This window comes from Dicentrarchus labrax, unplaced genomic scaffold (assembly GCF_905237075.1).
Source record: "Dicentrarchus labrax unplaced genomic scaffold, dlabrax2021, whole genome shotgun sequence".
NCBI lineage: Eukaryota > Metazoa > Chordata > Actinopteri > Moronidae > Dicentrarchus > Dicentrarchus labrax.
The window spans coordinates 28618443-28735600 of record NW_026136715.1 but is presented as its reverse complement, the minus strand read 5'-3'; the positions used below and the strand labels follow the sequence as shown (position 1 = coordinate 28735600).

At 39.8% G+C, this 117158-nt stretch overlaps 2 protein-coding genes across 4 annotated transcripts; both read right to left on the bottom strand.

Moving 5' to 3' along the window:
* Nucleotides 1–2816: 2816 nt before the first annotated feature.
* On the bottom strand, nucleotides 2817–22355 carry LOC127377811 (voltage-gated potassium channel subunit beta-2-like). Of its 2 annotated transcripts, none has more exons than XM_051426068.1 (15): nucleotides 22241–22355; nucleotides 19348–19679; nucleotides 17768–17811; nucleotides 16459–16496; nucleotides 13088–13167; nucleotides 12669–12713; nucleotides 11093–11137; nucleotides 9559–9602; nucleotides 9334–9420; nucleotides 6360–6445; nucleotides 5898–6018; nucleotides 5160–5254; nucleotides 4878–4998; nucleotides 4459–4547; nucleotides 2817–3896 (listed from the first exon to the last, which is right to left on the bottom strand). In XM_051426068.1, the coding sequence occupies exons 1-15, from the start codon at nucleotides 22289–22291 to the stop codon at nucleotides 3807–3809; spliced, it is 1368 nt and encodes a 455-aa protein (XP_051282028.1). In that variant the 5' UTR covers nucleotides 22292–22355; the 3' UTR covers nucleotides 2817–3806. The 2 variants fall into 2 exon arrangements, 1 of the variants encoding a protein (XP_051282028.1); XR_007887755.1 differs by having other exon boundaries at nucleotides 3803–3896; nucleotides 4945–4998.
* An 8071-nt stretch (nucleotides 22356–30426) lies between these two features.
* slco4a1 (solute carrier organic anion transporter family, member 4A1) lies at nucleotides 30427–90139 on the bottom strand. Of its 2 annotated transcripts, none has more exons than XM_051426018.1 (12): nucleotides 89989–90139; nucleotides 49936–51010; nucleotides 43219–43309; nucleotides 42320–42441; nucleotides 42044–42155; nucleotides 40335–40489; nucleotides 38923–39193; nucleotides 36889–37051; nucleotides 36350–36525; nucleotides 34476–34540; nucleotides 34228–34376; nucleotides 30427–33309 (listed from the first exon to the last, which is right to left on the bottom strand). In XM_051426018.1, exons 2-12 carry the CDS (start codon nucleotides 50780–50782, stop codon nucleotides 33139–33141), a joined length of 2322 nt encoding a protein of 773 aa, XP_051281978.1. In that variant the 5' UTR covers nucleotides 50783–51010; nucleotides 89989–90139; the 3' UTR covers nucleotides 30427–33138. The 2 variants fall into 2 exon arrangements, with proteins under 2 accessions (XP_051281978.1, XP_051281979.1); XM_051426019.1 differs by lacking the exon at nucleotides 89989–90139 and adding an exon at nucleotides 62084–62371.
* Between the last annotated feature and the right edge of the window lie 27019 nt (nucleotides 90140–117158).

Here is a 117158-nt window from a genome sequence, read left to right as displayed (position 1 = left end):
GTTGTCCCCCAATTGGAAGGTTGGTGGTTCAATGCCCAGCTCCTCGTGTCACAAGTTGAAGTATCCTTGAGCAAGATACTGAACTCCAAATTGCTCCTGATGCCGTGCATCGGTGTGTGAATCTGTATGAATGTTAGTTTCTTTTCGGTGGACTTTGCCATGAATGTGTGTGAAAGGGTGAATGTGGCACGTAGTGTAAAAGCACTTTGAGTGGTCGGAACACTAGAAAGGCGCTATACAAGTACAGGTCCATTTACCATTTACCATTAATTTCCTCCACTGAGATCGGTTTTATTAAATTCTCATTTTGAAAGTCTGAGAGTGAAAGTAAGTCTAGAGAGCTAAGAAAGGCATCAATGCAAACCTCCTCAGGTTGTGAGTATAGATCCCTGAAGAAGACCTCAAAACATTCCTGAATCCTTTCCAATTTTGTTTCCAGTATATTAGTGCTAGGGTTCTTAATTTTGTATATTGTACTTTCCTCCTGTTGTTTACGTAGTTTGTACGCCAGGTATTTTGCTGATTTCCCTCCTATCTCATAGTATTTCTGCCTCAATAATCTCTGATAGATGGGTATAGCTCTCTCCACACATCTATTATCCCCATTTCTACCATATAAGAGTTGGAAGAGAACTTTTCGTATGGGTGGGTTAGCCTGATTAGTCGGATTGGAGGAGTCTAGTTTGGGACCTAAAATTAAAGTCCCCCCCACAGATAACTGTGCCCTGAGAGTCCACCATTAAATCAAAAATATTCCTATAGAATACCCAATCACTCCCGGGTGGGGCATACACATTTAATATTGTGATTTCAGACCCCTCTATCCTTCCCGTTACCCTGACAAATCTGCCTTCATCATCACTGATTCTGAAATATGTTCATAGTTAAGTGCAATAGAGATGAGTGTAGCCACACCCCTATTATGTTTAGATTTGACAGATGAGGAAAATACATATTTAAAACCCTTTCTTTTCAACCTCAAGTTATCCGCTTGCTTCATGTGTGCTTCCTGAAAGTAAGGCAATCTGGGCTTTTTCTTTCTTTAGTTTAGACAATATCTTACTCATCTTAATCACATTCAAGACCCCATTTACATTAAAAGAAATAATTTTCATTTTGCATGTAATTGTATTAACTGACCGCACAGCATACCCCCGACACCAGCAGTCAAGCCCCTCTTAGAAAAACAACATATGAGATAAGTAAAGAATAAACAAAAATGTTTGGTGTATAACTGAAGCGTGAATGCTCCTGACCACACTTCCAGCAGTGAATCACTTCCACTGCTTCCCTTCGTCCTTGAAGGAATACCCCTATTTACTCCCTGAGTTAGGGGGCCTTCCACTATGATGGCGCCCTCAGTAAAGAGAATCTTCACCCGTTTTAACTCGACAATAATTATATTTCACCATTTCGTCCATATCATACAGATAACATTATATTAGTTCTCTTCCCGTCTGTATACTTGCAGCCTCTCCTTGTATCCTGCAGCTCCTCGGTTCTGTCGTGGGCGCCGATCCCCAGCCACCCGCCACGATGACCATCTCTGTAATTTCTCTCTGAGAGTTGCCGGTGGTTTAATCACCTTCACCGGGAGCCCCTGGCTCGCCAGATCCGCTGTTGCTTCTTCCACCGTGTTGTAGATTTTCACTCCTTCATAAAACACCTTCAGGCGAGCTGGATAGAGGTTCCGGAACCGCATATTCTTGTCTTTCAGGATCCTCCGCACCTCTACATACTCCTTCCTCATGGCCATGATCTCCAGATGATAGTCGTGGTCGAGGTTTATCTTGTTCCACATAAAACCTTTCTTCTGCCATCCCAGCCTGAGCACTTCTTTAACGGTGAAGCACAGGAATTTTACCAGGATCGATCTGGGCTGGGAGCCGTCTGGTGGGGGAGATGATAACACTCTATGCGCCCTCTGGATCTGTAGTGCTGTTGATGAGGGGATGTTGAGATTCTCCCAAAGTAGCTTCTCCACAAAATGGGTCATAGATTGTGGTCCTGATTCCGCTCCCTCCGGGACCCCGTATAGTCTGAGCGTCTCCCTCCTCGAGTAGACCTCCAACGATGTCAGTTTTAATTGAAGCTTTTCCTGTGTTGATATCATCTCGGATAATATCTCATCTGTACTTTGGAGCTTATCTTCATGCCCAGCGACCTTGGTTTCCACTTCGTTGAGCCTTGCGTTGGTTTTGTCCAGCTCTCCTCTGATGTCCTGTAGTTGTGTTTTCGTGTCTTTTCGAAATTCTTTCACCTCTTTCCCAACGCCTCTTAGTTCTTCTTCCAGTATCAACATCAAGCTTACCGGTTCGTCCTCGTTCTCTGTCCCAGCCCCATCGTAACTAGGAGCGGGGGAGGCGCCTCGGCTAGCCCCAGGAGGGCTAACGTTAGCTTCTTCTGTTAGTTGCATCTCGTTGTCTTCGACTTGTTCGATAATTTACTTTTTACCTCTCCTGTTCTTTTTGGACATCATTTGTGCCCCATCTCCCTTGTTTTCGTGTACTTTGCTGGTTTGTTAATTCATGTTGGGGCAGTTTTAATTAATTCTTGTCGAGAGCTCTCTTTCTAAGTTTCCATCCCCTCTAGACCGGAACCGGAACCGAAAAATTGTGTCCATGTCTGTAAAGGGAAGACTTGTGGGTATCCATAGAACCCATGCTTTAGATAATCTAGATTCATTTGATACCAGTGTCTTCACTTTAGCATTAAAGCGGAGCCTGGTACAGCCACTTAAAGACAGTGTGGAGTCGAAGAAGTAAGCATAAGGTGATGGCACTTGGGGTAGCCAATCAGATTTCCCCCCAGCTGGAAACACCCTGGGGCCAAGGAATAATGGAGGATGGAGGATTTTGTCGAACAGGTGAACTATGAATTGCCAACTGCAGACTGAAAGGGCTGCAGGTTGGAATAGAACCGGGGGAGAGTTTCCACAAACTCTAGATTTTCAAATACACTGCGAAATGCAGAGATTGACCTGGCGGTGATAGGTTTAAGAGGCATTGTGTTTGGCTTGAATGTAATGGACATTCATTTCTGCATATTCAACAAAATCAATTTGTTAAGTTATCTGCAACCATGGAAGTGGGGTGCTGAGGGTGCTGCAGCAACCCCTGCTGGATTGTGGACACTATGAGTATCAGAGTAAAACCAACAACCTTGAAGTGAAACCTGCGTTCAGCCAGCCATAACCATGTCTCCTGAGATTAGAACTGTCTATAATGTCTGTGAATGTCTGTGAAATCTGGGATAGTTGCTATATTGTTACCAGACACTGAAATTCAAAGAGAAGCACCCCTGCACAATCCATAATCCTACAAGAGCATGTTCTTGTATATTAAAATGACAGCTTCAGTTGTTGGGCGCTGGAGAATGGCAGTCATCGTCAATAAAGTAGCACCCCCAGCTCAAAAAATCTTCCAATGCATATGTCTACGACATGCTGAAGCCACAATCTGTAGTCAGTGAAAAATCCTGGTCCAGCACACTAAGCTGCTCAACTCAACAGTTAGCTTGTTTCTTTAGTGCCTCAGTGGCTCAGCTGATTAGCACAAAGTGTTTCATTTTGTTTTTGTTTGTCTCTTTATTGAAGGTTAGTTATGTTCAAACTACTAGGATAAGTATTGCATGCTGTAGAACTTGATATCATTAAGTTGCATTAAGTGAAAATGTGATCAAGACAGTAGAAAGATAGGTGAAATGAGAAATGGCACATTTTCGGGCTTATGTCTTTTGGAAAGAGATTCCATTTTATAGGCATCTTTTTCAAAAACAGGATAAGGGGCAGTTCATCGCTGGTGCTTCTACGATCTGTAGTCTTTTTTACTATAGGGCTTGTTTCCCAAGAGGTTATCCAGCTCTGATACAATGGACATCGATAACTTCGGAAGAACCTGTGGAATGAGAAGAGAAGAAGAATGAGTGTAATTTCTCAAACTATTCATTTATTTCAACTACAGAGAGCACCAGGCTTTTACTTGCCAGCCTAATATTAGAGGCAGAGCTTTACTTCTGAGTGCCACAAAGAACTAAGGTGTGTTTGCCTGTTTCGTTGTGGTAATTTTTGCTTTTGTGAAAGCTATCATTTGAACTGTTGTAGCACAAACAACTGGCCCAAGAAGACTTTATCCATCTGCTGATCCTGGGCTTCAGTGAGAATTCCATGGGTGCTAAGGAGCTCTGGCACCTATTGGCAATAGTGGGTATAGCGAGCATTTGACCTGCCTCAGCTCCCATCAGGCACTGTCAAGATGATGACAGCCAAAGCCACCACACTGAGCTTCACAATGGCTTTTCAAAAAACCTACGGGTGACGTCACAGAGACAACATCAATATTTATTTTGTAACCTAAAGCAATCCAAATACTGACCCAAGACAGTTTGGTACTGTTGAGTCTTGGCTGTGGTTCATAAACAATTAAAGTGGTTACACATGCTGCCTGTATGTTTTCTTACCTGTATTGCTCTGATATTCTCCATCAGCTGCTCAGTTCTGGAAGCTCCCAGCAAGACAGAGTTCACCCCTTCATTCCTCAGGCACCACGCTGTGGGAATTAAAAACACAGGAAGAATAGGTGATGCAGCCATTGTTGTGTGAAGGCAAAGAGTGAGGTCGTGGCTTGCATGTTTCATGAATGGCTGATAAGGATTTCTCACTCTTTACACAATACATAGGGAATAAAATACGGCATTATAGAAATGGAACACGAAATCAACCATGGATAAAATTTGCTGTAATATATATGTATCTGTATGCAATTTTAATACAGCTATCATGACAGAGACATCAGATATTCCAACAAAAAACATGGACTACTATGTAGTAGGACATGATAGACGTGAAGGCAGAGCAACAAATTACAGTTCAGTTTTACCAATAGCCAGTTGGGGCAGAGTGCAGCCTAGTCGCTCAGCAACTGCCTGCAACTCTTTTAGCTTCACCTGCTGACGGTGCCCCTCCTCACTCAGGATCTTGTCCTTCATCCACTGATACCCCTGTTGCAGAAAACAGAATACAGAGCTCCAGGCTAAAGGCAAGACAGGCATTCTAGTACTGTACCCAACCCTGAATGCCAATATCTAGTGTTAAAATATATTTACTTGCTTGCTAATATTGTATTTTTCGTCTGGCAGAATAATTGGAAAAGTAGTGTTACCTTAAGTGAAGCACGCGAGTAAAGGGGGATCCCACTGGTATACTTCCCTGAGATGATCCCACAGGCCAGTGGAGACCATGTCATAGCTCCAATGCCTGCATGCCCAGAACAGTTCTTGTAATGGACCAAATCTCACACATTAAAGTTCTATTGCTCAATTACATGTTTTGCAGTGTTACAATGTGGTGGACCATCAGGATTTAAACTAAATATTACGTTTAAATATAATTTAAAGAATCCAGTGGCCCTTAATAAAGTAGGAGGAATAAAATGATTGACAAAGTCATAAAGAAATATTATTAGAATAAAGCACCCATGAAATATGACAAAAAGTTTACCCCTGATGTACGAGGGTACCTAGGATTAAGGTTAAAGAAAATTAACACTAAATGGCAACCTACTTTTTTTCCCGCCAAAAATGGCCATTAGCACCACTCATTCAATATCTTACTAGCAAATTACATAATAATAATAATAATAATAATAATAATAATAATAATAATAATAATACATTTAATTTATAGAGTGCTTTTCAAGAAACTTAGAGACACTTTACATAAGTTAATAAGGAAAAGAAAAGGTAATAAAAACAACACACTAAGGAATTATAGCTATATCTACCACACTCAACAATTAATTAATCATTAAAAGCAGTTCTGAAAAATACGACTTACATACTAATATATAATACTAATTAAGAAAATGAGTTCCTCATTATTGTAATTAATAGCTGCTGACCTATCTTGTGGAAGAGGTCAGGGAGTTGCACTTCAACCTTCTCCCTCTGGAACATGTGGTACTCTGCCTGTTCACAGATGGGTGGGATCTGGTTGAACTGTCGTGCCACAGAGTATGCCTCCTGCAGTTAACACAATGAACAATAGCTGAACAGTTCTGCACCCTACAAGTCTTCACATGTCCAAAATTTTTGACCTGATAAAAATCCAGACCCTACCAGAACCCAGTGTTCACCAGTTCATTTTCAAAAAAAGAAACCCGATCTTTGATAGACCCAAGGATCTTTAGAAAAATCTAAATGTGGAAATGTGGTGGACCCAAACAGATGGAGAACACAAACATTGGCATCCCTTGACCTGTTAATATAATTTCGACCTGCCACCATCTCAAGTAGTGGGTTGAATCTTGGTTTCAAGGAACTAAATACATTTACTGGCTATTTTAAGACGTGTGTAAACTCACCATGATCTCCATGGAAGACCATCGTGAAGTCCCCCAGTACATGGCCATCCCCTGGTTGATCACATAGGTCATTGCCCTCACCGTCTCTACCAACACAGCCCAAATAAGCTAAGTTACAAAGTTTCAACAATCATCAGACAGACTACAAAAACTATGAGAAGGACAAGGAATAGCATAAATACAAAACTTTACATAACATAAATAATATGCATTGCAAGGTGCTGTGTGTATGTGCGATTGTGCACATATATGTAGTTGTTTGCGTATGCACAGTGACGTCTGCACATGCCTAATACCAATCGGGCAGTATGTAGCAACATGTGGAATCAAATAGCACTCTGTCAGTCGTTGAACATGGTTGGGCCAGATAAACACAGCCTTGGGGACCGATGGTGGCCAGTTTGACAGGGAATACAAAGCTGGTTTTCATGCCGGGTTGGTTTCTGGCACTCCAGGGCTGAGTCAGCTAATATGACAGCTTATGAACACTTAGCAGCTGTTAGCTAGCGGTTAGCCTGCAGCAACAAGTAAAGTTAGCCATCTGTCCGTGAGAAAACTCATCATCATAGTACTGTAAAAGTCCAAATGTTAGCACTTTACCTGAGATGAAATTAATTATTCATGACACTTTTTATAAAAGCTTTGGACAGTGAAATAAAACTATCACTGTAGTTGAGGTCAACGGAATATTCATGACACATTTATAATGGTCAGTATAATGGACAACTACTGTCAAAATTAACCACATGTGACAGAAATAATGTAAATAATTAAATAATGTAACAACTAAAACTAAAGAGTTTGATAATTAGATCTGCCATGGCATGTTATGTTTCCTTGATTATTGTCAAATTATCAGATCAAGGCAATTGTCTTGGTTATTGTCAAGTTTTTGTAACAAAGACATTGTTGTCTTCAGTATTGTCAAGTTGTCTTAATAAAGACATTGCTGTCTTCATTAATGTCAAGTTGTCATAACCAAGACAATGCTATCTAGGTTAATGTCAAGTTGTCATAAAAAAGACCACCACCTCAACGTCCCCCAACTACTCATCCACTGGGTATACAGCTTTCTCAGCGACAGACCACAAACCGTCAGAGTGGGCACTGTAACATCCTCTACGATCATCACCAACACCGGAGCCCCACAAGGTTGTATCCCCAGTCCCTTCCTGTTTACCCTCTACACCAATGATTGTTCCAGACCCTCACCTATCACCCCATACATCAAATTCTAGACTTCTAGACTCCATCTCCCACATCACCCAGTGGTGCACAGACAACTATCTGCAGCTGAACGTCACAAAAATGAACTGTTATTTAACACTTCCAGCACAACTCCACCAACAGCATCAATAATGAAGCTGTTGAGATGGTGGAGTGCTTCAAATACCTTGAACTCACTCTGGACAATACACTGAGCTTTGAACAACACATTCAATGTTCTCTCTGTTGCCCCCCACCTTCTGCTGTTGCTTTATAAAAGTATAATACGACCCATTCCCTTTACCATTTCCCCTGTTTCTTTGACATGCTAGCTGCCTCCAATAGGACCAAACTCATACACATCACAAACGCGCCTCCAAAATTATTGGTCTCCCTAGTCCCAACCTCTCAGACCTCAAAAGCAAAGCCATCACACACAGAGCACACAACCCCAGGCACCCCTCAATCAATTTTTCACACTGCTCCCATTCGGGCACAGATACAGAACACTAGCCTGTAAACGAGCTTGCTATGGCAGAAGGGACAAACCTTCTGCCATAGCATTACGCAACAAAAAATTTCCTGGAAAGGAAAAATATATATATAATATCTACCTATCTATGTTCATGACAGGTGTCATGTCAGTCTTATGTACACCCCTTCAAGTAAACCTTATTGGCTTGAGGGGTGGAACCCAAACTACCTGTAAACTTCTTACAAAGCAGGAGAGAAGAAACTCCGCTGGCTTGCAGTTCATCAGCAAAGACTGAAAGAGTAAATGCCAAGACTAAGGAATATGCAGAGAAAAAAAAGCATCATGGTTTACTGTCTGTCAGTGGAGTTAGACTTGTATGTCTATCTGCGACATAGGCCTGCTGGTCACAACAAAATATATGATGCATGGCTGCAGCCATGTACGTGGTTGTACACATACTAGAGATTAGTTAAACAGTACAGTACAGTACAGTACAGTACTGTACAGGCGACTGTGGCTCAGAGGAAGAGTACACTAATCGGAAGGTTGTTGGTTTGATCCCCGGCTCCTCTCGCCACATCTGTCTGTCAGAGGTTTCTGCCTCTTGAGAGGAAGTTTTTCCTTGCCACTGTTGCCAAGTGCTTGCTCATGGTGGGAACTGTTGGGTCTCTGTAAATAATGTTATAAGGAGTTCGGTCTAGACCTGCTCTATCTGAAAGTGTCCTGAGATAACTTCTGTTATGAATTGGCGCTATACAAATAAAATTGAATTGAATTGAATTGAATTGAATATTGGTCACATATATTTGTTTTGCTTTAAACCTTAATTAGTGTGGTCTCCCTTGGTTTGTCTAGAGCTGGTTCATGACAATCACTATGTTCTGGTTTCCAAGTTACTGACTTTTGGAGATGCAGAGTCTGCGTATCTGATGAGCGAGCTGATGTTTAAGGCTCCTGTGCCAACTGTTCTTCAAGATTCTGAGTCAGGAGTTCATCACCCTATACCTGCTCCTCCTTGCAGGAGTAAAAGAGTAAATGCATGGACTGGAGATGGCACACACAAACATGTGTCATGTTCCACACCATTTTTCATGAAAATAGAGCCTCTGCATATCAGCTATGATGGCTGTTAGCATTTCCTAACAGAGCAAAGAGAAACAAGATGAGGCCAGTTTACTGGCTGTGGTAATATTTGTACTTTATATGTAATAGTGCATTTGTAAATCGAAACAGCTGTTCATGTCTTATGTTTCAAACTTGATTTAATTAGCCCAGGGAAAGTAATCTTCCCACCTTCGATAGGTGTGTTGGGATCTGGTCGATTTGCGAAAACCACGTCTATGTACTCGAGCTGAAGTCTCTGTAGTGATGCCCTTAGACCTGTTTTACAAAGATAATTTCATATTTATTGTATTATCACATAAAAGCATGCTGATGTTAGGCGGCTATGGTGACACATGCAGCTAAATGTATTTTTATTGCCATGACAAAATTCACAGTGGTAGCTAAAGAGCTTACCTTCGATTATATGTTTTCTTGACAATCCTCTTTCCATTTCTGCTCTGAAAAACAAACATCTTTTTCAGAACTCAAGGTTTGAAATATAGAAGATTTCAAAGGGTGTATAGAATTCAGATTTTATATTGGTCACTGCTATATTAAATACATGTAAGCACAAAGCACAGAACTACATTCTATGATGTATCTAAATTTAAATCGCTGTCTTTCTAAAAAAGAATTCTGGTTTGCAATGTGAATCTTTTGGTGTATCACAATTCAACTTTAATTCTTGGAGTCACCAATAGGTTACCTGTCAGTCTGTATAACTTCATGTTTACTCCTCTTGGTCTGTTTTTAAAAAGTCAGCGTTAACACAAACTGGACCAGAATTAAATTTCAACAGCGGAATATTTAATTCACAAAAGCCACACCTGAATTAACTCCTGCAGATTGGTCCTCCTGATTGTTAGGCTATATAGGGAGCTGTAAATGTTGGTTTTCTCTCTCTCTCTCTCTCTCTCTCTCTCTCTCTCTCTCTCTCTCCCAGCCAGCAGGTTTTTGGTTTGGTTGTGTTTTGGGTTTACTTTGATTTGTTTTTATATTATCTTTTTTCCTATACCACACAAGCTCCAAAAAATTGAGGTTCCTGTGTGTAATTTCGGAGAAAAAAAGAATCTGCTGAGCCTGAGTGTCTGATGAGCAATCTGATGTTTCAGACTCCCGTCCCAACTGATATTCAAAGACAGAAACTAAATTCTGAGTCAGGAGCCCATTATACTAAACCTGCCCCTCCTTGCAGGAGTAAAAGAGTAAGTGCATAAATTCACAAAAATCTACAAAATGTAATGATCCATATGTCCCTTGACTGACAGGAGTTTCCAAGTCATGGAGATATTCAGTTATGATGACTGTTTTGAATTTTATTGGAGAATAATAAAATGGCCTAGAATATATTACATGTAATGGTATTAGAATGACCAGATGGAGATGGGTGAAATTCAGTACATGGCAGTTGAGGGTGGGTGTGGTCACTTAGCCACCTATAAGGGTTAATAAAACGTGTCACATATGAACCATTACGCACAGGTGAAATAATTAATTTGAACTGATCTAAAAATGTCCTGGTATACTACAGTAAGTTACTAGCAGCATGGTTGCCAGCCAGTTGCTATATTTCTGTAATTTATACTGTATTTTTACTGTATTTTGTAATATGGTCTATTTCTGCTTTACTTTATTATACTGTACTGTTCACAGCACAGAGACAGCTTTTTTACATTATGTATTACTATAACATTGCACATTGCATCGGTGACACGTAACAATCGGGTTGACAAGACAGGATTTGGGTTTCAGGACAACTGGTGGTTATTCGGGACTGTCCCAAATTCTTTGACGTCTGGTCACCCTAAATGTTACCTCAATGTTACCTTAGTGCATCCTTCCAATACCTTAGCTTATGGCTAGTAGGGAGCTACAACTCATTATTCATTCATCATAGAAAGAGAGAAAGGAGGGACAGAGAGAAAGGAGAAAAAAAAAGTATACATACTTTCCGCCCCAGAAGATTTTGGTGGTGATAACTAAACTGGAACGACTGCATGTCAAAACATACAAAGTAGAAATCAGACTGAATGACACCTGTAAACCATATATTTCAAACATACAAAAAGATTAAAATAGTATCAAGCACATTGCCTATTTCAACACAACTAGCTAATTTCCATCATTAATGACGGATGAAATGTGTTTGGCTTTTCAATATAGAGAGCCTAGCACATAGCTTATCTAAGTACAGGAAAGGAGAAAGTTGACTGAGGTTCTGACAGGCTCAATTGTTATTGGAGACCTGAGCAAAAAGTGAAGACTTATGGAGTGTTCAGCAGCACAGTGGTTCCAATCCTGGGGGTCGGGACCCCCACTAGGGGTCGCCAGAGCAGGAGTAAAGCACAGACAGCGGAAAAGATGGCCCCCTACATGATGGAAGAACTAACGGCGTTAATCCGGCTGCAGAGGGAGTACCGGGAATGCAGCCTCATGTGCTACACAGACACGTGGCTGAGTGAACTTTCTCCTGACTCACACGTCACCCTGGACGGATTTCAAGTTGTACAGGCGGACAGGAAAGCAACGGAGAGCGTGGTAAGAAGAAGGGAGGAGGCATCGCTGTGTTTGTGAATGAAAGATGGTGCCACCTGGGATACATCAGTGTTAAAAAGGAGCAACTCTGCACAAGAGACTTGGAACTGTTAATTAGCCTGCCCCCCCCCCCCCACCCTTTTTTTTTTGGGGGACCCCCCCCCCGGCATGGTGAGGCATGTTTTCTCCCATCTTCAACACATCCAGCCACACCCATTAGGTTCACAAAACTATCCCCAACAGACCACAGTATAGGCCCAACACTGCACAGGTCTCTGCGCACAGGTCCCCCAGGTACAGTCTCCCCCCTCACCCTCCCCAGCTACCCACAACCCACACCCCACACCAGTCTCGACACAGCCTTGTTGGATGCGTTTCTGAGAGAGCATTGTGCAGAGACTTTGTCAGCTGGTGTGAGTTCACCTTCATGTAATATTGCTGTAACTGTGTACATCCCTCCCTCGGCCGTTGCTGCCACAGCTACAGATCAGGATGTTGTAGTTTCTGTTTTTCCACCTTTTTCCATTACCACCATACCATAGCTTTACCACTTTCCCATAGTTTTTTTTTATATCTGTATTTATTTATTTCACGTAAAATGCTGCTGTGACAAGGGAATTTCCCCGTTGTGGGATTAATAAAGTAATACAATAATACAATAAAAAGCTTCTTTCATGAGGCCCTCTTGATTTTAAGTCATGTAAGAAAACCTAAAAAATACCACAGTCGGCCTATATCTCTGCATTTGGTTCACTTCTGTGAAGAAAAGTAAATAAAGTAAATTCTTAAGTAAATTGTCTTACAGAGCAATGACACTGAATACCAGTTTAATCACAATAAATGTGCTAGTCAGGCAATGTTTACCGTAATGGTATACATTAATACGAAATAATACGTAATGGTATATAAAGTTTTCAACTGAGCCTTATATATCATACTGCTCGTTTTAAGATTCGTAGTCTGCACATAAGAAAATATGAAAGCTCTACCTCCATCCTTTTTTCTTTATGATACTTCCCAAGACAACTTCAGCCCTGGGAAAGGAGCAGACAGAGAGAGGGAGAAAGAGGGTTTTGATGTTATCTTTCTTTCTGTTGTGTCTTTTGTAGTTTGAAAAAAGACAAACTTATTTTATTTTCCGCTTTAAATAATGACGCTGAAGGTACCTCTTAATTACCTGACATGAAGTCAGGTGAGGTAGTATAAAGAGTGAGAAAGTCACATAGAGAGGTGGTGGGGGTGGATGGATGCCTCAAACAAACACAGGACTTTAACCCACCCTCTTTAACTTACATAATGTACTCATGTTATTTGTATGTTACTTAACTTACAATCTTTTCTGAAATGAATTAACCACACAGGTTTTGTGGTTATGAGACATGAATTGACAATTTCAAGCCACACTTACTTCCCAGCACTATATACTTCAGCTGTGTCGAACAGGTTGATTCCATTCTCGTATGCCAAAGTCATCAGCTCCTCTGCCACCTTTAACGGCAAAATTTTAGATGATAAAGATGAGTGAAACGGCTGGAAATATGGGTAATCAACATAATTATTAACAATAATTATAAAATCATGCATTAAAGATTCGTTCTCAGTTTGTACATGTTAACGATGAATCCTCCATAAACACTAAAGTTAGTCATGTAGTTCCACAAGGTTCTGTGCTTGGACCAATCCTATTCACTTCATGCTTCCCTTAGGCAACATTATTAGAAATCACTCCATTAACTTTCATTGTTATGCAGATGATACCCAGTTATATCTATCAATCAAGCCTGATGAAATTAATCAGTTATCTAAATTACAAGCATGTCTTAAGGACATAAAAACCTGCATCTCCTGCAATTTTCTGATGTAAAACTTAGAAAAAAACTGAAAATCTTGTACTTGGCCCCAAACACCTCAGAGACTCACTGTCTAAAGATATAGTTATTACTATATTATTAGATATGGTATTACCTTGGCCTCCAGCACCACTGTCAGGAAGCTTGGAGTTATCTTTGATCAGGACATGTCCTTTAATTCCCACATAAAGCAAACCTCTAGGACTGCCTTTTTTAATATATGTAACATTACAAAAATTAAATACATCCTGTCACAGGCAGATGCAGAAAAACTAATTTAATTCAATTCAATTCAATTCAGTTTTATTTGTATAGCACCGATTCATAACAGAAGTTATCTCAGGACACTTTTCAAATGTAGCAGGTCTAGACCGAACTCCTTATAACATTTACAGAGAGCCAACAGTACCACCATGAGCAAGCACTTGGCGACGGGGTCAAGGAAAAACTGCCTATTAAGAGGAAGAAACCTAGGACAGACCCTTTGACTCTAGGTGGGTGGTTGTCTGCCTCGACCAGTTGGGGTGAGAGAGAGAGAGAGAGAGAGAGAGAGAGAGACAGAGACAGACAGACAGACAGACAGACAGACAGACAGTTGCACAGCAACAACAGTAGCAACAACTACTACACTAATAGTAGTGACTGATGATGATGAACATGAAGAAGATGACGACGATGACAACAGCAACGATGGGGGACAATGAGCAGTGACAATAGTAATAATAGTAACTGTAGTAATAATAATATTAATAATAATAATAACAATAATATCAGTGATATTAGCAATGGCAGTCAAGCAGGACCATGGAAGGAGGCACCACCAGGAACTATTAGAACCTGTGAGACGAGAAAGCACAAGAACTCCCGGGAAGAAGTAAAGTTAGTAACATGCATTAGTGGGACATGAATGAGTGCAGAAAGAGAGAGAGAGAGGAAGAGAGGAGCTCAGTGCACCATGGGAAATCCCCCGATAGGCTAGGCCTATAGCAGCATAACTAAGGGTTGGTCAGCCCTAACGATACGCTTTATCAAAGAGGAACGTCTTAAGCCTACTCTTGAATGTGGAGAGGGTGTCTGCCTCCCTAACCACAACTGGAAGCTGGTTCCACAGGAGAGGAGCTTGGTAACTGAAGGCTCTGGCTCCTGTTCTACTTTTTGAGACTATAGGAACCACAAGTAGCCCTGCATTCAGAGAATGCACTGTTCTAGTGGGGTAATAGGGTACTATGAGCTCTTTAAGATATGAAGGGGCCTGACCATGAAGAGCTTTGTAGATGAGGAGGAGAATTTTAAATTCTAATCCATGCATTTGTTACTTCTAGGCTGGATTACTACAAGTCCTTATTATCAGTCTGCCCCAATACGTCCATTAAGACGCTACAATTGATTCAGAGTGCTGCAGCATGAGTACTGACAGGAACTAGGAAAAGGGATCATATTTCTCCTGTATGAGCTTCTCTGCACTGGCTCCCTATAAAATTCAGAATAGGATTTCCTCACCTACAAAGCTCTTCATGGTCAGGCCCCTTCATATTTTAAAGAGGTCATAGTTCCCTATTACCCCACTAGAACACTGCGTTCTCTGAGGGCTACTTGTGGTTCCAATTGTCTTTAAAGTAGAACAGGAGCCAGAGCCTTCAGCTACCAAGCTCCTCTCTTGTGGAACCAGCTTCCAGTTTGGGTTCGGGAGGCAGACACCCTCTCCACATTCACACAGCGATGGCAAAGTCCCACATTCACACAGCGATGGCAAAGTCCATCGGACAGAAACTAACTCATTCATTCACACACCGATGCTGTGCATCGGGAGCAATTTAGGGTTCAGTATCTTGCTCAAGGATACTTCGACACATGGCAGGGGGATCGAACCAACAACCTTCCAATTAGGGGACAACCCACTCTGCCTCTGAGCCACAGCCGCCCTTTTGAAAAGTGTCCTGAGATAACTTCTGTTATGAATTGGTGCTATACAAATGAAATTGAATTGTATTGAAAATTGAAAGATGTAGCATGATAGGGACCATGATGCAAAAGAAGGGCATGTTCTGATAACCATGTATTAGAGCGGATATATCAGCTATCACTGGTTGTTTGTTTCTTGGCTGATTTTTGTCATTTTATTTTGTTAATTTAATGGTTTGCCTCAGGAGAATGAGAGTTGCTCCAGGTTAAGAACCACTGCCCTAGAGGGTACTTTACCACATTTTGTCCACTGGAAGGGCACCTTACAGGGCACTTTATTGTGTTTTATCTACCATGGGGCATCAATCTAAGAGGGCAGATCTGAATGTACTGATTTTTCCGCTGGGCACTTGAAGTAACAGCTCTAAAATCAATTGCATAATGTTTATGCAATGTCATCTTCACAGGTGTGAACAGCATATGTAAAAACACAATATCACAGCATTATTTATGTAATAAATGTATGACATTTTCACTCTATCATGTAACAACACCCACATTTTGTAATAATCTGTTATAATAAACAGCATGAATGCAACATGTAATACATTTTCCTGCATTTTGAAAGGATTTTTTTCATATTGTGAACATATCATATCTTCACACAGCGGAGTGAAGATTAGGATTAGTTATCTTGTTTGAGTGATTTTTTGACCTGGTGTCACATTTTTTACACCAGCTGACAGTTTTACTCAAAACGATCTTTGGTCTGAACTGGGCTTTAGTCTTCACAAAGAACACTACATTGAAACATTAATATCTGGCTCATATTGAGCTAAACTGCTATTTTTCCAGTTTATTGCTTTGTCTTGAAAGGCCTGTTGCTGACAATACAAACACCCAGTCAGTACAGAAACATGAATCCATGTATTTCACTGGGTGAACTACTCTCTCTTCTCTTCTCATTGTTACACCCTGTTAAACTTTACTCTGTATTACATGAGAATGCACAGGTGTTCTCTCCTACCTCATCCGTTATCTGGCCTCCAAAAGTAACCCACGTGCCTGCACAAAAACAAAATGATTACAGTTTGTGAGGGTGTTACAGCAGAAGATCAGGGATTCTTTAGTTGTGCTTTTAAAAATGAACAAAGAACAACAAATTAAACAAATCTGAGTATTGTCCAGTTTGCAAGCCAGCATTTGAGAGTGTGCAGGCATAGATCTGTCAGAGCAGAATGACATTTGTGCATGAGTGAAGACATTTTGAGTCGGCAAGAGGAAATGGGTAACAAAATTTCAGTGAGTTATAGGGCTTCTCGCTCAGAATTGTCAAAGCTGCTCAATCTCATTTTCAGAAATGTGAATCCCCTAAACGGAGCATAATCTGGCATGTCTTAAAATGATTTGTTATTTTTGGCACAACTGGTTTCAACTGTACCAAATCCCTTTCCTCTTCCAAGATTCAATACTTTATTGCCATACAATTCAGTGCAAGTTGCTAGGGATTTGCTTCAGTGTGCTCAGGACATCAACAAAGACAAAAAAAGGACACAGAACATGTAAATACATATACAACACAAGGGCCCCAGAACATATAAGTACATATACGGTATCCCACACAGGATCACACTTGACACAGACAGATAAAAAGGCATACTGTTCACAGCATACCTCCAGAAGGCTAGGCTTCCAGGTACAGACTCTAAAACTGCGTCTGAAATGAATCCATCTTCCTCTCACTCACTTCCCTATATATTAGATACTGAGTAGTATACTTAATTATCGTCATTTTGCATCGTCAATTCAATGAAATTGGAATTCTACACACTTCTTATAGAGTTAGGAGGACAACCTTCTGGCTTCTCTAACTTTATCTGTGATCACTCATTTTAAATGTCAGTGGCCAATTACACAGCTGTCATTAATCTGTGTTGTAAATGCTGATTTAGCAGTTATGAGATGATGAAGCAGTGCAGCAGCAAGCTGTAAATAACTGTAAAAAAAATGTATATTGTTGTTTTTTTGCTAACTTTATTTCAATGTTAATCATGAAGACTTTATTTTGAAAGTCTAACTGGACATTGCATATTTATTGTTGCTCACTTGACTGCAGAGCCTTGTGAGTCCACAAATAATGCCAGACCTTTTACCTACAGTGTAACATTTTGAAGCACTGACCAGGCAGCTGTTTTTGATGAGTTGGAAGTAATAACATGTTGCTTAAAAATGTTAACCTGCAAACTGAAAAGCACTTGAACTTATTTGCTGCTTTTCAGTTCCTTTGTCTAGAGATATTATGCTCTTGCAGTCATTGTAGATGGGCTTGTACTCACCTAATCCAAGAGAGGACACCCTCAGCCCTGATTTTCCCAGATTTCTGTTGACAAAAAATCATATTCCAGTAAGAAAATTAAATTATAATGTATATATCATACTATCAATATATTCTAATATATCATTAAAGTGCAAGTGAGAGGGTTATATAGCCCTCACCAGTGTCTGCAGCTACTAACTAAATTCATTTGCCACCATATACAGTCTATATTGTATACAATAAGACTTTTTCACAGCAGCCATTTTTACTTTTTTATAGTAAGCACATGTCACTACAAACATTATTGATTGTTCTATTCAAGTGCCTCATTAAGTGGAGCCAGGCTTGATTAACCCTATCCTGGAGCTATCTGTTCAGTCAGCTGTCACTGCCATCAGAAACCAATGTGTTTGTTACACTAATTTCATGTTTTTTCATGTAAATGTATATTTAGTCTACTTATGCATTCAGGCAGTCAGCCAGCAGCTGTGTTTCCTTTTTTACATAATATGCTTATCATAAGCTTCCATTATATATAGTTTGTTTAATACATCTTCTTTACTTCAGCATCAGTAAATCTGTGACTGACTTTCATGGTCTTCATCAGTAAATCTGTGACTGACTTTCATGGTCTTCATCAGTAAAACTGTGATTGAAATTGTGGTCTGTTGAAGAAAGCCGAGAACATGCATTTATCCAAATTACTTAGACCTGACTTTACCTAGTCCCACCACCTCAGTCTGTCTTAGCCTATGTGAAACATATGAAGCCAGGATGCTCTGACTAGACTAGGTCAAGCCTAGCTTTTTCAGTTATCCTGGCTTTCCCAACAGCTGCACGTATGCATGTTCTTCTGCTTAATACCATAGAATCTACTGGAGCTACTACACCTGAAAGTATGTAACTGTATATTCCAACCACAGAAATTCCACCTTCTCTGCTTTTGTGAGAACCATATAGTTTATTTTGTGGTTTAGGGTTAGTCAACTAAAACACTGAGTTTATGCATCCATGAACCTCTGGCATATTGGGATTAAAGTGATGCAGTTTAAATGGTGTAATATATGTTCTTAGAATCCAAATATATTGTAACAATTTGAGCCGTTTGTTGATGAAAAAAGACAATTCAATGACAAATGGACTCATACATTTTGCTTTTATCTTGACATCTCTTATCAATCCTAAATCTCAGTGTTTAATTTTATAAAAAATAATATCTGTCAAAGATCCAGTCTGTGATTGTCTGCATGGCAATTATAAATATATCACCAGCTTGGATAGTACCATATTTATGTGCATTTATTCCAGTGCGTTGCTAATATCAGGTGCCATCACAAAACATGCTAGCTTTCTCTGCAGCATTCCCACCTGCTAGTACCACAAGAAAAGAGAAGCTTATGAACCTCGAAGTTCTGAAGTTTGAAAATTCTGTCACATGAAAAATCCTAATGTTTAAATAAAATGTTTGTTAGCCTCCTGTCATTTTGCAAAAGCAACTCAACTCAAGTTGAGTTATCCCTACCTTAATTGCTTGTAATTGGTAGTTTTGTTGGTTGGTTGGATATTTATATTAGCCACTTTGAGAATTTAACATCTTACCTGTAGACCATGCCAGTGGCATATGATATGCTGTCCCTGAGTGAAACATGGTTCATCCTAAGGAAATCCTCCAGGTTTTTGAGCTGGGCAGCAGCACGAACCTCTCTAAGACGTTGGAACTCTGCTAACTGGCTGCTGCGCTGCTGCTTTTCTTCCTGCTCCAGTGCTTGCTCCGACAAGAAACAGCTCAGGCCACTGTGCACACTCTCGTTCATGGATGACAGGGACAGCATCTTGCCTCCAGACCCACTGCTGATGCTACTGCTTCGACATATCCCACTGCTGTCTCGACTCCCAGGAGGCACCCCTCCACCGCCCCCAGGCTTGGGCATCTAGAAGTTGATGGTAAACCAAAATCAGCTGGCTGAAAACCATGGCTGATTAGGGGACGACCCGCTCTGCCTCTATGCCACAGCCGCCCTTCCAACTGCCATGTGCATCTTGGCTAGTAACATAATCACATCTGTGTGTCATGGTCTCTGCTCTGTCTCTGCTGTCTGCATTATTCAAGTACAAACACTGAATCATGCATGGGTGAGTGAAGTATGTGATGGACTGATGCGTTAATTCTTTGTGTGGAATGGAAAGATGAACATGCACATGAAAATGCTGTTTAAAACAGTGCAAGATCTATACTCACATACTAGGTGCCTGGGTAGACGTCTGTAGAATTGTGGCATGCATGAGGATAATTTGCTTTGTGGAGACATAGCACTGTCTGCTGAAGGAAGAATTGAAAGACAAGATGATCTTTTAAGAACTCACATTTACAATTAACTTAAGATTCTCTGCTAAATTGACAAAATATGGAGGATGATTCTGCCTGTGCAATCTTCCCCTATCACCCCTGGTCATTGTGTACCCCTACACGACAGATTTTTCCAGTGCTGCCCAGCAAAAGCTCTGCACCCATTTGATTACAATTTAAGCCATATACAGTATTACCAGGATGGATTCAGAATTGATTTGGAGATCATTGCGGAACTGAGCCTCGTGCAGTGCAGGTATACAGTGAAGATGTGGAACATACGTTATTTTTGACGCAGATCAGGTGCAGTTCCAGCCATGCAAACACAAGGCTTAAAGTCCAGATTGAATAAAAAAATGCCTTTAACCCTTAAGGTTATATCCCCTGTCATATTGTACCCCTATTTAACAAAGAAAGAAAAATAAATCATTTCTTCTACCTGTAAAACAAAATGTGATGCATGCAAGCTTGAACCAACCAATTTCAACCAATAATATCATAACATCTACCCATCAATCAATCTTGAGACTTTAGCAACAGAATGGCTTTCTGCTGGAGCAGTGTGTGTCTCGGGGACAGACCTCACTGATTACTGTACAAAAACACAACTTTATTATTTCTTCATGCTCTGCCTCAACTCTGCCAACTGCTGCTATAGCTGCCATCAGCAAGCAACAGAACTGGGCTCAGCAGCCTCCCAGTGAACATTACCGGACCAAGACCGAACAAAGTCTGAGACAGACGGAGGACAGTTTGAAGACAGCAGTACCGAGGTTTCCTGATGGACTCCTTGCTAAAAGTAGCTAACTGCCGCAAATGGTATCTAGTTAGCTTGTGCAGGCAACATTAGCTAACTCAGTCGAGTGGTGCCAGGAGTGCCAAGAAAACCACCTCGGTACCATATTCCCTGTTGTCAAACCGACCTGTCAGCATTGGATGCTGTATTTGGTCCAAACTGACCATACTGTTCACTGGAAACTCCCAGTCCGGCAGAGTCAGCTAATAGATCTGCTATAGCTGTTTGATGGCGGGGACGTAACACACATTCAGTGCTATTGGTCCCTCCCTAGCTGTTTGTTTACAGGAAATGTAAATATGTGGAAGTAAACAGCACTCTGCTTTTTGTTTCATGCGAACTTTAAGATTCTTGATGTGCTCCACCCTTGGCGTACCACCAGATGAGCAAATGATGTCAGTCTAAACAGAGACATGACCATTTTCACCATGACCATACCAGCTAATAGAGTTGCTATCATGTGAATAAAATGCATTCATAGTGACTCTCGAGACGGAGGTGAAAACATTCTAAAACTGGTGTAAAATGTTGTGAATAAGTATTTGATATAAATTATCTTGGCCAAATTAAATGAATGCAAAAACCATGAGTTGCGCAGCATTACGTAATTGAATTTCTCTGAGGACCCCCAACTCTGAATTCCAGTATCTCTGCATGTGAGACTGCAAAAAACAACAACCTTGAAGATGTCACTGGCTGCTGGATGAGCTAAGAAAAATATGGCATTTACTTTTATTGTAAGGTAAGTAAGGTAACACTATGTCACTGAATCACAGAGTAACATAGAGTTATGTGGCCAGAGATGCAGCCAGAACTACCTATATATTAGTTTAAGCACAGTACAAGTAAAACAATTGCAGTTTTTAATAATCCTTTCTGCCTGTTTTTACAAATAATATTGCAAGCCTAAAAAGTGCTATTTATTTAAAATAAACACTGTAATAGATTTCCATAAGCTCATAAACCCAAACAATACAGCTGTATAATAACTTTACATTTCCTCACATTCAAATACATCAAGAGTACGATCTCTGCTCTCTACATTTTCTCAACCTGATTGAGCGCATATGCCAGAAAATCCCCAAGCACTCAATAATTAAAGACCCTCTTTCCACATCCTGATGACAAAGATAGAACATATCATCTAGCAACTAACAGAAGAGCAACTGTGTCTCAAAAAGAAAAAGGACAAGAGAAAAAGACATTACAGAATCAGATGTGGAACTATCTTGGGCCACCATGATCTTCCCCTTTTCACAATTCCCTTTAGTACTCCAGACATAAGCAGCATATTCATGCAATGTCAAACCTTTTCTCCCTTTATCAATCAATCCATCCACACTACTCACCCGAGTGGTAGGCGTTCGGCCGATGTATGGGTTCTGGACTACACTGCTCATGATAGAGCTTGGGGTGGGCCAGATAAAGCAGTATGTGTTTTACTCAGCCTAAATGTCAAGCAGAGTGGCTACTGGATTCCTTTAAAAGTAGCTGGTGGAGGAGTTAATATGGCTCTCCACTCCCTCCTACTTGGTCACACGGCACACAAAGAGCCCAATCAGCAACACTGTCTGCACTGCAGAGGCCAGGAAATAATCTCACAAGTAAATTATTTATCTTGGTACTAAAACTAGCATCTGCACTAAAAGCTTGTGATTGTCTGTAACATCAGAAAGCAAGCTAAAAGGCGGTCACTGTGCTTGTTTCAACAGTGATGTACATTTTTTCAAACTAAAGGTATTTATTAAGAGGACAACCACTACTACTAACACTGGGCTACACAGTGCCATAGGTGTACATTTGGGAATGTCCCTACTCACCACTAATGTCAAGGTCAGACTGAATTGTTCCAACTACTATTTCTAACAATCTCAAACGATCTTGTTTTTTTAAAGGTCCAGTGTGTAGTACTTTGTGGCATCTGGTGGTGTAGTTGCCAGGGTTTCCACACGTCCTGGATAACCTGGAAAACCTGTAAATTTAGAGACAGTCATGGAAACACCTTGAAATGGATTCCAATGAAATGCTCTATGTTGTCCTGGAAAATTCTTAACCTAGCAGCGTGTTTTGTTTGAAACTCGACTGTTGATAGGATAAGCTCCCATGTCAGTCAAGAGCAAGCATTTTTCTTTCCACACACAGTGAATTTTGCGTCAAGTCCATTTCGGAAAATGTATACAGCCTGTTATTAATCATCAAATTTAGATTGTTAGACTGTTGGTGGTTGATAAATACAAGTGCAGTGATGTTAACTGTACATGCAATTGATTCTTTCACTCTTTACTTCTTCTTTTAATAGGCTTATTCAATTCAATTCAATTAAATTTTATTTGTATAGCGTCAATTCATAACAGAAGTTATCTCAGGACACTTTTCAAATAGAGCAGGTCTAGACCGAACTCTTTAAAACATTAATTACAGAGACCCAACAGTACCACCATGAGCAAGCACTTGGCGACAAGGGCAAGGAAAAACTGCCTGTTATAAGGCAGAAACCTAGGACAGATCCTTCGGCTCTAGGTGGGTGGTCGTCTGTCTCGACCAGTTGGGGTGAGAGAGAGAGAGAGAGAGAGACAGAGAGAGAGAGAGAGCAAGAGACAGACAGACAGACAGGTGCACAGCAACAACAGTATTGGCAATGGCAATCTAGCAGGACCATGGCAGGAGGCTCCACCAGGATCGACAAGAACCTGCGAGACGAGAAAGCACAAGAACTCCGGGGAAGAAGTGAAGTTAGTAACATGCATTAATGGAACATGAATGAGTGCAGAAAGAGAGAGGAAGAGAGGAGCTCAGTGCACCATGGGAAATCCCCCGATAGTCTAGGCCTATAGCAGCATAACTAAGGGATGGTTCAGGACTCACCTGATCCAGCCCTAACTATAAGCTTTATCAAAGAGGAATGTCTTAAGCCTACTCTTGAATGTGGAGAGGGTGTCTGCCTCCCGAACCACAACTGGAAGCTGGTTCCACAGGAGAGGAGCTTGGTAACTGAAGGCTCTGGCTCCTGTTCTACTTTTAGAGACTATAGGAACCACAAGTAGCCCAGCATTCAGAGAACGTAGTGTTCTAGTGGGGTAATAGGTAAGCTCTTTAAGATAGAAGAGCCACCAAGAGCTTTATAGGTGAGGAGGAGGATTTTAAATTCTATTCTACATTTTACAGGGAGCCAATGCAGAGAAGCTAGTACAGGAGAGATGTGATCTCTTTTTCTAGTTCCTGTCAGTACTGGTGCTGCAGCGTTCTGAATTAATTGGAGCGTTTTAATGGACTTATTGGGGCAACCTGATAATAAAGAGTTGCAGTAATTCAGCCTAACAAATGCATGGATTAGTTTTTCTGCATCTGTCTGTGATAGGATGTGTCTAATTTTTGTAATATTACGTAAATGAAAGAAGGCAGTCCTAGAGGTCTGCTTCATGTGGGAGTTAAATGACAAATCCTGATCAAAGATAACTCCAAGATTCCTGACAGTGGTGCTAGAGGCCAAGTTAATGCCATCTAGAGTAACTATATCTTTAGACAGTGAGTCTCTAAGGTTTTTGGGGCCAAGAACAAGAATTTCGTTTTTTTCTGAGTTTAACATCAGAAAATCGCAGGTCATCCAGGATTTTATGTCCTTAAGACATGTTTGTAATTTAGATAATTGATTAATTTCATCGGGCTTGATTGATAGATATAACTGCGTATCATCTGCATAACAGTGAAAGTTAATGGAGTGATTCCTAATAATTGTAGGACCTTGTCCTCGTCTTCCTCTACAAGAGACGCTTTATCTGTCTCTTAATTCAACAATCATCATATTATTTTGATTATGTTCCACCAGGAGAGTTTTCAAGGCCTCCTCTTTCCCTTTGACCTTTTTGACCCAGGAGGAGGTGAGACTGTGGCGCCGACAGTCTCCTGCACAGAGAGCCTGGTTCTTTTCAGATTCTCAGATGGGATCTCTAAGGTGTCAATATGTTTTATCCTCTTTAACAGAACACTGACTTCTCCACAGATCAGAACGACACCCTACACCTAAAGTGGATCGTGTGTGATAACAGAAATGCCTTTTTGATTGTAAATCAGGGTTAGATATCCCTGAAATGTGTTTACATCTCTTTTAGTCTGACAGGTCCATCTCCAGAGAGAAACTCCTCTGGAATCCACATCTGGCATTCTGACACCCCTTCCTCTAAAGTGTAAATTACGATGTTTTCTTTTGATAGTGGACATTCCAATCTAGGAAGCAGTAACAGCAGTTGCACAGATATAGATTTAGTTCTGTTGGAGTATTATGGTAAAATTTCATCTCCTCCTAATTAACAGATTGCCATCCAGCATGAGAAGGACGCAAATGTAATGTTTGTCTGATGTTTCTGTCATCAGATTGGACTAAGTTACAAAATCATGTGTAAAATGTGTGAATGTTTGATGGAGCCACAGTGCCACCTTTTGGTAAGGTTCTGGTATAGCGTAAGGTACTTTCAAAACGAACTTTGTTTGATAACTGTATAGAAATACAATAAGTAAATGCCTGACACATATTTGTTATAACAAGGATTAAGCTAGCACTATACGAAATATGTACAGTCCCTCAGTGCTGTTTTATGTGCGTGTTTAATGATTAATGATTTAATGATTTTAATCAGTTCCACTTTTCTTTTACATTAAGTAATTTCGGTTATGTGATGTTAAAACATGTGAACTATGTATTAAGTCATGGTGGGTTCTGTGAACGGTGAATTATGATCTCGAAACTTTAAAACACGATAGGAGTAAGTTGATAAAGTTACGTATATCAAATTATCACCAGAGGAAGTGACGCGCGCGGTCAGCTCCTCTCGTCCAGTTCCGCCTCCAGAATAAAAGCTATAAGAGATAGACTCCGGTCACTCTTCATTCTTCTCTTCGCTCTCGCTTTTCTTCTCTCTCTTGTATCCACTCGTTATTTATTCGCACTTTTTCTTTAATTTCCGTACTTTATTTTACTTCGTTTGCGACACGTGTTAATTTTTCATCAAGTAATAACTTGCCGTGCTGAAGTACTTTTCAAGTACTTTTATTTTGAAAGCTAAAGACACAAACGAATTTCTTCTTTTATATTTTTGTAGTCTTATCGTCAAGTATTGTCGCCTTTTCACAGAAAGTGAATTTAATCAAATTCTTGGACTTTCTTGGAGAATTCGCCAGGCTAGCGTTTCATCCTCCAGTTATTTTTAAACAAGAAGCTGAATTAGTTTACAGTCAAAGCTGAAGACCAACCACTCTAAGACATTCATCATCAGCCAGAAGGACGTCGCAGTAGTTGACTGCTCAAGAAGACGTATAAACGTTTCCAGCCGGACAAAGACATTATTCTCCAGCCACCGTGCCCCCAACGCTCACTAGCGCACACACCGCGCTGGGCCTTTTGGAGAGATTGCCACTGGAACCAGGGACGAGACGCAACTTCCTTCGGCCTGTTGGATCAGTGATGCAAAGCCGCAGTTGAGCTGAAAGCCAAGGACCTGGAATCCTTCCAAGTTCCATCTACAAACAAAGTATGCTGACTCTCCGGTACACGGCCGGATTCACACACATGAAAAAGAGCTGGTGTCTGTCTATAAGCTTTGATTCCCATCTTTTAAGTTTAAGAGAATTTTGGATTAGGGCCTCTCAGTTCTAAAATTTACTCTCGGAATATTTTAAACTTACTGCCGCATCGCAAAATCCACCATCGCTCCTGAATCACCTAATAGTAATAATTCATATATTGTCCACATACTCTGTTACTTGTTGTCATTTGTTTGTTTATCATTTCATGCTATTTACTCTGCATTAGTTTAGTTAATAAACATATATAACCGTATGTCCTTGTCGGTGCAGGTTTGATTTGATGCGGGGAAATCGATGAATCGTGTAAAAGAAATCACTACTTCAGAAATATGAGATTAAATATAGATTTTGAAACTTAATAAATTGATTTAAAATTGATTTGATTAGATCGGCGGAATAATTTCCTCCGGATTATTCCAGTAGCTAAACAAGGAGGTGGTGCCCCATTTACGAGTGTATTATTAATCACTAGTGATTAAATACTACTAATAATGAAAAAGTAGTGTATCCCCTACATAATGCTGCCTAAAGGGAGCATATATAAAGTAAATAGTATTGGTCCAAGTACAGAACCTTGTGGAACTCCATGACTAACTGTAGTATTTATGGAAGATTCATCGTTAACATGTACAAACTGAGAATGATCTGATAAGTATGACTTAAACCAGATTAGTGCGGTTCCTTTAATGCCAATTTGATGCTCAAGTCTCTGTAAAAGAATATCATGGTCAATGGTGTCAAATGCAGCACTAAGATCTAATAATACAAGTACAGAGACAAGTCCATTGTCAGAAGCAGTCAGAAGGTCATTATTAACTTTAACCAGAGCTGTCTCTGTGCTATGATGAACTCTAAATCCTGACTGAAAATCCTCAAATAAACTATTGTTATGTAGAAAGTCACACAACTCTTTGGCGACTACTTTCTCCAGAATCTTAGAGAGGAAGGGGAGGTTAGAAATTGGTCTATGGTTGCTTAAAACCCCTGGGTCAAGAGTGGACTTTTTAAGAAGGGGTTTAATTACAGCTACTTTAAAGGACTGTGGTACATATCCTGATAATAAAGAAAGATTAATCATATCCAGTAAAGAAGTGCCAATTAAGGGTACGACTTCTTTAAGCAGCCTAGTTGGGATCGGGTCTAACAGACAGGTTGATGGCTTCGATGAAGAAATTATTGAAGTTAACTGATGAAGATCGATAGCAGAAAAACAGTCTAAATATATATCTGATTTTAAATTAGTTAAAGTTCCTGAACTTGGAGAGCCACTGATAACTGTTGATGGCAGTTGGTGATTAATTTTCTCTCTAATAGTAATAAATGTATTATAAAAGAAGCTCATGAAATCGTTACTACTCAAGGGTATGGGGATATGTGGTTCAATAGAGCTGTGCCTCTCTGTCAGCCTGACTACAGTGCTGAAGAGGAACCTGGGGTTGCTCTTATTTTCTTCTATTAGTGTTGACTAATAGGCTCCTCTGGCATTACGGAGGGCCTTTCTATAGGTTTTTAGATTATCTTGCCAAATTGAGCAATATTCTAATAGGTAACAAATGCATGTTTTTCTGCATCCGTTAGTGAAAGGGTGTGTCTAATTTTTGTAATATTACGTAGATGAAAAAAGGCAGTCATGGAGGTCTGCTTTATGTAGGAATTAAATTACATGTCCTGATCAAAGATAACTCCAAGATTCCTGAAAGTGGTGCTAGAGGCCAAGTTAATGCCATCTAGAGTGACTATATCTTTAGACAGTGAGTCTCTGAAGTTTTTCGGGCCAAGTACAAGAATTTTAGTTTAATATGAGAAAATTGCAGCTCATCCAGGTTTTTATGTCCTTAGAAGAAGAAGAAGAAGATATATACTTTATTAAGACATTTGTAATTTAGATAATTGATTCATTTCATCAGGCTTGATCGATAGATATAACTAGGTATCATCTGGATAACAATGAAAATTAATGGAGTGATTCCTAATAATGTTGCCTAAGGGAAGCACATATAAAGTGAATAGAATTGGTCCAAGTACAGAACCTTGTGGAACTCCATACTTCCAAGACAAAATAGACTATTTCCAGGATTTTTGGTCGTTTTAATTAATTTTCAGACATTTCCATGTCTGGAAAACTAGTCCCTAAATTTTCAGCTTTACCATTTTCATCCACTAAAACTTGCATTATACATTACAATCTGAACTGGAGCCTTTTCCTCTATATTTTGCCTTAACATCAAATTTAAACAAACAATTACAGTGGTGGTCTTGAGTCTCACTAGCTAGGCTAGTTATGACTCCAGAAAAAGAAAAATCTCAGACAAAAGTTGAGAGTTTAACAGTGTGTTGACAAAAAAAGTTAGCTTTATAAGGCTCAAATGTGTTTTGTGGCTCCAGACAGATTTTTATTTATTAACCTTTTCGGCCAAAAATTTCTCTTTTGATTGTAAAGGTTGCTGACCCCTGAGTTAGTGGTTGCTAGGCCACTAGCCACTTAATTGCATTTTTCCTGTTTGCTTGTTGTTGCGTGTTTTCCTTTTGCCTAACCCTGTCTCCTGTTCCCTGCAGTCCCATCTGCTCTGAGTCCGGTTCCCAGCCTCCAGTCGTGCATACCCTTTCCCATCCCTTACAATAAATACTTTTTTTCTCTCTCTCTATTCCCTGTCCCCTGAGTGTCTGCACTTGGTTCACTAGACCAGCCCTAACAGTGTTTCTGTCTTTATAATATACTATAAGTGTAGGAAACCTGTATGGTGTAGTTAACTGCAGTAGAGTAGTAGTAGTAGCTGAAACTTTAACCGTATCCAAAAAGCCAAGAAAGATAATTGAATTCTCAGTCTCCAGGGATTCAAATAGAGACGCTGAGAATGAGACTCAACAACGACTCATTGTATTGTTCATAGTTTACAGTTTACACTATATTATTCCTAATAGCTGCATATATACAGCAAAACTTGAATGAAGTTTGATGACATGGTAGAGCATGGAAGTAGTGTGGGATCATGGGAATTGTTGTCTGCACCATCAATGCCATCACTGCGGTCAGTTTCTCCTGGTTAGGATTCCTTCAGTGTTCATGATTCAGGAGGTTTCTACCGGGAGCCAATTATCCACAGAGGTCTCCTCCACTCCAATACAAACAGACCCGCTGATTAAAACCGCTAAAAACACTGAATAAAGCAGTTCCACCTTACAAATCACCGTTTTTGTTGACGTCCCAGAGGGGCTGCAAGTCGAGCTGCTGCTAGTGTTAGCTCAGCTTGTTTCTCTGATTAAGTTAACTTAAGATCCATCCAAGACATCCAATGACTAAAATCCTTCATCTGGTTCAAATCCAGAGTTAAAAAGCACCAAGATCTAAACAGTGGCTGGTAAAAATGTGGTTATAAACTGGATAAAAAGTCAATGTATGACAGCTTCTGGCAGACAACCACAACGCTGATGCATGCACAAAGGGGATATAACGCCATTGACAGACGACCGGTGAAACGCAGCGTTACCTGAATAAAATTAGTTTGAACATTGTTGGAAACATTTCGGATAATGTAACACTACTCAACTACATACAGAACAAAGAGCTAGAGTTTATAGACAGTTTAATGTAGAAATGTTACATATTCTATCTTTAAGAGACACGCATTGTGTAAAAACATGCGTGTATATCAACCTTGTTGTTCCTCTGTCATCTTATGTGTTTGCACTGTGCTTAAGCCAAATATTGACTCTGTGTATGTCATTTTCTGATGAGCCGTGGCATCAGTGTGTGTGTGTGGGTTAATGATGCCTCTGTGTGTGTGTGCTGCTCAGTGGCCTGTGTGTGAGTGTGTCGCTTCATAAAACATGCCAGCGAGGAACCCAGTGAGCGACGGTGGAACTTAACGAGTCGTGATCCGACAGTGGTCATGGAAACCCATCCTGTGCATCCACTCAGTTTCTAAGTGTATCGGGCAGAGGGTGCAAAAGACAATATTGTATTAATATTTATTTATATCTGCTTGTTACAAGGTGGAAGAAAGGAAAGAACACAACATTTGTTAATACAGTTTGAGGTGAACAATGCTTGGCCGCCTGATATTTGTTTTGTTAAGTTTTTTCTTTTGTTTGTTGTTTTGCCTTCATCATGTCATGTCACATGTTATTTGTCTCTTTCTGTTCTAAGGAAGGTCAAACACACGATAAAAACGATTCAGGACACAGAAAATAATCAGAGGTTCGGCTTTTGTAATTAGAAAACACGTGACATCTTTGAATCATTCCATAAAAAGATCATTGATTTCAAGTCCACTCTTTCCTTAAAAAAAAACAACAACAAACAAAAATAACATACAGTACCAAAACCAAAATAAAAAATTACAAAAAATCAGTTTACAGAGTGGTTTTTCAAAGCTTGGGGATGAGCTGATTGAAAAGCACAACTGGGGGGGGGGGACTGCATTGCATATTCACACTGAGATCTGATCCCTCAGCATCAGCTGGAGGGCGTTAAGGTCAGTTCTTACATGAGCAAAGTACTTGACAAAAACACAGGCAACATACATGTGTTTTCCTATCAATGAGGACAAAAGGAGCATTTGTGGACAGGACCATGGAAGGAAACCCATGACAGCATTCCTTTTTTCATCGCACAGTGAATGCAAAAAAACAAACTATAAGAACTATAAGCTGAAACAATAAAAATAAATTATTTGCATAAATAAGGTCAATGATAAATAAAATACAAGAGTTGTTAGGCGAAGCTGCTTTGGCACATTTGTGGACTTACAGTACTATGATTATTAGGTCCAAATAACAGTGCTTTTTCATTTGTTAGAGGCTACTGCGTGTCATGCCAATTGTGCGTTGCCCTGGGCAGCTCTCAACTTACATGCCACTTCCCAGAATACAGATGAGAGCAGGCACGCGCTTCACCTTTTGGGTAAAAACAAGCGCTATAAATTGAAAAAAACGTGTGACAATGTTATAGTAATATCACATTGGACAGACCAAAACGGCAAAGGAAACGTCTTCATGACAGGAAAAGTGACAAATGTTGTAGCTGTATGCACTGTAATGCAGTAAGTTATTTTAACTAATCGAAACAAACACATTTTAAGTATCACAAACTCAGTTTTAGAAGTTAAAAAGATTCTTGATTTAGCACTTTTTACTAGGGATTTTGTTTCAACAGTACAAATAAAACTTAGTGTCACTAAAAATTATTAAAGCAAATATTTTTTTGTAACTAAACAAAATTAAGTTAGTTTTACTTAAAATGTTCGTAGTAATCATTTTTTAAAATTTAAATTAACTTGTTTAGTTTTACAGTGTATGTCAGGTTTGTTCACTTTGATGGAGGGAGATTGAAAGAACGTAACTCAATTGTTTGCCTTGTTGGCAATAGGATTTAGGCTCCTTATAGCCAAAAAGCAGTAGGGTGTTATTATGTTATGGCATTAACTGCCAGTCAAATTAGAATGGCTGCTTTCACCCAAAAGGGGGCTGGGCTTGATACATGGGCAAAGTACCCAGGTGGGCGGCTTTCATCTATCCCTTACCATGTCAACACATTCTTTTCCAAGTTGTTCAGTGCTTTTGTGTTTCTTTTAAAGTGCAGCAATGCGATTTCTACAGAGAAGCATCAGAGTTTTTTCTACTGGCAAACAGAGCAATCAAACCAATATAGATCTATACGTCATGTCAATACTTTTAAAGCTGGATTAGTTAACTTTTATATATATTATATTTTACCGAAGTTTTCACATTCAAATTCTTGCAAATGCCATTAGTAACACTAGGAGGAGCCAGAGGAACCTGATTTTTTCATGGATTATCTGTCTCATGTACTACTGTCAGGATATAGGTAAAGTTTCAGCAAATATGTTATACGTTATTTTTATAAAAGTTACCTACTGCAGCTTTAAATACAAGCCAATGACTGGTCATAAACCTCTTGCATATGTGTCCAAGTAGCTATCAAAAATACACGTTGTGAAAATATATTTGTGCTACTGTACTGTAACCAATAACATATGTTTACATTACATTAGTATAAGTGCCTTTAGATACTCTTGGCTTAAAATATGACATGATATGAAAAATTATTTGGCTTCATTATTACTGGCCTGGAGATCTTGTACAGTATAAGAGCATGGCTTTATTTGTGGGTGGGACATAAAGCAGTGTTACTCTCTTCCAGTAATGGGGAAAGAACAGAAGAAGGGGATCGATATAAATGCCTTTTTTTCCACATTAAATGCTTCATTCACATGGCATACAATACACACCACACAGGGCTCAGCTGTTGTGTTGTCTTTTGAAGGAAATTGACGTAAAAAATTAAAGATAAAATCAGACTTACATTCTAAAAAGTAATTTGAACATAGTGAAATCTCTGTAGAAATGCTTCCTGGTACATAAAAACTCCTTCAATCAGGTACACACACATGCAGTCACAGCAGAAGAGAGCAGCATGTACTACAGAAGGTTGTGTGTGTGTGTGTGTGTGTGTGTGTGTGTGTGTGTGTGTGTGTGAGGTGTGCACGAAGGCATCCTGGGGCTGTTTTAGTTTGTTGTTGGTGCGTCTGTATTAATTTTGTCCATTTTGTGTGGTTGCATGTCATGCGTATATTGGTGGGCGGCGCCATTATGACTGAGAGAAGGCTGTTGGCATAGAGAGGCACCCCCCATCTCGTCTCTGACGTCATAACCTGGCATGCAGGTTGACGATGACGCCGTCTTCGGGCAGGTCTTTGACAGGCAGGTCGCTCGTGTCTCCTGCCCCGTGGTCGGTGCTTTCGCAGCTGCTCTGAGGCGACTCAGGAGGAGGCTGGTACAGGACGCTTGCTAACAGGAAAAAGATTGTCCCCAAAAGCTGAAAAAAGAGGAGGACAGTGGTGAGGAGAGGCAGTTGAAAATTCAGATAAATGACGCACAGAAAAAAACTCACAAACGGACCTACTACAGCCGGCATATAAGCATCAAAAGTTGTATTGCAATTTTTCATCTAGTGTGTAACATTTAGGAGGATCTATTGTCAGAAATGGAATATAATATTTATATTCATTCATAGGCATCTTTGTGTATTTGTTACCTTAGAATTAACTACAGAGGGAGCTAGTCTTCCATGTTGAACCACGATGTTTCTACAGTAGCCCAGAACAGACAAACCAAACACTGGCTTTCATGCGAGTTTCATAATCACCATAGTTTTTCATGGCAAGCAGTATTCAGTTGGTTGCAGTCTTCAACTTCACACTAGTACCCACTAAATCCTACACACTTGATCTTTAAAGCAGTGGTTCCCAACCTTTTTCCTAGATTCAACCTCCATATCGGTAATTAAATTTCAAGTCAAAGTAGAGTAAAGGTTTTTTCAAATACCAAAAAATTTTTATTCTTTTCTACTTCCTTCGGCTCCTCCTAGTGCATTTACAAGAATCTGCCGGGCCTGGACGAAAACAACCAATGAGAGCCAAGAAAGATAGACGCTTTGGGAAGGAGGCTTGAGGATAGTGGATTGTTAAGTCTCCTTCCCAACGTCAATATTTCACGACCTGTGGAATGAGACTCAACAATCAACTATCTTTCTCTTGTAAATGCCATTAGGAGCACTAGGAGGAACCAGAGCAACCAGATCTTTTCACAGATTATCTGTCTCATGTACTACTGTCAGGATATAGTGAAAGTTTCAGTGAATATGACAAAAACTTATGTTTATAAGTTACGTACTGCAGCTTTAAGACTGAATGTAAGACTACAGTAAATTACCTGTTATTATGTGTAGCATTACCTTATAGATGATGCCAGCCACTAATGTGTACCGGCTCATGGCTGAGTTCTGATAGAGGTAGCAGGAGCCCTGCTCACCACACTGATCCTGCCACAGTAAGCAAGATATGTCAATCACAGAGCCAAATGCTATGGGTCCTGGGATACCACCTGTAAGGAAACAGTAACACCGATTGGACAAGTTCATGGCATCTGCGTAGAGAGACTGAAGCCCTTTGGTAGTGATTTAGAGGTTAAAAGTAAACTTACCAAATGTGCGCACCACAATCCACTGGATGCCAAGTCCAAAGGATCTCTGGCTGTCTGGCACACACCTACACAGCAAAGAGTTGGTCAGACATGCAGCCATACTGGACCTCAATTTTATAATTCATATGTTTGTACTGACAATGCTATGAAAAGACTCCCTGGCACTTGCTTGCTGGCTCTGTGCCACTATTGGGATTATTACTGTTGTTACAAGAGATCAACAGTGTCTCACAGCACAGTGTTCTTGTAAAGAAGGTGACTGATGTGTACCCTTTTTAGAGCATGCAATGAGATGCCATTTTCATAATTTTCTGCAAGAAAAAAACTCAAAAAATTATAAGCAGCAGCATAGTAGATACAATTACTATGCAACTCTTCACTCCTACTAAACTTGCAATTATGCTCTGGTTTGGTCTCCACCAGCTCCTGAGAGAAATATTTGGCTCTTTAGATGCTTTATCAGCGTTAAGTATAGCTAAGTTACATTTTTGGAAGTTGTAGATGGATTCAGATGGTAAAAGATAATAATCACGATTCTTACATGAATAGATTGTTTCCCTCCACTCCTACTAAAAAGCTCTACAGAGTTGATGGGAACTGCAGAGTTGGGGGGAAATTCTCTGTGAATTCTATGAGCGACCCCTTTCAAACATAGTTAGTGATGTGATTGTTCTTAATTTCTTTAATGTAAAATATTGATTATTGCTGCTTTAATCTAAATTTCAGTGAGAACTAGAGTTTAAAATATAGAAGCTAGTCATTATAGTGGGTTAAATGGCAAAACATAAATAGTCATAAAATGTCATGACATGCACTCTTTATTTAATGTTTCTGCAAATGTGACGAAAACTGATTTTTCTGAAAGTTACCTACTGTTACTTTTTATTTTACAAGTAATATTTCATATGCACAAAGCAAAATTTCTTAACTCAACCCACCTTTTAAGTTTAAGTTATTGCAAAAAGAAAAAGTCAATCGTTACAATGTATTTATTTACTTGATTTATTTATAAAAACACAAGATGATGAGAATGCTATCTTTAGAAAGAGGTCTCTCTTAAGCAGCAATCTTTAGCTACTAAATATAAATAATAAAGTGCCCCCCTAACTAGACAACAAAACTCTGAAGAGTCTACCCTGGGACTTTGCCCCTGAATCACGTCGCACACTAATTAATACAGCAAAACTGCAAACACACAGCTAAACCTGATCTTTGTGAGATGGGGACATGTAGGAAATAATGAGGTAAATGCTTTGCTATTTGACAAATAGTGTCTTTAGTTTAGTAATACAAACACTTGGATTATTTTTGCGCAACTGGTTTAGAATGATATAAATATATTTGGCTGACAAAAAGCAGGGGCTGGGACTAAGAAATATTTTTACTGACAATCGCCAAGTGCTTGCTCATGGTGGGAACTGCTGGGTCTGTAAATAATTTTATAAGCAGTACGGTCTGGACCTGCTTTATTTGAAAAGTGTCCTGAGATAACTTTTAAATAAAATTGAGTAGCACTTGCACCAAAGCTTTCAGTCTTATTCCTATATATCTATATTCTGGATGATTTTAAAGAGGGGTTTGTTCATATATCATTCACTTCCTGATTAATATAATATTTTATTCATAAATTTTATTTTTATGGCTGTTGACCGTATTTTCTAATATGTCTGCGAAATGAAATTTGAACCTGGTTTACAATTTCCCTAAATATGTAATACAAAAATGTAAGCAATCAACTAGGTTTCCTTTTGTTATTTGTTATTTGTTATTTGTGTCTCCCCTTAATTTAACAAACTCATCAGTGCTGGTTACAACCAGAATCTACAGTGAAACTTTGTGTGTGTGTGTGTGTGTGTGTGTGTGTGGCCACTGACCTGAGCGTGGCGGTGAGTGCTGGGATGCTACAGAGGAAGGTGAAGGAGATGATGATGAAGAGGAAGGAGAGGAACGCTGGCATGTGATGGCAGGAGCTGCCACACTTTCCTGCCAGAGCGAAGCCCTCCTCGCCCCAGGACAAGTTCCCCACTACACAGCTACATCCAGAGTACACCTAAACACAAACACATATTGCCACATTTATAGACAAATATTGGGCCTCATGCAAGAAGCGATATATGAAAATGTATCTTATTTTTGTTCATATCTAGGATTTGTTCTTATTTTGTTCCTGTTATTTTGATATATTTGTACCCACTGATTTCTGGGATCCACCAATGTGGATTCAGAGACTTCAAGGAACATTCTACGAGTGGTCGAGTCTAGTTTTCACCGACAAAAACATTTTCTTCTTCCAGCCTTATCCCCAGTGTTTCTTAGTGTTTGGGACTTTTGCTGTGTGTGTAAGCACCTCAGATCACTGTTAATCAAGTCTAATACCCCTCTAGTAAAATGACGTTTGGTGTGTGCACTGTACCTGTTTGCCTGTGGAGTGTTCGGTGTGGTTGATGGAGCTGCAGCCAGCGTGGCAGGGAGAATAGTACATCACACTGTCCGCCCCACACACAGGGTTGTACAATTCTCTGACACAACTGCAGCCCACATTACAGTCCACTGTCAGGTTCTCCTCCAAAAAGGAGCTGCAGCCAGGAGAGGAAGAAGGGTTTTTACAGGGTTTTTGTCATGTTAATTAACAGATATTTTCTGTATTTTTTAAATGCATGAAAATATTAATACAATTACAAAAATAGCCTATACATTTACATGTCTGATGTAAAATAGCATGAAAAAAATATATATAAATTATCATAAAATAACTATATATTAAAAGAAAATCTTAATTTTTCACATAAAAAGACATTTTTTTTTAAAATTGTTTATTTAATAGATTAAACTGTTTAATACTGTAATTCATTTCTAAAAATACACAACAATAATGATAATTGACAGAAAAATAAGTATTTGTTCTGTTATTTTACAGTATTTTTTGGTGCCCCAGCTGCCAGAATATTACATTATTTTTAGAATCTTTTTTTACAGTGAAGAAGGACTTATTATTTTATTAGGACTTATTATTACTTATTAGGAATTATTTGTCAGCATTAAGTAGCTTAGTTGTGATTTCTAATACTCTGTGATATTTCCATGTAATCAAAATGGTTATATTATTTATATATTATAAGTATAAAGTATATATATAATAAGTATAAAAACATTTCTGAAGAAGCACATAAATAAGCTTCACATATCTCAATACACTGACAGGTGAAGTGAATAACACTCATTATCTGGTTATCATGGCTCCTGTCAGTGGGTGGGATATATCAGGCAGCAAGTGAACATTTTGTCCTCAAAGTTGATGTGTTAGAAGCAGGAATAATGGGCAGCGTGAGGATTTGAGCAACTTTGGTAAAGCCCAAATTGTGATGGCTAGGTGATGGGTCAGAGCATCTCCAAAACTGCAGCTCTTGTGGGGTGTTCCTGGTCTGCAGTGATCAGTACCTATCAAAAGTGATCCAAGGAAGGAAAAGCATCCAAGGCTCATTGATGATCCGACAGGTAAGCTACTGTAGCTCAAACTGCTGAAACAGGTAATGCTGGTTCTGTTAGAAAGGTGTCAGAACACACAGTGCAGAGCAGTCTGTTGGTGTGGGGCTGCAGAACATTCTGACCACCAGGTTGCCAAGGTGGTCAGAATATTATGGCTGATCAGTGTCAATCTTAGCGAATCAAATTAAATTCCCCTGATTATTCTCTATATCAATGTCCTAACTGTGTCAAAAAGCAATAAACTAAATGCAAATGTTTGGCGGTTCCATATTAACCGCATGGGTACAGGTGCAAACTACGGCTGACACCTTCTGGTCAGTTGATTGATTGTTGGTTGATACGCTCTCATCCAACTAAATTCTTAGTGTTTGGACAATCTTACCGTGTTACCACACGCTGCCCTTTTTTTTATGGCAACGTCTGTGTGTGCATTTTACTACAGACTGCTTTGGAGTAAGGAGGGCTAATATGTAATAGTTACGTTCAAGATCAATGATGAATCGGTAACATTACCGGCTGTCCATGACGTGACTTCAAACTTGCTGTAAGCTATCCCATGTTTTATGTTGTTTTAATCTTAATTTTGTTGTTTAGTCTGCCGAACTCTGCTTTAGCATGTTACTAAGTTGCGAAAAAATATTTTCATAAAAATTACCTACTGCAGCTTTAATGTATTCGTTATTGTCCAATAAAATCATGAAATCTAAATGACATTCATAAAGATGCACAAATGAACAAATTATCTAATTCCTTTCAATTAGAATGAGTGCAGGATTAGCCAGTGGTTCAACTTTTTCTGGCATGCCCCCTTTCAGAAGCCAAGAAAACTTCACGCCCACTTTTCCACAAATTTTATCAATCAATAAAAAATAATCCAAGTTGAATTTCAGTGAAATACAACTTTTAAGCTAATAATATGTGAATAAAGCTAATAATCAACACTAACACAAACACTGCCTACCCGTTTCTATGGCGCAGCTTGCTGGGCAAGTCATACAGGTGTTTGTACTGGTCCAGCTGGTGTTTGTCCATCAGACCGGACTGGTACGGTGCTGTGACACCAGCCATAGGCATGTTGGGGCAGTCGATGAGGAAGATGAAGATGGCGAGCAGACTGACCATAGCACACATCATGCAGAAACGGATGATGCCTCGACAGCGCAGGTTCAACCTCTTCACGATGTAGCCACCCAGGAAGGTGCCGCCACCACCTGCTGGTACCACCATATATCCTGGGAGGGGGAGAAAAATAACATAAATACACATGGTAAATGGACCTGTACTTGTATAGCGCCTTTCTAGTCTTCTGACCACTCAAAGCGCTTTTACATTACATGCCACATTCACCCTTTCACACACATTCACTCAGTGATGGCAAAGTCCATCGAACAGAAACTAACATTCATACACACTCACACACCGATGTACGGCATCGGGAGCAATTCGGGGTTCAGTATCTTGCTCAAGGATACTTCGACATGTGGCACCAGGAGCCGGGGATCGAACCCACAACCGTCCGATATGCAGTCAGACTGTACAAACTGTAACTGTAACTGAGTTTAAAGGAAAAAATAACGATCAGAAGTCTTGAAGAGGTCATATTTTCAATCACTCCCCCCTTTACGTGGGATTTCCCCATTTATTTTACAGATTTTTTCTGTATTTTTTTAAAACATGGATATATTAATACAATTATAATATATATAAATAGCCTGGGATTTTACATGTCTAATGTAAAAAAATATGAATGATCTCTAACTTTTATGTTTATTTGAATTTTCTTTTTTTCACATAAAAAGAAAAGTTAAAATAAATTTTTAAATTTATAATTTTTTCACAGATATTTACTGTTTATCTAGCAAATTTAACTGTTAAATTCAAATTTGATACTGTTAATACATTTCTAAAATTATGTAAAATAATCAGTAAATAATAGTACTTTGGATTTGTTTGTTAATTGACCGATATCTTACATTATAACAACAAACATGTTAAATAAATGTTTTTTATAAGTGTATTAACAATGGTAAACTGTCAAAAATACAGATTTTATCACTGAAAACAGCAATAATCACTGTAATTTCACAGATGGTGACTTTTATTATAGTTCTATAACTTTCTTTTCTGATTAAATTCAAATGTATCCTGATTATTTGTATTATAGCATTCGCCTGTATTTATAGGTAATTTAATTGTTTCTACATGTGTAAATATCTAATTAAACATTAAAAAGCCAAAAATGACACAAGATTTCATGTAAAATATTAAGACTAAAAGCTGTATTTTACAGTATTTGTTTTGGGTCCCAGCTACCAGATTACTGTTATTTTTTTTTTTACACTGTATGATTGTACCTCTTTATTAGTCACTCACCGAACCACGTGGCAGCCTCCGATGCACTGAGACTGAACTGTGACTCCAAGAACTTTGGACCAAAGGTGGACATGCCAGCGATGAGGGTGGCCTCGGTAGCCCCAGCCAGGCACAGGAACAGGAAGGTGGGATTCTTTAAGAGGAGCAGCACGGATCTGGAGAAAGAGAGAACTTCCTTTTTAATTAAAGCAGGCCGCTGTAATCTCAAAAGCCTGGAGTCGTTCCGAATACAAATAAACACCACCCCAGATCCAAAGTTATATCATTGTGTTGGTGCATTGAGCTGGACGGACTCACTGAGAATGAGCATACACTGTTTTATCATCTATTTTAGTCTAAATGGGACCATACATTATTAGGAAACAGTTTACTGACCTAATAATAATTTCTCCATAAGAGTGCATAGTATTGTTTTTTATTGCAGCCAGTGGAGCTGCCCCCTGCTGGCCATTACATAGAATGCAGGTTTAAGACACTTCTGCATTGGCTTCACTTCACAGACCTGGAAGCTCTGTGCATTATATATACTGTCAGTGGTAAAACTCATAACATGTCTGTCTTGACTTGTCTGGTAATGTGACATTTATTACAAAAAAGTTTCTATTTTGGTCCTAATATACTTCGCATAGTTTAGTCCACTTTAAAGAAAACAAAGGAAACATTGCTTTTAAACAGTTAAAGAGTGGTTGTCTCACTCTTTAATTGTTTTATTTACCTATTACCTTGATAGATTTTTTTTACAGTATATCTATTTATTGCTATGCTTAATCAAAATAATAAAAAACTTCTCTATTTGTCTGTAGTATTGTGCTTAAACATAACCTCAACTCACAACAAAGAATACACTAACATCAATACTTCTTGGGATCAATTTTTATTTGTCTTTTGCATATTTGGTAATCCAAAAGTAACACAAAGTAATTAAGTTACGTTACTTTAATATTGTGATACTTGGATTAGGTTGCTAACTACATCTTTTAACCCAACCCTGTGTCTGAGTGGCCACTGTAACAATACTGTCATACTGGCTTTATGACAATATAATCAATATAGAAATCTACATTTTTATAGAAACAAGCTAAAATTGAAAATCATTTACATTGATGTTGCTTGTGGAAGTTTTGGCTATTTAGATGGTTAATATAGAGCTCATTAGATCCACCCCTGGTAACTGAATTAATTTCTTCAAGTAACCAGTATCACGTTCATTTTCTCACAGACCAAATTTCATCAGGTCAGGTCAGAATTAAGTGAGTAACATTAGATTTTGTAGTAATTTGTGTTGAACACTAGATGATCTGACTTCCGCAATATGGCGACTAGTAGGGTATCTATGTTTCTATATCTATGATAGAAAACACATCTCCACAAAGTCATGATAGCTTATATGCTATATGCCTTTGTCAGTGTTTAGAAATGGAGCCATTACTACTAAAGGGACTACTAAATAGTCATTAATGTTTAGAAGGGAATTTTTTTAGCGCACATCTCAAGCTGATAAGAGATCAGCTCTGGTTAGCTAAGATATCACATGGAAATCCAGTTAGTGTCAGTGAAAATTTCATTCAGTTTTCTTCAAAGAAATGAATTGCAACCCCTAGTAGGGGGAGATTGGGAACCAGTTAAATCACCTTATTAAAATCGAGGGCTCTGATCAGATCACTAGATGCTAGTCTATAATAATGCGATTATGGAAGTAAGTGCACTACCTTGGCATGTCTTTGACCGATTTGCCAAACTGAGGGTCTGAGGCTGTTGTGTGGCTTCCGTCCTTAAGCTGGTGGGCCTCAGAGACCCGCATAGCCACATACTCCTGAGAGCCTGCAGGAAGAGGAAGAAGAATAGTAAGGGAGATACTTTTGCCATTCCTATACCAATTTCCAAAAATCAAAAAATTTATATGAGAATGTTTTTTTAATTTCTTTTCTTCCGTCCTGGTGTGAGAAAGAGTATGTGTGTACATGCACAGTGGACAGAAGTGGTACCTGGTAGCTGCCGTGGGTAGCCTAGGATGGGGAATGCTATCAGTAGAGCTGCTGCTCCTCCTGCTAGGAAGCCGATCCACCAAGCCCCGACCCACAGAGGGTTCTCTGGTGTCATCTCTGTCCTGTGACAACACACACACACACACATTGTATGAATCACTTGACATTTACTGATATTAACCTCTACATGCTAGTCCACTACTCCATAGTGTGAAATGTATATTCTACTACATTAGTCTTACAAAGTCTGTAATGCTAGTCTGTTGTATTCTATTGTAAGTCTGCCTTATTGCTTCAGGCCAAGAAGGTTATGTTTTTGGTGCCGTTTGTGGGTTTCTTTGTTTGACACTTGATGGAAGGGTCTAGCACAGGCCAAGTTTGAAACCATACAATTTTGGAGTGGATCCAAATCATGGGGGGTACACAAATTATTTTTCACTTTCCTATGATAAAAGGGAACTGAAAGCACATGCATTGACACGTTATACTTGAAGCAAATGCTGTGCCAACGACTATACATACAACAAAACACAACAACTCATATACATACACACACACAGCACATAAGTATAAAATAACAACAACAACTCCAGTAAAAGGTAAGCAAGCAATATTTCTGTCTGCTTTGTCTGCACTGAGATGGTTAAGCTAACAGCAAACTCTTATAAACAAGCTGTCTGTATTGTAGTCCAACTGTTTATCTTAGCTTGCCACCAATCTTCAAATCTGGCAAAATTCTTGTAAACTGAAATAAGGTGGAGATCATTGTCGGTGGAGATCATTGTCAAATGCCACCAGGCGTGTAATAAACGTCACCAGGTGTTTTATTATAATAATTATTAAAAGTAATTCTAGTTTATTATTGTTCTAGTCCATTCTGCCACTAAAAGAAGACTCACGTCAGGTGGATCTCAGTGTAGATGTTGAGGAAGTATCCGCCCAGCAGGTAGCCTGCTGCTGGACCCACAATGGCTGCTGTATAGAATATCCCTGTGAGAGAGAGAGAGAGAGAGAGAGAGAGAGAGAGAGAGAGAGAGAGAGAGAGAGATCACAGCCACAGAGCCAGGCCACGGGTGTGTCAGCACAGTGACTGTCTACTTCCTGTTTCCTACTTACCTCTTCCTGTCCTTCAGGTTAAAACTGCCCCATTGTTACAGGGCTCTGTGACCACAAAGTGAATGTTTCATGATTAAAAAGGAGATTGAAGTGAGCGACTGTGCGTGTGTGTTTGTGTGTTTTGGTGTGAGCACTTCCTTGAGTAGGTTACACTGTGCTCTGCTGCTATTTGAAATGGGCAAAGCTTTAGGGACAAGGCCCAATTTAGGGACATTTTGTCCTACTGATGTACACAGCGAATGCTGTAAATGGGGTCGATAGGAACCAAAATTACAGGGCTGGAACTTGAACTTACTTGTGTATCACAGAGCACTGGTTCCCAAATGTTTTCCTTAAGGGACCCCTTTTCTATCATTGACTAAAGTGACTAAGTGACATATTTTATGGATATTTCATATAATATATTTAGTGTATAACAATTACAGTAGAGAACAACTATACAATAATAAGTTAATAAATGATAAACTATACAATTAACCCAAACAATGAACACAATAACTGCAGGATGTTTGTGTAAAATGAGCGATTTGGATGAATTTCCATGAATGAAAGGCACTATAAAAGTACAGGTCCATTTACCATTTACCATGGCAGACAGCTGCTGTGACAACCAGTATTGTAATCAACTCTGGCATCTGTATAGTGATACTCATACAAAAACCTAAATTCACATTGATGCAAACAACAAACACATTTGAGTCTGAATGAGCAACAGGAGGCAGGTGGGATTTTTTCCACAGCCATTATGCAAATATGCTATTTGCATTTGTTGTTAAATCTTGAACAGCAATTTTTGTGTAAAAGGCGTAGTTTAATCCTGATCCACACTTCTTAGTACAAGAATTTAGTTTTTTTCTGAGTTCAACATCAGAAAATTGCAGGTCATCCAGGATTTTTAAGTCCTTATTTAGATAATTGATTATTTCATCGGGCTTGATCGATAGATATAACTGCGTATCATCTGCATTGCAATGAAAGTTAATGGAGTGATTCCTAATAATGTTGCCTAAAGGGAGCATATATAAAGTAAATAGTATTGGTCCAAGTACAGAACCTTGTGGAACTCCATGACTAACTGTGGTATTTATGGAAGATTCATCGTTAACATATACAAACTGCGAGCGATCTGATAAGTATGACTTGAACCAGCTTAGTGCAGTTCCTTTAATGCCAATTTGATGCTCAAGTCTCTGTAAAGAATATTATGGTCAATGGTGTCAAATGTAGCACTAAGATCTAATAATACAAGTACAGAGACAAGTCCATTATCAGAAGCAATCAAAAGGTCATTATTAACTTTAACCAGAGCTGTCTCTGTGCTATGATGAACTCTAAATCCTGACTGAAAATCCTCAAATAAACTATTGTTATGTAAAAAGTCACACAACTCTTTGGCGACTACTTTCTCCAGAATCTTAGAGAGGAAGGGGAGGTTAGAAATCGGTCTATAGTTGGCTAGAACCCCTGGGTCAAGAGTGAGCTTTTTAAGAAGGGTTTTAATTACAGCTACTTTAAAGGACTGTGGTACATATCCTGATAATAAAGAAAGATTAATCATATCTAGTAAAGAAGTGCCAATTAAGGGTACGACTTCTTTAAGCAGCCTAGTTGGGATGGGGTCTAACAGACAGGTTGATGGCTTCGATGTAGAAATGATTGAAGTTAACTGATGAAGATCGATAGCAGAAAAACAGTCTAAATATATATCTGAGTTTATATTAGTTAAAGTCCCTGAACTTGGAGAGCCACTGATAACTGTTGAGGGCATTTGGTGATTAATTTTCTCTCTAATAGTAATAATTTTATCATAAAAGAAGCTCATGAAATCATTGTTACTTAGGGTTATGGGGATATGTGGCTCAATAGAGCTGTGACTCTCTGTCAGCCTGGCTACAGTGCTGAAGAGGAACCTAGGGTTATTCTTATTTTCTTCTATTAGTGCTGAATAATAGGCTCCTCTGGCATTACTGAGGGCCTTTCTATAAGTTTTAAGATTATCATGCCAAATTGAGCGATATTCTAATAATTTAGAAGAGCGGCATTTCGTTTCCGACTTCCTTGTTTTTTGCTTTAATTGGCGGGTTTGGTGGTTGTACCACGGTGCTAGTTTCCTATGTTTTAATATTTTCCTTTTTATTGGAGCGATAGAGTCTAATGTTGATCGTAGTGTGCCTGCAGCACTATCAACAAGATTATCAATTTCGGAGGGATTAAAGTTGTTATAGGACTCTGTTAAATTCAGACATGGCATTGAATTAAACACTGAAGGAATCTCCTCCTTAAATTTAGCTACAGCACTGTTAGATAGACATCTGCTGTAGGAAGTTTTGCCTAATGGCTTATAAGCTAATAGTATGAATTCAAAAGTTACTAAATAATGGTCAGATAGGAAAGGATTATGTGGGAAGACTATTAAATGTTCAATATCAATGCTATATGATAGAACAAGGTCAAGGGTGTGATTAAAACAATGAGTTGGTTTATTTACACTCTGACAGAAGCCAATTGAGTCTATTAATGAGATAAATGCATTACTAAGGCTGTCATTGTCAACATCCACATGAATATTAAAATCACCTACAATAATCACTTTGTCTGTTTTAAGGACTAAACTTAATAAAAACTCTGAGAATTCAGATATAAAATCAGAGTACGGTCCAGGAGCGCGGTACACTATAACAAATAGAACTGGCTGCAGTGTTTTCCAGTTTGGGCGAGAAAGACTAAGAACAAGACTTTCAAATGAATTATAATTTAGTTTTGGTTTAGGGTCCATTAAAACGCTCGAATCATATATGGCTGCTACTCCACCTCCCCGGCCAGTGCCTCGAGGAATGTGAGTATTAATATGACGGGGGGGGATTCATTTAGGCTAACATACTCCTCGTGGGACAACCAGGTCTCAGTAAGACAAAGTAAATCAATATCATAATCTCATATTAATTCATTCACTAAAACAGCTTTAGAGGACAGAGACCTGATATTTAACAGTCCACATTTCATTCCCTTATTTTGTGCTACTGACGAGTTGGTTTTAATTTTTATTCGAATGTTTTTTGTTTCTTTAAATAATTTAGGTGGTCGGGGGACAGACACAGTCTCTATGGGGTTTTGGGTGGGTGACTGTTCTAAAGAAAGCGCAGAGAAGTGTGAAAGACAGCAGCTCTGCTTCCTGGTCCTAACTCTGGACTGTCAGGTTTTAGAAAAGCAAGCGTTTGGAATTAAAAATAATAATAATAACAATAAAGGAAAACAAAATTTACAATAAATTAATAATAATCAATAATCTATACTGTTGGTAGTACTGTAACTATGATTGACTCAATCACAATCACAGTCACAATCAATCAATCTCAATCAATAAGTAATTAATTACAATGAATCAATCAATCAATCAGTTTGTGTCAACTAAAAATGTCATTAAAACAGTAGTAACGTAACAGGCTACAGTTCAAACAAGTAGTCTGTTGTCAATATAACAGTAATAACAAAGAAGAGGGAAAAAAAATGAAAGAAAGTTAGAAAATGAAAATAATATATTAAAAATTAAAATAAATAAATAAAATAGTAAGCGTGTGTTTTAGAAAGTGAATATATAAAAAAAATATATATAAAAAATATATATATATATTTTATATATTTTATTGAGTTTCCACTGGTTATCCTCAGTTCATCGCATGAGGAGACATATTTTGCTGCAATTATTTGACATTTGGGCATTTCTCCCAGTAAATAGGGGAGTTTCTGTGTGTCTGATATGAATTCGAATTCGGGGTATATTTGGGAAATGTTTGCGAAGTGTTTTTCTCCTAAGGTTTTATATTTATGGCATGAGGTTAGAAAGTGCAGCTCTGTCTCTACCTGTCCTCTGTCACACTGGGAGCAGAGTCTCTCTCCTCTTCTGGTAGCCAGTTCTGTCTGTGGCGACCCTTTTCTATGGCCAGGCTGTGTTCACTCAGTCTGTACATTGTCACCATTTTTCTTAGTTTAGGACATTTTATTGTGCTCAGGTAATTTGCCAGTGTGAATTCTCTTTTTAGGGTCAGATAACATTGTAATTTACTTTGTATTTTGGTCGTTTCTTTCCAGTATTCAATATATTTTTCTTTTTGCTTGTTGATAATTTGGTTTGGTCTGCTTGAGTTGGTGTTGCTGTCCTGAGGCTGTTGGGGACATGTTACTGCAGAGAGCCTCAGGACCAGCTGGCTGAGGGGACTCTTCTCTGGTTTCAGCATCTGGTATGTTAGGGCTTTGTGATGGTATGTCTGGGGGTTAAAAATTGAATTGATCTTTTCTGTATTTTTAGTACAGCTCTGCACAGATTATTTGGTGTTTTTCTCTGCACCTGCAGGATGCTCTTACAGAACTCGGTGTGGAAAGATTCTATGATTGTTTTGTCCCATTTGTCAAATTCCTTATTTAGTTTTGGTCCCCAAATTTCGCTGCCATATAGAATTATTGGTTCTACTACAAATTGGAAAATTTTAAGACAGATTTAGATTGGAAAATAAATTTTAATGTTTCTCTTTATTGCATAGAAAGCTCTCCTTGCTTTGTCCCTCAGATCTTTCACAGCCATGTTGAGGTTTCCTGTGTATGTAATGTTGAGACCAAGGTAAATGTAGTTTTTTGTATGTTGTAATTTAGTGGTGTCTAAATAGAAATTGTGTGTAACCTGATTTCTGTATTGTTTCTGAAAGATCATTATCTTAGTCTTTGCCTTGTTTACTGTCAGGGCCCAGGTTTGACAAAATCTCTGCAGCAGATTAAGGTGCTGCTGCAAACCTTCTTTAGTAGGTGAAAGCAACACTAAGTCATCTGCATATAGCAGACCTCTGATCTCTGTGTCGTTCAGGGTGAGGCCAGGTACCGTGGAATGCTCTAGTTGGTTCGCTAATTCATTGATATAGTTTGAAGAGAATTGGACTGAGATTGCATCCCTGCCTCACTCCCCGGCCCTGGGAGAATAACGCTGTTTGTTTGTTTCCAATCTTTACGGCACATTCACTTTTTGTATACATGTTCTTAATCAGATCATATGTTTTTCCTCCAATGCAACTTTCAAGTAGCCTATAGAAAAGGCCCTTGTGCCAGATGGAATCAAAGGTTTTTTTGAAGTCAACGAAACAGGCATATACCTTTCTTTTCTTCATTTTTGATTCTTGATCAATTAAAGTGTGGAGGGTAAATATATGGTCCGTTGTGCGGGAATTTGGCAAGAAACTAATTTGGCATTTATGCAGAATATTGTGGTCGTCAAGAAAGTTGACATATCGTTTATTAATGATGTTGCAGAATATTTTTCCCAGGTTACTGGAGACACATATTCCTCTGTAGTTATTTGGATCGTATTTATTTCCGGATTTATGAATTAGGGTTATTAAACCTTTGTTCCAGTTGACAGAATAGTATTGAATAGTTTTAGTATAGCCAATCTGATTTTATGGTCTGAGTATTTGATCATTTCGTTGAGGATTCCATCCTGGATTACCATAAGCCTTTTTTCCTTTCAGGGACTGGGTGACTTCTGTTAATTCTTGTTCTGTTACTGGGTAATCTAGAGGGTTTTGGTTGTTTTTTATCACCGCCTCCAGAGTTTTCCATTTCGTGATCTCTCTCTCTCTCTCTCTCACACCCCAACTGGTCGAGGCAGACGACCACCCATCTAGAGCCAAAGGGTCTGTCCTAGGTTTCTGCCTCTTCCTTGTCCCCATCGCCAAGTGCTTGCTCATGGTGGTACTGTTGGGTCTCTGTAGTGAAGTCCTGTATAGGGCTCCAGTAGGGGACTCCATCGTTCTCCTGGGAGACTTCAACGCACATGTGTGCAATGATGGAGACACTTGGAGGGGCGTGATTGGGAGGAACGGCCTCCCCGATTTGAACCCGAGCGGTGTTTTGTTACTGGACTTCTGTGCTAGTCATGGATTGTTAGCTAATGCAAATAATATGAAAGGCAATAATCTGCTCTGCTATTATAGTAGCATCATCCCATTCAGACTGACACAGCACAACCATTTGACGGACACATAACCTTGTTTGGATGAGACAAAGTTTAGGGAGGTGGATGTGTGCTGCTCTTCATCTGAGATAAAGTACAGAAACTGTGAGAACACTTCTGATCATGCATAAATCTCCCTACTGTGTGGCTTATTGTCTACACAAATTTTAATTTCATCACCTCCGATAAAGTGCAGCTCACAGCCGCTTCCCTCAGCTGTGAAAAAATCTGTTTCCTCTAGCTTTTCCTAGAGCTCCTGAACAGAAGGAACCAAACAGAGCCAAAAAAGACTCATTTCATTGAAACTTTGGCTCTAGGTGGGTGGTTGTCTGCCTCGTATTTATAGACAACTGCAAATATGAGTGGCCAACTAGGAAGAGACGATAATTATTTAAGTAGCATAATAACATTAAATAACAGTCATTACTGCTGCTAATTGATTGCTACTTTAATACGAATATAAAACCCTTTGCTAAAAAATGACTTGACTGATATCACTCACCAATATAAACAGGCGCATAGTTGGACTTGACGTTCTCATCCAGGTACGTGACCCCTAATGTGTAAAGAGGTGTAGCACCCACACCATGCAGAAACTGACCCAGCATGAACACAAAACGATAGCTGGATAATCCTCCGCCCTCCTTGTCCTGGCACGGACTGGTACGGTTGGCAGAGCACATTCCTGTTTGCTCGGGCATGGTGACCTGGTAACTGGGTGTGGTGAAGTGAGGCAAGGCAAACACAAGAGAGCCGAGTGCCATGATCAGCACCCCCCATCCCAGCCAGCGAGGCTTGTGTCCAGTCCCACCGAAGTAGCTGACGAAGGCCAGGCAGACACAGGCAGCGATGTCGTAAGAGCTGGCGATGAGTCCGGCCTGGTAGCTGCGCAGGTCAAACCGCCTCTCGATGGAGGTGACCACTGTGTTAATGAAGCCGTTGATTATCATCCCCTGGAGGAAAGAGGCAACACAAAGGAAGAACAGCACCCAACGAGGGGTGTTGAAAACTTGGATAGCTTTGGGTGTCAGAGCCCCCCAGCCGCACAGCTGATCTGAATCAGTGGAGATCAGCTTTAACCCCATGGGAGTCTCTGCATGGGGTCTTGTGTCCAGCCCGTATAGCTGCCCTGGGAGCGAGGAAGCTCCAGTGAAAATATGTGGCCGAATGGGGCCATCAGTTCCAGGGCTTCCAGGACTTCTGGGCCCTGAGCCTATCGGGCTACCTATATGGGATTCTGGGGGGCTTGGGGTGTCCAGAGAGGGACCCCCGCTGAGAGGGCAGTCCTGCAGGTCTAGGAGCTCCTGCTTGGAGCTGAAGGAAGCATCGGCATTAAGCAAGACTGGCATCTCCCCTCTGAGGGGTACAACCACAACGTAGAAAAAGGAAATGTGAATTGGCTGAGGCTCAACAGGAATTCACTGTGGTCAGGGCTCTGTTCGGATTGTCTCTGAAATGATCTATTCCTGGCTTATGCTGAATGTTTGTTAAGGCTCTTCCGGTGTTCGGGTTACCAGTCTGTACAAGGGTTTACAGGTTCGAGAGGGTGCTTCATACCGACGCTTAGTAACCGCATCCTATGAAGAGAAAAGAAAGAGAGAGAGAAAAAAATAAATAAGCATTTTAATAAGGCATTAAATCCTTTAATGGCTGCATACATGGGTGATGCATAAAACTGAATGGATGATTGAGTGAGAAAATAATACATCAAGTAAAATAATCATCTTCTGACATTTTACCAAATCTTTTGTCACTGAACTTAAGCCTGAGTCTAACATATGGCCATAACAGATCATTACATTAAAACTGCAGTAGGTAACTTTTACTAAGTAACTAGCATGTACTAGAAAATACGTGATCGGAATGGTAAACATGGCGCCTGCTTAGGTGATCTGAGAGACACCAGACCAACAATGTGTATTTAAAGACAATTGATAATTCAATTGGAAGTCCAGCACCAACTAAGCAATATAGATAATAGTGGGCGAATGTCTAACAGAGTTACTAGAGAAACGATAAAACAACAGAGAGAGCGAGAGAGGGCGTTCGCCACCATGGCTGAGGAGATGGTGCACCTGTTGGACGCTGAAGATGACACACCTGCCTGGGCGAAACCACTACTCTGCGAAACACTGGTGATCAAGTCGGACCTAGCACAAAGGTTTGAGCAGCTTGAAAATAAGTTTAAAACCATGCAAAAGTCCATCCAGTCACTGACGAAATAAAATAAAGCAACTGTTAACAGAGTATCCAACGCGGAAAAGCGCATCAGCGGGCTGGAGGACGAAAACAATACAGTTAGTCCGAGAGTGGAAAAGCTCCAAAACCAAATTGAAATCCTCCACAATCAGGTGGATGATTTGATAAGTAGGAGTAAGAGAAACAACATACGTCTAGTAAACATCAAGTAGGGAGCCGAAGCTGGTGGCATGGAAGATCTCCTTGGCAAAATTCTCTGCTATATCCTGGATCTCAAGGAAGGCGAGAAACCACCGGAGGTCGACCGGGCACACAGGGCGCCTCGTCCACGTCCAGACCTCAACCAGCCGCCGAGGGTCATTTTATTAAAAGATGTTTAGAACCATAAAGTTAATTTCTTGGAATGTAAAATGGGATTCAGAACCCAGTAAAAAGATACAAGATTCTATCTCATCTCCAATCTCTGAGTTTTGATACTGCCATGATTCAAGAAACGCACCTTACAAAGCAGGAGTCTCTGAAACTGAAACAAAGATGGGTGGGCCAAGTGTTTTCGGCCCCAGGCTCAGGAGCTGCCAGAGGTGATAGTATACTAATAGCTAAAAGAATTTCTTTCACACCGTCTGCAATAAGAGTGGATGATGATGGGCGCTATCTGGTACTGTCAGGCACACTTCAGAATGAGAAATGCACCTTGGTTAACATCTATGCACCCAACTCAGGTCAGAACCTCTTTCTCTCCTCCCTCAATATCCTGTTAGCTCAGTTTGCAGATACTCCCTTATTGATAGGTAGCGACTTTAACTTGGTCAGTGATGCCAGTGTGGACCGTTCGAGCAGCCCCCTACCATCAGATAGAGCATCATCAGCAGCTTTTAGCGAGATGAGGAGCTCACTGGCACTGACTGATGTGTGGCGTTTGGTAAACCTACAAGAACATACATACAAGGTATGTATGTAATATGTATACCTACAAGGTATACATATTATTCAAACGCACACAACTCTTACTCCAGAATCGACTATCTCCTCATTTTTCAAATCATACCATGAATGTCATTGATAGATAGAAATTTATAAACAGTTCCAGAACAGCCTGTCTCCAGTCCTGACTCAACTATGTAATAACATTATTGAAAATAAGTCAATGCCAGCGACAATGCGCACTTCTTCCCAAATCAGGAAAAGACCATTTAGACATGGGAAATTTTCTCCCTTTAAGTCTATTGAATAATGACTATAAAGTATTTGCGAAAGTTCTGGCTCTCCTTCTAGAGAAAGTCATTACCTCCCTGGTTCATATAGACCAGGTAGGATTTATACCGGGCAGATTCCCAGCCAACAACATGAGAAGATTGCTTCAAGTCATGTTAAAAGCTAGCTCTCTCCAGTGTCCAGCGGTAGCAATATCGCTGGACGCGGAAAAAGCTTTTGATTGATTAGAATGGCCTTATTTGTTCCAGATACTGTCAAGATATGATTTTGGACAATCTGCTGTGCAGTGGTTCAAGGCCCTGTATAATAGCCCTGTTGCCACAGTCAAGGTTAATGGTCTGATTTCTAAGCCCTTTCATCTCTACCGTGGCACAAGACAGGGCTGCCCCTTAAGTCCTTTAATATTTGTCTTAGCTCTGGAACCACTAGCATGCGCCATTGGTGAGCATGCCAATATAACTGGCATAAGGATAGGTGGCCACGATTTTAAGTTAAATATGTATGCAGACGACATTTTATTGACCTTATCAAACCCAATTCATTCAATACCGAAAGTGTTGGAATTAATTAAATCGTTTGGCTTGTTTTCAGGATACCAAATTAATTGGAGTAAGAGCGAAGCAATTCCGTTGAACTCTAAAACCTTCTCAGCGGACCTGAAAACCACCCCTTTTGTGTGGAGACCAGAAGGAATGAGATATTTATATGAGGGTGAGGAGGTGGTGTCCAGCAAACGATGTGGGCTTCATTGATAACTGGAAGCCTTTTGGGGAAAACCTGGTCTGATTAGGAGAGACGGCATCCATCCCACTTTGGATGGAGCGGCCTCTTATCTAGGAATATGGCGAAGTTTATCTCTAAACCTGACAGTCCAGAGTTAGGACCAGGAAGCAGAGCTGCTGTCTTACACACTCCTCTGCGCTTTCTTTAGAACAGTCACCCACCCAAAACCCCATAGAGACTGTGTCTGTCCCCCGACCACCTAAACTATTTAAAGAAATAAAAACAAGAGGAGTTCAACATAAAAATCTAATAAAAATTAAAACCAACTCCTCAGTAGCACAAAAAAGAGAAGAAATGGGGCTGTTAAATATCAGGTCTCTGTCCTCTAAAGCTGTTTTAGTGAATGAATTAATATCAGATTATGATATTGATTTACTTTGTCTTACTGAGACCTGGTTGTCCCACGAGGAGTATGTTAGCCTAAATGAATCCACCCCCCAGTCATATTAATACTCACATTCCTCGAGGCACAGGCCGAGGAGGTGGAGTAGCAGCTATATATGATTCGAGCGTTTTAATGGACCCTAAACCTAAACTAAATTATAATTCATTTGAAAGCCTTGTTCTTAGTCTTTCTCACCCAAACTGGAAAACACTGCAGCCAGTTCTATTTGTTATAGTGTACCGCGCTCCTGGACCGTACTCTGATTTTATATCTGAATTTTCAGAGTTTCTATCAAGCTTAGTCCTTAAATCAGATAAAGTAATTATTGTAGGTGATTTTAATAATCATGTGGATGTTGACAATGACAGCCTTAGTAATGCATTTATATCATTAATAGACTCAATTGGCTTCTGTCAGAGTGTAAAAAACCAACTCATTGTTTTAATCACACTCTTGACCTTGTTTTATCCTATGGCATTGATATTGAACATTTAATAGTCTTCCCACATAATCCTTCCTATCTGACCATTATTTAGTAACTTTTGAATTCATACTATTAGATTATAAGCCATTAGGCAAAACTTCCCACAGCAGATGTCTATCTGACAGTGCTGTAGCAAATTTAAGGAGGAGATTCCTTCAGTGTTTAATTCAATGCCATGTCTGAATTTAACAGAGTCCTATAACAACTTTAGTCCCTCTGAAATTGATAATCTTGTCGATAGTGCTACAGGCTCACTACGATCAACATTAGACTCTATCGCTCCTATAAAAGGAAATTATTAAAACATAGGAGACTAGCACCTTGGATAACCACCAAACCCGCCAGTTAAAGCAAATAGCTAGGAAATCTGAAAGGAAATGGCGCTCTTCCAAATTATCAGAATATCTCTCAAATTGGCAAGATGATCTTAAGATTTATAGAAAGGCCCTCCGTAATGCCAGAGGAGCCTATTACTCAGCACTAATAGAAGAAAATAAGAACAACCCTAGGTTCCTCTTCAGCACTGTAGCCAGGCTGACAGAGAGTCACAGCTCTATCGAGCCACATATCCCCATAAACTTAAGTAGCAATGACTTCATGAGCTTCTTCTATAACAAAATTATTACTATTAGAAAAAATTAATCACCAACTGCCATCAACAGTTATCAGTGGCTCTCCAAGTTCAGGGACTTCTGTCAATGTAAACTTAGATGTATATTTAGACTGTTTTTCTGCTATCGATCTTCATCAGTTAACTTCAATCATTTCTTCATCGAAGCCATCAACCTGTCTGTTAGACCCGATCCCAACTAGGCTGCTTAAAGAAGTTGTTCCCTTAATTGGCACTTCTTTACTGGATATGATTAATCTTTCTTTATTATCAGGATATGTACCACAGTCCTTTAAAGTAGCTGTAATTAAACCCCTTCTTAAAAAGTCCACTCTTGACCCAGGGGTTTTAGCCAACTATAGACCGATTTCTAACCTCCCGTTCCTCTCTAAGATTCTGGAGAAAGTAGTCGCCAAAGAGTTGTGTGACTTTCTACATAACAATAGTTTATTTGAGGATTTTCAGTCAGGATTTAGAGCTCATCATAGCACAGAGACAGCTCTGGTTAAAGTTAATAATGACCTTCTGACTGCTTCTGACAATGGACTTGTCTCTGTACTTGTATTATTAGATCTTAGTGCTGCATTTGACACCATTGACCATGATATTCTTTACAGAGACTTGAGCATCAAATTGGCATTAAAGGAACTGCCCTAACCTGGTTTAAGTCATACTTATCAGATCGTTCTCAGTTTGTACATGTTAACGATGAATCCTCCATAAATACTAAAGTTAGTCATGGAGTTCCACAAGGTTCTGTACTTGGACCAATACTATTTACTTTATATATGCTCCCTTTAGGCAACATTATTAGGAATCACTCCATTAACTTTCACTGTAATGCAGATGATACGCAGTTATATCTATCAATCAAACCCAATGAAATTAATCAATTATCTAAATTACAAACATGTCTTAAGGACATAAAACCTGGATGACCTGCAATTTTCTGATGTTAAACTCAGAAAAACCGAAATTCTTGTTCTTGGCCCCAAAAACCTTAGAGACTCATTGTCTAAAGATATAGTCACTCTAGATGGCATTAACTTGGCCTCTAGCACCACTGTCAGGAATCTTGGAGTTATCTTTGATCAGGATTTGTCATTAACTCCCACATAAAGCAGACCCTAGGACTGCCTTCTTTCATTACGTAATATTAGAAAAATTAGACACATACTATCACAGACAGATGCAGAAAAACTAATCCATGCATTTGTTACTTCAAGGCTGGATTACTGCAACTCTTTATTATCAGGTTGCCCCAACAAGTCCATTAAAACGCTCCAATTAATTCAGAACGCTGCAGCACGAGTACTGACAGGAACTAGAAAAGAGATCACATCTCTCCTGTACTAGCTACTCTGCATTGGCTCCCTATAAAATGTAGAATTGAATTTAAAATCCTCCTCCTCACCTATAAAGCTCTTCATGGTCAGGCCCCTTCATATCTTAAAGAGCTCATAGTACCCTATTACCCCACTAGAACACTACGTTCTCTGAATGCTGGGCTACTTGTGGTTCCTATAGTCTCTAAAAGTAGAACAGGAGCCAGAGCCTTCAGTTACCAAGCTCCTCTCCTGTGGAACCAGCTTCCAGTTGTGGTTCGGGAGGCAGACACCCTCACCACATTCAAGAGTAGGCTAAGACATTCCTCTTTGATAAAGCTTATAGTTAGGGCTGGATCAGGTGAGTCCTGAACCATCCCTTAGTTATGCTGCTATAGGCCTAGACTATCGGGGATTTCCCATGGTGCACTGAGCTACTCTCTTCCTCTCTCTTTCTGCACTCATTCATGTCCCTTTAATGCATGTTACTAACTCCACTTCTTCCCCGGAGTTCTTGTGCTTTCTCGTCTCGCAGGTTCTCATGGATCCTGGTGGAGCCTCCTGCCATGGTCCTGCTTGACTGCCATTGCCAATACTGTTGTTGCTGTGCACCTGTCTGTCTGTCTGTCGCTCTCTCTCTCTCTCTCTCTCTCTCTCTCTCACCCCAACTGGTCGAGACAGACGACCACCCACCTAGAGCCGGAGGATCTGTCCTAGGTTTCTGCCTTTTAACAGGCAGTTTTCCTTGCCCTTGTCGCCAAGTGCTTCTCATGGTGGTACTGTTGGGTCTCTGTAATTAATGTTAAAGAGTTCGGTCTAGACCTGCTCTATTTGAAAAGTGTCCTGAGATAACTTCTGTTATGAATTGGCGCTATACAAATAAAATTGAATTGAATTGAATTGAATATTTAGGAATAACCATCAGATCGCCAGTTTCTAAAATTTTTGATCTTAATGATCCTACCCTCCTAAGAACGATTCGTGAAGACATCAAAAGATGGACGACTCTCCCACTGTCACTATGGGGCAGAGCAGAGATAATAAAGACTAATATTCTACTGAGATTAACCTACATCATTGCTGCCCTCCCAATGCAATTTCCTCAGGGCTGGTTTAAAGTGATTGAGGCTTTATTCACCAGCTTGTTATGGAAAGATAAGAAACCAAAAATAAACCGTAAAAAGCTCTCCAAATTGAGATCCCAAGGTGGGTTAGGTGTCCCAGATGTATTTCTGTATTATCTTTCATACAATGCGAGATTTCCACTCTCTTGGGGCTACAATGATATCTCAACCAGAGGTACTTGGGATTGGCTTGAGAGGGAATTAATTATGGAAAACAACAGGTCCATTTCTTTACCTTCACTATGGTATTGCCCGAAATTTCCATCTAAATTAGAGAATCCAATCATTAAATTTACATGCGACATTGTGAAAAAGATACATAGTAATTTAGGCACCAGTGGAATTTCCCTCCCCTCGTGTCCCCTATGGAACAATCCTTTATTATCAACAGGTGGGAACCCATTATCTGATAAAGCATGGCAGAATCTGAATATACATAGGCTCAGCCAAGTGCTGAGGGATGGTTCAATGCTTCCACTAACTGCGCTCAAGGCAAATTTTGGACTGAGTAGCAGCTCTTTTTTAACATACCTACAACTTAAAGCCAATTTAAACAGATTGTCAATGCCGGGCAGTGCCATCGGTTGCCACAAGGAGTTGGATGAGAAGTTGGAGGCTATCACCCATGGGAGAGGAGTGGTATCCAAACTTTATAGGCTTTTATGCCTTTCCTCCCCCAACTGCAATACCTCGACTCAATTGCAGTGGCAGCAAGATCTGGGAATTAATTTGTCATCTTCTGAATGGGATAGCTTGTGGAGGAACTCAATTAATATGAGCAAATGCGTAAGATATAGAGTAATACAGATGAAGATAATGCATAGGGCATATCTAACTCCGGTCAGACTAAAAAAGATGGACCAGAGGCTCAATGTTGGCATGGATGTGGAGAAGAGGGAACGCTCCTCCATATGCTATGGCACTGCCCAGTCATTGAGTCCCTATGGAGAGAGGTGGCACATTTCCTGTCAGGGATCCTCAAAGTTGACCTTCAGCTTTCCCCTATAACATGCCTGCTCGGGGCCCGTGCTGAGAATATCCAAAGCAATAAACACCAAAGAGTGGTATCCCTTGCATGCCTTTCAACAAAGCGTATGATTTTAATGAATTGGAAGGTGAGGAAACCCTCCTGCTTCTCCAGAGATAGAATGGCTGGAGGAATTCCTTTTTCTCATAAGCATGGAAAGAGCCACCTCCATCCTTAGGGAGTTAGATGAGGATACAAGCGAGCTCTGGGTCAGCATAAGATCCTTCCTCGGTGTACAAGCACACAGATACTTTTGTCCTGTTTAATTTTTTCTGTGCAGTATGCAGAAGGTTACGTCGTTCTATACTCCAAATTACTTGCCTATGCACTGCGACCCCCCCCCAAAGTTTGTTTGTTTTGTTTTGTTGGTTTGTCATGTTTTGTTTGTTTGTGATACTTTTGTCGCTGTCACGTGTTATTGTTGTAATGGTAATAATTACTTTATTGTAAACCCATTGTGTAAAAGCCTAGCAGAAATAAAGAGAAAAGGAAAAAGAAAAAAAAAAGCATTATTTTAGGCCACCCTCTAGATCTGCCCCTGCATATACACACACTGACATGAGTATTAATTCCGTGCTGGTGTCTCCTGTGCACAACAGTGGAGAGATCGGATTCCTCTGGCACATTTTAATTACCAACACAATCCACAGAGAAATTATTATCAGTACTTGCACACACGCTTACACACACAACCTATAAAATCTCAAATGACACACGGGTAATGAACCATAAGTAGCACTCTCTGCTCCAGCTAGCACAAACACAGATCACAGCTTTTATTAACACAAACATTAAAAAGACAATGTGCAGATCTGGATGTTGTATAACAAAATTTCATTTGACAAATTCGGGCATTTTGGGACACACTCATAATAGTAGATAAAGTATGGACATTATCCAAGTAAAGTTTCTGCGTATTGACACAATCCGAGGTAACTTTTTCTTGTAAAGCTGCAGTAGGTAACTTTTGTCATATTTTCTGAAACTTTCACTGTACTCTGACAGTAGTGCATGAGACAGAAACTGTGATAATCTGGCTCCTCCTAGTGCTCCTAATAGTATTTGCAAGAATCCACCAGGCCTGGACAAAAACAACCAATCAGAGCAAAGAAAGACAATTGTTGAGTCTCATTCCTATGTCGTGAAATCTCAATCAGATATAAAAAAAACAATTATCAAAATGGTCAGTTTCTCTGGCTCCTCGTAGTGCTACTAATGGCATTTGTGTCTACCGGGCCTGCATGAAAACAACCAATAAGAGCCAAGAAAGATAGAAAGACGCTTTGGGCTGGTGGCTTGATGATAGTACATTGTTTAGTCTCGTTCCCAGCATTGATATTTGACGACCTGGGAGGGAGACTCAACGATTAACTATCTGATTGGTTGCTTTTGTTCGGGCCTGGCGGATTCATGCAAATGCCATTAGGAGCACTAGGAGGAGCCAGAGGAACCTGATTTGTTCACAGTTTAACTGTCTCATGTACTACTGTCAGGATAGAGTTAAAATTTCAGAAAATATGACAAAAAGTAATTTTTTATAAAACTTACCTACTGCAGCTCAGGCCAGATATAACTAACAGACATTTACATTATGTCCAGTGTGTGAACTATACTGTGGCTTTAAGGGGAGCATGAGTATGAAATAATATTTGAATTGAGTACAAGTAACTCAAGTATGTGTTAAGGTTACTTGGGTAAATTACGTTAATTGTACCAATTAAAGGTGCGGCTGTGGCTCAGTGGCAGAGTGGGTCATCAGAAGGTTGTTGGTTCGATCCCAGGCTCCTCCCACCAGGTGTCGAAGTATCCTTGAGCAAGATACTGAACCCCGAATGCTCCTGGTGCTGTGCATCAGTGTGTGAATGTGTATGAATTTGTTCATTTCTGTTTGATGGGCTTTGCCATCACTGAGCGAATGTGTAATGTAGTGTAAAAGTTTTTTGAGTGGTCGGAAGACAAGAAAGGCGCTATACAAGTACAGGTCCATTTACCATTTACATTTATAAGTTGATTAAACTTAAAACTAGTAAATATATTAATATACACTCATATGCAGCATTTCCTCAAACGTATTTAAATTGTGTTAATAGAACGTGTCAGAAGACCAAATTAACTGCAATTTCTTTATATAAAAATGTTACCTCTTAAGTTGAATTTATTCAGTTTTCTACATTTAACAAACCATTTCAATTAAAGTAAGCTAAGTTTATTATATTTTGCTGCCAAACTTCGATGGTGATGGCAACAATAGCATGCATGCCAGTTATTCAATCAATACTTAGTTTTACACATAATCCATGATTCTGAAGATACCAAAATGAAATAGCATATTATCAATTTTTCCAAAACTTCACAAATCATGTTATTTAGCAGAGCTCATGTCTTCTTATGAGGAGTCAAGCCCCCCTGGCTCCCCTGTAGTTCGCACCCTGACTTTGTGCCATCTTCTTCTTGCCGTCCTAACAGCATATTTAAATAAGATAAGTAACATAACTTAATCCTCCAAAAATATTGTAGTCATTCATTCCCAGGAAACCCAAATCAAATATGAAAAAACTAATTGGCTACTATTTTGATAATCAATTAAATAAATTGTTTTTTATTGTACGTCAGCTATATTGACAGGTAATTTAATTATTTGCTTTAGTGGAGTAGATTCAATTTAGGTGGAAACATTTGTATAAAGAAGATGCATTCAAGTTAGTCTGACTTTATTCAGATAAATTCTGTTAACACATTTTTAATAGGTTTGGAAAGATGCCGCATGTGAGTGTAATATACTTAGTAGTTTTGAGTATGATTAACTTAATTTGCCTTACCTTAACAAAAAAATAAGTTACTTGTACTATTTTTTTCATGCTTAAATTGTTGGAGTTAATAAATTTAAACATTCCCTTTAAAAGCTGTTAGTTATTTGAATAACAATCATGCTCGTCTGTCAATGTTTGCCACACATAACCTGACTTTGACATTCCATCTAAGTAAACTACTGTGGCTGAGGTGCTATAACAATGCCAATGACCCAAAAAAAGAAGTAGAAAAACATTTCTTCCATCAGGACTCATTTCCTCATAAAATGAACGGAAGTAAGCATGTTAGCTGATGACAATGACAATGACAATCTCACAGCAATGGACATACTGCTGTACATAGATATTTCAATCTTAAGCGTAATGAAGAGAACTCTATGAAACTCTTGACTCTTGAGTCAGACATGACTTCAGTGTATGAAACATAATTTGTACTGAATGACACACCTACAAAATTAAGACACTTTCAGCCTTCATTTGTGCATCCAGTGTTTAAAACCTACAAAGTACCTCTATATTGTACTTCCTCACATTAACAACAGCATTCAGGCTTTAAAAGTATAATGGTATTAATTAGTAACCCCTATTAATAATATAATCACCCATATAAATTCAACTCCATTACAAACACCAAGCTTATATATAAAATATAAACCAAATCATAGATGAACTCTATTCAGCCTCCTACCTCCATTCCCTCTCATGATAATCAACAGGTCCGGTGGCAAAATGAAAAAAATAGACAGAGGAGGTAAAATGGTGAAACAAAGATGGAGCGTCAAACAGAGGTATCCATGCTACGTCCTAAGCCTGTCTCCAAAGCCTCTTATAGTCCAGCACTGAGGCCGCACACCCGCACAATCACACACCCCATCAGACTGCAGTTAGTCTGGAGGGAGGGGAGTGCTCCCGGTCCACATAATCCACAGAGATAACTGCTCACTGTTACTGGCGCTTTGCTGCCTTCCACTGTAGGTAGACTGTACTGTTTGATCACCTGTGCCTCCGTCTTTCCACACACACACACACACACACACACACACACACACACACACAAAAAATGCATTTCTATTATACCTGTCGCTTTTTATTCAAACAGAGTTTCAAATGTGGGGAGAAAGAAAATATTCAATCTGTAATAAAATTACTTATCTGAATTGCGTGCCCTGTTACACAAAATGCGGAAAACCAGTGAGCCACGCTGAATAGATAACAACTATTTGAGAGGTAATGTGTGGAGGCATTTAGCTAACATTACAAGATTAGCCTTGCACATAGCATATCTTAGTACAGGAAGAGAGAAAGTTGAGCGAGGTTCTGACTGACAGGCGCAGGTCCATACTTTTTTGACTGGGGTGGTACAAGTTGGCCAGGGGGTGGCATGAAGCATGTCTGTCAACATTACAGTATCACAACACAACACAACTTAAAAGTCCTCAAAATGGTATCTATTCATTCTCTAGATACCCTCGGTCTCTAGTTAGTGTTGCATGCAGTTGTAATTATCCTAGAGGTCATCATTTTAGAGGTCAAGTTTCAAACAATGGTCTCACTACAATAAAGTTGCCTGGTGGATTCTTGCAAAAGCCATTAGGTGCTCTAGGAGGAGCTAGAGGAAACTGATTTTTTCACAGATTATCTGTCTTGTGTACTACTGCATATAGTGCAAGTTCAGCAGATATGACAAAAAGTCTTTATAAAAATGAAATACTGCAGCTTTAGAGTATGTTACAGGATTTACAAACATCATTTTACCTTTGCACTAATATCACATTGGCTCTACTGTAAAGGAAAAGGGACAGCCAATCTTACAATTTATTAATGAAAATGTATGTTAATTTTGCACATAATGAAACACTCTCTCCCTTCCAGTGCTCTTTTTTTTCAAGGACTTTTTCAGCACTGACACTATAAAGCAGTCTGTAAAACGATTGGTGGCGAGCTACTCCAACTCATTATTCTGCATGAACATCACAGAGCACTGAATACCAGAAGGTCCTGACAAGCAAAGCTGTTTGCTGAACAACAGAAAATGAATAGGACTATCCGACCGTGCTGCTGTGAGCTGTTGTCTATTCAGCTGATCGCTCATGATAAGTAGGAATAATAAGGTTTGGGAGGGAAGCCAGAGCATAAAATCCAATTAAAATCTTATTATGTTTAACTGACAGGCTGATGGATGGCCAGATGAAGTTAGAGCTTGGTTGCTGTCCTCGGTCTGACTGAGAGGAATTCTCTGGTACCCAGTTCACTGCAGAAGAAGATCTGTACGTTCATAAGGTTTTCCAGTTAATTTTATAGATTTTTCTTGTATTTTCTAAATACATGGAAATATTAATAAAATTCCAAAAATAGCCTGTGAATTTACATGTCTAATGTAAATTAACTTGAAAAATCTGTAACTGCAAATAATCATAAAATTACTGCTTATTTAAAGTACATTTCCTTTTTTTCACATAAAAAGCAGCAGGGTCCTCCTGCATTTATAGGTGATTTCATTGTTTTAAAGTTAAAAATCTGTTATTTTCTGTTATTTCACAGTATTTTTGGCGCCCCAGCTGCCGGAATATTACTGTTATTTTACAATTTACAGTGTGAGAGCTTTATAAGGCGTCATGGAAGTTGGGCTGAGGGAGGAGTGAATGGATCACTATCAGGTGATGATGGTATGACTAGAGGTGGGAGTGTCTTGAAAGTTGAACCAGGGCACTCTGCTAACAATGCACTATGGGAATGTTAAATCCCTCCTGTTTGTTTTTCTGTCCCTGCCTGCTTATGAATCAAACAAAGCAATGAAAATCTTCTTATTTCATTCCTATCAAATTCTCTATCTCGCCTTTTCATTTCTGTTTTCAAAGTGAGATCAGAGCAGGGAGCTGTAATATATTAATAAGCACCAGTCTCTGCCCTACCTACCGGGTCCTTTATCTTCACAGCAGAAACTTATTTGCTTTGGACTGGGGAGTCTTTCCTCCTTTGCAGTAAACAAAGGTGTTTGAAGTATCAAGGACAGGCCTCTTGTGTGGTTTTTACACATCTAAGGCTTAAATGAGGCTTACATGAGGCTTAAACTAACTGTCAATCATGCTCAAAGACACCTGCACACACTGCTAGGAGTAGTCATTACTGGATGGAAACCATGACTGTAGAATAATCCTTAGTACTGTAGATGGGCTGATTTGAGCAATGATGCAATTCCAAGAACCAGCTCTTTGAACATTCAGTTCAATACAATTCAGTTAAATTTTATTTGTATAGCGCCAATTCATAACAGAAGTTATCTCAGGACACTTTTCAAATGGAGCAGGTCTAGACCGAACTCCTTATAACATCTACAGAGACCCAACAGTACCATATTAAAGGCATACTATGCAGTTTTCCGGTTTTGTCAAACAGCTACCCCGAGAGTCGCTGCGGAGTACTTGTATTTAACGTGTACTGTCGTAAATACCACTCACCAGAGCCCTCTCTATATACGGCTCTGCGTCTCTGCACTCACAGCCTGATCCCCTCCCCCCTGTATACTGGTACATGTTCAGTAGGATGGAAGCGTCGGACATCGAACAGGCAAAGATAGACTCCGAAGATGTCTACTGACCAGGTAACGTCTGAGTGAATGCCTGCTAGTGTCTTCCATTGAGGCTGAATCTTATGTCGCTGAATGTGACGCGCGCCGTAAAGAATTTGTGATTCTCACGAGGTATGCAACGGCGTCCCTCTCCTGCTTTTCTATCGGGAGATTCGTCTAAGTTTGTTTACCATCAAAATGACTTTGAAGCTGTTATATTAAGGTAAAAATCTTGCATAGTGTGCCTTTAAAGTAGAGTATACGAAATTAAACTCTAGCAGCATTGTGCATTTGACCTCATTGACCCCTGCGCATGTTATGATGCTGATGTAACATACACTGTAAAACTGGATGAGTTAGTTCAACTCAAACTGTTTGAGAAAACCGATTGCCTTAAACAATTTAAGAATCAAGATATTTGATTGGAGTAGATGTAACTCAAGTATTTATTGTTAACGTGACTTGAGTAAATTAAGTTAATTGTACGAGTTCCATTTAGTTAAGTTACGGGCGGGGGGGATGTAGGTACCAGAGATTCTGTAACTCGGGCAGAAGAGTGCATAAATATTAGTGTGAAGGGCCTTGCATCACCAGTTTCTTTCTCTGGGAGGTCGGGGGGGAATACCATTACCTGATTGGTTTACAAGCGTTCGCTTCCTCGTGTTTTAATATTTTCTGGTATAACGAAGAGTTACCCAGGGGCTCTGTTGATATTGGCTTAGCTAACATTAGCTACAGCTTGATGAATTGTAAACGCAACGTTAGCCAGCTAAAGCTCCGGTGGAAAATTATTAGCTAACGCTACCGTAAACGTTAGCCTAACATTAGCTAGATTTGTTACTAAAGAGCAGCTAGCTTGTATAGCTAACAGTAAATCACAAAAAAGAAATAATAAAATGTATTAAAATCTGAATTACCTAACATTGTATTGGTTGTCATTCATGATGGAAGAGTAGACAAGTTAAACTACAGCATGTCCACCATCTCTTGTGGGGGTTATGCATTAAGCCACATTGTGCCTCATATACTGTAAATGTTAGACCCAGGGACAGGCTGGCTGACAATGGCTTGCATAATACTTAGTAAGGAGGCCATAATATTTTTGACTCATGGCTGAAGTTAAGTTTCTCCAGCTCTCCCCAGGTTGGCAAAAAATGCATTTCAAAATGAATCAGATTGATGCTTTAAAATATGGAATATTCAAAATTTTCTTCCGGGGGAGCATGCCCATAGAGGGGTAATATCCTTCTTACCTTTTTCACCCCTGACCCGTTTTCATGCCTGCTTAAGCCTACTCTTAAATGTGGAGAGGGTGTCTGCCTCCCTAACCACAACTGGAAGCTGGTTCCACAGGAGAGGAGCTTGGTCACTGAAGGCTCTGGCTCCTGTTCTACTTTTACTGATTATATCACGACGCTAGCCTCCTATGTTTTAATATTTTCTTTTTTAGAGGGGCAACACAGTCGAGTGTTGTTCGCAGTAACCTGCAGCACTATTAACAAGATGATCAATTTGGGAGGGACTAAGGTAATCAAAGGAGTATTTAAATACAGATTTTGCTGTATATATACATTTTGCTACAGCACTGTCAGATAGACATCTGGTAAATGATGGTCAGATAAAAAAGGATTACGGAGAAAGATTAAATGTTCAATTGAAATGCCATATGATAGAACGAGGTCAAGAGTGTGATTAAGCCTCCGCTCTTCTGATGCCAACCTCCTATCTCCACCACTGAGGACCAAGCATCGTCCACGGGGCGACAGAGCCTTCTCCATTGCTGCCCCCTCCCTCTGGAACTCTCTCCCCAAACAAATCCGAGACTGTACTGATCCATCCAATTTCAAATCACTGATCAAAACCCTTAAAAATGAGGTTCCTCTGGCTCCTCCTAGTGCTCCCAATGGCATTTGCAAGAATCTACCAGGTCTTAACAAGAATAACCAATCGAAAGATAGAAAAGACACTTTGGGTTGGTGGCTTGAAGATAGTCGAGTGTTAAGTCTCATTCACAGCATCAGTATTGGACGACCTGGGAATGAGACTTTAAAATGAACTTTCTTTCATGGCTCTGAGTGTTTTTTCCCCCAGTTCAGGTCTGGTGGATTCTTGTAAATACCATTAGGAGCACTAGGAGGAACCTGATTTCACAGATTATCTGACGTACTACTGTGATATGGTGAAAGTTTCAGCAAATATGACAAAAAGTTACTTTTATAAAAGTTACTTACTGCAGCTTTAGCTATAATCTCTAACTTGGTTATAACCTTTCATAAAAACAGGCTTTACATCATCTCCATCTGCTGCATATATGAACACTAGTGTTTTACACTGCCGGTTTCCATGAGTGCATGTGTCTCTGGTTTGGCAACCAGTGCTGTCACAATGCAGCATAACTTCCTCTCATTTACTACAATACACAATGCATCTTCTGTTTTTCATGGTAGCTGTTCCTCCTTAGATACTTAATACCACCGGCTTTTACAGACCAAATCTAAAATGCTGGTTCAGCTAAATGTATGGTTCATCTGCTTCAAGGCTTTCATTGCTGGACTCTCAGTGATTCCTGGCTGGAATATATCTAGAATATGCCCTCAAGAAGCCTCACAGTTAGCAAATGGCAGCATGCATGAGATAGTGGTGAAGGAGGGATATCTTATGCATTTTGTTAGTTAGCGATATACAGTTTATCGGTATTAAAAATACCAGAATTACTTTTGTATGCCACTGCCAACCAGTGAAATTGCAGTTTACATTCTTGTCTGTCCACACCATCGACTTGTCCGTAAAGACGGATGACATGACAGTTCTCCAAAGTCCACCAAGTCATCCACCAAAGTGGACATGCTATAATTTTTATTCATTTTTTAAAAGGTTATATTCCAGCAGCTGGAATGCCAAAAAACTACAGTAAAATAACCAAAAACAAACAAATTCTTTACGGGTAACTGTCACTAATTTTACATAATTTTAGAAATGCATTAAAAGTCTTAAACTTGAATTTAACAGTATAATCTATTTTATAAACAGTATAGATATATTTTCTTTTCTTTTTATGTGAAAAAATGTTTTTACAAATGTATTATTTACATTTTTCTAATTATTTTACATGAGACATGTAAATTCACAGGCTATTTTTGTCATTGTATTAATATTTGCATGTTTTTAAAAAATACAAAAAAAATGTAATTGTGATTTTCTTTTTTACAGTGCATAAGGAAAAGCACTGCTCATTTACCCCTCAACTCTGTGGCAATGAAGCATCTCTATTGTCTGTTCTCTCCTCTTCACTCCGTCTGCTTTCAGGATTCCACAAAAACAAAATGACAGTAAAGACAGGAACAGAAGGTGGCAGGAGTGCAGACACTCTGGCTGAACAACTGCATACTCTACTTTAACTACAGCTCAAGTATACAAGTATATTTGCTTGGCATTAAAATCATTCTGTACTGAGATTATTATGAGGAAGTCAGTGATAAGAGTATCTAGCACAACCTGTCAAAAGGAAAAGGAAGCTGTTCATGTAGCAGCAGCTGAGCCTTTGGCCAAAGCCACAGCAATAGAGTGCTGCAGGAATTAGTCCTAAAACCTCAAAATGAGTTAGCAGTTTAGCCCCTTCGGTTCCCTCTCCATGAAGTCAATGGGTTTTTTTGAATGTTTTTTTGTTAGATATCTGAAATGGTACACAAGCTTCAGAGTTTTTTTACGTTTTGTTCTACAACATAAAATATGTATATACCCCATGTGTGAATTTAGAAGCTTTTACGCTTCTTTAAAATGGTGGTTACATTAAAACATGGAGACTTATGTACTCACTAGTCTACCTTAACAGCCTCATTGTGTTTATACCCGCGCTCTTGCACACTATTCTAACTCAAACTTTACAACTTGTAGATTTTAATCCCAAAATTTAATTGCAAGTTGGAAGTTTAGTGTTGTTGATGTTTGTTTATAGCCTTACTCACTTTCTGGCAGAGAATTAGATAAGGTTGATACCACTCTCAACACTCACACACACACACACACACACACACACACACACACACACACCCTTAAAAACTTTTTTTAAAACCGATTTTCACAGAAAAAAGTAACTTTTTTCTTCACCTGGCAAAACTGGCCAACAGTGACATAACTGTTATTTGCTGTTTCTTAATTTATTTTTCTTAAAGGGACATTGTGTAGTGTTTTAAGTATTTTATTAGCTAAAATCAATGTCTTCATTCATAAATGTGTCCTCATTGGTGTAAAATTACCTCTGCCAATGATCTGATTCCTCAGCGAAGAATTTCTTATCTGTATGTACATTGGACGGGCAAGTCCATGGAGGCTTCCATGTCGTTCCGCCATTTTGAAAAACTACAATCGCCGAGAGGGACATAAAGCACTAGCCTACCTGTCTAGCTAATCCACAACATCCAAAAATGTTTTGCCAAGCTATTTTTATTTTTTATTTCATTGTTAAATTTTTGGCAGGTGTTTTTTTTATTTATTAATTTCTCAGTTTAAAATGTTGTCCAAACATTTTTGTAATCACATGCTACATTTCTAGAAATTGTGCATTATTATACAAAGTGGCTAAGTGTGTGGTTGGATAATTTACTGAAATCATCATAACAGCAGTGGCCAAATGCTGACTTCAACATGCAAAACAAAGCATCTGAATGAATCTGACTGCAGACACGCATGGTCAGCTATGCATCAACGTCCTGCCCTACATCTCACAGACCTTGCTGCCTCCTGTTGGTGGTGAACCCAACTGGAAGAAATGACCTAGAGAGTCAGCCAATAGGGAGCTTAGATTTTAGACACGTTAGCATAGTCTGTAAGGTTCAAAAGCAGACATCCATGTGCCTGTAAGATCAGACCTACAAAGCTGTCTGCAAAGCTTAATGCTCTATGTATGAAGCTGCACTCAACAGGGCTTTTGCCCATTCAAAGAATGGGATGGTTCAGGAGGACTGCGTAAAAAACAAAGAAAGTGCAAAGACTGAATGCTGACTGGCATACTTTTTTTTTTTTTAAATGCACCAGGAACCCTGACCTCAAAGGTACATGGCTGTTCCGCCTCTGTGGCTTAGATGTGAAGGGAGGAAGTGGGGGAGTCACTTAATCACTAATTTTCCAGGAACTCGCCTTCCTTCTCACGACATTATTTCACATAACCAAAATGTTATTTTTGCAGTGTTTCTTTTTTGTCTTAAACGTTTATGTATCTGTTTTTGGCGTGCATTATGTTGTTTACAGTCTGTCTGTATTTTGTATTTTCTTAATTTTCAACAATGATACAAACTATTTTTCTTTACAAAGTCAGTGTTTTCTTACCATTGTTCTAGTAGCACTTTGTTGTTTGAACTTTTCTAAAGCAGGATGAGGCTATTTATCAGAGAGTGAACGCTCTGTGAATATAGCTTGTTTTCAGAAATTCAAAGTTATACCTTAAAAGATAATTTAAACATTAAAAATAACAATCGCTTTAAAATGTCTAAGCAAAAAAGGAAAGAAAAGCTAAGATATAGGCCAACTGTGTATAAGTGTTCTTACACCCCTTAAAATCAAGGCCACGCGACCAGTGTCAACTGTAACTCATTACTAGTAATAATATTACAATAAATAATTATATTCCCCAGTAGTAGAGTAACTATTTACTAACTATATATATATTGTTTTTGCTCGGTCCCTATTGTTTTTGCTATGTTTATTATTATTTTTCAGCACTTCGACTGCATTTTTGCCCCCCTGAACATATACGAAAAAACTTTTTATTTGTCAAAGTGGTCAGGCCTGGTGAAAAATTTTATATTCTGTGGGTCTCGGACATGGAAAATGCGTGGAAAAAAGGTTCGACAGTGCCCCCTATTGAGCATCCCCAACAGCACATTTCACTTATGAGTATGAAAAGTGGTACACATGTAGGTCTTAACCAGACGAACAAAAAATCTAGTGGGCGCAATATCCCAAACCCAACAGGAAGTCAGCCATTTTGGATTTAGCGGCCACTTCTGACAATTAGCACACGTTGTATTTGAACAAACTCCTCCTAGGGAAGATTTGGACACAGACATTAATGATGAAAAGTTGTGTTATTTACGACATTCCGTCGCACAACGTGCCCGTGGTGTGGAATTTCAACGACTTGCCAGGAAAGAGGGATTTGTCATCACTTCTGAGTACATGATCCGATCTCAATGAAACTTCACATGTTTGATAAAAGTCCCAACCTGAATATATTTTTTATACTTCCATGTTCTACTCCTAGCAGGATGATCAGATCTTGCTGAAATTTAGTCAGGAATGACTGACACATGATTGTGGTGAGTTTTTGTTAATCGGCGTGTCCGTGGCGTGACGTCAAACTTTGATATACTGCCAGAAGACACAAATTTGCTATAACTTGAGTGTACATTGTCCAATCGGCTCCAAAGTTCACTTGTCTGATAAGAGTCCCGTCCTGAACACTTCTATGTGATAACATTCAATAATAGTGCTTGTGCCACCTAGTGGTGAAAGGAAATGTCATTTTATTCTTTTATTTATATCTTCCAGCAGATTGACCAGATCTAGCTGAAATTCTATCAGACGTTTCTTGGGACGATGATGATGACATCTTATGAATCTTTAGAATTTTCGCAGACCCATGTTGCCATGGCGACGTAGCGAAAATCAGCTTTTGTGTTAACATTTGAACTCTTTTTGGGGGGCTAAACATGCCCGAAAACTCATGAAACTTTGCACAAAGGCTGAGGTATTGTCTTGTACGCATGTGTATCATGATGAGACAAGCAAAAAAGCAGAATTTCCACATTTTGTAGTGAATAGTCTTGCTATGAACGCACTTTTTTTGAACGCAAGTCTTTTGCATGGTGTCTGAAACGCATGACAGCGTAGAGCGGTCTCCCTCAGCTTCCGGTGATGAGATCTTGGGGGTGGGATGACGTGGCGCGGCTGTGGCGGGCGACCACCGTGCAGGCCCTGACTTGGGGCCCCGACGTGGGTCAAAATAAATGTATATATATTATATGGCGTTCAATAAATTATTGAATGAATATATGGAATGAAAGTCTGAATATATGGAATTAAATCTAAATTAAGGCACTAGTGCTATAATATTATTATTATGTTGCTTCAAGACAGTCGAGTCATGCCCATTCAAGCTGGAAGGGCACATGCCCCACCGGACTTTTGATATCTTTTTTTTATTATTATTAATTTCTTTAATTGCAATTTGTTTTTAAAACTACGTAATTATAGTCATTTTATATTCAGGCCGGTTCTACAAGGGTGCAAAAACATGCATTGCACCCTTAGTTTAATAATTTGCACGCTTAATGCCAAGCGCATGGTGCCCTTATAGGCGCACAGACTGTATGGGCGTCTCCACGCACACCTTCTAATTTGGTCCATGTATGTTCAGCAGCGCAACCTGCAAAAGGGCTGGGTAAAGGTGAATATAAATCTCAGGTGGTGATTATTAAATACTGTATGGAAATAAATACATTGATTTGGTGAAACCGCTTGTATTATTATAATATTATAATCTGACTGACGCTCTTTTAGTAATAATTATCATGTATCTCACCTCGTACATGTTCATATAGTTCAGTAATTAATGTTACACAACAGCGATTGCATTGCATTGTGTTTCACGGATAAAACATGAGACGCTACGTTTGCCAAAACAGAAAATTGGATGAGTCTATGAATCGCTGTGGTAACCGGATGTCTCCTTCATAAAAGGCAGAATATTCTGTTATATCCAACCAGTCTGGTGCGTGTAGAGCTCTGTATGGTTATATTGTAGCAGCCTGCTGTCGTTTTTAGGTGAGACAACTTTACATATCCGTCCATGCCTTCAGATGCTCCAGGGACTTCACAACCACATTAAACCTTTTGCTGCTTCCTATGCATTGTGTTTAAACATACAGCTACAGTACAGTCACAGCGTGAATATTGGCCCGCATTTACAGTGTAAATTATCTCTTCATTAGTTAGGTCTGCTTCTGACAGATTCTGTGCAGGCTCACTCACTCCCACACTTCTTGCAGTAACATCCTTATGGAATAATATTAGGCCAGTATCGAAAACACAAGATGGCGCAGTGCCTTGGTCATGTGACATTTCATTCCATATATTTAAGTGTCATTCCATATATATTTAAACTTCATATTATATATGTGACGTGCCACGGCAAAACCAGCAACAAGTCGGCTGGGAGGAATTCACATAAACAAAGAAACTATAGTTTTTTTTCAAAATTAGTGATTTTTGTTTTTTTTACAGAATGTGCAAGTTGAGATCATGAAGAAGTCACTCCATGTTTCAGATAACAGTATTGGTTGCCTTAAAAGTATGCATTTTGTGTTTGAAATCGGGTATAGTTTCAAGAAATGCTGGTGCTTCGTTGGGCGTGTCCGGCGATACAGGTAATTTCCATACTGGCTACCTGTGACCATTCACGTGCTTTTGTTATTTTTTTCGGCCTCGCACCAGAGGAGCTGGAGCATAAGATATCAGACGCTATATCTACGGTAACATGTGAAGAGGATAAAGACAGCGAAATGGAGAAAATCTGTAACTTTGACTGCAAATGCTATGGAAGAAGAAAGGAGAACTCTCTCATTGGGACACATTTGTGCAGCAACAAACTTTCTCCAGAGCTTATGTACAGCCAGACGAAGAGAAAGCGCCCCCGGACCACTTATTCCATCGGAGGCAATGAAGTCTGCAGGAATACTTTTCAGTTTCTTATGGGGTGAGTTTCCATTAACATCCAAGTTATCTCCTTTGCGTTATGTGTTCATTCAAAGTCGCAGTCAAAGTCACAGGGATTACAAACTGTAATCTCATGTTTTCTGTTTTCATGTTTATACCTTAGTACTGAGCTAGCTAATAACAATGTAGGCTGTTGTTTTAAAATGATATGCACATCGAAATTAAGCTGTAATGGGGGGTTTTGGCTAGTAATGTGAGTATCTGCTATTAATTTGAATAATGCTTGAATTGCTTGAATTGACTGTGATGCTAATGCTTTAGCAACCAGCCTACTTGAGGAACAGTTTGGATGTATACACCCAGAGTCAGGTGACAAGGTGCCTGTTAGCATGACCCATGATGTGACACTTCTTTGTTTTCCCTTTTCAGAATTGGCAAAGACACCCTGACTGATACAATCAAACACTTTGAGGAGAATGGGGCAAGACCACGGTTAAGGAAGAAGCACTGACAGCCACGGCCAGCCAGGTTCATTAGCCGCAGCATTATCAACGGAGTTGTGGAATTTATAAAAAACTATGCAGAAGACAATGCCATCATGCTGCCTGGCCGACATCCTGGGCATAGGGATTGGTATGTGAAGTTGCCAACCCATGTGCCCAAGGCCTCAGTTTGGCGTCTCTACGTGAAGTCTGCTAAGGAGCTTGGTATGTGTAAAAATTGATTTCAAATTGAGTGCTTGTAATGTGAAGTAATGTGAAGCACTATTAGCAATTAAATTAAAATTAAATTACTTAATTAATCATAAGTAATATCTGCTTTTCAGATGAGCGTGCAGTTTCTAAATCAAGCTTCAAAGCACTGTGGAACCAGCTTCTCCCACACAGCAGAAGTTGCAGGCCACGTACAGATCTCTGCTGGCTGTGCCAAAACAATAACGAACAGCTGGTACGAAGTGCAAACCTCCCAGATGATAGAAAGTCTGAAGCGTTCAAGAAGCAACACGATCATCTTGCCCTGAGAGAGGGCTGTGTACAATGAGATGACTGCTGCCTGCAGAAAGACGTGCTGGCTGTAAGTTGTCTTTGGGACCCTCCCCATCAGCAAGCAAGAAGATCAGGATGCATTACAGTTTTGATTTTGCACAGCAGGTACTATTTATCACACATCATTTACTTCACTTTATTAAATGTCCCTTGAAGGGTGATTTGGTTTGCAGCAGACACACACGGCAAGCGTTACTGTACAATAAAGTGCATGGAGAATAAGTAGCCTAATAATAGTGCAAATGCAGCAATATAGTAATCTATATCTATATTTATTAGACAGTTATGAATAGACACAAATGTCTTTCATTTAATCTAATCCCCTTTCCCTCTCTCCATCTGTCTTCTTCAGATACACTTTCCCTCAAACCCTCTTCAGCCTGGGCCAATGTACTTCCTGACTCCATGGAAATGTGGCCTTTTTGGTGTCTCCTGTGAACAGGTGAATTTCCTGATTGATGAAGGCATGTCGTCAAGTAAGGGGAGCAATGAAGTCATCAGCTACATGCATCACTTCTTCAGCTACTTCGGAGTTGGAGAAACAGACGTGGATCAAATAATTGGACTCTCCTTCACACCCTCTCCACAATGTGCTGATCAGCCACAGGAGCTCATTCAGCAACAGACTGATCCATCTACACTGCACTTCTAGATTTCAATTTCAATTTAATTTCACTTATAGAGCACCAAAACAATACACGTCTCATGGCGCTTTACAGAGTTTTAAACAGATGTGGTTGTAGATGTGTAGATGTGGCTTTTTGTAATAAAAGCATTTCCATTTCAATAAAGTACCTTCTAATTCTGATCAGTCCACTAAAGTGCTTAAGGAAAATAACACTACATCAACATTAACTACATGATAACTTCTTTTGACAACCATTGTTCAAACCACTACAATACTTTCTGCCCTGCAGGCTAACAGATACCTGTCACTGAGTGTAGGGGGTAGGGCTTATCTTAATGAGATGCAAAAGAGCACCATTGTGTTGACTAGGGAAAAAGTAGAACAGGAGCCAGAGCCTTCAGTTACCAAGCTCCTCTCCTGTGGAACCAGCTTCCAGTTGTGGTTCGGGAGGCAGACACCCTCTCCACATTCAAGAGTAGGCTTAAGACATTCCTCTTTGATAAAGCTTATAGTTAGGGCTGGATCAGGTGAGTCCTGAACCATCCCTTAGTTATGCTGCTATAGGCCTAGACTATCGGGGGATTTCCCATGGTGCACTGCGCTCCTCTCTTCCTCTCTCTTTCTGCACTCATTCATGTCTCATTAATGCATGTTACTAACTTCACTTCTTCCCCGGAGTTCTTGTGCTTTCTCGTCTCGCAGGTTCTTATCGATCCTGGTGGAGCCTCCTGCAATGGTCCTGCTAGATTGCCATTGCCAATACTGTTGTTGCTGTGCACCTGTCTGTCTGTCTGTCTGTCTGTCTGTCTGTCTCTCTCTCTCTCTCTCTCTCTCTCTCTCTCTCTCTCTTTCACCCCAACTGGTCGAGGCAGACGACCACCCACCTAGAGCCGAAGGATCTGTCCTAGGTTTCTGCCTTTTAACAGGCAGTTTTTCCTTGCCCTTGTCGCCAAGTGCTTGCTCATGGTGGTACTGTTGGGTCTCTGTAAATAATGTTTTAAAGAGTTCGGTCTAGACCTACTCTATTTGAAAAGTGTCCTGAGATAACTTCTGTTATGAATTGGCGCTATACAAATCAAATTGAATTGAATTGAATTGAATAGGGAGGGGGTAAGAATTTCCTGAGGTGAGAATTGCAAATGTTCTAGGGCTGTTTTCTCCCTAAAGGGTTTTGAGATGTGCATACATTCAAATGGCCACAACTTCTTCAATGTTATTAGATTTCCATGTGTTACACATCATTGGAAAGCTTAGAAACTACACTTTCAGAATCTGTAAATAACTCAAAATGCCTCTCGGGAGACTTGTTGCTGGTTTTCTCGTGGCTGGTCACATATATATAATACTTTCCTAAAAGGCATTCCATTATATGTATTAGGGATGATAAGATTCACAAATTCGCATTGGTGCACTGGCATAAATAGTTCAAGATGTTATTATTAGCATGCCTTTATTATTTAGAAATGTGAACAGTAATTTTATATTCATATTTATTCCTCCTCTCTAAACTGTTTCTCAAGCTCCAGAAGAACTAAAGAAAACAAATCAAACAATTTGTACCATATTCAATTGCATAGCATCATATTCTTTGGCAGTGCACTGTATCACTTGGAACTGAATCATGTCATCGCAATTAGGGCTGTGTATGGGGAAGAATCTGGTAATACGATACATATCACGATATGGGGGTTATGATTCAATATATTGCATTACTGTTATTTTGGTAATATATCACCATTTAGGAACACTTTCATAGCATAAAGAACACACCACCATATGCATAAAATCTGAAGCCCTCAGTTTATGTCTACGCTGCTGTCTCGCAGTTGGGGGTTAAAGCACAACATTTTATACAGTGTTTTTGAGAATTGATACAATATCACAAAATTAAATATGACAACACAATATTTTTCAATATTGTCTTAAACCTTTGTCTTGAATCCTACCCTTGTTGTTCTGCTATTTCTTTTAATGTGAACAACGGTGTGCTAAATGAGCTTAAGATCAAAATCAGTCTCAACTAGGATGTGTGTGTGAGTGTGCAGATATTATTATGGGAGTAGAGTTTATGAGAGTGAGGCGCGAGTCCTTCATTCTGCTCTGGCCCACTCTGTTTCTGTGAACTGGGTCAGACAATCCCTTCAAATTAAACTGCATTAGTTCTGCACTATGCTTATCACCACAGCGACAGAACTGTTCAGTCATTAAAAAAAATCTGATGTTCCACATTAGATACACTCTGTGATTTTTTAATTGTGCATCGCACAGGGGGGGTCACTGGCTACCCCTGAAATCTGATTGGCCACCCCAAGTGCCATCCTATTAACCTTACCTCTCCCACTCTGCACTCAGAGGCTGTAGCGGGCTGAGTAAAAGACTGCAAACTCTAAATAGGTTAAATGCAGTTTCTGTAACAGTAAAACTGTATGTCTCATGGCAAAAACTTTATTCATATGGCATTTTAAATGAATTAATATGGAATAAAGTAATTTTTTAATATTACAGACTGTAAATTGCAGTAAACAGAAAACCACAGTCATATCTCATGGCAAAAACTGCTTCTGTTGATGGTAAAAACTTGTATTTATATGGTGAAATATGGAATAAAACTAATGAAAGACCAAAGACATCCACTGGATGCTGCTAGCATGTTGGGAAGGCAGCTAAATAATGCTCCAAAGTTAGGCTAAATTTTGGCAAAGGAAAAATTGGCATGACCATTTTCAAAGAGATCCCTTGACCTCTGACCTCCAGATTTCTGAGTGAAAATATCTTGCATGTGGTATTTTTGCCTAGTGCATTTGAATATTTCTACATACTGGGGTCCATAGACAGTGTTGAAATTGCATAAATTGTGAATGACTGGAAAGCTGAGACACATACACAATGCCACCCCTACATGAGTCATTCCCCCAACCCAGTCAATAAAGTCTGTGGTAAAGATGTAACAAACAGCAAAGTTCAGACAACGTTAAACCTTTAACTGACAGGAAATGTTTGTGTCACTGCTCTGACAGCCCACACACAAAAAATAGTATGGTATGATGGTTTTACCTCAAACTGAAAGGGAAGCAGCATATGACAAGTACTGAGAAGTAGAAGATGATTCAGTTAACTCTTTCCTCATATTTGGGCTTATTTCATCACATTATGGATTAGTCAGTGATCTAATGGCGACAGTTGGTCATACGCAGTCAGATGATAAGCACCAATGATTTCTTATTGTAACCTTTACAATAAGACTTGTGTCTGGCACCTGGATCTCACCAATGTAATATCCAGAAAGGGATGGTGACTTTGATCAGAGTCAGATGAGAGGATTGACACGACTTTCATATTTGTCCATTAAGGGTTAAAGATATGAGACAGTATAGCTTAGCATAAAAACAGCTACCTCTCTCCCAAGGTAACAAAATCCATCTACCATCACCTCTCACTTATCTCAAAATCACTAATGAACACCTTATATCTTGCTTGTTTAAAGACGTACTGCATTGCATAAGCATTTACTGTTTCAAATCACCCTGAAACTTGCAAGGCCAATGCTGATGTCATAATATTTATTGAAGAAACTGTGTTAACGCCCTCTAATCATTTTCAAATGGGTGTTTATGCAATTTTTTGCTAGCCCTCTACTTCAGTGCTATAGAAGCACCGGACTGCAATCTTTACCTTGATCCCATGCACTGACAGTCCCCCCACAGACACACACACATATCAGACCGTTAGCATCTCTTTAGATGTTAGCATAGCTATTTAGGGTTCAGTATCTTGCTCAAGGAGCCGGGATCGAACCATCAGCCTTCCGATTAGTGGACGACCCGCTCTGCCTCTGAGCCACAGCAGCGCAGTATCAGAGTGTTAATGCAAAAAGGAGTACCGGAAAACTTTATTTTACATCAGATGGATGTCAAAACTGCCTACCTACATGCACCAATAGATTGCAAGATTTACATGGAACAACTGGAGGGTCATGAGGTGAAATCTAACACAAATGAAAAGTTGGTGTATAAGCTAGAAAAGTCCAAGAAATTGGAACAAGATGTCACATCTTAGTATCTAAGTGAAAACAACTTTGTGTAAAATCCTGCAGATCATTGTGTTTACGAGAGAAACAGAAAAAGAGAAAGTGATCATGGGTTGTATGGGTTGATGACTTGGTAATTGCTACAAGTGATGAAAACGCATTGAAGACTGTAAAAGATATGCTCACAGCAAAATTCAAGATGAAAGACTTGGGTAAACTGAAACATTTCCTTGGTATTGATTCTGACCACAGTGAGAACTGTGTAAAAATGTTGATGAAGAGATATGTGGAAAAAATACTTGAAAGGTTTGACATGCAAGATTGTAAACCTAGAGCAACACCTTGTGAACAAAAGTTGAACTACACAGATGAAATGATGAATGAAAATACAGAGAGGTAGTAGTAGTGGCACGTAGTGTAAAAGCGCTTTGAGTGGTCGGAAGACTAACTATCTGACTACATGTACGAGACCAAAATAGCAGAACAATGTGCAATTTAGAAATTTACCTCCGGTAACACTGAATACAGCTCACCTTTCCAAAGAGTATGCGAAACGTGAAAGGCCCTATCTAGATGCAGTGTTTGATTTGTCAGTTCTAGGCTACTATAGAAAAATGGTCCCTCTGTACTTAAAAACGGCTCATTATAAGGTAATCATAACACAATGATTCTTATTTTCACTAATGAAAACATACCTATAAATTTAACAGGGGCGGCTGGCCCATAGTGGGCGATAGTGCACCGCCCTCCTTCAGCCACACGAAAAAAAGAGAAAAAAATAGTTTATTTTGCCGGTCTAAGTCTTAATCATAGACTGTATATAAAGGTCTTAATATTATTGTCAAATCAGCAGCCTGAATATGACTGTTATATTCAGCAGCCTGAATGTCACTTTCCAACCAGCAGACCGAACTCCTCATAACATTATTTACAGAGACCCAACAGTACCACCATGAGCAAGCACTTGGCGATGGGGGCAAGGAAAAACTGCCTGTTAAAAGGCAGAAACCTAGGACAGACCCTTTGGCTGTAGGTGGGTGGTCGTCTGCCTCGACCAGTTGGGGTGAGAGAGAGAGACAGAGAGAGAGAGAGAGAGAGAGAGAGAGAGAGACACAGACAGACAGACAGACAGACAGGTGCACAGCAACAACAGTAGCAACAACTACACTAATAGTAGCGACTGATGATGGAGCAGCGACAACAGCAACAACAGTAACCGTAACAATAATAACACTAATATCAGTGATATTAGCAATGGCAGTCAAGCAGGACAATGGTAGGAGGCTCCACTAGGATCCATGAGAACCTGCGAGACGAGAAAGCACAAGGACTCCGGGGAAGAAGTGATGTTAGTAACATGCATTAATGGGACATGAATGAGTGCAGAAAGAGAGAGGAAGAGAGGAGCTAAAATTTTGGACCCTACAATTCATTTGTATGGGCTCCGGGAGGGCTTACCCCAACGTGACTCGCCATACGCACTGATGTGCGCTCGGACGATACGCGCAGCGCACGCACGCATCGGGAGACCGCAAGATCGACATGGCTAGCAACTGCAACTCCATCATTTCATTGAGGGAATTACCGTTCAGTCGTCGAAGCAATGTTGATAAATTGGCTATTAAAGAATTCGGACCACCCAGACCAAATTTAAACATCAAGCAGATGTCAACAAAAGCGGGGAAAACATACAGTCGCAGATTTTCCCAGAGCTGGTATGAGCGGAAAACATGGCTAGCAGGGTGTGAAGTGGCTAATGCTCTGTTCTGCTACCCCTGTGTCCTAATTCACCCTGATGCCTGGACAAAGACAGGCGTCACTGATATGCACCATCTTTCGGAAAAGGTGAAGAAACATGAAGCATCGAAGATGCATATGGACAGTATGTACAATTCATGTCTGGTGTTGCCATCTAGTGGTTGAACAGGAAAACCAAATTAAACAATGCAATGTAACACTGTCAAGTTAGCTATCTGACTTTTATTTGTTATTATTTTACCCATTGAACGGGTCATCTTAGCCATCATCGCAACAGTTGCCCCCCCTGAGAAAGGAGCCGCCACTGAAATTTAATAGTCCATCTGCTTAATGTTACACACGCATTTGCTCAGTCGTCAAGAATGAAGTTTTCACTTTTTTGATAATTCTTTCACGTTATTGCCTTTGCCATTCATCTTTCTGCTGACTTTCGCCACATTATAAGAGCCAAAAAAGAAAATGTATGATAATTCACTAGCAATAGTAATGTTCATAATCACTCACTCAGTAAATGGTGACAACGCAGACTGCTGTGACAGATGTCAGTAACGGTCACAGGGTCCATGTGGTAAATGTTTGTTGGTGGTTTTGTCACTCTGTGGGTGTGTGTGCATCATGGTCAGGCATTCAATAAATGGGAAATGACTGATGAGTAAATGACAAGAGAACATGGACTGAATGAACAAACAGGCATATTGGTACAGAGGTCTCAAAATGCCTCTATCCTGGCCCAGACATTGTTTTAGATTACAATGCAATAGAAATAGTGACACCACATCCACTTAATTTACATTGACTATGATGATCTTCAACACTTCACTGGAGACATGTCATGTACCAGCTTGCTTCAAAGCCTCCACCGTCATCCCTGTCCCCAAAAAACCATGGACCACGGGACTCAATGACTACGGACTTGTCGCCCTCACCTCTGTGGTCATAAAGTCTTTTGAGCGCCTTGTGCTTTCCAACCTCAAAGCCATAACGGACCCAATCCTGGACCCCATGCAGTTCACCTACAGAGCCAACAGGTCTGTAGACAATGCAGTAAACATGGCCCTGCACTCCCCATGTCAGGATCCTGTTTGTGGTCTTCAGCTCTGCTTTCAACACCATCATCCCAGCTCTGTTACAGGACAAGCCCTCCCAGCTCACTGTGTTTGACTCCTCCTGCAGGTGGATCACAGAGTTCCTCTCTGACAGGAAACAGCATGTGAAGCTGGGGGAAAATGTCTCTGACTCTCGGACCATCAGCACCAGATCTCCCCAAGTCTGTGTTCTTTCTCCTCCACTCTTCTCCCAGTACAGCAACAGCTGCACCTCCAGTCACCAGTCCATCAGGCTCATGAAGTTCACAGATGACACCACCACCCCGATTCTGATTCCACCTACAGATGGGAGATTGACCATCTGGTGAACTGGTGCAGCAAGAACAACCTGGAGCTAAAAGCTCTAAAGACAGTGGAGTTGGTTGTGGACTTCAGGAAGAACCCAGCCCCACCCACCCCCATCATCCTGTGTGACTCCCCAGTTGACTCTGTTGAGTCCTTCCGCTTCCTGGGTACCATCATTACCCAGGACCTCAAGTGGGAGCTGAACATCAGCTCCCTCATCAAGAAAGCCCAGCAGAGGATATACTTCCTGCAGCTGCTGGGGAAGTTAAACCTGCCAAACACGATGACAGTACACTTCTAAACCGCCATCATCGAGTCCATCTTCACCTCTTCCATCACCATCTGGTGATCACACTGTTGCCACTGCCAAGGACAAGGGCAGACTGCAGCGTATCATTCAATCTGCTGAGAAGGTGATCGGCTGCAATTTGCCATCCCTCTAGGATCTGTACACCTCCAGGACCCTGAGGCGTACAAGTTACAAACTCTTTGAAACACTTCCCTCTGGCAGGAAGCTGCGGTCCATCAGGACCAAAACCTTGCGGCACAAAAACAGTTTCTTCCTGTCTGCAGCTGGGCTCATTAACAAGAACCCCCACTGACACTGACTCTTAAAAATCTTGCACAGCTTTAGATCTTTCTGTCTTTATTTATATTTAGAAAATGGAGTATGTCGAAAAAATTTCAAATTTTTTTTAGTTAACAATGAAAACTAGTATACTGAGATGTACATCGTAGAAACCATCAGGGTTAGTCCCACGGAAATAAAGCAAATGTCACAGGAACAGGCAGTTTTGACTTTAGACAGTAAAAGAATAATGGGAAGTTTGCGCACACCAGAAGGATGGAGACATTCATTAAATTGTTGAAAAGACAATTACAGAGGAGTTTTACAAAACAACCACAGAGCAAGGCAAGTCTGACATTTGGAAAAAGTTCTCAGTTTTGAGTGACACAGTAAAATAATGTCTTTTCACAAGCGGGACAGGAGAAGACACAGACACTAGAAGAATGTTTTTTTACATTCATCTGCTGAAAATGTAAACTTGTTTGAACTGAGTTTATGTACCAACAGGGTTATAGGCCATCACAACTAGTTTGGAGCCAGTCATAGCAATAAAAAAAGGAAATAGTGTCTGTGACGTCACCCATTGGTTTCTGAAGAGCTGTTGTGAAGTTTTGTAGGGGCTTTTGAGTTGGCCTTGCGTGGACATGACAAGACTAACTCAGACTCCTCGGACAACCCCGGCATTTTCCGGGGCTTGGTGGATTTTGTTGCCTCCCTTGACAGTGTGCTGGAGGAGCACCTGAAGACAGCTACCGTTTTTAAGGGCAGTGAAAGACGATACAGAACCAGCTGTTGGACTGCATGCTGTCAGTGCTTAAGGATTACATCCTGGAGGAAGTAGAATGCTGATTTTATCGCCATTCAAGCCGACGAGGCGACTGACGTTTCCACCCACTGCCAGCTGGTGCTTGTGCTACACTACATCGATGCTAACAGTAACATCCAAAAGCGGTTTTTCGAGTTCATTAGCATCCAGAACGCAACCGCCAACACCATCGCTACGACGCTGCTGGAGAGGCTCAGCCCCACACTATCACATGGACAAAAGGCCAAACTTATTGCCCAGGCTTACGACGGAGCAAGTGTGATGAGGGGAGCCACTGGCGGAGTGCAGCGTAAAATAGTGGATGTGTACGAAAATGCGCACTACGTCCACTGCTATGCACATCAGCTGAACCTCATCATGCAGCAGGCTACTTCATGCATCCCCAGGATCGGCACTTTCTTTTCTGACCTTGCAGGATTTTCTGCTTTCTTCTCCAGGTCTACCAAGCGAACCACCGTGCTTGACCAAGTGGTTGCGCATAGACTCCCCAGAGCCTCTACAACACGGTGGAACTTCCACAGTCGCACTGTAAACACTGTGTACGAGCACAAGGATGACCTCCTAACGTGTTTCCAGACCATCAGAGACTCTGGGAACTTTGACCCCCTGTCTGTCAGAGAGGCTGGGAGCTTTGTGAGGATGCTCGAAGACGAGGCTTTCTGTTTTTTCCTGGCACTGTTCCACAAGATCATGCCAAATGTGGACATGCTTTTCAGTCGGCTGCAGAAGAGGAACATCGACCCTGTCTTCATTAAAGAACTTGTCCAGAGGTTCACAGACAGCATGCTAACGATCAGGTAAATAACTATATTTACTATTGGCTGATAAAGCTGTTGTTGTTAGAAAGATGAATAGCTCACTTCCAACAGTGTAAAAGCCTAAATGTGTCTTGTCATCAAAGTGATTGATTATCATAGAGCACATCACAATTATATTTGTTTTAGTATTTTAAAAGGAAAGAGAAGACACAATCAGACTTGGATAATAATGCAGGAAAGTATTACACAGTTCATTATTACAGTTAATAACAGGCTTATTCACCAGGTCAATTTCTAGAAGAGGCCTAGTTGTTATTGAAGATTGAAGATTAACTTTATTGTCATTTAGACTATCACTTACACAGGACAAGTGCACAGCAGAACAAAATTATGTTGCATCCCTCTCACAAATAGTAATAGAAAACTGCTAAAAGACGTAATAACATAAGTTAATTATGTACATCACAAGTTAAAATCAGTTACTAGACATATTGTGTGTGTGTGTGTGTGTGTGTGTGTATATATGCATGTGTGTGTGACACAATATGTCTAGTAACTGCTTTTAACCTGTGATGTACATAATTAACAGCCAGTCAGTGGATGTACGTGTGTGTGTGTTGAGGGGTTACAGTGAGTTAAGAAGTCTGATGGCAAGTTATCAAATTAAACTTTATTTTTTGGACCCAGGGCCTCCATTCCCTCTTCGTGTGGGGACAGCGCATCTGACGAGCAGCAGCAGCAGCCCATAAAGCGACGGAGGATGCTGGGACCAGGAGAACAACAGAGGCTGGCTACAGAGGTAAGTTGTGATGTAATTGTCAGTGTTTCCCCTAGAACTTTTTTTCAGGCCTGGTAGTATGTAGCCAAAACCAAAAACCCTGAACAATCAGCTCCTTAGTTATCATATACTTGACTTGGACATAGGGATGTGTTCAGTCAGGATCACTTGCATCAAAATAGCTTTAATGCAAATTAAAGCTGATGATGTATCTTTTACAGGTATGTGATACCATCCTGATTCATGCCAAGGAGAGGTTCTCCTTCACCCAGCACCTCATCAGAGCAACACTGTTGCATGGAAAGTTGTTCCCACAACACAGTGTAAAGTTCCCCGATACAGCGCTTGAAACAACCATGGATGCGTACCCCATGTTGAACAAGGCCAAGCTCAAAACCGAACTGTCCCTCATCTATGAGAACAGTGAGTTCAAGGCTTGTAGTGGTGCAGTGCCTCTGTACCAGTTCTTCATGGAGAACAACCTTCAGAGCACTTTCACAGAGACTGTCAGCCTCCTCAAGATCCTCATCACCACACCCATGACAACAGCTGAGTCAGAAAGGTGCTTCTCTACACTGAAGAGGATCAAGACCTTCCTGAGAAACAGCATGACACAGGATCGCCTGAATGCTCTGGCTATGCTCTCCATGGAGAAGAAACTTGTCAGGGACATTCCTGACTTTAATAAAAGGGTCATTGAGAGGTTTGCCACTCAGAAGGACAGACGGGCAAAATTCCTGTACAAATAAGATGACACACACACACCACAGCACTGACCACGTTTCTTTGTACATAGTTGACCTTAGCATAAAAAATCATCCAGTTATATATGGTACTCTAGAAAGTCTTAATAGTGTGTTTGCTAATATTACTGTATATATGTTGTTTTGTATCAATTAATTGTTGCAGTTCTGGAGCACATTAACAATTAGTTGCATTTAGTTTGATCATAAAATACTGTATGCTATTCTTCCAGTCAAAGGTTTGAGTTCAGCCACTTGATATCCATTTCTATATTATACATCCTTTATACAGTGTAAGATTTCCTATAAACTTTATAATAATTTCATGTTATTGTCCACTTCCCACAAAATATGTTAAGTGTAGAAATAGTCAGTTGTTTGTTTCTTGTGTTTGTGCAATATGATGTTTATGTTTTTGTGTAAGAATGCCTCAACTTTTTAATATTGGCATTAAATAATTACTGACTATTTCACTGAGCACTGGTGTCCTGCAGTTTGTGTTAAATTGTATTGCGATGGTTACAGAAACCGTATGTAAACCGAGAATATTTTTCACCAGCCGCCACTGACCACTTGTAGTGGCCACATATTGATTAACAACACATGGTTAAGCTCCACACGTGCATGGCCTCTCAAGTTATAAGCTCCTGCTCCCCCCTTTACCCTCTGAGTCAAACACGAGACATACTACATCCAGCTCCTCCGACCCTACTGGGTACTAGATGGAGCGTTCCTAAAAATATTGATTTTGATTTGGGAATGACATAGCTGATAGCTAGCTAGCCTTGTTATTAAACATACTGTCAAATTATATTTACTGTTTGTTGACCGTCGTAGTATTATTGACTTTGAATCTTGCTAGCTCTCTGACTCGTAGCATAACGTTAGCTCTCTTGTTCGTAGCATAACGTTAGCTCTCTGTCTCGTAGCATAACGTTAGCTCTCTTGTTCGTAGCATATTGTTAGCTCTCTGACTCGTAGCATAACGTTAGCTCTCTTGTTCGTAGCATATTGTTAGCTCTCTGACTCGTAGCATAACGTTAGCTCTCTGTCTCGTAGCGTAAGGTTAGCTATCTGTCTCTTAGCGTAAGGTTAACTCTCTGACTCTTAGCATAACGTTAGCTCTCTGTCACATAGTGTAATGTTAGCTCTCTGTCTCTCTCCGAGCAGAGGGAACTAGAAAAAAATCTCCCGTTACCACGTTGTATCTAAGGTTCGTTCTATTTACTGGAATAATGAACAGTGAATAGAGAATACTGGAAAAGTTTCCATTGCATTTGAACTTTATGGGATGGTAATGATTCTTCTAGGTATTAGGAAGGACCTCATTTGTTACCAGGGAAATGGAGTTATGGTTTGTAAAAAAACTTATTATAAAAATATAAAATAACAAACTTTTAGTTTTCTTTGGCAAGTGACCATGGTATAAGCAGGATAACGTCCTTTGAGGTGTCCATTATCAAGCATTAATAAAGAATGATTGTGGCCCACGTCGTCCATTAATTCCTGATAATGGACACCTCATATAATAATACAGTAGCTACATCATCATTTATTCCTTGATTTATATTTTGTATTAATAATGTGAATCTACAGAGTATGTAAAGTTGTTAAATAAATGTAGTGGAGTGGAAAGTACAATATTACTTATATATATACACTTGCAGCTGTCGCCAAGTGCTTGCTCATGCTGGGTCTGTAAATAATTTTATAAGGAGTACGGTGTAGACCCTGCTCTATTTGAAAAGTGTCCTTTTGTTATGAATTGATGCTATATACAAATAAAATGTAGTGCAGTGGAAGCAGCATTAAATTGAAATACTCAAGTAAAGTACCTCAAAATAATACTTGTGTACAGTAGTTACTGTAGGAAAGTACAGCCTAATAATTATATTATAATATTTGCTGATGATGCAGCGATCCTGAGCCTTCTCCACAAGGACATGGACCCTTCTGTGTTCCATAATGAGATAGCCCCCTTTATTAAGTGGTGTGACACCAACCATCTCATTCTAAATGTCACAAAACACAGGAGATGGTCTTTGACCCGAGGCAAGTGACTGACCATAAGCCAGTGGTCATCAAAAACCAGACAATTAGCCAAGTGTCCTCGTATAAATATTTAGGTGTCCATATAGACAACCTTCTTTGCTGGAAAACACACATTGATCACCTGTGTAATCGACTGCAGCAGAGACTGTACTTTCTAAGGCGACTGCGTCTGTACGGTGTGAGCAGCCAGATCATGCTGATGTTCTACAGGGCGATCCTAGAGAGCATCATTAGATATGGATTCACTGCATGGTTTGGCAACTTCACAGTGCAGCTGAAAAGCAGGCTGGCCAGCACGCACAAAATAGCTATGAGGATAATAGGGAGGAAAGAATATGAGCCCATACAGAGCCTATATGAGCACACAGTCATGAAACAAGCGGAAAAAATCATTGTGGACCCTCAACATCCCCTCTTCTCTGAGTACAAACCTCTGCCATCAGGGAGAAGACTCTGTGCCAAAGTGCAAATCAAACAGACTGAAGTTATCGTTCGTCCCGACTTCTATCGAGCTGCTGAACTCCAATACTAAATCATAAACAAACCAGCACCGTAGCACATTAATTCTTATTCTTCTCTTTTTAAGCTGCCACATTGTCAGTGTTAAAATGCAGTGTCTTCCATGTTTTGAGATGTTTTTATGTTGATTTTGTAATTGTGTTTCGATGTGTGTCTGTTGTTGAGGTATGCTTGTTTCTGTGAAGCAACAAACTGTAGCACTGTGCCCAAGACAAATTTCCCTTTGGGGACAATAAAGTTTATTCTATTCTATTCCTCCACTTGAGTAAGTCTACTTAGTAATACTCCACCACTGATTTTGGTGGCAAATTTTGCCACTCAGATATATTTTTACTGAAACATATCAGTCGATCCCTTATAAATACAAATGATTTTTTTTACCCCCATGAACCATGTGTCCTGCATCACATGGAGCTCAGTCCCCTCAGCGCACAGTCATTGTGTTCTGTGTGTCTGACAGGAACGCAACAGACAACACCACAAATGTGCATCTGCCTGCAGGCTGTGCAGCGCCTAATGCTTTCAGGAAGCTGATGCCAGACAGACAGACTAGTCTAGTGCAGGATATTACAATTGAGATTTAGCACTGAAATGATACTGATAATGAAAACGTGTGATCAATCACATGTTCAACATCCCTTCCCATAGCAACCCAGCAATGGTCCTGGGGTTTAACCCTCAGTTGTAACCATCCACTGTCATGCAGGGAGAAATGTTTCAGTCAACAGTGGCTGTAGGTGGTTCCATTTAAGCGATTTTCACATATCATCATCATATCACGTGGTAGGGACTTTTCGGAATAATTAATAATCATTTAGGCTTTATTCTATTCGCCGGTAAGTTACATTAACAACCTCTGTTTTGAATTATAAGATGCAGACTAATGGGTGTTGAAAGCTTCCCTGTAAATTACAGTAGGGCAGTTTTGTAAAATTGAAAGCTCTATGTGAAGAATTAATGCAGCCTGTCCACGAACAAGCCTTTTGTTCATCCCAGCTTGTCTAGTCTTATAAAGACATCTAGAAATGATGTAAAACACGGTGTCTCTGTGACCAAATATCCACCAGTGATCGGTACAGCTGTTACAGATTACAAAGACAATGTATTTTCTGCTTCAGACGTGTGGACATCCACGCTGCTGATGCTGAGCAGCCGCCGCACCGAGGAGTGCATCCTTCAAAATAAGCACCAGCCTTATACATGAAATAAACAGGCTTACCTAGAAATACGCGTCTATCGGTGAGGTTCCGCTCACATAATATTCAGTCGTCCGTGTCTCGTGTGGAAAATGCGGGTAAAAATGTGTGACGCTACAAGTCATTTTGCCATTACTGGTTAGCGCCCTTCTTTTATGGAGCGAGCGGGTTGTAACAGCGGTTTAAGCACTTTGGTATGGAAGGCTATAAATGCCAACACAGAAAAAAAGCTTGTGTACTAGGAAAACTAAGAAAGCATGAATGAATAAGCAGATAATAAAATAAATGAATAATAATAATCATTGTTATTAATTACATATTAGTATTATTAGGATATTTAAAGCTGCAGTAGGTAATTTTTATAAAAAAATATTTTTTCTCATATTTGCTAAACCTTCAATATATGCTGACAGTAGTACACGAGACGGATAATCTGTGAAAAAAAATCTGGTTCCTCTGGATCCTTCTAGTGCTCCTAATAGCATTTACAAGAATACACCTAGCCTGAATGAAAACCAATCAGAGCCAAAAAAAGACAGTTGACTGTTCAGTCTCATTAACCCTTTAGGCGCCGGGTTTTATTTTGAAAAATACTAGATTTTGACATCTAAATTTCAGGAGGCTCTGGCTTGAAAGTGGTTTGAGATAGAGACAAAGTGTAAATGAGACAAATATTGAGAATGACCTAAAGTTTATCTAGGGAGTCAATTTTCCCATCTAATTTGCATATCATGATGTCATATGGCGACGGCCATATTGGATTATATAATTTCCATGAAATACCTGATATTTTGAAAGAGAGTTGAACTTATTTCATCAGATTCACCCCCCTCCATCTATTTGTTGTGTTGTCCACATATCAAATGAACAGGGAAAAGTAAATTGTAAGCCAACAGTCGTAAACTAGAACTATTACTACCACAAAACTCTACAAAACTGTAAACAGTAGGCGTTTTTTATGATTTTTTACCCACCACCACCCCCCCTATTGGAGGACACTTTTTCTTTTCTTTTTTATTCTCTTCTTCATTATTATTATTATTATTATCATTATAAATTGATAATAATAATAACAGTAGGCGTCTTTTAGGTGCAGAGGCCTAATCTGTGCCCATTTTTCCAGATAAAAGTTTGTAGTATTTGTAGAGTGTGGAACCTCTCATTGCAAGGCACAGTACAGAGACAATAACAATATTGAGACCCCACCACATAGCCTAACAAATGGACAGACACACCACTGCTGTATCTGATGGCTGCGCCACTGCTGCGCATGGACGCACTGTGACCAGCGCGGTAGAAAGAGTGTACACTAACACTGGTCCCAGCATGATTCTCACCACCCCCGCTACTTCTACCACATCCATTAGCTCCCTTACTGATACTACGAGTTTGTGTAGTACTCCCACCTTTGTTGGGCAAAGGGTTGTGTGTTTGTGCTTGTGTGTTGTCCTCGCTCTGCCCGGCAGCGCCGGTGCAAAGACCCACCGTGACTATCACGCTCACTAAACGACCGGCCGTCATCTCCCAAAGGTAGATTTTCCCTTTCAGAATAGGAGACCCATCACTTCCCTAAGCGTCAACTTTTAGCTTGCCATTCTGTTTATTTTGTCTCAATAACTCCTAAATCCAGCAATACCGCTTCAGCATAAATAGCGCCATGGCGCACTATTTCCGGTTTCTCACCGAACAGTTTGGACGGGACTTCCTCGAACATTTTGCATTGAAGCAGGATGTTTTTCTGAGCTAAGGTCTAAGTACGGGATGTCTGCCAACTAGTGAAGGGCAGTATGAACGAGCTATAACGCTCTATTAGGAGAAAACAGCTATTTGATTCAGTACCGCGTCCTGTCGCAATTTTGCGACTTTGGCGCTTAAAGGGTTAACAGGTCATCAAATACCAACACTGGGAATTAGACTCAATATTCACCTGTCTTGAAGTGTCTTTTTTTCTTAAAGGGGAAAATGAGACGTGCTGAAGATGCCAACATTTTTAATTTACCCATGTTCTGTCCCTTCATATTATTTCTGAAAATAACTGTTATTTATATATATTTAAAATTTTAAATGTATGTAGTACAGACAAATGTCAAAGTACTAAGTTCTCATTTAAACCCATTCAAAAGAAGTGATATTGTTCACAATATGTTGTCGTCTCCGTCTTGTTTTTGGCATTAATCATCTTCCATATATAAGAAGAGATTATCTTGTTCAATGACGTTTCACTCCTGTGGTGCTATCAGCTCTGGACCAATAGCTGTGCTGAAGAGTGGAGCTGAACCAGCAGTTGACAAACAAGTTTCCACTATGACTGATGAGTAGCTTTGTGGTTTGGCCATGACCTTAAAGTTTAAATATGTGTCACCACCCATGCAACCTGTAGTATTTACTGTCAGTCACAGGGAAAGTCACATCAGATAAAACAACCATAGTGGAATATTTGTTTTGCATTTAGAAAATGAGTATTGAATCTGTGTTTTAATTCAGTAGCCCATTTTTCTGCATGAAATACAGTATGATGACATCAGTTGTATGTAGGCCTACAGTGTGAAAAATTGATTAAACACCAACACCACCTGAATATTATCTGATATTATTATAATTTATGTCAACTCATTCAAATAAAGTTTGCAACTTAAAAGGTTCCTCTTAATCAGTTAATTAGAATGTTTATTTTGATGGTGGTAATATGTCCACTGAATTACTTTTGTGCATGACATAACTAATGAGACAATAAACAAAATAAGAAAAAATCACACCAAACCAAAATACAACATCAAACCCACACAAACTGAAATAAAGACCCACAACATATATCATCCTATCAAACAACCTAAATAAGCAACAAAATATTAAAGTAGTAAATATTAAGTAGATTAGCAAATAATAATAAAGAGAAATACAATATCTTACTTGCAGACTAGTACCAACATTTCTTAAGATAATGAAAAATAAAGAAATGGATATACTGCACTTGATATTTTTTATGACTTTTTAATTAAAAGTCCAGTGTGTAACATTTAGGAGAATTTATTGGCAGAAATGGAATATAATATTCATAGGTATGTTTTCATTAGTTTATAATTACCTGAAAATAAGAATCCTTGTGTTTTTGTTACATTAGAATGAGGCCTTCTTCTGGCGGACTTCGCCATGTTGAACCATCTGTTTCTACAGTAGCCCAGAAGAGACAAACCAAACACTGGCTCTAGATAGGGCCTTTTGTGACAGCTACCATAGTTTCCAATTTTGTTTGCCAGGGCTCAAATATAGATGCGAATGGAAAGTTCTGAATCTGAAAAGAAGGAAATAATAATAACACATACAAGAAAATAAATAAATAGTAATAACAAATACGTAAAAATAAAACCTAGGACAGATCCTTCGGCTCTAGGTGGGTGGTCGTCTGTCTCGACCAGTTGGGGTGAGAGAGAGCGAGAGAGAGAGAGACAGAGACAAAGGCGCAAAAACAACCAGTCAGAGACAAGAAAGATAGTTGATTGTTGAGTCTCAGCCACCAACCCAAAGCATCTTTATATCTTTCTCGGCTCTGATTGGTTGTTTTCATTCAGGGCCAGTGGATTCTTGCAAATGCCATTAGAAACACTAGGAGGAGCCAGAGGAACCTAATTTTGTCACAGATTATCTGTCACATGTACTACTGTCAGGATATAGTGAAAGTTTCAGCAAATATGACTAAAAGTTATTTTTATAAAAGTAACCTACTGCAGCTTTAAAGGTTCATCTTTTCCCTAACAATATAATCAGGTTCTTTATATAACTATATGTCTTTGAAACATCACCTAATTCCACAGGGAAAAAATATGATTGAACGCAAACCTCATTGCATTACACATCCTTCTTCCAAAAAGCAGAAACAACATAACACCAGAAAAGATGTACTGCTTACTCAGGTTGCAAAACCAGTACTCATCTGACTCAGATACAGCCCAAATGTTTTACATTTTGCTGGCAGTCAAAATATTATAGATTTTAACTGAAAGAATCTCGTAGACTGTTGTTTTATACATTATATTAACTTTTTTAAATATATCTTCTTTGCTTCTCTGAAACCACACTGAAGTGCCCACCCAATCAGCAGAGAACACTCCTAACCATTGTAACGACTAAAGCTTGGTTATGGCTGTCTTGTGTTTTGCCTCTGCGCTGTCCTGTGTCCTGTTCCAGGTACCGCCCTCCCCTCCGACTGGTCAGGCGCACCTGCAGTGGTTTGGAAATCATTCTGATTGCTTTAAAAGAGAGACAGCAGAAGCAGAAGAGGCCAGTGGGCCAAACCGCTAGATAGCGGTGCTGTACGTCGTTTGTGAGTGTGCGCACGTGTGCTATTTTTTATTACTCCCTCAGTGGAGGGAGAGCTGCATTCATATTTATTTGTTGGACCAGTGGTTGGTTTGTTTAGTTCATAATTTTTTTGTTAAAATGGTTGTCACTTCCTATTTTTAAGGAAGTTGTTTTATGTTAATTTTGAGCTCCACATTTACGATAAATGTTTAAATTAATAGTTTTGTTAGTACACGTAATTCTATTTTGTAAGTATTTTTTTGGCCTTTATTTGATAGAGAGACGGCCAGAGATAGACAGGAAAGGGGCCAGAGAGAGAGGGGATGATATACAGCAAGGGCCGCAGGTTGGATTCGAACCCGGGCCGCTGGATATGGGTGGCCAGCTCTATCGATTGAGCTAACCGTGCGCCCTGTTTTCTCTCTTTGTTTAACACCGGGTTAATTATTAATTGTTGCGTCTCTTTTTACCATGAATCTTACAGCTGAGGTGGTAACAGCCACTTCCCCAGGCCGGAGTGCATTGACAGGGACTGCACTGCTGAGGGAATTGGGAATGTCAAACTGGTTCAATATGGGGAATTATCAGCAAACACAAAGAAAACATAAATAAAAAAAGAATGTCATTAAACTGCACTGGAGTTCCATGTAGTTTTGGGGTACAGCGCTCGAAGAAAGAAATGCATCTTTTTATGGTGTAAAACAACTTGCTAATGGATTTAACAGGTTAACTGCGCAGGCTTTAGCATATCGTATTTTTTTCTATAGTAATGTATGAAGTAGTAAGAAAAAAAAAGAAGCCCTTATTTCCTCCATGTAAGAATATGCCAAAAGAAAGTCTGGTGATATACTTATGAAGGACTTTTATGTCTTTTATGTCTAGCTTAATATTTCCCACAAAATATACATTGTAGTTTCACTTATTAAGAAATGCTATATTTATTAATGAGGGTTAATGTTATATCAGTGACTTCTTTTTAATCTTAAATCCCATTTTATAGACTTGCCTTTACATTAGGGCCCAAGCACTGACCAGTCCAAGGACCTGTTGTATCTGTAGGAATTTTCCGTTATTATTTTTCTGCCCCTTCAATCGCATTTCTGGAGGCCTGAACATGTTTGAAAGCTCACGAAAATTTGCATAAAATTCAAACTTGGCAAAAATGTACGTATTCTTTTGTACCTGTGCACGGGCTGCGCCAAATAGCTTAGCCACACCCCCCTAAATCAGCCCCCAGACACGAATGACGGACATATACGAAAATTGGTACGCATGTGTATCAGGAACAGACAAGCAAAAAAGATTCTTTGAGCTATACCCTAAACCCGACAGGAAGTCGACCATTTTGTATTTAGCGGTCATTTTTAGCGTTGTATTTTAACAAACTCCTCCAATGGAAGTGATCGGATTGACTTCACATGTGGACCCAGCAATTTCAAGAAATTCATGATTAAAAGTTGTGCTATTTGTGACTGTGCGTCAAACGGCCTGGAGGTGGCATGGCGTTCAATTTTGACGACTAACCATGAGGAAGTTGTCGTATCTTTAGCAGTCTATGTGATAATATTCAGGTATAGTGGCAGCGCCCCCTACTGGCAACAGGAAATATCATGTTTTATACTTTCATGCTCTACTCCTAGCAGGTTGATCAGATCCAGCTGAAATTTGGTCAGAAAATGCTAAACATATTGTTGATGATAAGTGATGAATGTGGTGAGTTGTCGTTGAAGGGCGTATCCGCGGTGGGGCGAGTCCTGCCCTGAACACATCTATGTGATAACATTCAGTAAAAGTGGTTGCGCCACCTAGTGGTAACCAGAAATTTAATTTTTACACTTTTATGTATTTCTCCCAGCAGATTGACCACATCCAGCTGAAATTTGGTCAGAAGACCCTTAGAATGTTGACAGTGACATCTTATGAATCTTGTGAATTTTTATTGAACTGTGTTGCCATAGCGATGTGGTGAATATCACCTTTTGTTTAAACATTTGATCACATTTTCAATCTGTACATTTGGTCAAACGGTGTGTCCGTGGCGAGCCTTCAAAAATCAGCCTTTACATGACAATGGAAACCCTAACCCTACCCCTACTGCTAACCCTAACTGTAGTACAGATTCTCCGTTTGGACCCAAACTTCACAAGTTTGTTAAGAGCCCTGGCCTAAACGCATCTAAGTGCTAATATTCAGTCACTGTCATAGTGTCAACTACTGGCAATAGGAAGTAAGCCTTGTGTGGCGATTGTGATGTGATTTCTGTGAAATTTTCGTAGCTTGGTGTTGCCATGATATACTTGTGCATGACCCGACGGCAGCACACTCTGCGTGCGGAGTGCGAGGGCCCGATCATCACTGCTTGCATTTTTAATTATATTTGGTTTTCATTATCTTTATATTTAATCATATTTTGTGTATCCTAGCTAACATTTTTCTTTGTCTGTCAAGGCACTATTATGTCCTCTTATTCATTGTATGTTTTGGAATAGGAACTGATGCTGAAAACTAATAAAATATAGTTTTTACACTTTACACTTGCAACTATAGATGGCAGCACTTTCAATCTTTCACCACTGGAGTGTGACATAATTATCTCTGTAGTGTAGCTCTTGGCCTCATACTGTAGGATCATCAATCAATTATAAATCTATCTATCTAAAGGAGTTATATATGAATATTTATAGAATAAATGTCTACGTAAACTGAAATCTTTTGGAAACATTGCATTATTTGTGTAATTCTTTAGGAGGCTCTGTTGGTGGAAATGGAATATAATAATAATATGTATGTTTTCAACGAAGAAACAAAGCAACAAAGCAGCCATGACTTCTGCTTCTCATGTACAATATTTGACTTCAGTGGTGAACTCAGAGGCGGGGGCATGGGGTTTGAAAAGAAGCAGCAAACGTGCCCTCTTGGATGCAGCCATGGCAGATAAAGTTCCCATCAGGGTTGCTCTTCGAGTGGAGAAAACAAGCAAAACAGGCTCAGAAGCAAAAGAAAGACGATGGAAATGAGGTACATTTAGGATACAGCTGCTCTCACTCAGCAGTGCAGATAACACATGAAATATGAAATGAAATATTTTTTGTTTTATAAATTTGAATCAATGCTTTCCGTATTTGCCATCTCATTTTAAATGTTATGACTTGGTGAGTCTGTGAGTTTTAGTGGTTTTATTTGTTGCCTGTATGAGGTATATTAATTCCTCTCTGTCACCACTGGAGGGTGGTGTTATCCACATTTTGTTACCATGTGCGCTGTATGAGGGTGGTGTTTGGTCTTTGGTTTGATTTCACTAGTATTTAATGTGTCAAAGAATAATATGGCTGCTAAACATATATACTTGTTTGTCTTGCTACATTTGTTTCCAGTATATGGTTTATGACGTAGTTTTTCTGACACCTTAATTTCAATATTCTCATGTTCATGTCACTATTTTGGGACCAATAATAATATTGATATTCTAATATAGAATTCCGATTCAAACACCCATTTTTGGGGGTGATTTAGAGAGCATGAGTTTTTAATATTTAGCCTATTAATCTTTCCAAGATTTAATTTGATCTTGTTTCCAGATTGATCCCCCTTGCCCAGTTCCCAGTCTTCCGAACACTCAAAGCGCTTTTACACTGCGTGTCACATTCGCCCTTTTACACACATTTACACAGTGATGGCAAAGCCCATCAAACAGAAATTAATTAATTAATTCACATTCACACACCGATGCACACATCGGGTGCAATTTGGGTCTCAGTATCTTGTTCAAGGATACTTCGACATGCAGCCGGAGGAGCGAGGGAACCAACAACCTTCCGATTAGTGGATGACCCGCTCTACTTCTGAGCCACAACCGCCCTGTATTGCTTTCATTGTTTTCTCAGATGGAAGGCCCTTATTTAATTTAAATTACCAAATATAGCTATATTTAATTAATAATATTGATTTTAATGTGTTGCTTTCATTTGTATGTGTTTAAAATCCCAACAGGGAACAAACTTCAGAATGTGCTTTTGATCAGTTCTAAGAGCAGCAGTGCCCACCCACACCCGCTGTCCAGTTCTGTAGACTTGATTGTAGGGGTGTGTCTCCCACTGTGGGCCTGGCACAGTTCAGCAGTCAGCAGCCAGGGGGCAGCAGGTTGCAGCATCTGCTTAACCTTCAGCCAGAGCAGGACCAGAGGAGTCAGTCAACTCTGTGCACCTGCTGAGCTGCTCACAGTGGAAGTACAGCCATACACAGTGCAGGAAATGTTTACTATCTGATAGAATAGTATCAGACAATATTTTTACCAAGATGGGTGCCCTGTGAGTGGGTTTGTCCTGTGCAATTATATTTATCCCTATCAACCACATCTGTATATATATAATGTGTATATAGTGTACATATAACTCTTGTTCTTTGTATTTATTCTATTATATCTATTTAATATATTATATTTTATTTAACAAGTGAACTTCCCCAGTCAGTAAAGTCTATCTTTTATAAACCCCTATTATTTGCTGGCTCTATCTTCTCGAATTAGTCCCTCCAGGATTTTGCGGGCTTTTGTGGGATCGCTGCGGCCAATTAAAGCCTATTTCATAGCAGATTTTCTTAAATATTGTTATTCACAGGGCACCCGGATAGCTCAGTGGGTAGACCTGGTGACCCATGAACTGAGGCTGAGTCCTTGCTGCAGCGGCACAGGGTTCAAATCTGACCTGTCCCCAAACAAATGTGCTTACAGTTTTTTTTTTATTCATGTCGCTGCACCTTTCCCATCTTTTGCTTTAGTGCCCCTCTGGACGAAATTAATACGTATATATTGTCAGATTATTGTAATTATTAATAGTACAACAGTTGCTGCTGCAGCCCTTATTCTGAATAAAAAATATCACTGTAACACCAAATAAAGACAATAACATCAGGTGACTGGGCATTCACACTGTGTTGTTGCTGACTAAAATGCTGTACAAATATTTGTAATCATTCCTTTACACTTTCGCATATTTTCTGAGAGTTCTCAGAGTTACTCAATCAGGTTTTGTGGATTTTTCGTGAACACAGAGATCACATATTTGGCATGGAGAAAACATATACACACTTTTCCCCTGTCCCCACAGTTACAGTTGTATCCAAAAGTGGGCACCCCTTGAAAAAATAATGTCTTTTGGTCTCTGGAGGTAGTCCATACTGGATTTGGAGGTATGTTAAGGATCGTTATCCTGTTGTGGAAACACTCCTCTTCAGCTTCAGCTTTTTTACAGATGCTGTGATGTTTGCTTCAAGAATTTGCTGGCATTTAGTGGAATCCTGTTCCATGTTTCCTGTGCCACCGTCTGCAACGCTCCAAAATTTCGCATATGCCACAATGTTTTTATTTTTTCATTTTTGTTCAACTTATAACATGAAACATAACTATGCATTAATTATTTATTGAAAAATATTGTGTTTTATGTTGCACATCCTAGAGTCTGTTTTTACATCTTTTTAATAAAAAATATCACCAATATATGTTATTTGTCAGAGAGGACATCATTGTTTTTTAGCTTTCCTGTTTGAAGTATGTGGTTCCTGTTAATAATTATTTATACAGCTAGTTACTGATGACAGACCTGTATAAGTCATCAGATTTCTTTTTCAGAAAATAAAAAAAGCTGCGCAGCCATGAAAATACAGAAGCAATAAAGATTGATGATTTATTTTGAATGGAGCTGCAAAGTCAGGAGAAAAACACAAAGGAATAATTGAGTTAGTAACTGTCCAACAGTGTGAGGACAGGCTTCTGTTTTGTGCAGAGACCTGAGCATACCATAATTAAACCAGCTTGAAAAGCTCACCTTTCACATAATGCACTCTCATTGCTGTGTGAATGCTTGTGGGTATACAGTATGTGTGTGTGTGTGTGTGTGTGTGTGTGTGTGTGTGTGTGTGTGCCAATGTGTATGTGTAGGTGGTCTCATTGTACCTCTAAGTCCACAGTTAGCTACTTCATTTGTCCTGTAAGAAACTGCTGCCTGGTTAACCATGATTAATACCCACTGAATAGTTATCTGCGGTTTCAGCTCTGAGGCGCCAGGTCTACTGTTGTGAACCAGTGCGGTATCTTCATTAATCAAAGCGGGAGGTGCTGTCTAGTTAGCATTCATCATGGGCTGTATTATGATATTCAGATGATTCAGTGTGGGGGAGTGTGTGCTGAGCTGGCCTGGACAGAGAGAGAGAGAGGGAGGGAGAGGTGAACAGGCCGGAGAAATCAATGCGTGTGGAGAAAGGCTGTTCTCAGCAGTAAGGGCCGTGGAGATCTGTCAACTTCCACCCCAACACTGGGCTAACAACAGAGGAGATGGTGATGTAGGGCCGGAGACTTGGAAGTGATGATAAAAGCTAGACAAAGAAGCAGGGGAGCATGCGGCTGCAGTGGCCTGCTTGTAGACAATAATACAGATGCACACCAAAATGTAAGTCAGTACATTGACTCAAGTAGTTGACTTATGTACAGTTCTTTGGTACTTGTCCTTACTTGAGTATTTCCATTTGACACTATTTTAAAGATCCCCTCATGTATTAAGACATATATACAAATAGTCTGCTTGGAACAATAATGTTTTTCCACCAAAAAAGTATAATTTCCACATTGAAATCCTTGAAAAGTCATCATTAAATATTCCAGAGTCTTTGAATATGCAAATGTTTTTCATTTCTAAAGTTTCAGTGGTCGCCTGTCAATTGCGTCCTATCCCCTTTGTGCATGGATTAATGTTGTGGTTGTCTGCCAGAAGCTGTCATACATTGACTGTTTATCCAGTCTGAAGCCACATTGTTACCATCCACTGTTTAGATCTTGGTGCCTTTTAACTCTAGATTTGAATGGGATGAAGGATTTTAGTCATCGGACGTCTGGATCTTAAGTTATCAGAGAAACAAGCTGAGCTAACGTTAGCAGCAGCTCGGCTCGCAGCCCCTCCGGGACGTCCTTTGTCTGTCCAACAGCGTGGGAGACACAGTGATTTTTAAGGTGGAACTATTTATTAATTACTGCATCAAACATAGCTCTCTTTACTGCTACAGCCATATTGTAACAGTTGGAAGTCCACTCAGGTTGTTGCTCTATCTGTATAAAGAGGAGATGAGGAGGCCGGGGGAACCTTTACAATATTTCTTTATGAGAAGCAGGCACTCATGTGCATTACACGGCATGGATAATGTGCTGTGTAAAAGTGAGACATTGCTCACAGTTGAGTGATGTAATGCTCCACAAATAATCCTGTTTAAGCCTGATGAATATCACAATTTGAATCGGGCATTCATCTGCTTTATTGGGCAGCGAGTGTGCACTGTTGGTACAGTAGAGCCGAGTGATAATGTTTACAGTATTAAAGTAGAGCGCAATATTTTCAGAGGCAGAGAAAGTCGTCTTTACAAGGTGACTTCTCTTCCCGGTCCTAAATGCATTCGATGTCTCGTCATCTTTCACTTTGATGTGTTGAGGGAAGGTTCAGGTACTTCTCCATGTCGAGCACTAGAGGGCCCACTATGCACTCTCTACCGTCTCATCCACAGTCCATCACTCCAATTACGAGATGTTGGTTGTCCCCCTAAAAATTGCCAACGATTTCTCCCTGTTCTTTGTAATTAAAAAGCTCTTACTCAGAGCAGACACTGTATGCTGTATGTATTTGTGTAGGCTGTCTGTATTAATGCTAACCTGACTGCTAAACTGGGGGTAAGTATTATTACTTTTACATTGATTTTGGTGACAGATAACAGCTATTCCACAATAGGATTGTAAATGGAGAGGGGAAATGGAGATAATTAGCTGAGCTTGTCATGGCTTAAGGAAAGGTAGAAGGGTAAACAGGCCTCAAACTAGAAATCTGCCTGTTTATTTCTGCTGATAGTTAACACCAGGTGACGCAAAACTACCTCGCTAAACTCCTCAATATATTTCCTTCCTTTTATTAATGCAATAACTATTACATTTTTGTTTGACAGTTTAGTAAATTCAGACATGGAAGAAGTATTCAGATCATTTTCTGAAGTAAAAGTACCAATACAACAATATAAAAAATCTCCTTTGCAAATAAAAGTATTGTATTCAGAATCCAACTATACAGAAATGCAGTATAATCAGCTAAAAGTATTTAAAGCAGCAGTAGGTAATTTAATTTAATAAAAATAACTTTTTGTTATATTTGCTGAAACTTTCACTATATCCTGACAGTAGTACATGAGACAAATAATCTGTGAAAAATCACGTTCCTCTGGCTCCTCCTAGTGCTCCTAATGGCATCGACCGGACCTGAACAAAAACAACAAATCAAACAATGCTCTCGGTCAGAGTTAACCACTACTGGAATAGTCTACCTATGAATTAAGAAAGAGCAATCCTTTATATATATATATATATATATATATATATATGTACTCATCTAATGTAAATATGTATTATATTGTATTTTATTGTTTTGTAGCACTTGTTGAAGCACTGTATAGATGACATGAGGGACTCATTTGTCATAACCTGCCCAGGGACCACAGATGAAAAGCTTTTTAGCTAAGAATGGCACATTTACACTGAAGTGCAGTCTTTATTCATAATGTGGTTTGTATCAAAATCACAATTAACATTATTTAAGAGACAGCTTGATTTTATAAACAGGGCAGATCTAGAGAAATATTCATGGGGTGTCTATTCAATTCAATTTTCAATTCAATTTTATTTGTATAGCGCCAATTCATAACAGAAGTTATCTCAGGACACTTTTCAAATAGAGCAGGTCTAGACCAAACTCCTTAAAAGTCTAGAGGGTGTCAAAAATATATGCTGATTTAACCACAAACAATCACATATATCAATATTTGTTTGGAAAAGCCCCCAAATGAAGATATTTGAACATTATTGTGGCACATCAGTAAAGCACTGTATATAAATAATTAAAAGTGTTAATCTTAAATTGTATCTTTTTTTTATTGAAATGTACCCTATTAATTGGTCTAAAATGTGTCCATAACAGATCATTACATTAATTAGTTTTTTAACATTTCATTTTTTTTATTAATCTAAATGAATGTGTTAAATTTGACACCAAACTGGAACATCATATATATATATATAAAGAAAATGATATCCTGCAAAGCAACTAGTCATTATATCTGTCAGATGAATGTAGTGGAGTAAAATGTACAATATTTTTCTCTGAAATATGGTGAAATAAAAGTACAAGTACCTAAAAATTTTACTCAAGAACAGTACTTGTTACTTTCACCACTGACTAAATGCATATTTCAGATTGTCAAATACTGTACAGCCTGTGCATGTTCTAACTCTAACTCTATCATCCACACTACCCTGCTCTTTATCTCGGCTGCTGCTCTCTCCTCTCCTTCATTTCTCCTTCACCTTCTCTCCCCTCTCCCCGTCTCTGCTCAGTCCAGTACAGAGGTGGGACTCTCCCTGACCTCCCCCAGCCCCGGCAGACATCTACCACCAGACGGTTGGTCACGCAACATACGCTGCGCAGGGGCACTGTGTCGCTTGAGATTGAGGTCACCTCAGCCTCGGCTGCAGCCAGTGACTCTGACGACAAACCAGTTACATGTAACACATCAGCAGCCATCTTGAAGCGTCCTTCCTCACTCCAGGCGTGGATGAGAGTGTCAGCCAACTGCCTTAAATGTAAAATGCAAGCTGTTTGACAGCCAAGGTATCAGACTGATGGATCAGAGGTTTAACAGGCTTTATTGTCTGGGACTGTGAGATCTGGCAGCAGACTCCTAATGAAGACGTCCTGGGATGAGTCCACAGAGACAGAGCCCACAGAGAGGACATTGATCAGAGCCAGCAGACTGAAGAGACGCATTACAGAGACTGGGAACGGTAAGAGGTTAGAATGGAGGAATTCTATTGCTTGACTTGGGCCGATGCCTTCATTCAGTTGCACAATATGTGCATGTGATGTGTCCCCCTCTCTGCCTCTGTGTGCGGCAGAAAGGAGAAGGAGGAGGAGGAGGTGATCCTTAAACTTATTAGAGGAGGTGCAGTGCATTGAAAATCCATACAGTGTTGCTGTCACAGCGATTCTATTCCATTGAATTAAGAGGGGTCAATCCCACAAATCAAGACATTATGTGAGATAGAGTCATGATGTCCCACTCCCTCTGCCTGTGTTGCTTTCACAGTCTCTCTGTTGTTTGTTTCTATAGCCAGTCGGCTCCATGAGCTGCTGAATACAGAGACTGAAACCTTCATTATCTTCATAAGTGAATTAAGGATTTAATTCAACCAAACCAGAGTTGGTGATTGTTCGAACAGTGGAAAGACTAACAGAGACTGTTAGAACTTTTAGTGGATGCACTTTGACGGGTGCATTAGTCCCCAAGGATTAACTAACGTTGCAGCCATTGCACCCATTTTCGCATATAACTCTCGGTTAGGTCTTATTTTGACCAAACCAGAGTTAGTGATTGTTGGAAAGACTACGAAAGAGTTGGTGGTGCTCTAGTGCGGTTCCTAAAAAAGTGGAAAATAAAATGGCCAAACAGATTCCTACTTGGCTCACTTGGTCACTCTGTTTCTCACTCTCATTCTCTCTCAAACACACACACACACACACACACACGCACTCACACACACAAAATAAACCCTGTCTTGCGTGACCATGCAGTGGTTTCGCTGTAGTGGTGCTGGCAGGAGGAGAGGTGGCTGTGATTGTGCTGAGTGGAACGATCTCGAGTTGGGGACCTTGGCATTCATAACACACTCGCACATATACACTGCAGTAGCCCTGCGGCTCAACCTGCTTTAATTATTACACGGCCAGCTAATCAATAGCAAAGACGCTAATCCTCTTTCATCCCTTCATATTCATTCATGCCAGTGTCAAATTTAAACTACCTGCACTGTGATTCCCATCATATTATGTACATGACATAATATGATGTGTGCTGCTGATGGTGTGCATATTAGCAGTCAGTCTGTACTAAATTATAAAATGACCACAGATGTTTTCTTGTAGCACTTTATTTTAACTATTTAGCATCTGCAAACAGTATAGAAACACTTAATAAATATTATAATCAGATGACCAGAAGGTCATTAGTGGTAAGTAAATTAAAGCATCATTATGAAACTTTTCTAACTTAAAATAACAGCTTTAAAATCCTTTTGATGCTACATTGAGTTGTAACAGGGTGGATGGTGTCTCTGTCATTCCTACTCTGCACCCCATACGCCTGTTCTTGCACTATGTATTTTTTGGCTCCGGGTCGGAACAAAATACGGCACAAAGTCACACACGACCAACTGTGTTACTAATTTTGGTGTAACATGTAAGTATAATTTACAATAGTTTTTATGGTACATACATTATCTGGGAAAATAAAAAGCTTAATATTGTAATTAATAGTAATGATAATGAAAATGTAAGATTGTTGAATGTTAATTTCTGATTTCAAATCTGTTGCTTAGAAAGCCTGTAGGACTACTGACAGGGGCAACATACAGTAGATGACAGACAGCTCAGATTGTACTGTACATACTGTACTATTTCTTCCCACCTCGGTTCCCCTCTGTAATTGAATTCAATTACAGAATCCAGCAGCTCTTTGAGGCTGCAGCATCCCAAAGGACTTCGACAGCGTCTGCCTCAGCTTCCTAAAATATTCCTCCAGCTATGGGCAGTGAAATCAGGGTTTCAATTTACTGTACAGGGCCGACCCCTCCATCAAACGTGTAGGGAAATACAGTGCTCAGCTGTCAACACTGAAAATGTAATCTCATATAGTGTAGTCGCTGAATTTCTTTGAGGGTTTTTTATATGAAACTGGATTGATGGTAATAATGAATGTGTAGAACCTTCCATATGTATTTATTAAGTAAGTTCAAATAAATGTTTCCCAAAGTTCTTATCATGTTGATGTACTGTATGTTCAATAACTCTGATCAGTTTGTTTTTAATTAGTTTGAAGCTATAATAAGGGGGTTTTAAGCCATGTTTGACAGCTGAGTCCTGCTTGTGATTGAGTCGGCTGGGTGTATGGGCGAAACCTTGACATTGCTGCACCAACCCTGTTCACTACTGCGTAGACTTTGGCACCAGTGGAAAAAGATGGCATTGGCCGTATCTGGGATATTTTCATTTTAATTTCTGTACAGTGGGAGGAAGTGGAAGCATCTTTTATATGTTGATGAGAAACAAGAATGTTAAAAACTAAATCTGTTAGCACTGTAGGTGTAATTAACCCTTTGTGTATACCAAAACTACAAACTAAAAGCTTGTAGCAAAAAAGTAAGACAAAAACTGCACTCTGCTGCCCCAATGCAAAGTTCGGGCCCTTTTTTCAGCCATGCCAGTCCAGTCCACCACTGTACTGAATATTCAATTATATCAAAAAGGAGTGATAAATATTTTAAGATTGTTTTCTTCTGGTGGTTTTAAATAATAAACTGATGGACTTATGACACAGAGTATGGTGACGAGGATACAAGAAAGGTTATGAAATGCTCTTTTACAAATGTACAGGAACCAAACAGAGAGATGAAGAGACTGGGACTGATGAGGGAGTGATCTGGACCACATCCAAATGGTCTGACTCTTTAAGTGTTTCCAGGATTAGAAACTCAGTTTTTCACTACTCAGTCCCTTCTGGTTCATTTCCCTGTCATCACACATACACACACACACACATACAGTCATACATATATGTGTATCCGGGCCCTTCCTCTCCTTACTACCTTGTTAATGATTTGCACACTGATTTAACTTCACACAGAGACAAAGTCGAGACAAACTGCTCAGTGTCCCTCAAAGCAACGCAGATGATTTTACTGTAATTGCTTCAGAGAGTGATTTGCAAATCGAATGAAATATTGCAAACCAAAACGACTGCTTTGCTGTGATCTATGGTAGGAATCACAGAGGCACAGTAAATAATGGCACAGAAAGGCCTTGGAATGGTTTACTTTGCCTGTTTTACAACACTGCCCCATGCCAAAACACAATTGTTAAACACTTTGTTGTAGACAAAAGGCAAGGAACTATATGTGGATTATTTAGACTTTTGTTTATCTAAAGAGAGCAGTTTTTCCCTGCTTAGTGGTTTATAGGATGAGAGTTTAGGTAGACAAGACAAACACTCACATTTACTCACATGAACAGACTAATTCACCAATGCCATGTTCATTCATGGCATCTCGACTCTGTGTGTATGTGACCTGCAGTCACCCAGTGGTGTGCAAAGCAGATAACAGCACAACCAATGGCTGAGGAATTAAAGATAGTGCCAAACCCTAAGGGTCTTTAAATAGACCACACTCATCGCTGACCATATCTCCACTGGCCTCTTTACACAGCGTGACCCCCTGTCTGTAAAATTCAACCGCACCCACCACCTCTTTGTCCACAAGGTGATAAGTGGAGACTGTAGGCTATAAGTATACCATTAACTACCACGTATTTTACAGCAGAGGTTATTCAACTTTTCAGCCTGTGACCCAAATAAGAAAATTATTGTCTGGCCCCAGGTCTCAGGCTCATTAAAATATATTGGTTTTCATGACATCCAGGGACCCACCGCCAGCTATAGGCCTGTGACCTGTTTTGGTTACTGATGTAAAGTTTCAGAAATTAAGTTTAATGAGATACTTGACTGGCTATTATTACAGTATACAGTGCATTATCATCCTATACATTTTTATTTTATTGCTACATCAGGTCAGATCAGAATACAGCAATGCTATGGCAACAGCACTACAGTTGAAAGGCAAGATTTTCTGGCAGACGAGAACCAATCACAGTAGTTTTTATTCACACAGAAAAGTAAGGTCTGAGCGTTGTACTACCATGACCAGCTGGTGGTGTGCGGATCACTTCTAGCACAGATACAGCAAGAACGTGATGCTGTCTTGCCACTTAAGAGGACATTGTTGTATTGACACAGTTTCAACAACATACTGCAAGGCTAAACAAAATCTCCAAACCCACCGACTATCGACTGAAGACGATTCTGGGGTGTAGGCAGCACAAATCCAGATAATGGATAACAGATATCAGGGCCAAGACTTTCTCTGCAGTCCAATCAGCAGAGGTGGCAAAAGTACACTCATTATTTACTCAAGTAGAATTACATATACTGGGTAAAAAATAAAGAAAAAAGTAGATGCAGTGATTGAACTTCTTTTCTCCAAAGTGAAACAGTACAGGCTCTAAAAGTACAAAAATGAAAAGAACTCTCTTGGTTTCTCTTCAAACTGGGTCTCCCTTTCTTCTCTAATAACAGATATCTGCATATTAATACAGATCATTTAAAACAAAAAAAGCTAATGAAAAGATAAAGTAAAGACCATTAAGTGATGGGTTCTGAGATTGCATTTCCGCCTCTTTTGCTCTCCACACAGACCGCTGACCTGCATGAAACCAAAGCCCGCTCAAACTCGATTGGTCACTGAGACTACGAATGGAAACCATAATGCTTCTAATGCCAAACTTTTGGTTCCCTGCCTGTAGATTCGGAATTCATATGCAGATACCTATTTGTAGAGATTAAGTAAAATTAAACGTATGCAAGGCTATTCTGTATTCATGAAATAAAAATTGCTTACTACTTTGTGAGAACGCAACTGCAATGGGAAGAGGAACTGGGCTCACACATATCAGAAGTTAACAATTAGTCTGGTTCATTGCTCATAAATATGCATCAGGCACAGGCTGCTACAGTTGAGAGCAGTGGTTCTTAACCAGGGGACCTTGAGGGGTCAGCAGAAAAATGGGGGCTATTTTAATTCCACTATTATTTCATTGACAAGAATGACAGAATGTATAAGAATGGCTGTTCTGTTCACAGGTTTCACAATCGTCACTGTTAATCAGCCAATCTACAGTATAAACTGTTATGGAATAACTCAATCTTATTAGACGGGCATTAAACACAGGTGTATTTGATATGATGTAGTCTCAGGGAACCCATAGCCTGATGTGTATTACTTCTGGGTTCCTTCACACCAGAAAAGTTGAGAACGTCTGGTTTAGAGTACTTCAAGGCTCCAACTGACCAGCAGCAAAGACCTTTTTCAGGAGCAGATAAGACTGAAGATGATGGCACAATCTGTGTTCCCATAGCCAGATGTTTAGTCTACAAGGATTTTTTGAGAATGCATGTGCAGCAGTTATTGATCCCAAAGGCTTTCGCAGTGATCTTTATTCCCTAGGGCTGGTCCCTTAGGCATACCACTTGTATAACCTTTTTGTTATAACACCTGGCTTTCCTACAATATTTTTAAAGTTGGGTAAAGGGCGGCTGTAGCTCAGAGGCAGATCGGGTCGTTCCTTAATCGGAAGGTTGTGGGTTCGGCTCCTGGTGCCCGTTGGAAGCATCCTCGAGCAAGATACCGAACCCCAAATTGCTCCCGATGCTGTGCATCGGTGTGTGAGTGTGTATGAATGTTAGTTTCTGTTCGATGGACTTTGCCATCACTGAGTGAATGTGTGTGAAAGGGTGAATGTGGCACGTAGTGTAAAAGCGCTTTGAGTGGTCGGAAGACTGGAAAGGCGCTATACAAGTACAGGTCCATTTACCATTATGTTGTATTGTATTGTAATCTATTCAGTCCATGGTGACATTTGACAACACATTTTACTCTGAACCAACCACAAATAGCCTGCTGGAGGAAAAATCAGGGGTTGACCTATGTCATTCGGTACAAAATGTCATGGCAACAGATGATATTTCTGTGTGGACCACAGTGGGAGACTGACCATCCCAAGAGCCATGCCGCTAGCAAAACATGTTAGTCTTTTATCTGTCTGTTAAAACCCAAGATCAACCCTAAAATCCTATGAATGGGAAGTGCCTAAAGATGTTCCACAGTGACTTTGAGAATAATGTGCTGGCGTCATTAGCTTGGTGCTAATACAAAGAGGACCGGTGCAGAGCTATTGAGTGCTGCATAATTTATTAGATTTCACAAGGGTGATTATTTCAGATTGAAATAGATGTGATCCTAAATTGTTCTGCTCTGTTGCTTGGTGTGAAATGAATAATGAGCCTGCGGACTGGGGATGAAGCAAGCTGGACAGACAGACCAGAGACATAAAGTGAAGGAGCAATTGCAGAGTGAGACACCAATATGATAAATACTGAAAATTGAGATAGTCAAGGAAGGTTTTCAATCACAAGTGGACTTTTGCATAGGCAAATAGCTCTATAAATGACTAAACACTTTGGCACTCACTTAAGAAGGGATGTACTTGAAAAAAAAGATCCATATTTACATTTAAAAGTCATGTTGGACAAGGCTAGAACTAGAAATAAAAGAGAAGTAGAAAGGCTTATCATCCTCGGTTCTTCTCTTTGCCTCGAGGGTGTGCATGTGTTCTCCATGTGCAAACACACTCAGCTGCTCTGGAAATGAGTGAATGTGAGTGGGACAGCCGCTGCTGCTGTCTTGTCTCAGGCACACAGGGAGAAAGAAGGGAAACAGGGAAAGTAATGGGCACAGATTCTTCAATTTAACTCCCTATCGATTTCTCTTGTCTCCACCTCGCTGGTGTCCTGGTCCACTGCTGCAGTAGACCTGACAGACGGAGAGGAACTGTGTCTCAGCTGTAGCATCAGGAAGGAGTCAGTAAGAGATGGGAAGTCTGTGTCAGCCTGTGTGTCAGCCTTCAACCTCCCCCACTGGCCAGCTGCCATACTATACAAGAAGAGTGTCAAAATGTAATACCCCAAAACTAAACAATAAGTTCAAAGTTTTTTCAAAAGATGTCCAGAATTTGTAATGTTAACTTCTGTCTCATAACTGTCTGCAAACCATTCCTCTTTTTTGGAACAGTTTATACTTGAACTGCATTTTTTATTAATCTTGTACATTGTGTTAACTCACACAACATGTTTTAATTCAATTCAATTCGATTTTATTTCTATAGTGCCAATTCATAACAAGAGCAGGTCTAGACCGTACTGCTTCTTTACAGACACACAACAGTTCCCACCATGAGCAAGCTCTTGGCGACGGCAGCAAGGACAAACGTCTTTTTAAGAGGCAGAAACCAACTTGTATGTCATTTATTCATTATTAGCGTCTGGTTGTCCAGATTGGCCATGTTTTCTCCTTGTTTGAGGGAGCTATATAACATCCGGTTTTATATTCTGTCGCAACTGTCCTGCTCTCATCCACTGATATGACATCCGGTTTGCCTTATTACCCAGATGAGTAAATATTGTTGTTTGAGAATCCCTCTTCAAACATGCACACATATTCTCAGACAAGTGTACACACACTCAAACAGGCACAGGCAAACAGGGACACTGCCTTTGCTGCACGACATGCACTTTTCTGTTCCCTTGTATTCCCTCATCCCTCGAGGGAAACACAAGACAGATTGAGGAGAAAGTTTCAGTTTCAGTTGCTATTTTTTGAATTACACAAAAAAAGTCAACACAGTGGCATAAATTGTGTTTTGGTTGTGTTTGCAGAACAACACACACACACCAGCGCACAAGTATGAATGCTCACGATGGCAATGGTTACTTGCGTAAGCTACAGTGTAGGCTTGACATAGAGCCTACGTACAACTAAAGTTCATCAAAGTTCAAATCTGTGCGGATTTACTTCATCCCTGTGAGCGAAACCACTGATCCATTGAGATTGAGATATCTAGTTTAAGAAACACAGAGAAGAATAACCTTTGATTCTCTCTCCTCCTCAGATGTGTTGCCAGGTTTGCAGATGGGACCTCTCCCTCTGTGTCTTTGTGTTGTGATGCCAGGCAGATTCCTCAAGTGCTGCTGTGGGACAGGTGTCGGGAAACAGAGGCCACAGTGGGAAGTCTTGGCATTGCCCAGCAGACTTACCCTGAGAGTTGGCATCGGGCGAACACTCCTCAGCTGCACACCAAAGCTCTGCCAACTGTGTAATACCTCATGATCCCTTTTCACTCTGCTCTACCCTCCTCTCTCTTACTCCTGCTAGCAGTCACTTTACTTTCACTCTGTCTGTGCCACTGCAAGTTTTGTTTCTGTCTGTCCATCTTTTCTGGTGCATCCAGGGATGTAGCTTACAGTAGCAGTAATTAAAGATGGGTAAAGCATGACCTTCAGTTGGTGATTACCATAAGACAAGCATCAGTAAGCACATAAAAAACAAAACAATCTATCATCACTCTCTTGTCTTACTAAATAATAATTAAAGTAATGTATCTGCAAATTAAAGTCACAGGCCTGTAACCATTTGCAGGCGCAAAGGTTGCGGTGATGCAAAGCAGTCATAATGCCATGAATTCTCATGTTTTGACACTTGCACCAATTTGATTGTTTTATGTGTGTGGCACAGATGAGGTTTTATTCATGCAGATCAAGTGTCTTAAAGCAAGTTTAAACTCAGATTGATTTAAAAGAATAAAACAGTTAATTGTACATGATTACAAAACATAAAGTAAAACATTTTCTGCATTAATCCACAGAAGTTAGGTAGGAAATGAGGTTGATGTTTGAGAAGTGGTTGGAACTGCCTCCATAACAGTACATATGTTCAGCAATTTAAATTTATATTCTCCTCTATTGGGGTAAAGGCATATGTATCTCAAAGTCAGGGCAAATAAAACCAAAATCTCAAGTCATGAGAGCAGCAGGCTAAGCAAGGTAGCCAAGGTTGAGCCCAGCCACCCTGCAAAGGATTCCTTTGGAATAGGGCTAACCTGACTGCGATGTCCAGGTGACAAAACCAGTGGGCACACCATTGTTCGCACTCTCGTTCTTTTTCCACTCTCTCGCTCACCTCGCTTGCCCACACCAGGTGATAAGCTCCTGGACCTTGGTGCGGCCAGGCCCGACGATGAACTCTGAAGTACTAAAGTACAGCACTTTTCCTGTGATGCCCGCTAACAAATTAAGTTAGCGTCTGCGGCTTTAAACAGAAAGCCTGCCAGCTGACTCTACTGGAGCAACACAAAGTTAACGCCATGTTGTTAACTCTGCAGAGCATCAGCGGACACCGCGCAGCAAAGACTTTTCAAGATCTTTTCAGCCTGGTTGTCCAGGCTGGCTGCAAGCTGATTGACGCAGATCAAGTGAGCCACTGCCCCAAGTGATGTATCTTGGGATTTTGTTCACAAGTGAAGTTAAAATGGTACACAAGATCAGGAAATTGATTGATGCATCGCCAGCAGCTGTTGAACCAGGCAGTTGTAGGGGTTACACTACTATTTAATAAGAAAGGTAATCACTGGTGATTAATAATACACTCGTAAATGGGGCACCACCTCCGTTGTTTAGTTACTGGAATAATCCGGAGGAAATTATTCTACAAACCTAATCAAATCAGTTTCAAATCAATTTATTCAATTTCAAAATCTATATTCAATCTCATATTCTAAAGTAGTGATTTCTTTTACACGATTCATCGATTTTCCCACATCAGATCAACCTACACAGACAAGGACATATGGTTATATATGTTTATTAACTAAATTAATGAAGGGTAAATAGCATGAAATGACAATTCAAACAAACAACAAAAAGTAACAGAATATGTTGACAGTAAATTAATTATTAATATTAGGTGATTCAGGAGCGATGGTGGATTTTGCGATACGGCAGTAAATTTGAAATATTACTGGAGTAACTTTTAAAACTACGAGGCCCTAATCGAAAATTCTTCTGAGCTTAAACTAATCAAAGCTCACAGACAGTGTGGGACCCCGGCAGTGTATGTGGGTTTCAGCCTACTTTTTGTAGAGATGGAGGGACTTCAGGATCTTTCTCCTCCGGCTGGTACTGCTCGGCTGCTGTTCAGAATCACAGGTCCAAGAACGTGTCGTCACCGATACCAGTGGCAATAAGCGCTCCAGTCCAAGGCCCAGCACGGCTTTTGTGCTTTGAGTGCGTTGGAGGCAGATAGTCTGGAGAATAATGTCTTTGTCCGGCTGAAACGTTGATATGTCTCCTTGAGCGGTCAACCACTGCGATGTCCTTCTGGCTTATGATAAATGTCTTAAGAAAAGTTCCTCAGAGTGGTTGGTCTTCGGCTTTGATTATGAATTAATCCAACTTCTTGTCTAAAATAACTGTAGGACGAAACGCTGGCCTGGCGAATCCTCTGTAGTCAGTAAATCCTAGAATTAAATTAAATTCACTTTCTGTGAATAAGGCGACAATACTTGACAATATATATAAACTAAAAAAACATATAAAAGAATTAACTTTGTTCGTGTCTTGAGCCTTCAAAATAAAAGTACTAAAAAGTACTTCAGCACCGCAAATTATTTTAGGAATTAGGAAAAATTCAACACGTGTCTCAAACGAAGTAAAGTAAAGTACGGAAATTAAAAGTAGAACGAGAGTAAATAATGAATGGATCCAAAGAAAATTTAAGAAGAGAGTTTTGGAAGTGTAAAAGTAAGAAGAGAGTAAGAAGAATAAGAAGTGACGGGAGTCTATATTATATATATATGTTTTAGTCTGGAGGCGTATCAGGAAAGGTTAATCGTGTCACTTCCTTTAGCGATAAGTTGATATTCGTAACTTTATTAACTTACTTCTATCGTGTTTTAAAGCCTTGAAATAATAATTCACCATTTAAAGAACCCACCATGTACATATTTCGTATAGTGTTAGCTTAATTCTTGTTATAAAATTGTGTGTCAGGCATTTACCATTTGGAATAATACACAATTATAAAACAAAGTCCGTTTTGAGGATACCTTATGCTATACCCAAATCTTACCAAAAGGTGGCACTGTGGCTCCATCAAACATTCAGACATTTTACACATGATTTTGTAACTTAGTCCAACCTGGGAATGTGAACATTAGAAAAGCATTACATTTGCGACCTTCTCATGCTGGATAGCAATCTGTTGATTTTGAGAAGATGAAATTTTACAATAATACTCCAACAGAACTAAATCTATATCAATGCCGGTGCTGTTACCGCTATGGATTGGAATGTCCTCTAGCAAATGGACCTCTCATAAATTACCTTGAAGGAACCTCTCTCTGGAGGTGGTACAATTTAGATCAAAGGAGATGCAAACACATTCCATGTCCATTCCATAGGGATTTACAACTAAAAAGGCATTTCAATTATCACACATCTCTTGTAAGATGATTGTAAGAGATTTCCAGAACCTAAGTGTGAAGTGTCGTTCTGATCTATGGAGGAGTCAGTGTTCTGTTGAAGAGGATAAAACAAATTGACACCTAGAGATACCATCTGTGAATCTGAAAAGAACCAGGCTCTCTGTGCAGGAGACTGTCGGCGCCACAGTCTCACCTCCCCTCCTGGGTCAAAAAGTCAGAGAGAGAGACCTTTCTGAACTGGGAAAGAATCAAAATAATATGATGAGTGTGGAATTAAGAAACCAAAAAGAAAAGTCTCTTGTGATGATAATAGACGACGACAAGGTCCTACACAGTCGTATTCAGTATTAATATACTTTGTACCACCTTACTCAATGAAACATATTTCTTTTAAGTGTAGTCTCACTGTCTTCAAAGTGAAGTAGTAATCTGACTACCCCAAAACTCTTTCTGTCTCACTAATTTTGCACCATTCTCGTAGAGGCTTTGCCTACCAATCAGCTCTGTTAAATGCAGTACAGCAGTTAAGGATCCCGGATGGCTCACATTATCTTTATTTACCGGCCTAATTGTCACACTGATGGCAGCCTTGAATGGAGTTTTGCAGCACTTGAAGACTGATCACTCACTCAACTGAAACACAAGACACCAGGGACACACTGATGTATAGAAGGATGTAGGAAGGCAGGGAGAGTATAAAGGAGAGAGGAAAGACTAATAACAGAAAGGTTTATGGACTAAAATGAACAGTTTAGCAAGATGATAAGAGTTGCAGGAGAATATGTAAATAAAGAAGAAATAAAGAAGCTGGTGATGACTTTGCTAATCATGCTTCAGATATAGAGTCTGTAGTAGCTGAGGTACTGCAGCAGTAAAGAAAAAAAAAGATAGCAGGACAAGAAGCTGGAGTCAGTGCTCAAAGAGATGTGGTGGGATGCTAAAACAGACAGAGAGGAAGAAGGAGAGAAGAAAAATGGAAGTGGAAGCAGCAGATAGTGAGGAAAGGGCAGCTGGCAGCCACAACTGAAGGCTAAAGTATTCATCTTCTTCAGTAGTAGTGAAGTGGCTATGCATATTAGACCTGAACAGCAGCCCCATGGGCCTACATATCCCTATAGTACCACACACTTAGACGCACATGCTCATACAGTGTAAGTGCCATTGATTTTAATTCTTCTTCCCACTACTAATTTCAAGGCGCTTTGTCTTCTTCCTCATGCTTATTTAGTGCGTGTGCACGAGTGACAAAACAGGATTTGGAACACATTCATCCCCACAAACAACCATGTAAACCAGCAGGTCTTTGTGAGGTTGAAATTAGCTAATTGACACAAGTTTTATTCTACGCCAAACTGCAAATTGAGGGAAGGTCTGTGAGTACATCTGTGGGTCAGTGTGTTCGCTGGAGTTTGGTGGACAGCATAACCCTAAGCACAACATAACCCTAATTCTTTAGCCATTTGTCTTCCATTCACACTTTCAGCACTGTTTTCTGTGTTAAACTAGCTATGTGTTTACACAGAGTGCATTGCTTTTTTCCTTTTTTAACCCTAACCTTAACTCTCTGACTGACTCTGACCCTGACTTTTTTTCTAACCACAACCATCTCACTCCTCATGCCTAAACATAACCAACCAAATCAACAAAAAGCACTAGCCAATCAGAGGCAGAACAGGGCTGAATGCCAGTGGGGGAAAAAATCAACCATTACACAGGTGTTTGGAGGTGCGTGCCTTGACTCACCAGGGAGTTGTGGAAAAAACATGAGAAGTGCCAGCACTCAGCCAGTAAGGGGCTGGAACTTAAGATCCAGACGTCCGATGAATAAAATCCTT

Coding starts and splice junctions, on each gene's coding strand:
- LOC127377811 (XM_051426068.1), bottom strand. CDS start 22,291: ATGAGCAGTGTAGTCCAGAACCCATACATCGGCCGAACGCCTACCACT. Junction 9,421..9,558: donor AAGAAAACATATAATCGAAG/GTAAGCTCTTTA, acceptor TTTGTAAAACAG/GTCTAAGGGCATCACTACAG. Junction 6,019..6,359: donor GGTCTTCCATGGAGATCATG/GTGAGTTTACAC, acceptor TGTTAACTGCAG/GAGGCATACTCTGTGGCACG.
- slco4a1 (XM_051426018.1), bottom strand. CDS start 50,782: ATGCCAGTCTTGCTTAATGCCGATGCTTCCTTCAGCTCCAAGCAGGAG. Junction 42,442..43,218: donor TACACTGAGATCCACCTGAC/GTGAGTCTTCTT, acceptor GTGTTGTCACAG/GACAGAGATGACACCAGAGA. Junction 42,156..42,319: donor CTACCCACGGCAGCTACCAG/GTACCACTTCTG, acceptor CTCTTCCTGCAG/GCTCTCAGGAGTATGTGGCT.